The sequence below is a fragment of the Alosa pseudoharengus genome, unplaced genomic scaffold (genome assembly GCF_046254945.1).
Source record: "Alosa pseudoharengus isolate Yale_2024_CS ecotype anadromous, Long Island Sound unplaced genomic scaffold, YU_APseudo_1.1 YU_APseudo_1.1_scf_25, whole genome shotgun sequence".
NCBI lineage: Eukaryota > Metazoa > Chordata > Actinopteri > Clupeiformes > Clupeidae > Alosa > Alosa pseudoharengus.
This window is the reverse complement of record NW_027468696.1, coordinates 1,216,107-1,360,285: the sequence shown is the minus strand read 5'-3', so window position 1 is coordinate 1,360,285 and position 144,179 is coordinate 1,216,107. Positions and strand designations below refer to the sequence as shown.

General features: G+C 40.4%; 4 protein-coding genes, 3 long non-coding RNA genes and 1 other non-coding gene across 8 annotated transcripts in view; 7 read left to right on the top strand and 1 right to left on the bottom strand.

Annotated features, from left to right (window-relative positions):
• The first annotated feature begins 32,978 nt into the window (after positions 1–32,978).
• LOC143099137 (adhesion G protein-coupled receptor E1-like) lies at positions 32,979–39,708 on the top strand. The gene is made up of 9 exons (XM_076262217.1): positions 32,979–33,024; positions 33,350–33,528; positions 33,770–33,919; positions 34,451–34,645; positions 35,906–36,138; positions 36,695–36,761; positions 37,901–37,992; positions 38,398–38,563; positions 39,529–39,708. The coding sequence occupies exons 1-9, from the start codon at positions 32,979–32,981 to the stop codon at positions 39,598–39,600; spliced, it is 1,200 nt and encodes a 399-aa protein (XP_076118332.1). The 3' UTR covers positions 39,601–39,708.
• A 1,797-nt stretch (positions 39,709–41,505) lies between these two features.
• LOC143099136 (uncharacterized) lies at positions 41,506–60,838 on the top strand. Its single transcript, XM_076262216.1, has 10 exons — positions 41,506–41,621; positions 50,630–50,689; positions 52,456–52,800; positions 53,316–53,447; positions 54,874–55,218; positions 55,731–55,862; positions 57,340–57,684; positions 58,200–58,331; positions 59,959–60,303; positions 60,816–60,838. Exons 1-10 carry the CDS (start codon positions 41,516–41,518, stop codon positions 60,836–60,838), a joined length of 1,965 nt encoding a protein of 654 aa, XP_076118331.1. The 5' UTR covers positions 41,506–41,515.
• On the bottom strand, positions 47,482–47,676 carry LOC143099244 (U2 spliceosomal RNA). The gene has a single exon (XR_012981442.1). It is a non-coding gene; the product is annotated as a U2 spliceosomal RNA (small nuclear RNA).
• Positions 60,839–60,849: 11 nt separating the features above from the next.
• Positions 60,850–89,619, top strand: LOC143099135 (uncharacterized). The gene is made up of 24 exons (XM_076262215.1): positions 60,850–60,950; positions 62,428–62,772; positions 63,288–63,419; positions 64,997–65,341; positions 65,857–65,988; positions 67,566–67,910; positions 68,426–68,557; positions 69,985–70,329; positions 70,842–70,973; positions 72,558–72,902; positions 73,418–73,549; positions 74,711–74,845; positions 75,114–75,142; positions 76,204–76,281; positions 76,427–76,616; positions 76,905–77,012; positions 77,261–77,439; positions 77,662–77,811; positions 78,145–78,339; positions 80,058–80,290; positions 80,774–80,840; positions 82,791–82,879; positions 83,538–83,703; positions 89,259–89,619. Exons 1-24 carry the CDS (start codon positions 60,905–60,907, stop codon positions 89,328–89,330), a joined length of 4,122 nt encoding a protein of 1,373 aa, XP_076118330.1. The 5' UTR covers positions 60,850–60,904; the 3' UTR covers positions 89,331–89,619.
• A 17,500-nt stretch (positions 89,620–107,119) lies between these two features.
• LOC143099162 (uncharacterized) lies at positions 107,120–108,567 on the top strand. Its single transcript, XR_012981417.1, has 2 exons — positions 107,120–107,201; positions 107,612–108,567. It is a non-coding gene; the product is annotated as an uncharacterized LOC143099162 (long non-coding RNA).
• A 13,869-nt stretch (positions 108,568–122,436) lies between these two features.
• On the top strand, positions 122,437–124,359 carry LOC143099161 (uncharacterized). Its single transcript, XR_012981416.1, has 3 exons — positions 122,437–122,623; positions 123,804–123,938; positions 124,166–124,359. It is a non-coding gene; the product is annotated as an uncharacterized LOC143099161 (long non-coding RNA).
• A 7,255-nt stretch (positions 124,360–131,614) lies between these two features.
• Positions 131,615–132,713, top strand: LOC143099187 (uncharacterized). The gene is made up of 4 exons (XR_012981430.1): positions 131,615–131,743; positions 132,058–132,074; positions 132,379–132,459; positions 132,646–132,713. It is a non-coding gene; the product is annotated as an uncharacterized LOC143099187 (long non-coding RNA).
• A 13-nt stretch (positions 132,714–132,726) lies between these two features.
• Positions 132,727–144,179, top strand: part of LOC143099186 (adhesion G protein-coupled receptor E1-like) — a 23,322-nt gene continuing 11,869 nt past the window's right edge. The window contains exons 1-7 of the mRNA XM_076262252.1: positions 132,727–132,826; positions 133,056–133,169; positions 134,251–134,432; positions 135,373–135,558; positions 135,703–135,909; positions 136,605–136,837; positions 142,989–143,055. Of these exons, the coding sequence (XP_076118367.1) occupies positions 132,739–132,826; positions 133,056–133,169; positions 134,251–134,432; positions 135,373–135,558; positions 135,703–135,909; positions 136,605–136,837; positions 142,989–143,055 (1,077 nt within the window). The 5' untranslated portion in view covers positions 132,727–132,738. The remainder of the gene's footprint in view (positions 132,827–133,055; positions 133,170–134,250; positions 134,433–135,372; positions 135,559–135,702; positions 135,910–136,604; positions 136,838–142,988; positions 143,056–144,179) is intronic.

Sequence of the window (144,179 nt, the reverse complement as noted above, 5' to 3'; positions counted from 1 at the left end):
AATTTGGATGAACATTTGACCGAGTGAATAAAAAATAGAAATAGTTATCCCAAGAAGTCCCAGAAATATGAATTGAATAGAAGTCAGTTAGTTATTAAAAATTAATTGATAAACTTTTAAAATACTTTGAGCACTGATGCAGTCAGCATAGGCCTCTTACATTGTTTGCAGGTAGGCCTACATTTCATTCCGTTTTCGATGGTAAACGCAAAACAGCGCCAAGACAACCACCAGTGGACAAAAAGAGTATTACACGTGTACTGTTAAGACCCGCCATAGAGAATGAATGGGGGAAATTACGGATGTTATAGTTTGACGATGTCGTACTCCCCTGCGGGCCAGATGCTATATACCACGGACATGTTTTGGGGGGCCACCCAAAATGAGGTGGCGGGCCGTAGTTTGGGGACCACTGATATAGAGCATTGCACTAGTCTATCCTTGGGGTGACAAAAGCATGGATTAATGTCTCAGCGTCTGGTAAGGATAAGGACTATAAGGATAAAGTGTTGGTGATCTGTTTTATGTCATTATTTAGTGATAGGTCCCAGAATCTCGACGTTGTCTCTCACAACTCCCGCCTCCTGCTCGCTGATTGGCTCGGAGTCGAATTCTCCGTTGCGAGTGAGGCCAATGGCCTGAATCCCAGACGGAGTCGTGGAGGGAGATGAAAATCAAAGTACGTAGGAAGGCAAGGCCAGGCTAAGTTGTGTATCATTTGCATAAGAATGGAAATTAATGCCATGTTTCCTAATTTCAGAGTCTAGCAGAAAGGTAATTTTTCATCACTAAATAAAAAATGGCATTTATTTCCATAAATCACACACCACATATTTCTGTAAATTGCTCAGCCCCAGAGTATCCCTCCAACATGGCAATGATATTGCCAGATTCAGGACAGTCTGTCCTGCACACACATGAAATGCATGTAGAGCTATGAGCTTGCTGTGGTGAGATACATGTCAAAATATAAGAATTTTTATAATATGCTTTTTATATTTTCAAAATAAAATCAATGCTAGTACTAATACATGAAATGATCTGGATAGCCTAGACTAAAAACAGCTTAGGGCTCTAAGGGTTAATGCCTATCAAATTTTCAACTCTACTTAAACGACTGTGATACATGCCCTGATAGCACTGAATTATCTATAATCTGTGTAGGGTCAGTGTAGGGGAGTAGAGCTTGCAGTAGTAGACCACGGGATCAGTGTAGGGGAGTACAACTTGCCGTTGCAGAGCTCAGGGTCAGTGCATTGGAAATGAGGATGATGTAGTTGCAGTGGCACGTGATTCGAAGATTTGTGAGGGATTCATGGGTTGACATACCAAATTACAATCTACAATTCTGCTTGTTTAGCAAAATCCTTAGCCAGGGTCATGGAGTGCATAGCAGGGATCGTCCATGGGTCCTGGGACTCAGTGGAGCTGTTTCTGCATGGTCCTTTGTGTCATGTGTCCTGTACGACTGGCCGAACACCTGCTGCCCAGTGCTTCAGTGGTAGCAGACATGTACACTGAGGCTCTGGGAGCCTCACTCTCAGGGAATCAACATTTAGCACAGACCCATTCCGGAATGAACAAGACAGACTCGAAGCCGAAGCAGAAATTGTTGAGGCCTTCCCCGACCTGTCCATCATTTTAGACAATGTGGTTAACAAAAACTTTGCAATTTTCAATTACGCACTTTTTAAAACACTGAATGTTACTGAGAGGTACATGTTTTAATGAAATAAAGAACTTATAAACACTACACATTTTTTTTTAATTAATGAAATAATGTTACATGTTAATTTATTACTAAAGGATATTTAATAATTTAAGATTTTTACATAACAATTCCGGTTACACTTTATTTTCGCTTCTTAAGAAAACAGGAGCTGAATAGCAGCCAAGGCTTCATCTAACCCCACCACTGAATGAACGTCAAAGACAGCCCCTCTGCACTTCGGGCAGTAGTCATGTTCCTCCATCCACCTGTCCACACACACACTGCATCCTAACAGGCTTCGGCAGCACTCACCAAAAATGGGTTCCTACATCATTTCTGCAATTGTAGAACAAATGTAAAATGCAACAGTAGTATCATAGGTAACTCAGCATAGGGAGTCTACAGTAGTCCAAAATGTCCAAGGGACATACCTGTACAAATTAGACAGCTGAAGGCAGTCAGGCTCTCTTAGCTTTCTGGACACAACTTCCAGATTGTCCTCCACAGACACAGTCTGGTTGCTGTAAAGTATGTGTGAGCACTCATTCAACCAGCACAGTATTGATGTCATACATAACTAGAACTTGTCAAAATCTTTCAGGCATCTACACATACACATATGCTACATACATAAATCACCAGAAAAAAATGTATAGACTTTGTCTGTTCAGCTGGTACCTTTCTCGCCTTCTTTTGTGGCTTCGCAGCCTTTCAATTTCTGCCTCGGGCACAGCAAAGACCTTTCTGGCATGTTGATCGCCAGAAAGCAGAACCTGTGTTGGGTATCCAGAGAATGTTATTGTTATAAAATGACCAGTACAGTATTTTGTGAAGTTTTGTTAAAAGGGTATATTAAAAAGGCTAGGTACTGCCCATAGAATCGAAGGGGTGGGATATTCTCAATGCATGTTTAATCCCATCTAAAGAGTATAGTTTGTGTTTAATAAGCTTTCCTGTCATAATACAGGCTAAATGTATAGGCAGCTCCCCTGACACATGTTTTAGTCACAGTCTAGATGACCTCAGAGGTCAAACTGAGAATGTCTCCACATCTTAAATTAAAGCTTAGGTGATCAAGAACAAACCCTGAAAGTTGCATGCTTCTTTCATTTTTTGCACAATTATATGTTTAATAGCTTCAGTAATGTGGTCCTGGTGAAAGTAATTGCCCCAGGCCTAGTCTGTACCAAATTCCAGCATTATTTTTTCCTATGGACAGCACCTGATGACCTTAGACAACGAGGAAATGGATCAATTGGCCCTGGATGTGAAAAAAAGATCATACCTCTTGTGCCATCAGAATCTACAAGTTGATTTCCTTGGCAATCAACCAAAATGAGATTCTCTTGGCCCAAAGCTTAATTAACCTTAGAGATGCTTGGCACCGTGGCCTCAAATTCAGAGAATTTGACTGTGACAGCTCTTGTTGTCACCGGTTTTCCGTCAATTATATCTGCAATCAGGATACTCCTGAGAGAAAGAGTAAACATGTGTCTGCATTACAAAAATAGTCCTCTTTGAAATTATCCAAGTGCAAGAGTGCTCACATATGGGAGAATGCCATTTTCACAATTCAAATAAAAAATAAAAAAACCTGGTTGGAAACAAGTGAAATGTGCATAAAAACTCTAATGCACGAAGATATTTGATTCGCTAGAGAGGGTGGATTACCCCGATCCGCATTAAGGTATAACGTGAATAAAGTTGATGGAAACAGTTAAGACAAAACTCACTTCTGCATCATTTTGGGCCCCGAAGGCCTCGGAGAGATCCCTGCTGCAAATGGAGTACTGGAGGGGTGCCGGAACGCAAATTGCGCCTAAGGGCTTGCACTTGGCCGGCTGGCCCCATCCTCTTCAGTGGCATCACCATTGACCTCATAATGTCCCCCTGGCACCATTTGGTCTTTCTCAAATATGCCATCCTCTGATGGCAGGAACACCTGGTTATAGTCATCTGGTAAAAATATTGATGACTCCTGAACCTATGTTAATAAGAAATAATAATTCAATAATAAACAGCTTATTATAATATCTCAATCCAACTTCCAAAAACAGAATGGCATGCACGAAAGATCATCATTCTCAGACAAAGAATATGGTATAACTAGAAAATGATATCTCTGGGCCCCAAACACTAGATCAGGGGTGTCAAACTCATATTAGGTAGTGGGCCGGATTTGTTGGAATGAAACCTCGTGGTGGGCCGTCATGGTCATTGTCATCATTTTCTGCATGGGTATCAGAATGTTATTTGATGATATCACTTATGAGCAAACACGTACAAATAATGTACTGCTGTCATATACTGCTCTTTCTCTCTTGAAATGCCCTATTTCCATGTTAGTTTTCCGCTTCTTCCATGCTGAGGATGGTTTGTAGTGCTAGGTTATCAATGTATCATATCATAGAGATATTGCTTATTACACATTGTTGAAGACAACTGGTATTTTTTCCTAATTTTCCCTTCCTACCTAAAACATCTGGGGGGCCGCATGAAACCTGCAGGCGGGCCTTATGTTTGACACCCCTGCACTAGATCAAGGGCTCCTACTACGCCTACTGTAATTCCACTCAACCAATCAGAGATTACCACAGCATTTTGGCGCGAATCGCTTCCCTATATATACCGGATGGACTAAGCTTCATCAAATGGCAGGGACTGGATTATGCCTTGCACTCGTCTTTTCTTCAGAGAACGGTTCGCATTGTCTATGTGAACTGTGATGAATCAACAATCTCCAGCTCTCGAATTTTAACAAACTGAATGCCACAACTAAACTTAAAAAAAAGGCCTATGTCTAATATGTGGATAGGAAAAGTTCTGAGCTACAGAATAACAACCCATAGTGCTAACCTAATGTCAAGTAGCCTAATGTGTGGAGACGGGATAGAAACAGACTACACTACAAATCGCGTTGAGGATAACTATTTATTTAGCAGCGTTGGTCAAGTTACTTGGATATTGGTAGTTAAGCTACAGCCCAACACTGTTATTTAGTTAGCGATTAGACTAGTGTGGCCAATCTATATTAGGTCAAATGATTAACGGCAGATAGGGACGTCCGATGAGACCCTTCAACCAACAAATCACTTTTAGGCTAGGCCTACGTTACCTTATAAAGTCCGTCTATGACAAATCGCGACAACAACAACAACAACAATTAGGCCTATAACAAATAATCTTAGCAGCTACCATAAATTGGCTTGAAAAATGAAAACTGTAAATAAATGGATAGGCTACGCTACGCCACTGCGATATGATCTGTCAGGTAACGTTAGATGGAGTTTGTGAGGTAAAAAATTCAGCTTTTTAACAACAGCAACAAATTTAGTCTTACCTTGAAAATTAGGGCGATTTTCCCCAATTACAGGTCATCTGGCCTGAGATGAAGCCGCCTTGTGCCTCGAAAAAGGAGGTAGGCCTAGCTGTCCATTTCACAATTTTTATTTGTCTGATGACTGACGGACGGAATGAATGACTTGACAGTTGACAGATGGGCTTTAACTTCGCACTCCAGAATGTTTCGGTCATCTCCTAGGCGACCGACCATTGTTTCATTATCCCGGTTTCTGAAATCCAAAACAATGGTCGTTCGCCTAGGAGATGACCGAAACATTCTGGAGTGCGAAGTTAAAAGTGTCTGTTTCTGTTTCTGGTTTTTCTGTTTTGTTTTTTTCCATTTCGTTTTTAAACGAAAACAAAAAAACACACCGTTTTTTCTGTTTTGGTTTAAAACCCGAATAATGAATAAACAAACCATACACGGATTCTTACCTCAGCAAAATGAGCTTCTCTCCATTATGGTCAAGGGGAAATGGCAGGAGCTTGGAAACAAAATGGGCACAAATGTGTTATGTTGCCTAGATACAGGGGTTGTCTCACATTACCCAGTGTCTCACGTTACCTCACTCTCCCCTAAAAGGGTGTTATACAGACACATCGTTGGATTATACTGTATACCTGTGTATTACATTTTAAAAAGCATTGCAGGAGCATCTGTTTTGTTTCCTTTCATTGTCGAGCAACCCACTAGCACTGGCCCACTAAGCTAATGCCATCATTGTCTTTTACTTTATAAGTATGATAATGTCATATCTCTTTTCAGCATGGACGATTATGCTTGTCCTTGCACTGGGTCATGTTGGCTTTGCAACTGCTGGTAAGTAAACTATAAAATTACAAGTCACATCAGTGCCAGTGACTTTGTCAGTGTAATGAATTATATGCTATTTTTCTGCAATGTTGATAGCGATATGCTCAGCTACTTTGTGATATGCTACATTATGTTATGCTGTATTATACTTAGTCCTGGGTGAAAAAAATCAATAGAGTACCCAGATAGCAAAATTTGACCGGCCCACCTCTGGCCCACTACCTTGCCTCAGGGTTGTGTGAGTGTTGGCCCAGTTCTGGCTGGGCCTCCGGCCCAACAATGGCCCAGTCACTGATAACTGACACAAAGAATTTCCTCTGGCCCAGGTGTGGCCCACACATTGTGAAATGACTCTTATTGCTTCTGTTGGCCCAGGTGTGGCCCACACACTGTAAAATGACTATTATGCTTTCTGTTGGCCCAGGTCTGCCCCACAAACTATAAAGTGTGTTGGCTGAGTGTCGGCTTGGCCTGTACTGGCCCACACACTATAAAACTGATCTGAATGAGTGTTGGCTGAGTGTTGGCTGGGCCTCTGGGCCTGTACTGGCCCACACACTATAAAACTGATCTGACTGAGTGTTGGCTGAATGTCGGCTGGGTCCCCGGGCCACATATGGCCCATTAACTACCAAAAGTACTTGAAAATAAACACAGATCCAGAACTAGTAATTAAAAGCACAAGCTACTTTTATTAACAAGTTTAACAAACACAACCTTGCAAATAAAACAAACATTTAAAAATTATACAAGCTTTTACATATATACACTTTAGAAATTAAACCAGTTAAAATATACAAGCTACTTTTATCTACTACGGAGCCCCTAAGGGGACTTGAGCAAAAAAAAATCTAAAGTTTAGTTTCATGTGCTCACGTGAAACTTTCATGTGCTCACCTGAAACTTTCATGTGCTCACGTGAAACTTTCATGTGCGCACATTAAAGTTTCACGTGCGCACATGAAAGTTTCACGTGAGCACATGAAAGTTCCTCCTGTGATTATAGCGCCACACAGTGGTCAAAATTTACCACATTTCTTGAGCCTCCTCCTAATTGGATCGTAAGCCCATGTAACAAGTTTGGTTTTGATACGTGAAAGCATTGCTGAGATATCCCTTCACTTCCTGTTTGGTGGCTTCGCCGCCAATTTTGATTGGCTGTTACGGGCGAACGGTTTTAGGTTTGAAGACAAAAAGGGATAACTTTTTTGAGGCTTGGACTGAATATTATGTGTGTCAAGTTTGGTGTCAATCGGACAAACTTTGTGACCTGTGAAAACTTTTAGGTGTTTTTGATTAAATCCAATATGGCGCCGGATCAATTACGTTGACGTCACAAATTCACATCTGTCGGACTTACGACCTCCCACAGTATTAACAATCACCATTAGTAAGTTTTAATTCCAAACACAACACCCGTTACAGGCCAAAAGGTTAATTTGCTAATTATAGTGCCACCTATAGGTCAAAAGTCATTATATTTATTGAGCCTCCTCCTTATTTGGTCCTGACTCCATGTACCGAGTTTGGTTTTGATACGTGAAAGTTTTGCTGCGATATCACTTCACTTCCTGTTTGGTGGCTTCGCCGCCAATTATGATTGGCTGTTACGGGCGAACGGTTTTAGATTTGAAGACAAAAAGGGATAACTTTTTTGAGGCTTGGACTAAAGATTATGTGTGTCAAGTTTGGTGTCAATCGGACAAACTTTGTGACCTGTGAAAACTTTTAGGTGTTTTTGATTAAATCCAATATGGCGGAAATCCATCATGGCGGAAAATTACGTCATAGGGTGCGTTGAACTCGGCTTGGTCCAAGGATTCCAACGATACCTCATATATATCAATCGAGCCAACGGGTCAAAGGTTACTTGCATGAACGCACTTCCAACTTTGGCCTGTTGGTAGCGCTAGAGTACTCGAGGTCAAAATGTGTATTGGTAAACACACAAGAAAAACTCCAAGCATGGAGGGGCGATTAGACATTTGTAGAGATGAACACTAATAGATTAAATATAAATATGATAGACTTAATGATGAAGGAAAAATAGTAAACAAAGAAGTTCCCCTGAATGTCATAGAGTGTCTCGGCATTCTGATTCTTGGCAACTGATGAGTGTGAATGTTGATTGCCTGATGTCATTCAGGTGCTGTTCAATGGTGTGAATCTTCAATAACCAATAGTATTCGAGCTAGAGCCTAAAGCACTACCGGGGATTCGAACCCTCAACCTAACAAACACCAGCACTAGGCATTATCCCACTGAGCCACTGACAATCCTACATATTGGGTAGTCACATTCACATGGTGAAAATGTGTGTTGGTAAACACACAAGAAAAACTCCAAGTATATATTTGACAATAAAATGAAGGGCTTTCCTGAAAAAATACACCTGAAAACTTTTGGATATTCTGGGGCAATTAGACATTTATAGAGAAGAACAGTAATGGATGAAATATAAATATGATAGACTTAATGATGAAGGAAAAATAGTAAACAAAGAAGTTCCCCTATATGTCATAGAGTGTGTCGGCATTCTGATTCTTGGCAACTAATGAATGTGAATGTTAATTGTCTGATGTCATTCAGGTGCTGTTCAATAGTGTGAATCTTCAATAACCAATAGCATGTGCATCTTGAGCCTAAAGCTCTAGCAGGATTCAAACTCTCAACCTAACAAACACCAGCACTAGGCATTATCCCACTCTGCCACTGACAATCATACACATTCAGCAGTCACATTCAAATGGTGAAAATATGTGTTGGTAAACACACAAGAAAAACTCCAAGTATACATTTGACAATAAAATGAAGGGCTTTCCTGAAAGAGTACACCTGAAAACTTTTGGATATTCTGGGGCAATTAGACATTTATAGAGAAGAACAGTAATGGATGAAATATAAATATGATAGACTTAATGATGAAGGAAAAATAGTAAACAAAGAAGTTCCCCTATATGTCATAGAGTGTGTCGGCATTCTGATTCTTGGCAACTAATGAGTGTGAATGTTAATTGTCTGATGTCATTCAGGTGCTGTTCAATAGAGTGAATCTTCAATAACCAATAGCATGTGCATCTTGAGCCTAAAGCTCTAGCAGGATTCGAACTCTCAACCTAACAAACACCAGCACTAGGCATTATCCCACTCTGCCACTGACAATCATACACATTCAGCAGTCACATTCAAATGGTGAAAATGTGTGTTGGCAAACACACAACATCAAGAAAATTCCTAGCATACATTTGACAATAGAATTAAGGGCTTTATAAAAAAGAGTACATATCTGAAAATGTGCACTGTTAATGGTATCCACCTAATGATGGTTGTATGGTTGTTATCCAAGAAAAAAAAATTACTCATATAGGAATATAGGTGATATAGGAGAAATGGGCTGAGTGGTCGAACTTTATTGGCCTATATCTCTGAAATGGAACAACGTATCCAAATTCTTTTGATAACTTTTGTGAGGCTTTGTCTAAACATTGTCTGTGAGAATTTTGGTGAAGATTTGATAATTTTTGAAGCCTGTGAAACTTTTTATGATGTTTGGCTTTTCTCTGAAATTGTGGCAAAAGTAAACATTTTTAGAGCATAAGACCAGGGTGAAAAAGATGCATCTGAATGTAGAGATTAATATGATGAAAGAATTTTGAGTCTAGGTGAATCTGGTAAGGAGAAATAAGCGTTTTTGACAAGAGCGCCACCTTTGGGTGCAGTACCCCAAATTTGGGTTATGGGTAGTGGGGGGTACTGGTAACAATACTTGAAAATGTCAAGTTTCTAGGACTTACGGTTTATAGGAATATAGGTGATCTAGGAAAAAAGGCCTAAGTGGTCTAACTTTATTGGCCTATATCTCTGAAATGGAACAAAATATCAAAATTCTGAGCGATAACTTTTGTGAGGCTTGGTCTAAACATTGTCTGTGAGAATTTTGGTGAAGATTCGATTATTTTTGAAGAGTGTGAAACTTTTTATAATGTTTGGCTTTTCCATGAAATTGTGGAAAAAGTAAACATTTGTAGACCATAAGACCAGGGCCAAAAATATGCATCTGAGTTTAGAGATTAATATTCTGAAAGAATTTTGAGTCTAGGTGAATCTGGTAAGGAGAAATAAGCATAATTAACTTTTTTTTTCAATAGCGCCACCTTTGGGTGCAGTACCCCAAATTTTGGGTTATGGGTAGAGGGGGGTACTGGTAACCATACCTGAAAATTTCAAGAGTTTTGGAGTTACGGTTTAGGCTGCAGTATGACTTTTACAGAATTTTGGCCAAAAAATGAACGGTACAGAAACAATAGGGTTCCTGCAGCTACGCTGCTCGGACCCCTAATAATAGGAAAACGTAAAAACACAATGGGTGCCTTCGCAGCTTCGCTGCTTGGCCCCCAATTAAACATTTTAAAACTGTATAATGATTCAAAGAAATAAATTATTCTAAATTAACATTAAACATTTACAGAAATATTCCGTCTCTCTCCCTCACTCACTCACTCTGTATTTTTGTACCGTGTACCAAGACCTACCCAGATACATACATGCACACACACTCACTCTCAAAGTATTTTTCAATAGCAGCAACCTTTGCCACCTGTCTTTTCTTTCTGTTGCCGCTTCATTGTTGCCTCCACCAGTTTCAGCAGCACTACCAGCCGGGGGTGTCTCCAAACTGCATTTAGGTATAAAAGAATATTACAAGATCATTATGAGGTCTAAAGCAAGATTTCAACATGTCATCTGTCAGAGAAGTTCTGTTTGTCCATTCAAATATACTTACAGATAGCCACCTCTGTTCTCTTTGGGGCTTGATCAAAGAGTTCTTTCCATCCATCCTTCAATTTGAGAGGCAGGGACGTGCACAGGGGGGTTGCTCAGGTTGCCCGGGCAACTGCCCACATGCCCTTCTTGACTCATGTTACCCTTCCAATAGGGAAAATAAATAAATAAATCGTACAATGGATGCAGAATTTCGCGTAGGCCTAGATAAAAAAAAAATCGCAAAGCCTCATTCAATTCCATTCGGGCACCGAAAGTGAAAGTCAGTAGGGGAAGGGCAAACTCTGTGGTTGCAGCGCTGCACGCGACCGGCACCTGAGCCTGCATAAGCGGCCCTAAGGAGATTGTCGCGGTTGTCGTTTGAGACGACTCAACGTTGTCGGAAAAGGTGAGTTTGTGATGTATAACAAACGAACGATCATCGTCATCAAGTGTTATGAAATGAATTAAAATCTTCCTAAATCCAGGCTGAGTTTGCCACGTTTAGCCTAAATAATCAGACAGATAGCTAGAGACGCAGCCTGTTATCACATAGCCTATAGGCTACTATTTTTTTGGTAGGCGAAGCTACATGTCTGCTGATAGTTAGTTTCTCACATTTCGTTTTAGCGAGAAGAATGAATGATGGAAGTAATGCATCACATTAATTATTTTATTCAAATGGTTAAATGCCTAAATCCTATCACTAGTATTTTGGGTATTGTTTGAAGATGCCCACTGAAAAGAGTCAGATTCAGGAGAGGGAGAGACAATTCAGGGAGGCAGCAATCACTGCAGGGTTTGCTGCGAAAAAGCCAACCAGCAAGTGAGACAGAGACTTTGCACTGTGATAAAGATGACATGACACTGTGTAGACGAATTGATTAATTAATCAGACTCATATTTTAGCCTAGCCTACTAATGGCAATGTTTCATAATTACATTAAATTTAAGATGAGGAGCAGTCATAAGCCTCCAGACTACTGTATGTGAGGAAAATGTGGACCAGGAGGAGGCACAGAGGACAGTAAGGCCTTATGAGAGGACCATGCTAGAAAGTACAGGATTAAAGAGCTGCATGCTAAATAGGCTAAGTGTAATCTAAAAAAACATAGGCTATTTTAAAGGTCATTTCAAAGATCTTGCCTGAGCAGAACATAAATACCACTAGTGGGCATGAAAATAATAATGATAAGTTAAGGTGATTGAGTGCTGTATTTCAGTGTTTTACTTAGTTGTGTATATATTTTTTAAAAGACGCTGTTATTGTCAGTCCTGCATACAGCCTGTGATTTTTTTTTTTTTTTTTTTTTGGGGGGGGGGGGCTTTTTTCAGGTCAGAGCAACTGCCCCTCAAAATTCCTGTGCACGTCCCTGTTGAGATGCATGGCCAGCATGTCATTTCAAAAGAAAAGAAAAAAATCATTAAACTATTTATCTTTTACTGTCTGACAAAATATTACTAAAGCCCAGGGCCCAGTTTCCCGATAACGACGGAGACACGCTCTTACGAGGGTTTTCTAAGATTCATCTTACGATCGTTCGTTTGTTTTTTCCGACTGTTTCCCGAACATGCTCGTAGCGTGAACGCGCATGCACTGCTCTTAAGATGCTCTTAAGGGGAGCTGTCCACGTTAATAGTTCTGAAATATCCTCTGATTTGACTGTGATGTCAGGTGACTGCACGTCACAGCTAGGTCTACCATTTAAACTTCGGATCTACACATTAATTCACATCAATACGAAAATAGAAACACTTTGACATCTGCATGTAAGCCTCCCAAGTAGGTTATATACCACACAGAGACATAAATAATTGTAATTATTTTAAGATTAGATTGTTGCACCATGCAATATTTTTTCGCGGTGTCACTTAAGAACACGTTTGAAGATAAGAAAGAAGTCGAGTAAGAAAGAGAGGAAATGTGTAGGCTTAGATTTTGATGCAGTAGGCCTACAGACTACACCACATGTTGCTTTCTCTGCTTTTTACCTATAGGCCTAATAAAATATTCACTTAGCAAAGATAATGTCAAACTATTCTGGCAACGTCTCGTTTCATAACTTGATTGCATTTTTGTCCGCTTTTCATCACATTATTATGACCATTAAATGTAGGCTATTTTGCACGCTAAAATCTGATTCATCACAGGTAAACACAATAAAGAATGGGAACGTAAGTTGGATTATGTATTCTAAGTTGTAATTCCTCTGTATGTCCTGTTGGTGACCTCAGTGAGAAGTACTGTTAAGACGCTCTTAGCCGGTAACGAGTACTCTGGAGCACTCGTAGATCTACGAGTGTTTTCACGACGCTCTTAAGATACGATGGTTTCGGGAAACAGTCGGCAAATCTTAAGATGTTCGTAAGAAGGACTTTACGACGCTCTTAGGCTTAAGATGCTTTCGGGGAACTGGGCCCAGTCTTGCCACTCTGCAGCTATCTTGGTAACACCTCCCTGGTATTTATTTTGGGCAAACAAGACATTGTGTGATTGTTAAATGCTAATATATTACCAATGACAATCACCAAGAGCGAGACATATTTGTCAACACATACAGACCAGGGCCCAGTTCCCCGAAAGCATCTTAAGCCTAAGAGCGTTGTAAAGTCCCTCTTACGAACGTCTTAAGATTTGCCGACTGTTTCCCGAAACCATCGTAGCTTAAGAGCGTCGTGAAAACACTCGTAGATCTACGAGTGCTCCAGAGTACTCGTTACCGGCTAAGAGCGTCTTAACCGTACTTCTCACTGAGGTCACCAACAGGACATACAGAGGAATTACAACTTAGAATACATAATCCAACTTACGTTCCCATTCTTTATTGTGTTTAGGCTACCTGTGATGAATCAGATTTTAGCGTGCAAAATAGCCTACATTTAATGGTCATAATAATGTGATGAAAAGCGGACAAAAACGCAATCAAGTTATTAGACGAGACGTTGCCAGAATAGTTTGACATTATCTTTGCTAAGTGAAGGCTATATTTTATTAGGCCTGTGAGGTAAAAAGCAGAGAAAGCAACATGTGGTTTAGTCTGTAGCCTATGTCAAAATCTAAGCCTACACATTTCCTCTCTTTATTACTCGACTTCTTTCTTATCTTCAAACGTGTTCTTAAGTGACACCGCAAAAAATTATTGCATGGTGCAACAATCTAATCTTAAAATAATTAAAATTATTTATGTCTCTGTGTGGTATATAACCTACTTGGGATGCTTACATGCAGATGTCAAAGTGTTTCTATTTTCGTATTGATGTGAATGAATGTGTAGATCCGAAGTTTAAATGGTAGGCCTATAGCTGTGACGTGCAGTCACCTGACATCACCGTCAAATCAGAGGATATTTCAGAACTATTAACGTGGACAGCTCCCCTTAAGAGCATCTTAAGAGCAGTGCACGCGCGTTCATGCTACGAGCATGTTCGGGAAACAGTCGGAAAAAACAAACGAACGATCGTAAGATGAATCTTAGAAAACCCTCGTAAGAGCGTGTCTCCGTCGTTATCGGGGAACTGGGCCCTGAAGCACAAAGGCTTGTGGACTTCCTTCACAAGAGCCTTGTCGGTGCCCCAGTTGGTTGGCCATGTTTTCAACAGCGCATTCCTGTTTCCTGCCCACTCCTGTTCTTTGCTGACATAATGGATGAGGCAAACCAAAAGCATCTAAAAATGACACATCACAAAACACAGGCCTAGATGAAAGCTGATTCCTATTATTTGGCTCATCTAAACAAAAATGTATAACTTATTCTATTAAATCGATGTACAACTTACCAAGAGCTCTTCAGGTCTCTTGTTTTTCCAACACAAGAAATAGTTCACAAATGTATGTAGCCTTCTTCATCCAAATGAGTGCAGGTCTCTGGTCAGTGTGGCCTGGATTCTGAGGTGTACATTTAAAAAAGTCACAGTAACGTTAGGTTAATGGAAGTATATGTGTTCAAAATGATTACATGATCACAAACAACCCCTCAGTACAAAATACAGAACGACCTTAAAATACAGATTTTGATGAGCTTTTACATCACCAGGACAGGACCCACCCTGCTACCATCTCTCTCTCTCACACACACACACACACACACACACACACACTCTTGTATAGGCATACAGTCTCAGTCCTGCCTGCCTAGTGCCTGAAGTTGGATAGATAACGATGAGATGCCCAATTACCAATCGCATGCAATCAAAGTCATGACGTATGGTGTAACGTCCCCATTAAAGTCGGACACATTTTACCCATGAAGTCCATGGTCCATGGAGTCAATGTGTAGCTCCTACACATTTCAGTTATTTTATAGACTCATGGATAAAACAGGATACAATAGACAGCTATACACATAAACGTAATTCAATAACATACCATGGAGAAGAGTCTCTGAATACAAAGAGAATACAAAACATACATTGAGAACACAAAGCAAAGGATTTGAGAGTGGTCCTCTTCATAGAGTATATCCCGTTTGTCCAGATTCCAAAATGCTCCCTTACACTTTCTTTTCTGGCTCACCGAACTGTTTTTTTTTTATGGTGTTCAGATCACGATAAGGAAACTTTTAGAACAAGCTCTACCAGGAAGACTCAATTGCAACGTCACCCGTCCACTCTCATGTTATTGAACCCGTCATCGACAGATGCTGTTGCATGCATACATTAGACAGACACACATAAACAGGAGATAATGATATAACAATGGTCCTGTAAAAATGCTAGAAACAAGACTTTATTAGATGTGTACACAGTGCAATACTGCAGAGTCATGTTAGGTGACTAGTTTTGTTTGTTTATTCTTAGTAACTCAAATGCTCATGCTTTAAATCTTCTCCTGTGAGAGAAGTGTTTAGCCTTCTCGGTGAGTTGCACAGTTTTGAAAACGAACATTAAGGGTTGTTTTAGGACATGTTTTGAGCATGCCTGTAGGCAGCCACTCTGACTAGTCAAAGGCGATTCAAAACGAGTCAGAAAAGTCGAGACAGGACCAATCGTCAAAATTTCGGTGTCCACCACTCTAGTTCATCCAAAACAAACCAGAAAAGGAACTCAAAGGGCTAAATACCGGAATTTGCCTTTAATAGGTAGAAATATGTCTGGAAGTAATCAAAATCTATGATTTATGACACATTAAAAATGATAAAAATAATTTCACATTTAAGTTTTATGTGTATTTTTCACATGTATGACAATGTCTTCCTTACAGACAATTATATCATTGAAAATAATGTGTTTCAATTAGCACATGTACAAAATATTGAGTTGGTAGCTTTACTCAAACTATATTAATGATTAACAGACAGTTTCTGACATGTGACCCATTTTCTCCATCGAGATTTACTTAGAAGGCCAGACAAGACACACCATAATGTGTTTGCTTTTTCAACACATGTAAGAAAAATTAGTTAGTGTCAAGAGCCATTTTATATTTTAGTACACATTTTGAAGCCTCAGAAAAAGTTATCAAGATATGATATCAACATATCAAAGTAGGTGCTTTGAAACATAATGTATATACATGGAGTGCAACATGGGTACCAGTTCAACTTTCAGAAAACAAATGTTAGTGTACTTTTTGTTTAACTTCACTGGTCATATACACCAACAGATACAAATATTATTAAACTTCACTGACATTGTGCAGAGTATAAGTACAGAGACAACAAGAGTAAACTATTTTCTTATTAACATCCAGTTGTGATTGTTCGAAGTTGAACAGCATTCATACTCTGCGTATCATTTTGAACATCCTTTACAAATGTGGCTTTACTTTACACACATTGTGTAAAGTAATCACTTCAACCTCCACCTCCCAGTCTCTCCAGCTCTGCATTCCGGTGACATCCAACGATCTGAGCCCCCATCACCCACACCCTGCCCCCGCCTGATGCCTCCTTGCCTGTGCCTGTTGAGGTGTCCACGACCCTGGCAGCCTTGACAGGGACAAGAGGACAGGGACAAGGAGGTGGTCATCCCCCAGCCCCCACCCCACCTCATTGCCAGTGCAACACTCACCCCCACCATCACTAGATATTGCACCCCTCCCCCACATGGCGACCATGGATAACGAGGTGACAACGACTTCAGTCAACAGACACAAAGACCCCTGATGCAGCCCCCTTCCCCCTCCCCCCTCCATCATCATGGCAGATCAGGCTATCGCACCCCTCCCCCGCATGGTGACCCCGAGCAGTGCGGCAACAATGGCTCCAGTAAACGGCCATCAGTCTCTAGCACCCCTCCTTCCCCACCCCTCCTCTCCCCTCCTCCCCCCATCATCTCCCCTCCTTCCCCACCTCTCCTCTCCCCTCCTCCCCCCATCATCTCCCCTCCTTCCCCACCTCTCCTCTCCCCTCCTCCCCCATCATCATGGCTATCAAGTCAGATGGCAGTTAAACAAACTTCGACCTCAGAAGGCAGCCGGGCCTGACAGACTGTGTCCAAGGCTGCTCAGGGCCTGTGCTGCGGAACTGGGGGAGCCACTGAAGCACATCTTCAACCTGAATCTCCGCCTCGGACGAGTCCCAACGCTGTGGAAGACTATCTTCTACTGTCTTTAATGTACAGTGAAGTTTTGTTACATGTATTTACTTTTATTTACTCTTTCTGCTGTAAGTGCATGTTGTGTGTGATGTCTGTATGCTACTGACACCTTGAATTTCTCCTTGGGGATCAATAAAGTGTCTATCTATCTATCTATTTATCTATCTAATTCAAAGTGCATTGAAACATATTAGCTTTACAAGCTAGTCTTATCCATCAGGGTGACCAATCTCATAGCCACACCCACACTCCTAGTTCTCATAGCCCCAACCAAACAATCATTACCCACCAGAACCAGTCCAGCTACAAGATTCAAATTGTTGTGTTATACTGATCATTTAGATATTCTTAATCTAAATTATGTAATAAGATGTGAAGAGTGTGTGCACAATGGCTTGTTTATGTTGGCACATGCTCTCATCACCCTTATGTAGAAGTCTAGCATACAATGGTACATGGGCGTAGGTTTAGGGTGGGACGCTAGGGACTAGTCCTAATCAATATTTTGAGATGACAAAAATTTCCCCACCAATATTTTAGCGAACTCTTTTGTGCTATTCCGACGGCCAGGACGACAGTAAAAGAAACACTGTCATTTGATTGGCTGAAACCGAAGGGGGTTTATCTGACACGCACAACAGCGTCAAAGCATAGCATAGGCCTACTTCACTTTGTGGTGACACTGGCAGAAAAGTGAGCGAGTGTGTCGGTATAAGTTATCAGGGATGTCTACCAATACATAACCCTAAAAGGCCAGTGTGAAAGATTTGTAATATTCCCTTTGCCCTTCAGCATGCACATGTTGCCCCTTTTGGTGCTTTGTAGATCAGCTATGCCACCAAATAAAAGAAGAAAAGGAACATTCAAAGCTTTTTCATTATGCAGAGTCTAATAGGCAAAGTAGCCTAACTAGCCATACAAACTGGCAACTGGTGACCAGGCTTTCAAATGTGGATTTTACTGTGGAAAATAGCATTAACTGTTAGGATATTACCCAGGATATTGTCACAGCTAAACCTAGCTTCATCGTTCAACCAAGGTTAGGAGTCATGTTGAATAAGGGTGTGCTGCAGGACAGTCGCATAAAGCACAGAATAAAAGTTACCATGTCATTGACTGTTAATTGGGCTACCAATCTTGCAGTCGCAATAAACAATGGATCCGAGACATTTTCCTGTTCCTATTCTGTTTATGTAGGCTAATGTATTTGTGAAAGTAGCCTGCACAATGTAAAGAAATAAAACATAAACTATGGTACATTTCCATACTCATAGAAATGAACATCGTGAGACACTTATCTCATCTATGATCTCATCCCAGAAAGATTTTCTTTGACTTTGACTTGTTTATTTGAACATAAATTTTATCTAATGACATAGCAAACATGATGAATTGAATCTACATATCCTTGCACTATGCAAAACTATTTTCCACTAGCCTAAAACCGTGAGACTGAATTGCGTTACGTTCCTCTTAAAGTGACAGGCACTCAATTAGACTTACAAATGTGATAATATTAAAGAAAAGTTATCATTTAAATATCAATATGATGTATTCAAATTACTAAATATGTTTAGCTATTAGTAATAACAATAAAAAGTTCATATGAATTCCAAAATATGAAAACCTATGACAACCATCACTTTCTGTGTGTGTGTGGAGGGTCAATCAAATTCTATGATTGCCACTGATGTAAATTATGACACAATATTCAATATTACTGATGGCGTCAAGGTGGTGGGGGCCCCCAAACCAAATATTTTTCTTAAAAAATTGCAAAAGGACGACAAAAGTATCAAAAAGACGGCCAAAAGTATCGAAATTGAGATTTTTCACTTGCTATTGGTATTGAAACAATAATTGTTGATATCGTGACAGCAGGAGTTGGGGATGTGTCCCCACCAAAGCTGAGACCAAACCTACGCCCTTGCAATGGTAAGCTCTCTGAATATCAGCTGAGAGCTGCACAACACCATGCTAATGAGTGTTTAATGTGTATGAATAATTTTGTGAAGATTAGTCCTTAAGTGTCGTAGACACTTAGCCTGACGAGCCAGACCCACACTGTACTGTTCGCAGTACTCAGTCCGAGGGGCGGGGTAATCGGTTGTCTGTCAAATTCCCTCTGCACACAATAGGACAGCGCTATGAGTCCCATGTGTTTTCCCACCAGCGGAGCTAGTTGGCTAGTTCAAACTTTTGCCAACTTAAGAAAAACTTAACTCGTCTAACACTGTTTGCCAACAGCAACATCCATCTTCTTTGTTTTCAAGTAGCAGGGAATTCAAGCCAAACCATTGCAACTCTGCCATCAATCATTATGTTAAGCCTGCCTAACAACTCTATACACCAGGGCCCACTTCCCCGAAAGCATCTTAAGCCTAAGAGCGTCGTAAAGTCCCTCTTACGAATGTCTTAAGATTTGCCGACTGTTTCCCGAAACCATCGTAGCTTAAGAGCGTCGTGAAAACACTCGTAGATCTACGAGTGCTCCAGAGTACTCGTTACCGGCTAAGAGCGTCTTAACAGTACTTCTCACTGAGGTCACCAACAGGACATACAAAGGAATTACAATTTAGAATACATAATCCAATTTACGTTCCCATTCTTTATTGTGTTTACCTGTGATGAATCAGATTTTAGCGTGCAAAATAGCCTACATTTAATGGTCATAATAATGTGATGAAAAGCGGACAAAAATGCAATCAAGTTATGAAACGAGACGTTGCCAGAATAGTTTGACATTATCTTTGCTAAGTGAATATTTTATTAGGCCTATGAGGTAAAAAGCAGAGAAAGCAACATGTGGTTTAGTCTGTAGCCTACTGCATCAAAATCTAAGCCTACACATTTCCTCTCTTTCTTACTCGACTTCTTTCTTATCTTCAAACGTGTTCTTAAGTGACACCGCGAAAAATTATTGCATGGTGCAACAATCTAATCTTAAAATAATTACAATTATTTATGTCTCTGTGTGGTATATAACCTACTTGGGATGCTTAGCCTACATGCAGATGTGTTTCTATTTTCGTATTGATGTGAATGAATGTGTAGATCCGAAGTTTAAATGGTAGGCCTATAGCTGTGACGTGCAGTCACCTGACATCACCGTCAAATCAGAGGATATTTCAGAACTATTAACGTGGACAGCTCCCCTTAAGAGCATCTTAAGAGCAGTGCACGCGCGTTCACGCTACGAGCATGTTCGGGAAACAGTCGGAAAAACCAAACGAACGATCGTAAGATGAATCGTAGAAAACCCTCTTAAGAGCGTGTCTCCGTCGTTATCGGAGAAGTGGGCCCAGGTTTTTTATTACAATTCATTACATTTGTATGTAAGTTGAACGTAAGTTAGTTTAGTTTCAACCTAAATTGTCACTACGTTGGAGTTTATGAACTACTAATATACTAAGTATAGTATATATACTGTTTTGATCCCATGAGGGAAATTTGGTCTCTGCATTTAACCCAATCCGTGAATTAGTGAAACACACACAGTGAACACACAGTGAGGTGAAGCACACACTAATCCCGGCGCAGTGAGCTGCCTGCTACAACAGCGACGCTCGGGGAGCAGTGAGGGGTTAGGTGCCTTGCTCAAGGGCACTTCAGCCACTGGTCGGGGCTCGAACCGGCAACCCTCCGGTTACAAGTCCAGAGTGCTAACCAGTGGGCCACAGCTGCCCCATAAAACAGGTATTTTAAATTTAACAGGTTTTTTTAATTAAACAGGTTTTTTAAATTTAACAGGTTGCACCACACAAATAGTTTCAACAATATCGCAAAAAAAACACAGGCACAATTTCTGCAAAACTTGGTGGAAAGGTGGAGCAGATCGATCCAACTCAAAGGGAATTTCGAAGTATTTCTATATAGTAACCTGGCTATTTTTTTTCGCAACGATAGCGAAAGAAAAACTTGGAGTCTCTGTGTCCATTTAGTGAATGATGAATTTGTGCTTAGCCTATGTCCTTCATTTCTTCACGTCTTACAACATAAACAAATTCAATAATAGTCTAGTGAAGTCAGAAATGAGCCTGTCTAAAGGCCTCTTGGAAATCATGTGGCATGTTACATTAAATGCGCACTCAATTGCAATTCGAAGCAAAAAGTATCACTGATAGCCTAACAAAGGTCAATTGCATGCATATTTGTAAATGTGGCGACGGCAAAACGTTTTGTGGTTAAAGTGAATCGTAGACTACCGGTATATAATAACCAAATAAAGTAGAATTGTTCTTCTTAAGTTTTCTTATTATATCTTCTTTTTCACCCACTTTTTGGCCGAACTACTGCTCCTAGACCGTTTGAGCTATCGACGCGGTTCGAACTCCAAAAATTCAGGCCCGAACCGGTGTAACTTGCTTGTTAATTTCGTGTCGCTGGCCCTTGTCGTTTTCGCGGTATTCCCGTTTTTCGGCGTTTTTGGGCCCCATTGAAATGAATGGCGGAATGTTCAAGGATTCTAATTCGATTGTGACATCACAGCTCTAATTGCTTAAGCTTGCACCTGGAAGAGTTCTAAGCCACCTGGCAATGTCTAATGGGCTGGGCTGGGCTGTCTGTGTATAATGAAGGTGTGTGCATGTAACTTTTGACCCGTATGTCCGATTTTCATAAATGAGGTACCGTTGGAATCCTTGGATGAGGCCGAGTTCCATGCCCCTGATCAAACCCACTCTTGCAGTTCCTCGGAACCGCAATTCCAGTTATTATATCTTCCTATTCACCCACTTTTTGGCCGAACTACTGCTCCTAGACCGTTTGAGCTATCGACGCGGTTCGAACTCCAAAAATTCAGGCCCGAACCGGTGTAACTTGCTTGTTGATTTCGTGTCGCTGGCCCTTGTCGTTTTCGCGGTATTCCCGTTTTTCTGCGTTTTTTGGGCCCATTGAAATGAATGGCGGAATGTTCAGAATTCAAATTTCGATTGTGACATCACAGCTCTAATTGCTTAAGCTTGCACCTGGAAGAGTTCTAAGCCACCTGGCAGAGCTCTAATGGGCTGGGCTGGGCTGTCTGTGTATATGAAGGTGTGTGCATGTAACTTTTGACCCGTATGTCCGATTTTCATAAATGAGGTACCGTTGGAATCCTTGGATAAGGCCGAGTTCCATGCCCCTGATCAAACCCACTCTTGCAGTTCCTCGGAACCGCAATTCTAGTTATTTATTATTCCTGTTCACCCACTTTTTGGCCGAACTACTGCTCCTAGACCGTTTGAGCTATCGACGCGGTTCGAACTCCAAAAATTCAGGCCCGAACCGGTGTAACTTGCTTGTTGATTTCGTGTCGCTGGCCCTTGTCGTTTTCGCGGTATTCCCGTTTTTCTGCGTTTTTTGGGCCCATTGAAATGAATGGCGGAATGTTCAGAATTCAAATTTCGATTGTGACATCACAGCTCTAATTGCTTAAGCTTGCACCTGGAAGAGTTCTAAGCCACCTGGCAGAGCTATAATGGGCTGGGCTGGGCTGTCTGTGTATATGAAGGTGTGTGCATGTAACTTTTGACCCGTATGTCCGATTTTCATAAATGAGGTACCGTTGGAATCCTCGAATGAAGCCCAGTTCAATGCCTTGCCAGCACTAAGTGTAAAGGTAATTCGCGCTCTGCCATCTTTTTTTAAAGCCAAGCCAATCCATGTTGATACAGTTCATTAAAAAAAAAAAAATATATATATATATTTTCCAAATCCATTCAGCCCAGTTCAATGCCTTGCCAGCAGCCAAACCATGTTCATATAGGTCATTAAAAAAATAAATAAATAAAGCATTTTCCCAATCCATTCAGCCCAGTTCTATGCCCAGCTAGCTCCATTCAAACATAGTCATGTGTACAGTTGTATAGATTATTACATTGAGAAACACGCATTCATACAGATATTATGCACATCCACGCATCACTATTCAAGTTAAGTTACTCATTATTGCCCGGCAAGAAGTCCACACTCAATTCAATTGGCTTGCCACGATCTGTGGAGCTTACAGACAACGTTAATTTACTATAGGTTCTGTATGCTATTTAAAGCCGACCTAACGATGAGTCCCTTTAAGACGGTGTGTTGCAATGCATTCTGGGTGCTGTGCTGTGATCCGACGGCTCGTCACCTGACCCACCAAACACAACGATGCTTGAACCAGAGCACTTGAACTAAACGTAGTAAAAATAAATAGCTACCAAGGCTCCAAATAGCAACACACTTACACCGTAGCATAATGAGGGTATCTACATGTAAACCGAAGCATTCAGAACTGTGTAAGTCTACAGGCAGTTTATTAAAAAGAACGTCAACGTCAACGGGTCAACGTCAACGATAAGTAAGTCAGGCTAACGTAAACGTTAGCTATTTGCTGTTGTCATATGCTAGTGCTATATGCTTTAGGCTACGTGATGGCCATTTATCACACTCATTTTAGGTACTACTTTTACGAGGTCTGTAGTTCTGTCAAAATGTATCTTATCGTTGAACAGACTACATGATTATCTTCCTTAGACTTCGTAGATGTAGTTACTACAATTTGGAAGCGAATTTCGAAGTGTAAATATGGTTTTAGTGTGTAAACAGACCAACCGCGATTTTGCAATGAAGTTAATGGAGCCTTTTATGTAGGGCTACTAGGCTACTTTCACGAAGTCTGTAGTTCTGTCAAAATGTATCTTATCTATGAACAGACTACATGATTATCTTCCTTGGACTTCGTAGATGTAGTTACTACAATTTGGAAGCGAATTTCGAAGTGTAAATATGGTTTTAGTGTGTAAACAGACCATCCGCAATTTTGCAATGAAGTTAATGGAGCCTTTTATGTAGGGCTACTAGGCTACTTTCACGAAGTCTGTAGTTCTGTCAAAATGTATCTTATCTATGAACGGACTACATGGTTATCTTCTTTAGACTTCGTAGATGTAGTTACTACAGTTTGGAAGCGAAATTCGAAGTGCAAATATGGTTTAAATGTGTAAACAAGACGCCTGATGTTTAATATATGTTAATGAATGGGCACAGTATTATTGTGTACAGTAATGGGCTATCAGTAGTATGTAAACAGTTCATGTGTTATGTGATTTACATAAACTAGTAAACAACAGAAATGTTAAAAGCTGGTATTGTGTTTCCTGAATTCTTACATTCAGGCATTCAAATGAAATGTAATTAAATAGCATATCAATCATGCAACAATGCAAAAACAATGAAACTAGTGTAGGCCTAATTATATTTTACATTAGTAAAGCAGTACTCTGATGTGCATGCTTTCACAAACTTTTGTGAACAATCTTAGCACTTTAAACATTGACTGTTTTGAAGTGCATGTATAGCAATATAGTATAAAAATAATAATAATTGTGATGATATTACAATTTGATGGGGGGTGGGAGGAGGGGGTGGGTTCATGTAGGTGGGCCCTATGACCCCAAAGTATGCCTTGACTGGGCCTCAGGTCAAAGAAGTTTGAGAAAGGCTGATGTAGACGACAAAGCAGCAAGGAGGCGTCGTGTGATCATTTAAACAAGTTTTATGACAAGGTCGGTGAGGGTGGGAAAAATCGTACATTTCTGTGCAAACTTTGCCCGCATTTCAGTCACATTGTCTTTTAAGAAAATGCAGTCCATTTTTCGGTTTCAGCAGTCAACAACCTCAGAACTGACCCTTCAGGCCTCTCAGGAGGCACTGGCCTTCTAACCTAGCGACCACCTGAGCAACCAGCATGATTGCCCAAGCAACCAGCATAGCAACCACGTTATTTATGCGTTTTAGCTTATTGGATGTTGCGTTAATGCAGATAACTTTTGATCCGTGTGCCCGATTTTCATAAATAAGGTACCGTCGGAATCCTTGGATGAGGCCGAGTTCCATGCCCCTGATCAAACCCACTCTTGCAGTTCCTCGGAACCGCAATTCTAGTTTATTATTCCTTTTCACCCACTTTTTGGCCGAACTACTGCTCCTAGACCGTTTGAGCTATCGACGCGGTTCGAACTCCAAAAATTCAGGCCCGAACCGGTGTAACTTGCTTGTTAATTTCGTGTCGCTGGCCCTTGTCGTTTTCGCGGTATTCCCGTTTTTCTGCGTTTTTCGGCCCCATTGAAATTAATGGCGGAATGTTCAAGGATTCTAATTCCGATTGTGACATCACAGCTCTGATTGTTTAAGCTTGCACCTGGAAGAGTTCTAAGCCACCTGGCAATGTCTAATGGGCTGGGCTGGGCTGTCTGTGAATAATGAAGGTGTGTGCATGTAACTTTTGACTCGTATGCCCGATTTTCATAAATGAGGTACCGTTGGAATCCTTGGATGAGGCCGAGTTCCATGCCCCTGATCAAACCCACTCTTGCAGTTCCTCGGAACCGCAATTCTAGTTGTATCTACAGCTGTTAATGTGTTTGCTCATAGCCGCATTTCTCCGGCCCCTCAGTTGTGATGCTTTTCATAAAGTGACCCTCATTACAAACTAATTGAATAGCCCTGCTATACACGATTTGATTGGCCTGATAGAAGTTTAATTTTTCGAGCTCACAAGCCAACGGAGAGTTGCTAGACTAACACTTGCGCTAGGGTGCATCTAGATTTCTAGGCTAGTAGACACTTGCACTAGGTGTATTGGAGCTCTTTGTGTCTTACCATTGTTGTATTGTGAAAATTTCATATTTCATCTGCAACATTTTCTTTTTTGTTAAGGAAGATCTTGCTTCATCATTTGAGTGTTCTAGTGGCACTAGATACCAAATTGTTCCATTTTCTTGACATGTGAACTTTCAGCTCCCTTTAAATGACTTTAAAACACTTTAAAAGCCTAAAAATATATTTTTTAAACGTTCCAGGGATGAAGGAAATGCTTTTGCATTGCCCTGTCTAATCCTTAAACAATATTTAACTGTAAACTGTACACATTGGCTTTGAATTCACAAGGTACAAGAGAGGAAATATGCCAAGGCAGAAAGTGGCGCTTAATAAAGATGACAGGGAACAGGTGAGACAATGATTACTCTAATAAGCAGATTCAGGTGAGGGGAGGTGACAAGGAAACAAGGAGCCAAAACACATGGCTATATAAACAAATCAGCACATGGTATAAGTAAACAAATGTCCATAGGAGGCCAGAAAAAAATCAATCAGCCTTAGCCATGAGAACCATGTTTGATATCTTAATTGATATAGTTTGAGTCAAGGTACCAACACAATATGTTGAGCATGTACTAATGAAAACATTATTTCCAGTGCTATGATTGTTTTTGTGGTAGACTTTGTCATACATTGGGAATATGCACTTGAAAATTAGGTATGAAGTAGTTTTTTTCATGTTTGAAGCTCTATAAATTAGATATTTTCATTTATTTTAGACATGCAACCTAGTTGGTAAGGAAGTACTAAACCAGTAGTATTATATAAATTATAATCCTGGTCAAAACAAACTTCTAATGTTTTTATAAATGCAATTTTCAGCAAGTAATAGCCTGAGAAATATTCAACTGTAGAGCAATTATTTCAGAAGTTGAAGACAATTAACATAGTGGAATACTCCCTGAAAATGTCAAGAATCTAGCATAAATCATTCAAAAGTAATGACCGAAGGAACTTAGTCATTTAAAAAAAAACTCATGAGCCTGTTTTTTAAGCTTCCATATATCAGACAATAAAGTAGATTTTGCACAGTAGTTGCTAGGTATAATAACATTATTGACCTAAAGTTTGAAGCAAATCCAGATGGTCAGGGGGGAATTTTTTCACGGCACGGCATTTGGCACGGAATGACTCTTAACAAACACTCAGACCTAATAAACAAGCACTTAGTTCCTGACTAATGAATGGCCGGAAAACAGCACGCAGGTTCAGAAAAACAAAAATGCTGTGACCTGTAGATAGTCAAGACAGAAAACAGCCAATAAAAAAATAAACTAAAATAGCTTACAGATTAAATGCTAGGAAATGGAATAAAGGTTCAGGCATAGTTACATAAAAGTTCAGAAAAGGTTAGGTTGGAAGAACACTCACAAAAGCCTATCCCAACACAACACAGTACAATAGTCATCACGTAGATGGATTGTTTTTCCCATTGGTAATTTGCCATGCACAATGATACTTATGTTGCATTCTGAAAGTAAACTAAGGGATGTTTCATGAGTGAACTTTACTTCCATATGAGATTGATTATTTATTATCAGGTAGTCTGGTAACATTATAAGATGCTTATTCATTCTGCATAAATTATGTTATCCATTGCTGTGTTAGGTTATGATCACTCATCTCTATACCTAGACCCCTGTGAGCAGTACACCAACATCTCTGACCCGTGGAGGAACCGTGGCTTCTTGTCGACTTCCTCTCAACTCCAGCTGAAGGACGACTCGGACCTGCAGGAAGGCTGGTACCGCTTCGTTGGTGTAGGGGGTGACATCCTGGATTTCGCCAGCATTCCAATCCCATCTTTGGCAGAGGAGCGTCTGGGATACTGTGCACCGTACAGCCCTACAGTCACAAACATAAATCTGTGTGCAGGAGCGATCAGTAATGGAAGTGTGGATGTTAAAGTCTGTTCATCTAGATACTACGTGCACAAGCTCAGACCGACCACCAGCAATCAGATTTATGCCACAAGTAAAACAATACTCTTTTCATGACAGCCCCATAGTTTTGAATTTTATAACTAATGATATGCAGATTGAGACCCATGCTCACTGAATCTGCCTTAACAGTTATGTGAAAATATACACTGTTTTGGAGTGTTAGGTTTGGACATGCAGCTGAAGCAGAGCATTTGCAGAACAAAAATAAAATAAAATAAAACGAGTAGTAAAAGTAGATTCCATTGATTGTAGAGGTAAGGGCATTATGTTCTGCAAACATTCAATTTAATTTGCTCAGCCAGTGTATCCCAGACCACTGATGTCCCTGTCCTTCCACCTGTGGCATCGTGTCATGGTGCCTTCTAGTAATCTATATCAGTGGATGTATAGTAGTCTATACAATGATTAGCACATACCAGTACACAACACAAATCCCCCCAGTCACACAAAATGTCACAACAAGAAACTATGTGAATGAAGCTTTAACACACTAAGCTCTGCACTGTAATGTCAGACCTGCAACCTCCTGGCCCTAAAAGATATCTCTGTGCCTCTAGGCCATCAGAGATGTACTGAGTCCTCTTGTGGCGAGTTTTCCCAATGTGGTACATTGGGGGCCTGTGTCTGCAAGACTGGGTATGAGATGCCCAAAGGACTTCTACCGACAGGAGACACATACGGATGCACAGGTGAGGGAGAGAGAGAGAGAATTTAGGATTTGACAATTAGATTTCCAAATTATCTTTATTTACAGGCTTTAAAGGAAGACGCCAACATGTTGGTACATTGGCTCAGTTACTGTATCTCCCAGAGTTAGATAAGTCTCTCTGTGAGTGCAGTAACTCAGTCTGATGCACCCACCGCTAGCCTAGCTTAGCACAGTGCCTAGAAGTGGGCAGCCCCAATTAGCCACAGCTCCCGAAAGCGACAAAACAACTCCATTTTTCCTATTTACATGTTGCGATTTGGGTAGTTATAGCGTGTAATATGAGACACAATGAAAACAATAAGGGAAATTTTGAAAGCAAATTCATTCTGAGAAAAGGGAATATCTCGTAAAGAAATTACATTTTTTACCAAAAGCACATCAGTCACAGTTAGTGGCATCCTTAGAAAATGTTATATACAAAATGTAACGGAAGCATTTTTCCATTTCAACTTATTTAAGTTAATGAAGGGTGACATTAATTCTGGAGGGCAACTATATTTAAGCTTAGAAAATCTCATTTTACATTGGTAGCCTATATGTTATTTGTAGCCTGTATAAATGTACAAGTCACAAGTTGTTCCAATGAAATGCACTCACATGTGAGGAAGAGAGATACCTATATCATGGCAACGTGTGTGTGTGTGTGTGTGCGCATGTGTATGTGTGTGTTTGTCCCTGTCAGACACTGATGAATGTGCGCTGGCTGGTTCTTGTGGGGTTGGTGCAGACTGTGTGAATTCGCCGGGTTCGTACCACTGTGAGTGTGTCAGTGGCTACCTCCCTCATCTCTCTTCCAATAACACCCTCACGTGCACAGGTAAGCACTGGCCAGATTATAGGGTTTGCTTGAATCTGTGTGAACAAGTCTGTGTGTGTGTGTTAAAGAGAGAGAGAGAGAGAGCGAGAGAGAGTGAGGAAGTGACAGAAACCTTTTTTTTGTAATCAGCTTCAAAATATCTTGTGCATCTTATTGTGTGTGTGTGTGTGTGTGTGTGTGTGTGTGTGTGTGTGTGTGTGTGTGTGTGTGTGTGTGTGTGTGTGTGTGTGTGTCCGTTTGTTTGTTGTAAGATCAACAAGTGTATGAAGCAGAATGCAAGGTAAGGGCAGATTTTGTTTTTATTATTCTGGTTGTCTTCAAATTCCACAGGATAATAAACCGCATGCACTGATTTCATTTCATGTGATTAACTTGTCTTGTTCTCTCACCCTTTGTGGTATGACGATAAATATATGAGATATAATGTCTTCATTTTGTGTTTGACATACAGACCCAGCTGTCAGAGTGCATCATCAATTATCTGACTGGGATAATCAACAGCAGTAAGGACCTGCCACCAAATGTAAGTAGTGGCTGCCTAAGAGGTAGGTGTTTCGATGATTGATTTTTAGTAGTTGACACGTTTCTTGGGGTCTTCATTTGTAGTCATATAGACCCTTTCAACAATAAAAACAAAAACAATGCTTGAATGTTCTATTTGGGCCCCAATGTACTTCCTCTGCATTAAGATAACGGAATGTTAAAAAGGAAGTCTTGTGGGGCCAACTAGATGCTGATAATGGAACTCTCTTGAAAGGGTCTATTCACCTTATTCCGCGCGCAAACATGGGGGCGCTAGCTTTGCCCACATTGTCTCCGAACTTCCGATTGAGCAGTACATCCATTGCGATACATTGAGATAGCAGAGCTCTATCGAGATGACTGGCATCATATATTATGGGTCATCCTAAAGTTAGGAACGTTTATTTAGGATTTTGGTGACTTAAGACATTTCTGTTATACAGCTTTCCTATCTGAAGTTAGGAAAAAACTGACTTTGGAGCGGCTGTTCTGTAAGTTAGCCTCTCTATCCTCTTCTGCCGTGTTATCCCAATGAAGCTAAGTAGACGTAGCCAGGGGCATAGCACCAAATTCTGGGCCCTATGCACAAGTGGTGGCCATGGCCCCCCCCCCCCGCCCCCCAACCAACCAACCAACCACCGGCTGTAAGCATGAAGCATGAGGTTCACAACTAACTACTATCTAATCACACATTCAATTAATCTAACAACTCTTATATGTACTGTATAACAGAAAATAATCTTATTACCCAAGACTTCACTGAATTTCTGTTTTATTTGAAGAATGTTTAAAAGCTAGAACATGAAATGAATGAAAACACTTTTGGCTGAGAGAACAGCTATCTATACAAATTGAACACTTTTGGCTGAGAGAACAGCTATCTATAGCTAACTGAGTGTGATGCGTTTCACAAGTTAGCTTTGCTACTAATTTGACAGCCTTTCCTCATGAACCTATATAACATTGAGCCTACTAAGTTAAGCTATTAGCTCATAATAATTTTCGAATTAGTAGGCTATTGAAATGTTGTGGTAGGCTATAAATCAGGCATCATGTTATTTCTAATTTTGTGTTAATGCTGTTTTAGCACTGATAATCGCGGATTCGCGGTGGTATTGAAGTGTTTTGTAACCTTCAGGAGTTCATTTCATTTGTAGACTATTGCTTTCACATTGGGCTCACCTTTCTTGGGAAAGAACGCACTTCTTTCCCTCATTTCTTTTTTTTCTCCCTTTCTTGCCTCTCTTTTCTTTTCTGGGAACCGGATTTAGCTTTCTTAGACTTAGACATCTTCACACCGTGACCGTCTGCATTGCCGCTTCAGCAGAATGAACGTTCAAAAATGCGCCTAGCAGGGGAAGGCGGACTGAACCATTTCGTGCAAGGGAGAGGGTGCCTGCCCTCAAACAATGTTGGCTTGGACACAATTTAATACATCAATCAACTGATGCATTTACCCGAAATATTTGCATCTATATTAGTTAATAACATTTATTAAGATATTTAAATTAAGGAAATTATTAAATAAAATTCAACTCCTTAGGGGCCCTCCCCCTACTTGGGGCCCGGGTAATTTATTCCCACTTGTCCCCCCACTACGACGCCCTTGGACGTAGCTAGCCGACCGGAAGTTTAAAGACAACGTGGAATTTTAAAAAATGGGCGGGGATGAATAAGGTGAATAGACCCTTTCAACAATAAAAACAAAAACAATGCTTGAACATTCTATTTGGGTGCCAATCTACTTCCTCTGCATTAAAATAACTTATTATACGGCTCTTCACAATGCTAGTAGAACGCTCCATTGATTTGAATGGGATTTCCCAAAGTTCTAGCGGTAAATAAATTCATGTAATTACCGCTGCAAACATATAATTACCGCTGTCAATGGCAACGGGTTTTGTGCTTCTGATACGTCTTTCATATCACTACGCAAGGACTGGAACTTCATTCAAACGTGAAAGGAGACGGTTGATCAGCTGTGTTCTAAAGAATGTTTGATTCAAGTTCAGCAGCGTGTGTTGTTGCAAACTATTGTTTCTCAGCAAATGCCACGATGAACGGTAACAAATAGGCTAGGTTATGTAGGCTAAAGTAATATCGTGGGGAGTTTATTATTTTGTTTTGGCAAGTAGCCGTATAATAAGCGGGATAATGTATAGAACGCCGGTCATTATGGGAAAATAAGTCCCTTCAGGGCGAAACAAGACCCCTCCGCTGCGCGTCGGGGTCCGGTTCGCCCTGTCGGGACTTATTTTCCCAATAATGACCGGCGTTCTATACATTATCCCTTATATATGGAATGTTAAAACGGAAGCCTTGTGGGGCCAACTATGATGCTGATAATGGAACTCTCTTGAAAGGGTCCATACATTTCATACTCTAAAGGGCCTATCACATTACACGCGGTATGCGCTATTAAATGCATTATAGTCAATGGCTTGCGCGTGCAATAACTGGTCTGCCGCTGCGCTGAGCAAAGCACCATATTGCCGCTTTGCCGCTCTTGCGCGTGCCGCGGTCAAAGTGCAATCAGGTTGAACTTTGACCACGGCGCACTGTACGTCGTTGGTATTTTGCGCTGAACCCAGCGGCAAGCACAACAAAAATCTTTAGGACGTTACCAAGAACCAAGAGCAACCTAGCAGCAAGCGCAGCACATACCGTGTACAATATGGTAGCCCCTTAATACTTATACTCCACTTCTCCTGTTGTGTTTGACAGGATGTTGTCCTTATCCTGGTGAAACTGCTGGAGTCCCTGTACGACCTGTCCAGAGACACAACGGTGAAAACAGACACACTCATCCGACACATCAACAGTGTGCTCAGGAGCTCTGAAGAAGTGATGGACATTTTGATGCCTGCCAATGTAAAAATGAGGAGTCATTTACACATCACTACATCATTAGCAGGTTTGTAGATAAGTAGGGTAGGTGTGTGTTTGCTAAAACTTCTAGTGTGTGTGTGTGTGTGTGTGTTTGCGCGCAATATGTGACATTGTGTCCAGCCCAATTGTGTAATTGGGTTGTTATCATCTTAGCCTCAATCATGTTTGCTTGCTTCAATGTATGCTTGGCTGCTTAATATATATATATATATATATAAAACATGCATGCCTAAATATCATTGCAGAGCTGCAACAAATTACAATCGGACCAGACGCAAATCCAAGACCTGTTGCCATCCAGATAAAGGCCGATGACACTCAGCTGGAAATTGATCGATCTGTCTAAGAACAATGCAGGTGAGTGTTTCTGGTGCTTGCTACAGACGCCAGAATAACCCACTTACAGTGAATTATGCTAAACTATCAAACTGGGTTATTGCACACAGGGAAGACAAGGGTATAAATGTGTGCGTTATCATACCCTCCTTTACGTTAGGTAAGAGGGTAATAATTATAATACATATTATTTATGCTATTATTGTTATTTTATTGTTGTTATTATTATTATCATTATTATTATTATTATTATCATTATTATTATTATTCAAAAAGTTGACATGTTGGGCCTATTGGGATTTTTGTATGTTTTTTTGGATGTCTGTGTATTGTTTCCCTCGAGCAGACAAGATATCTGCGTCACTCCTGGTCTTCACCAACATGGAGAAGGTCCTCACAGCCGACTTCTTCCTCACTACAGAAAGTGTCAACGTCAGCACTGTCATGTCCAAAGTGGTTTCTGTTACCCTGAGGCCAACCACACGGCTGTCGAGTCCAGTAAACCTCACTCTCAAGCATACAAATGTGAGGCCTCAAAATTCTGAAGTTAATTATTATTATTATTATTATTATTATTATTATTATTACTGTCATCAGTAGCATAGTAGTGGTATATAAGCAGTAGTAATGGTAGTAGCATAGTAGTAGTAATTTTACATTAATATTAATATAAATATTACATTAATATTACTGTAAACAGGATAACACAGGTTTGTGTGAATTTGTGCACGTGTGTGTGTGCGCACATGTGTGTGTGTGTCTCTAGGTCATGCATCCTCAGGGTGTGCTCTCCTGTGTGTACTGGAATGGCAGCGCCTGGGAGGTAGACGGCTGTGATGTCACCCAGACCAACGCCACCCACACCGACTGCACCTGTCAGCACCTGTCCACCTTCGCTGTGATCATGCAGGTGGAGGTAAGAGAGTGAGAGTAAGGGGATTCGACTTGATGTACAGTAGCTGCCTGCAGCCTTCTTAAGCTGACTGCATGACAAATGCATAAGGTGATTATTTTCTGAGATTCTGATACGTTTTGCAGTCAGTTACAGACCAGCTAAATACAGACCCCGAGCAACTGCTCTCAGAGGGGATGATGGGACACATGGAAAAATGCAGGAGTGGGGCAATGCAAGGAAAACTCTCAGTGAAACCTAATGGTCGCATGTGTGTGTGTGTGTGTGTGTGTGTGTGTGTGTGTGTGTGTGTGTGTGTGTGTGTAGTGTATTTGTTTGTGTGTGTGTGTGTGTGTGTGTGTGTGTGTGTGTGTGTGTGTGTGTGTGTGTGCATGCTTATGTTTTCATTCAAATGACAAAGTAATATGATCATGTATCAGCAAAAGAGAATGAGTGAGCAGAAGCGAGCTAACGCTAACATGCAAACAACACATTCAGGTATTAGTTTCACAATGACCCAATGTCTCTCCTCTCTGTCTCTTTCCTCATCTGTAGAGGAACTTGCCAAAGATAGCTGCCATGGTCATTGGCCTGATCTTCCTGATCCTGACCCTGGTGACCTTTGCCCTGTGCGCCCTGAACCCCAAAGTGACCAACCTGGCTCGCCTGAATCTTTGCATTAGCCTATTCCAAGCTCACCTCCTATCTCTGCTTGTCCAAGAGCTCATCCTCCACATCCTCCCTCACAAGGTGCTCCATAGTGTCTTGTTGTTATTGTTTAACTGAGTTTAGTCTGGTTTTCGGCTATAGATGTCAGCATGTTTTGACATTATGTTGTTATATCTGTGGCACAGTGTAAATAGTGTAGTATGCATTTTGTTGCTTTATTGCTTAATGTCTCAATGTAGTTGTTGCTCCATCTTTCCCTTCCATGTTATTGTAAGTCACTTTGGTCAACAGCATTCGCCAAATATTGATTGTATTTCTACTGTGATATGTATCTGTCTAGTGTAACTAGTGCAACAGGTCTCTCAGTCCAAGGCATGTGAGGCAAATAAAACCTTTTTTATTAAATTATTAAACTATAATTATGTTGGAAATGTTCTGTTTGCTTGCATTGCATGTGATACAGTAAGATATTTGTACCATTGAATCACTGTAAGTGAGAGAGTCCAATGTTAGTTGGCTTGCATTTCATAGTGGATATCTCGACAATAAGCATTTTTGACATGAGGTATTTAATTTGTTTTGGCAATGGCATTTATTGGCAACTTTTGACCATTTTACATAAAACAATCAGGTTCTGTAGTGATTCATTCATCCCGCTCTGACAAGTGTTGTGTTTAGAGATCTTCACAAATTGTTAGCAGGCTTGCATGTTATAGTGGATATCTCGACAACACAGAGAAAAGCATTTTTGACATGGGCTATTTCATGTGTTATCTTTACTAATTAATTCATCACACTCTGGCAGGTGTTGTGTAGAGATCTAATGCTCTCACAGGTGTTGTATGAAGGTGTTAAGTAATTAATTCCTCACGCTCCCACAGATGTTGTGTAGAGATATTTACTAATTCATTCCTTGCACTCTGACAGGTGTTGTGTAGAGATATTTACTAATTAATTCATCACACTCTGACAGGTGTTGTGTAGAGATATTTACTAATTAATTCATCACACTCTGACAGGTGTTGTGTAGAGATATTTACTAATTCATTCCTTGCGCTCTTACAGGTTTTGTGTAGAGAACTTTACTAATTCATTCCTTGCGCTCTTACAGGTGTTGTGTAGAGATATTTACTAATTAATTCATCACACTCTGACAGGTGTTGTGTAGAGATATTTACTAATTAATTCATCACACTCTGACAGGTGTTGTGTAGAGATATTTACTAATTCATTCCTTGCGCTCTTACAGGTTTTGTGTAGAGAACTTTACTAATTCATTCCTTGCGCTCTTACAGGTGTTGTGTAGAGATATTTACTAATTCATTCCTTGCACTCTGGCAGGTGTTGTGTAGAGTTCTCTCCGGCCTCCAGATGTTCCTCTACTTGAGCGGTTTCCTGTGGATGGACCTGGACACGCTGCTCCTCCTCCTGTCAATCATGATGCTCAAAAAGCTCAAGAAGCCCCGGGGGGAGGGGCCAAACTGTGGCCACTTGTCTCTGATTGGCTACATGCTTCCGCTGATGATAGTGGTTGTGGTTGTTGGAGTGATGCCAGCAGGATATGGCACTGAATGGTGAGCTTTGCAAGAAAGAAGGAGCGACAGAAAGAAAGAAATTCTGTAAATTTAGTAAAATGTGCACACGATTTAGTAAATTCTGCACATGTTTTATTATATTGTGCACACGTTTTACTAAATTGTGTGCTCAATTTACAACAATTAAAATGAGAGGAAATTTAGTAAAATGAGCGCACTATTTAGTAAAACGTGCACACAATTTAGTAAAACGTGTGCACAATTTAGTAATACGTTCGCACAATTTAGTTAAATGTGCACACAATTTAGTAAAATTAGTGCACGTTTTCTGGATATATACCAAAAAATATCTTGCAATGACCCCTCTAGGGTTCCGTAGAAATGTAATATCACATCAACTGGCAAAAGCATGAGTAGGAAAGGTCATTTTGCATTCCATTTTGAACATGAAACCCCCAGAGTTGTTTTAAACCCATTCTCAACGACTTCTGTAATTGTTACAAAAGAACTAGCAGCATACATTTAAGCATAAAAGTGAAAGTGAGTGTGAAATCCTCATTATGCTATTTGACACATCCCCCCCCTCCATGTGTAGGTGTGGCGTGCGGAAACGTGGCGGCTTATCCTGGAGTCTGCTGGGGCCAGCTTACTTCCTCTTCACTGTGAGTGAATGTTTAGTAAGGATAACTCCGTTTTTGTCTTTTGATGAGATTACTTTTGTCTTTTGTTGAGATTGCTTGCCTAAAATGAGTGTCATGAAATGTTGAGGTGTCACTGTCACTTTGTTATTGTAATTTAAGATTGAATTTCAGTAAAGATTAATATGTGATCTCTTTACAAATATGTGGGCCAGGGCTATGGCATTATGGAAGTGCATTGTGGGAAATGTCATTAGTTAGCTGAACTGTAACATTAGCTAGCACAACTGCAATACAATTGTTGTGTTTAATAAACACACAGTATAATTTACATGTAATGACCTAGTTAGGTGAAATAGGAAGTAGTATACACTGTAAGTGCACTACACTAAGTAAGAATTAAGCATAATGTTTGCACAACTTGTAATTCCTATACCAGATTAGTCTGTAGATTAGTCTTCAAGGCAATTGATTTGCATGTTTTTTTTTATAAACTAGGGTAAATTAACAGGTTAAGTAAGCTTAACTAAGTAACTTCACGGTGTAGCAAAACTTCAACAATTCAAATATAGTTTATATTTAATTTAAATGATCATGTTTACTTTTCCACCTCAACATTAAATTACACTCACAAAAACGGAGTTATACTTACTAAACAATTTAAATAAGGCCGTTAGATTTTACAGCGCACCAGTGTGACAGTACCGGCTGAAGGTTGTGTCTTTATTTCTCTGAATTCTGAGTTTATTGAAGACATTTTTCGGTGAGTGGAAGGCACATTATCTGTACTGTTGTTAAATCATAATTGTCAAAGTGAAAGTACAAGGGGTTTCAGTGGTACTGGAGGAAGCTTTGGTGCCCTGAATGGTCTTAATGTTAGCGGTAGCAAAGTCTTTTGTAGCTAGCTGTATTAGATTTTTGAATGGATTAGTTATCCTAGCGTAAGCATCGGCCATTCATATAAATGGATCGGCATATAAACCTTTGTAGACAAAATAAACAAATAATATGGAGACAAAACATTGTACATAGAGTGCAGACAACAATAATGGGCATTACAAATTGGACTGATATCATATGGTCTTGACTACAGCCCTGCTGATATGTGATGAGTTAGTATTTGTGTAAGACCGTAATCATCGTTTGATTGTCCCCCCTCTCAGGTTAACCTGATTGTATTGCTCATCGCCTTCATCAGCCTCTGCCTGCTGTCTTCAAATGAATCCCCTCTTAAGGAGGAGATCAGAAATGTCAGGTAACCTGGAAAATAACACATTGCCTGATACTGACGACAACAGTATATGTACAGTGCTGTGCATAAGTTAAGACATTAAGATCAATTTACAAAAGATGATTTTGTATTCCTCCTTTTAGTCAACTTTAGCATGGGTTTCTTAACTTATGCACAGCACTGTATACTGTATGTATATATATGTATGTATATATATATATATATATATATATATATATATATATATATATATATATATATATATATATATATATACTGTATGTGTGTGTGTGTGTGTGTGTGTGTGTGTGTTTAAGATTGTTTTTGTCTATAATTGTTCCCTCTTACACCCTTACACACATTCTCTCCCACATCAACACACACACACACACACACAAACCCATTCCCTCTCACACACACCCTCCACAGGTGCCAGGCCGTGCGTGTGTTGGTCCAGTCTGTGGTCATCACGTCCCCCTGGGTCCTGGGCTTCTTCTACATGGGCTATGGCAGTGTTCTGGACCTCGTCTTCCTCATCCTCATCTCACAGCAGGGAACCTTCATCTTCCTCATTCACTGTGTCTTAAATCCCGAGGTAAACAAGGCCACAGGCGCTCCCTGGATGACTTTTGGATCGTTTTAATTACAACTGTGTGTGCACTGTACAAGAGCGGCCATGCCAGTAAAGCCAACTGACTTGAGTTTTAGGCATTTACGATATTGTAATAACACGTTTTAGTATTTTGCGTACTGCACATCTACCTGATATTATACCATATATGGTAACACTTTATGGTAAGGGTACATGACTGATCATGAATTCATGTTCATTCCTTAATATCTCATGAATCATCAGGAATTCATAGTTCATAGTCTGTTATTTGTGACGGCATACTGTACATGAACAGCACTTCACCTAAAGCATTATGTACGGTGTGTACATCATTATGAAGTATAATTTATTAAGCATGATCATGATTATTTCCTTTACTGCCGAAAATGTGGTCATCACTGCTCAAACTTTGTCATTCTCTGATCACATGTCATTATTCACCACCTTAGTTGAGGGGCCACAGACATGATGAACTCATGAGCAATTAACCTAAAATTGCTGTAATCATGACGATCATATTTAAGATCATATATCATAATGATGTACCCACCGTACCTAATGCTTTATGTGTTGTTCATGCATGAGGTCAGGAATGAGAGACTTTGAACTCATGTCAATTACTGATGATTCATAGTAAAGCATATATCATGAATGAATTCATGAATGAATTAATAATAATTCATGTACCCAAGTGTTACCCAATATATATACATGATATATTCTACACTGTAGATCATTACTCTACAACAGATCCACACCATGTATGTGTATATATAATGTTTATATGCAAGTGGTAAGTGTTTGTTATGCAGTGGTCTGATCTGGTAAAAGGATTTACTTCAACACTCAGCCTTGTGCCTAAGGCCAAATTATAGCTGTGGCAATGACATTTCAAAACTTTACTCTCATTTCTACATTATTGTAAACAATAATGTTTCTTTTTTCAGGTGCAGTCACGCTGGAAGAGATTGTTTCAAAAATTAGCATCCATATCACCCACACCATTAAACAACATGTAATGATCCTTTTTCTTCAACATGGAAATATTGAGTCTACAATCAAATGCTATTGTATGTATTGTACATTACTAAAGTATGGAACATGGGACATATGCATTTGCATTCAAAGCAGAGTTATTATAGTTTTGACATTTTTAATAGTTTTTGTTTTTATTTATTATTTCAGTCTGTTTTTTGATTTCAGATTAGTTTTTATTAGTTTTACGAGCAAAATGATTACTAAGTTTAGTTTCAGTTTTGCACAATGTTCTAGTTTTAGTTTAGGGGCGGTGGTAGTGTATCGGTTAAGGAACTGGGCTAGCGTGCAGTAGCCTAGTCTGAAAGTTGTCGTTTCAATTCCCGGCTTCCACCGTTGTGCCCTTGAGCAAGGCACTCAACCCCATGTTGCTCCGGGGACAATGTAATCCCTTGTCATATAGTTGACATATGTAAGTCGCTTTGGCTAAAAATGCGTCAGCCAAATGTAATGTAATGTAAAATGTAATGTAGTTTAGTTTTAGTGCCGTTTTAGTCTTTTAGTTTTAGTTTTTCAGGTTTTATGAGGAATGTCTTGATTTCGAGATGGCGAAAAAGGTACAATGCAGGAGTCAAATCTGATATCTTTCATTAATGCAAGGACCTTTGTGTATCTTAACCCTTTAACTGGCACACCATGATAAAAGTGATGAAAAAAATATTTTTTGTTTTATCTTGCTCTATTAGGCTGTAGTATGAAAAATCTGTGATTTTTTTTTCAAAGGACCCTCCCATTTAATTTCTATGAACCTCTACCAAATGGTTGAAGTGCCAGTTTATGGTAAAAGTCAGTTATCTGACTTCGCCATGAGATTATTGTGTTTTACTGAAAGAAAAAAGTTTTTTTTCCCCCCAAAGTGGTATTATCTTGTAGCCCTGGTCCCAGAGTTTAAGAAAAATCATGTTAACAAGAAATAAACTCATTCCCTCTGTACCTGCAGACCACTTAAGTACATTTACCATTGAAATGAATGGGATTCTATGGATTTAGGTGAAGAATGTGTACACATAATACATTTTGGTCTGTGCCATGAAGAGAAAACTGATTCAACTATATAAACCATATATTTTCTGAAAGACCCTCAGGATGTGATCTAACATGTCCCACCTCTTCATTAGTATGCAGCCCGTGCATAACACATTGGGTACAGTAAATCGGTATGGTTGATACCTTTGGGTCTGTGCCATTTAGGAAAAACTGGTTCAACTATATAAACCATATATTTTCTGAAAGCTTAGACCCTCAGGATGTGATCTAACATGATATGAGACATGTCCCACCCTCCTCATTAATATGCAGCCCATGCATAACACATTGGGTATTGGTAAATCGGGTATATGGCTTATACCTTTGGGTCTGTGCCATTTAGGAAAAACTGGTTCAACTATATAAACCATATATTTTCTCAAAGCTTAGACCCTCAGGATGTGATCTAACATGATATGAGACATGTCCCACCCTCCTCATTAGTATGCTGCTCATGCATTACACATTGGGTATTGGTAAATTAAGCGTATGGCTGATACATTTTGTGCTATACCATGGAGGAAAAACTAATTAAACCACCTAAACCATACATTGTCTGAAAGCATATAGCCTCAATGTGAACTATGACACATACACACACAGTAGATAAATGTACGCATGCATGCACATACACACACACAGGCACACCCACAAGTAATATGCTGCTTGATGAAAAACAGGATTTGCATGTATAAATCTGACCCCAGGCTTTGTTTGGAGGGTACATCTTCACCAGCAATTTGCATTTGAAGCCACCTGCACAGTTATACCGTTCATTTGAATGCATCACCTTCGCTTTTCTGGAACACAGCATACTGAATGACCCTTAGGTGACTGACACCATTTCACAACTGTGAGTCTGCTTTAGCTGACATGACGGTCCAAACTTCCTCCAAAAAAGGAATTTTTATGGCATTACATACTTTGAAGATGGTTGGTCATCTGGTCAAAAAGAAAACCCATTTTCTTCTATTTGCATGTAAGTAGCATTGGTAACATACATGTATTTGATTAGTTAAATGTTTTACCGAGTGCATGGAATAGAGTTGATGACGTGTACATTCCTCTTATCACTAAGCTATGAAGTAAGGGATAATGTATAGAACGCCGGTCATTTTGGGGAAAATAAGTCCCAACAGGGTGAACCGGACACCGACGCGCCAGCGGAGGGGTCTTGCTTTGTCCTGAAGGGACTTATTTTCCCAATAATGACCGGCGTTCTATACATTATCCCGCTTATTACAGTATATGGCTACTTGACAGGGCCGGATTAACCATTAGGGCAACTGGGCACTTGCCCAGGGAACTTGGACATCAGAATAAATGAGGATACCCATAAATAAATCTGATAAGAGGTTTAATTGACATAATTTCATTTTGTGTTTGTATCATCTATTTGATGGTTTGTAGCACCAACAAACAATGCCAAAACTGAAAACTTATTTTAGCAATTTTTTCAATGTAAACAATTTGCATCTGCTGACAGTGAAGTAGCTGATAGTAGTATATATATCAAAGTCTGAATATATATATATCCAAAATCTGAAAATATATATATCATAACTCTGAATATATAGGTCAAAACCTTAGAATATAGGTCAAAACCTTAGAATATATGTCAAAATCTGAATATACATATATCAAAACCCTGAATATATAGGTATAATATATAGCTTTAGTTGATGCACTGCAAAAAACTGCTTATCTAATAAAATCTAACCAAGATTATTAGTCTTAATATCAAGATAAAAATAACTAGTTTGTTTTGTTTTCAGTATAAAGAGACTTACCTAGCGCTTTCTCGTGAAATCATTTGACTTAATTTAAGAAAAGTTTGACTTATTTTAAGACATCTCATCCTAAAAACAAGCAAATTTTTCTGCCAGTGCGTTAAGCATATTTGTCCTAAAAACAAGCAAATTTGTCTGCCAGTACGTTAAGTAAATTTGTCTTGATAAGACTCCTTAAAATAAGTCAGTCTTCTTAAATTAAGTCAAAATGATCTTTCGAGAGAGCACTTGGTAAGTCTTTTCATACTAAAAACAACACCAAATAGATTTTTTGATCTTATTATAAGATTAATAACACTTGGTTAGATTTCATTTTTTGCAGTGTGTGCTGTTCATGTGTGCGGTCACAAATAACAGACTATGAACTCATGTCAATTACTGCCCTGATAGCACAGGGGCGTTGAATCCACGTTGAATCAACCTCTGCCGCTTCAAACAAACGTGGATTCAACGCCCCTCAACGCCCCTTTGCTATCTGGGTGGAATGCTACATAAATTCATGCATGAATTCATTACAATTCATGTACCCTTACCGTGAAGTGTTACCGGAATTTAGTTACAGTCTTGCAAATAGTTTTTGCAAAATCATAGTCTGTGACTATACAATCTAAAGACTTGTCTTTAGATGTGAGAGGTGTGATACTGTAGTCTTTCAAAAAAATATATTTTCTGAATATTTTCAGTCTTTTTTGCTGTGGTCTCTATAGTATTATTGTGAGCCGGTTTTGGTGAAAAAATGCTTCCCTGCGTCTATTTCATGCTGTTCTAGTTTGATGGGGAAGGTGGGAGGTGAGGAACAACAGGATTTTGCCTCTTACTCATTAATATGAGATTGAATGGTAACAATTGCATGTCAGCTTAAATTTTCTCCTAAAAGAGTTAAAAGTTTGTGGCGATCGTCATCTTGCTTTCAAGTAAATTGGAAACTATAACTATAACAAAAAAATAAGAGACAACTGCACATTTTCCTGATGTCATCCTTCGGTTGCTGAGTGACATTTGAATGAGTTGACGGTCATATTCAAAGTCACATTGGTCTTTTAAATTTGAATAATAACGTTCAACTCATTTGAATGTCTTTCTTTGGCAGTTGTCATCATTTCATCTCTATACCAGGGCCGTAGTCACCATAGACATTGAGGGGGACGTGTCCCCCCCAATATTCAAATATGACCAAAATGTCCCCCCCAATATTCGGACATAGAAAAATAAAGAAAGAATAAAGCGCTATACTAGGCCTACAGGAAACCAACACGTATCTGAAATGTTATCAAACGTAAATAACACACAAATTAGTGACCTATGGTTCCAGAGTAGCCTACACCCCTGAGTGGTTTGTCCTGGTGATTTTTTTTTAGTAGCGTGCGCTATCAAAAGCTTCCATTTACTGCACCGTACTGCGTTGAGGTAGGGCTGTCAACAATATCGCAAAAGCTACCGGTACAATTTTCACAAAACTTCTTGGAAAGGTGTAGCACAGGCTAAGGGAATCCCATACATGTTTGGAGCCGATCAGACTGAAAGGGAACATTTTCCATATTGAAGCCTATTCTCGCAATGATAGCGAAAGTGAAACGTTTTATTTTAAATGATGAATTTGTGCAAGCCTGTGTCATTTCTTTCACGTCTTTCAACATAAATAATGCATTCATACGCTAGTAGTAATGCCAGAAATTACCGTGTATAGGCCTCTTAGAAATGATTGTTGCATCTTGCATATTATTTAGATGCGCACTCAATCGCGCATCCATGCAGGCAAAACGTGATCTGGCGACATTTACAATACGTGATAGCCTACAGTTAATGTGAATCGCGGACAATAACCAAAGAAAGGAATTTGCACCTCCATTCACCAATTAAAGGCTGTAGTAGGCCTAGTGTTTCTACATGTTGGCACAAAACGTAATTTCTGTCAGAAGCCAGTCTATAATGCATACAGGGGTAACATGAGGGGAGTCAGACAGAAGAGGGGCCTGTCTTAGTAGCATATTCCTGAATCCTGTCCCTTTCAAACTACGTTAAAATTGTGTGATTAGCCGCCAGCATAATAAAATCTAAATTAAAAGACAAAATCTTATTAGGCTCCAAACCTATGAGTCTAAGCCTTAGTTTAAAAAAATCTTCAGGTGTAAGTAATAAGTCAAAGAACCACATTCTGTGTCATATAGAGGTTATCATAAGATACTCTAGTTTGTAATTTCTTTTAAAGTATACATTTTGAACACAAATGGAGTCACGGGTCCAGGGATGGACCAGTGAAGTTGCTTCTTCTCCACCCTTCTCTTTTCACAAAACTCACGGGGGGGGGGGGGAGCATCTGTGTCCGTCAAAAGTTTGGAATAACCTAATTGACTGACCTAACTAACGACTTGTTTGTGATTTTTAATAATATTTTTGCATGAAATGTATTGAAATTCTGTTTGGGGGTCCCTCACAGACCCCACCACAGATTTGGTCCCCCCCAATGTTGACATCATGACTACGGCCTTGCTCTATACTGTAGATGGAATCCCCCTGCATTCATTATGTATTAATACACTATTTTAAACAGCTGAAGTTTAGTATGGTTGCCATTATTTTCCTGTTATTTTAACACTTCACTACTGTGACAGTATCTTCAATATAACAGGCCTTTTTTAAACTATTAGTCCAATTGCTACAACTTTTATATCTATAGTAAACGTATGAGGTCCAAGAATATTCACCTTATAAGGTAAAGACCAACTCATAGGAAGTACACAGACACATAATGACTGAACCCCAAAGTGGGGCCTGAGGACTAAGGACTAAAGACTCACAGACGTAATTGATCTCAGTTGCTAAGTGGGTGAGTCTGTTAGGCCACACGTGCTCAGGTGTAAATGGGTTTGTGACAGCACTTCACGAGATCACATGTTACCATGGTGACGTTTAATAACAAATATGTTGCTGATACTTGCCGGTTTGGGAATTTTCATTTTAAGTTTGTTGCTTTCCAAAACGGCCAATACACAGAAGACAACTGCCTGATTCCACATTTTTTCAAACTTGTTTTACAAGCTGGTCATGTGTCATGCTGTTGTTTACCTTTGTATTTTTAAAATGTCCCTATGGTCTCTGTGGTAGACATCATAACACTTTGAATTGTGGGTAATTCCCTTTGTTGATGTCTGCACTGATGCAGACTCAAAGAAGGGGCTCAGTAAGTGTATACTCAAACCATCAAAGCCCTTTGAAACGTGACACTGGGACAGCTCTAAGCTCTTACTAAGGACTTCTAAATGATGGCAACTACTGTATATGGTGGTGCCTCATAAAAGCACTGTTGGAAATGATACAAACACCAATCCACTACTATTACTGCTGCTGGGTAACAAAAAGACACTGATCATTTATTAGTATAAGTATAAGTATATATACTCTTTTGATCCCGTGAGGGAAATTTGGTCTCTGCATTTATCCCAATCCGTGAATTAGTGAAACACACTCAGCACACAGTGAAGTGAAGCACACACTAATCCCGGCGCAGTGAGCTGGCTGCAACAACAGCGGCGCCCGGGGAGCAGTGAGGGGTTAGGTGCCTTGCTCAAGGTCACTTCAGACGTGCCTACTGGTCGGGGTTCGAACTGGCAACCCTCTGGTTGCAAGTCCAAAGCGCTAACCAGTAGGCCACGGCTGCCCTCAAATTTGAATAAAATAATTAAATATTTCTCATTTGAGCAATACTGAGCCAACTAAATGACAATATAGCGTCAGTCCAGACATAGTGTAGAAAAGTTCTGGTCAGTATTACAGGGTGCACCCTATTGTTCGTTTATACCTTCCCAGACTGCAAATAATACTGCACGATAAGGTTGTTTTGTACCTGGGTTAACAGGAAGTATGTGTTTTAAGAAAACAACAATGGACAGATTGTAATTTAACATATGTTTTCTTTATTTGACAGCAAAGTGCAGTATTTTAAAATAACAGGATATTAATAAAATAAAAAAATAAATGAACGGCAAAATGTTAGAGTGCATATACTGCACACATACATATTTATGTAGGCTACATAGACACATTACATACAAAATTATCTCTAATATAGACCCTTTTAATCTGTTCATAGATTTTCAGTTTATATATTCATATTCAACATAGATTCAGATAATGAAAGTGTATCAGACTGTAGTGTAGTGGTCAACTTTAAAACTAAGGGCACTACCATCGTGGTTTAAAGCTTATTTAAATTTAGTAGGATGTCCAGTCCACATTAGGAGTGTTTTCGTTATCAAACGTCAGGCGGGTTGCGCAACAAGGTGTTCCTAGGTTTCTTAATCAGTCATGGGTGTGTAAACCAATGAGAATGACATCTGTCATTCCATTTAACAGCATCTGTATTTTCATAGTCATTTTCATAGCGCATTTGAAGGAACCTGCTTACACGCAAGACCGCATGGAATAGTTATTCCACTAAACCATGCTTTATTAAAACCCAACAGAGTATAGCCTACACACATTTGCACTTGTCTATTATTTGAACTCCTTGGCAAAGTGAAACTTAATTCACCATGGTGTCAGTCAACGACAAAACAGTTATAAACAGTTAATTACTTTCACTATTGACTGACAATTGGTTACCATTGAAAACACTTACCCCAGTAATGTTTGAATGACTGAATATAAAAACGTTTATTCTGCAGAGGAGTTGCTTACATCTTGTGATGGTGCGTCTTCAGCTGTGCTTCATATTTGCCTATCCGTCATTACCAATTTGCAAATGATGGTGAATAACTACTCATTGTGAGATCTATTGGTAAATGTAGGCCTATATGTAAATCAGGTTTCTAGACCAAGTATACTTGCTAATACAAGGAATTTGATCTCTGAATTTATCCCATCCGTGAATTAGTGAACACACAGAGCACACAGTGAACACAGTGAGCCTTGCTACCGCGTTTCTCGTGGAGGGGTGAGTGGTTAGGTGCCTTGCTCAAGGGCACTTCGCCAATTTCCACTGGTCGGGGATCGAACCGGAAACCCTCCGGTTACAAGCCCAACGCCCTGACCAGTAGGCCACGACTGCCCCGGATGTGCACTGTTCCTGGAGTCACTGCAATATCGGGTCAATGCGTGGAGCGGACGGAGCAAGCCCCTCTTCCTTCTCCCTGTTCCAAAAATAAGGTTAATATATGGTCCTCGGATAGAGGACGTATCAGATATTAAACTGATACTACTAGATCAGATACTACACTTGATCTTAGCCAAAAGGCCAAATTGTGTATTTTGTATTGGTGTAGTTTGTAATGCATTGCAGGGTGCCCATTTCACTGTTCACTGTTGATGGTGCGCTCTTAAAATAACATATAAACAACTCGCCATGGACTTCTGACCAGGTTTCTCTTGGTCAGTGGCGTATTGCGTTTTTAGTGTATCGTAGTGTACGATAGAGATTTTTAGACAACGCGCCAGACCCCTCCTTAGATCGTTAATTGCCACAATCCTTGGCGCGCTGGTCAAAAAAAGAAACGTGCAAGATAAGCATGCACTGGGATAATAATCCGTTTTCCGCCATGCACCAGGTGGTGAAAATAGGGCCAAAGTATTTATTTTCACAAATCAAAGTGTAGGCCCACCTTTTCCCAAAAGAAACAAAGATCAGTCAGAGACTTTATAATGATGACATACAGCACTCAAAATGTTCTCCATAGAAATGTATGGGGTTAGTTTGTATCGCCAGTTGTCACATATTGCACCCCTTCCTGTATTGTAAGTAACCAATTCCAACGGCATTGTTGCAAACCACATGATTGACATGACAAAATAACCACCGGAAATAGCTGGCCGAAGCTGTTACCAAGACGGACTTCCCTTTAAAGGAACACGCCACCCAATGTCAGTAGTAATATATGTTCTTACATTAACTTTCACGAGTTGAGTCATACCTCTCCCGTGTCCGTACGTGCACTCAAACGCTCTGGTGCGCGGCTGGACTGTGTTAGCATGTTGCTATGCTAGCGGGCTTTGACGGCAACTAAGCGTAGAAGTAATCAAAAACATCCACGTTTTAGCAACTTAAATACAGTTGCACGAGTAGTTGATAGAAATGCTACGGCCACGCAACGTGAAACGTGGCGATTTTCCAAGCGAATAAACCGGAGAACTACAATGTGTGGCGCAATAGCACTTGGGAGTACTTCGACCTAGCGTAGTAGTATTGTTAACACCTAATTGTAGATCCTATCCACCACAGAGTTTAGAATCCATGCTGGATCGACCCTCAGCCTCTCCCTCCCCTCTGAGCGAGAGAGAGGCACACACACTAGAGATGCGCTGATGGGCTATTATTTCAACCATAACTGCATAGCAAAACTTATCATCCATCAGCCATCCATCAACACCAAAGTTTTTTGACCAATTTTCGAAACGGCACCCGCCCACCATCCGCTGGTTGTTTTAATGTAGGCTATATGGGTGATGCAGCGCTGCTGACGTGAGGCTAGAAAGCCCTTGCCTGTTCTAGGAAGACTGATCCAATGCAGCAAATATATTAAAAGGCTAAAGTCGTACATTGGCTATGTTGTAGCCTATCCCCAGAATATCAGCAGCAAACTCAGTCTCTGTCTCGCAAAACAGTCTCCAAATAAAACGCACATCGGCCTGTTGCCTTGTCTGCCAGCTTGTGAAAATATATCGTCCAAAATGCTTGATTGCATTGCATTCTCCACATTTTTAGCTACATTTTCATGTACCACATCAGCATTTTTGTTCAGTGAATCTTTTGTAAATTGCTTTACAATTACCGTCGGGCCTATAGGCCTATTGCCTGGCTTGCCTCAGCTTCGGTCACGTCCTTTTACAATTTTATCATTGTAATAAAAAACGCAATTTGCCACATAATTTCAACATGCTCCTGGCCTACTAATTAATGCCTATTGTACTTTATTTTTTGCAAATAGAAAGAAATCCTTGATAAAATAACAAGTCATTCACATTATAGGCTACTTTACACACTGTTATGTCAGGGTGACTGAAAGCCTGTTCTGAAGACTCCCATTCATTTTGACTGCACGAGCGCGTCTTTTTCAGACAGACAGCGCAATTCATTTTAAAGCAATTTACAAAAGATTCACTGAACAAAAATGCTGATGTGGTACATGAAAATGTAGTTAAAAATGTGGAGAATGCAATGCAATCAAGCATTTTGGACGATATATTGTCACAAGCTGGCAGTATAGGCAACAGGCCGATGTGCGTTTTATTTGGAGACTGTTTTGCGAGACAGAGACTGAGTTTGCTGCTGATATTCTGGGGATAGGCTACAACATAGCCAATGTACGACTTTAGCCTTTTAATATATTTGCTGCATTGGATCAGTCTTCCTAGAACAGGCAAGGGCTTTCTAGCCTCACGTCAGCAGCGCTGCATCACCCATATAGCCTACATTAAAACAACCAGCGGATGGTGGGCGGGTGCCGTTTCGAAAATTGGTCAAAAAACTTTGGTGTTGATGGATGGCTGATGGATGATAAGTTTTGCTATGCAGTTATGGTTGAAATAATAGCCCATCAGCGCATCTCTAGTGTGTGTGCCTCTCTCTCGCTCAGAGGGGAGGGAGAGGCTGAGGGTCGATCCAGCATGGATTCTAAACTCTGTGGTGGATAGGATCTACAATTAGGTGTTAACAATACTACTACGCTAGGTCGAAGTACTCCCAAGTGCTATTGCGCCACACATTGTAGTTCTCCGGTTTATTCGCTTGGAAAATCGCCACGTTTCACGTTGCGTGGCCGTAGCATTTCTATCAACTACTCGTGCAACTGTATTTAAGTTGCTAAAACGTGGATGTTTTTGATTACTTCTACGCTTAGTTGCCGTCAAAGCCCGCTAGCATAGCAACATGCTAACACAGTCCAGCCGCGCACCAGAGCGTTTGAGTGCACGTACGGACACGGGAGAGGTATGACTCAACTCGTGAAAGTTAAGGTAAGAACATATATTACTACTGACATTGGGTGGCGTGTTCCTTTAAGGGTGTTCATCAGCAGACATCTTTGGTTTATACTGTATACCTATGGATTATTACATTTCAACAGCATTACAGGAGCATCCGTTTTATTTTCTGTCATTGTCGGGCAACCCATTGGCACAATACATGAAGGTTTGCTACTGTAAGCTAATGCCATCAATGTATTTTCCAGCTTTATAAGTATGACAATATAATATCTCTTTTCAGCACGGACTGTGATTGTGCTTGTCTTTGCACTGGGTCATGTTGGCTTTGCAACTGCTGATGGTAAGTAAGCTACATAAATACAAGTCACATTAGTGCCAAAACTTGTCTTGTCAGGTAATGTTTTATGAATTATGAATGAATTATGTGCTTATGAGTGGGTAAGACTGTTTTTAGTGGCAGGCTAACACATACTGATGACTTGCACTAGCCTAGCACCAGCGAACCCTGCAATTAGAAGGACTGGATGAAACGTGTTGAAAACGGTCTCCACTAATAAATATCACACTTACTTACTTGGAAATGAGGTCCTATGTCCAAAATCCTGAACCACCCCTTTAACAGTGCACATGCAATACCTTTTTTGTCCACTAGTGGTTGTTTTGACGCTGTTTTGAGATTGCTATTTAAAAAACGGAATGAAATGTAGGCCTACCTGCAAACAATGGAATGCAAGACTGAATCAGTGCTCAAAGTTTTCTAAAAGTTTATCAATTCATTATTAATAAGCCTAACTTCTGTTCAAATCATATAATCTGGTATAATACTGTTTTATTTCCTCGTTCAAATGTTCATACAAAGACAGCAGAGTTCACACAGTCCTCACCCGTTGAGTGAATGTTAGAATGGTAGTCATTTCAAACGTTTTTTTTCAGCACTTTATAAAACTCTCATAGTTTGAGAACTTTAAAGGAGAAATCCGGTGTGATATTGACCTAAAGTGTGTTGAAAAATGATACCGAGTATGAACTTTTGTCTCATAGCACATCTCAGCTTGTCCCCTGCACTCGTAGCCTGACGAGCCCCACATTAAAATGTAGGGTCTGGGCACTCACCATTGGCAGTGCTCAGTCCGAGGGGCGGAATAATCGGTTGTCTTTCAAATTTCCTCTGCACGGAATAGGACAGCACTATAAGTCCCATATGTTTTTTCCACCGGCGGAGCTAGTTGGCTAGTTCAAAATTTTGGCAACATAAAAAAAGCTTAACTTGTGTCACGCTGTTCGCCAACAGCAAAATCATTATGTTAAGCCCGCCTAACGTCTCTATATATGATTTGTATGGCCAGATAGAAGTTTAATTTTTCCAGTTCACAAGCCAACGGAGAGTTGCTAGACTAGCCCTGGCAGCAAATGCAATTAAAAAAGCACTGGTAGTTTATATACAAGAAGGTTTTTATACAGACAGTACCTTCACAAAGTTTTCCTTGAAATCTCGTGTGTCACGGGAAGTTGATTGACGAGAAAGATTGAAACTACAGCTGATAGGTGACATGAACCATCCTGTCTTCGTCTTATCCTCCATTATGTCAGCTGAAGCTGCAATCCGTAGGCTATATACACATGTACCGATCACTCCTTCACGTGTACAGCACATCTTCTGTCAACATTACTATTGTTAGTATTCACGTATCAGCTGTAGTTTCTCGTCAAATTCCTGTGACGCGAGATTTCAAGATGGCGGTGCCCGGAAAACTTCATGAAGGTACTGTCTGTATAAATTGTCTTGTAAATAAACTACCAGTGCTTTTTGAAAGTTATCAATGTTCATTGAACACGGATTAAATTTGTGGTTTAGTAAATGATAAAAAGCCTTCACCAGATATATACTTACAATGCCTGATTCAACATGGATTAAATGGATTACTCAATTGGAATGACTATTTCGTTCAAAACTGGAGTGTTTTATGTAATTGTAACGTAATATGGTTTGATAAATTGGACAGCCGTTACTTTTCCTTTTTCACACTGTGTGATGCTCCTCTATGAGATGGTGAATTATGCTATGCAATGTTACATTACATTATGATCACCCATCTCCACACCTAGACCCCTGTGAGCAGTACACCAACATCTCTGACCCGTGGAGGAACCGTGGCTTCTTGTCGACTTCCTCTCAACTCCAGCTGAAGGACGACTCGGACCTGCAGGAAGGCTGGTACCGCTTCGTTGGTGTAGGGGGTGACATCCTGGATTTCGCCAGCATTCCAATCCCATCTTTAGCAGAGGAGCGTCTGGGATACTGTTCCCTCAGATCATACAGCCCTACGGTCACAAACGTAAATCTGTGTGCAGGAGCGATCAGTAATGGAAGTGTGGATGTTAAAGTCTGTTCATCTAGATACTACGTGCACAAGCTCAGACCCACCGCCAGCAATCAGATTTATGCCACAAGTAAGACAATACTCTTTTCATGAAAGCCCCATAGTTTTGAATTTTATAACTAATGATATGCAGATTGAGACCCTGGCTCACTGAATCATGCATTAACAGATGGTTTGTGAAAATAGACAGTGTTTTGGAGCGTTGGGTATGGACGTGCAACTGAATCAGAACATTTGCAGGGCAAAAAATAAATAAAAATAGCAATTAAAATAGCTTCCATTGATTATAGTGGATTAAGATAAGTGTTGCAGCATTACGCTCTGTAAACATTCCATTTCATTGTAGCCTGGACCTTGCTGCACTACCACCAATTGTCCTGTCCCTCCACGTGTGGCATTGTGTGATGATGCCTTCTAGTAGTCTTATCAATGTCAGTTTGTGTGCCAGGGGAATGGATTATTGTACATACTTTGTGTTGCCAGGCAAGAACCCCCCACTGACAAAACACTGAGCTCTGCACTGTAATGTCAGACCTGCAACCTCCCTTCATTTCCTGCCCCTAAAAGATATCTCTGTGCCTCTAGGCCATCAGAGATGTACTGAGTCCTCTTGTGGCGAGTTTTCCCAATGTGGTACATTGGGGGCCTGTGTCTGCAAGACTGGATATGAGATGCCCAAAGGACTTCTACTGACAGGAGACACATACGGATGCACAGGTGAGAGAAAGAGATTTACGGCCTCTACATACAGCTGCGTGCGTTGCATTGCTGGAGACACATCCCATTCACTTTACATGGGCTTACGTCATTCGTTGCCGAACTGAATTGTGGGTCCGTTGCGTCGCGTTTCTCCCGTCGCTCGCGTTGAGAAGTTCAGCTGTTGCTGCACCAACAGACGGCACCGGCCAATCAAGCCAATCGATGGACGGCACCAACCAATCAAATTGCGGTTAGACTTCAAGTCATTTGCATACCTACCGTCGGGAACACCCACTGGCATGCGTTGACGGAACACAACTGTGTGTAGAAGTCGTTAGAAAATGTAAGATTTGAGGATTAGATTTTCATTTATCTTTATTTACATGTGTTAAGGAACACACCAACATTTTGGGACACTAGCTTATTCACCGTATATCCCAGAGATAGATAAGTCTTTGTGAGTGCAGTATCTCAATCTGATACACCTATCGGTAGGCTATCATAATTATACATGATTTTGTCAGACAAATTCTTTGCTGTGGCACAATATGTCAGTTCAATGTCATAACACAGTGTAAAACATTTTTTTTTCAAAAACACGAGTTTGTTTTCTTTCTTGTTGTGTTGTTTAGTAACTGTGACAAGCCCTCTTTTCCTTTTTTCCCCCAAAATATACTCTAACCTTAACTGATTGAATTAGAAAAATGGATTACTCAATTGGAAGGACTATTTGAACACAATCAGATTGTGTTTCGTTCGCTTCCCCCCTCGCCCTTCAAACTTTAACATAGGCAGTGCATAACACCTAATCGGTTCCAATTTCAACTGGTCTCTAAGCATATCCATCTTTAAGAAAACTCATGTGAAAACTTCAACTGGTCTCTAAGCATATCCATCTTGAAGAAAACTCATGTGAAAACTTCTGGCAGCACTGTTGGCTGCGTAATTATTTCAGTATTCTTGCAAAGGCTCATGGCACCAAGGCATCCCATGTGTTCATTTGCCTTACTGGTTCAGTACTTAGGTGCTTCACATTCATCATACATGATTCTGTTGAACAAATTCTTTGCTGTGGCAAAATATGCCAGTTCAATGTCATAACACTGTGTTTAAAAAAAAAAACCTAAAAAAAAACATGAGTTTGTTTACTTCCATGTTTTGTTGTTAAGTAACTGACAAGCCCTCGTTTCACCAGTATATACACTTGCCTTACCTGATACAACATGGATTAAATGGATTACTCAATTGGAATGACTATTTGAACACAATCAGGTTCTGTTTCGTTCAGAACTGGACTGTTTTATGTAATTGTAACGTAATATGGTTGGATAAATTGGACAGCCCTTCCTTTTCCATTTCTACACTGTGTGATGCTCCTTTATGAGATGGTGAATTATGCTATGCAATCTTACATTACATTATGATCACCCATCTCCACACCCAGACCCCTGTGAGCAGTACACCAACATCTCTGACCCGTGGAGGAACCGTGGCTTCTTGTCGACTTCCTCTCAACTCCAGCTGAAGGACGACTCGGACCTGCAGGAAGGCTGGTACCGCTTCGTTGGTGTAGGGGGTGACATCCTGGATTTCGCCAGCATTCCAATCCCATCTTTGGCAGAGGAGCATCTGGGATATTGTTCCCTCAGATCATACAGCCCTACGGTCACAAACGTAAATCTGTGTGCAGGAGCGATCAGTAATGGAAGTGTGGATGTTAAAGTCTGTTCATCTAGATACTACGTGCACAAGCTCAGACCCACCGCCAGCAATCAGATTTATGCCACAAGTAAGACAATACTCTTTTCATGAAAGCCCCATCGTTTTGAATTTTATAATAATAATTTTATAATAAATAATAATAATTTTATATAAGATGGTTTGTGAAAATAGGCAGTGTTTTGGAGTGTTAGGTACGGACGTGCAACTGAAGCAGAACATTTGCAGGGCAAAAAATAAATAAAAATAGCAATTAAAATAGCTTCCATTGATTATAGTGGAAGATAAGTATTGTAGCATTACGCTGTGCAAACATTCTATTTCAGTTGTGCGTCCAGTGTAGCCTGGACCTTGCTGCACTACCACCAATTGTCCTGTCCCTCCACTGTGGGATCGTGTGATGATGTCTTCTTGTAGTCTGTGTCAATGTCAGTTTGTGTGCCAGGGGAATGGATGTTTGTATATACTTTGTGTTGCCAGGCAAGAACCCCCTACTGACAAAACACTGAGCTCTGCACTGTAATGTCAGACCTGCAACCTCCCTTCATTTCCTGGCCCTAAAAGATATCTCTGTGCCTCTAGGCCATCAGAGATGTACTGAGTCCTCTTGTGGCGAGTTTGCCCAATGTGGTACATTGGGGGCCTGTGTCTGCAAGACTGGATATGAGATGCCCAAAGGACTTCTACCGACAGGAGACACATACGGATGCAAAGGTGAGAGAAAGAGATTTACGGCCTCTACACACAGCTGCGTGCGTTGCAGTGCTGGAGACACATCCCATTCACTTTACATGGGCTTACGTCATTCGTTGCCGAACTGAATTGTGGGTCCGTTGCGTCACGTTTCTCCCGTCGCTCGCGTTGAGAAGTTCAGCTGTTGCTGCACCAACAGACGGCACCGGTCAATCAAGCCAATCGATGGACGGCACCAACCAATCAAATTGCGGTTAGACTTCAAGTCATTTGCATACCTACCGTCGGGAACACCCACTGGCATGCGTTGACGGAACACAACTGTGTGTAGAAGTCGTTAGAAAATGTAAGATTTGAGGATTAGATTTTCATATATCTTTATTTACATGTGTTAAGGAACACACCAACATTTTGGGACACTAGCTTATTCACCGTATATCCCAGAGATAGATAAGTCTCTGTGTGTGCAGTAACTCAATCTGATACACCTATCGGTAGGCTATCATAATCATACATGATTTTGTCAGACAAATTCTTTGCTGTGGCACAATATGTCAGTTCAATGTCATAACACAGTGTAAAACATTTTTTTTTTTTTAAACACGAATTTGTTTTCTTTCTTGTTGTGTTGTTTAGTAACTGTGACAAGCCCTGTTTTCCTTTTTTCCCCCAAAATATACTCTAACCTTAACTGATTGAATTAGAAAAATGGATTACTTAATTGGAAGGACTATTTGAACACAATCGGATTGTGTTTCTTTCGCTTCCCCCCTCGCCCTTTAAACTTTAACATAGGCAGTGCATAACACCTAATCGGTTCCAATTTCAACTGGTCTCTAAGCATATCCATCTTTAAGAAAACTCATGTGAAAACTTCAACTGGTCTCTAAGCATATCCATCTTTAAGAAAACTCATGTGAAAACTTCAACTGGTCTCTAAGCATATCCATCTTGAAGAAAACTCATGTGAAAACTTCTGGCAGCACTGTTGGCTGCGTAATTATTTCAGTATTCTTGCAAAGGCTCATGGCACCAAGGCATCCCATGTGTTCATTTGCCTTACTGGTTCAGTACTTAGGTGCTTCACATTCATCATACATGATTCTGTTGAACAAATTCTTTGCTGTGGCAAAATATGCCAGTTCAATGTCATAACACTGTGTTTAAAAAAAAAAACCTAAAAAAAAACATGAGTTTGTTTACTTCCATGTTTTGTTGTTAAGTAACTGACAAGCCCTCGTTTCACCAGTATATACACTTGCCTTACCTGATACAACATGGATTAAATGGATTACTCAATTGGAATGACTATTTGAACACAATCAGGTTCTGTTTCGTTCAGAACTGGACTGTTTTATGTAATTGTAACGTAATATGGTTGGATAAATTGGACAGCCCTTCCTTTTCCATTTCTACACTGTGTGATGCTCCTTTATGAGATGGTGAATTATGCTATGCAATGTTACATTACATTATGATCACCCATCTCCACACCCAGACCCCTGTGAGCAGTACACCAACATCTCTGACCCGTGGAGGAACCGTGGCTTCTTGTCGACTTCCTCTCAACTCCAGCTGAAGGACGACTCGGACCTGCAGGAAGGCTGGTACCGATTCGTTGGTGTAGGGGGTGACATCCTGGATTTCGCCAGCATTCCAATCCCATCTTTGGCAGAGGAGCATCTGGGATATTGTTCCCTCAGATCATACAGCCCTACGGTCACAAACGTAAATCTGTGTGCAGGAGCGATCAGTAATGGAAGTGTGGATGTTAAAGTCTGTTCATCTAGATACTACGTGCACAAGCTCAGACCCACCGCCAGCAATCAGATTTATGCCACAAGTAAGACAATACTCTTTTCATGAAAGCCCCATCGTTTTGAATTTTATAATAATAATTTTATAATAAATAATAATAATTTTATATAAGATGGTTTGTGAAAATAGGCAGTGTTTTGGAGTGTTAGGTACGGACGTGCAACTGAAGCAGAACATTTGCAGGGCAAAAAATGAATAAAAATAGCAATTAAAATAGCTTCCATTGATTATAGTGGATTAAGATAAGTGTTGCAGCATTACGCTCTGTAAACATTCCATTTCAGTTGTGCGTCCAGTGTAGCCTGGACCTTGCTGCACTACCACCAATTGTCCTGTCCCTCCACTGTGGGATCGTGTGATGATGCCTTCTAGTAGTCTGTGTCAATGTCAGTTTGTGTGCCAGGGGAATGGATGTTTGTATATTCTTTGTGTTGCCAGGCAAGAACCCCCTACTGACAAAACACTGAGCTCTGCACTGTAATGTCAGACCTGCAACCTCCCTTCATTTCCTGGCCCTAAAAGATATCTCTGTGCCTCTAGGTCATCAGAGATGTACTGAGTCCTCTTGTGGCGAGTTTGCCCAATGTGGTACATTGGGGGCCTGTGTCTGCAAGACTGGATATGAGATGCCCAAAGGACTTCTACCGACAGGAGACACATACGGATGCAAAGGTGAGAGAAAGAGATTTACGGCCTCTACATACAGCTGCGTGCGTTGCAGTGCTGGAGACACATCCCATTCACTTTACATGGGCTTACGTCATTCGTTGCCGAACTGAATTGTGGGTCCGTTGCGTCGCGTTTCTCCCGTCGCTCGCGTTGAGAAGTTCAGCTGTTGCTGCACCAACAGACGGCACCGATCAATCAAGCCAATCGATGGACGGCACCAACCAATCAAATTGCGGTTAGACTTCAAGTCATTTGCATACCTACCGTCGGGAACACCCACTGGCATGCGTTGACGGAACGCAACTGTGTGTAGAAGTCGTTAGAAAATGTAAGATTTGAGGATTAGATTTTCATATATCTTTATTTACATGTGTTAAGGAACACACCAACATTTTGGGACACTAGCTTATTCACCGTATATCCCAGAGATAGATAAGTCTCTGTGTGTGCAGTAACTCAATCTGATACACCTATCGGTAGGCTATCATAATCATACATGATTTTGTCGGACAAATTCTTTGCTGTGGCACAATATGTCAGTTCAATGTCATAACACAGTGTAAAACATTTTTTTTTTTTTAAACACGAATTTGTTTTCTTTCTTGTTGTGTTGTTTAGTAACTGTGACAAGCCCTCTTTTCCTTTTTTCCCCCAAAATATACTCTAACCTTAACTGATTGAATTAGAAAAATGGATTACTTAATTGGAAGGACTATTTGAACACAATCAGATTGTGTTTCGTTCGCTTCCCCCCTCGCCCTTCAAACTTTCACATAGGCAGTGCATAACACCTAATCGGTTCCAATTTCAACTGGTCTCTAAGCATATCCATCTTTAAGAAAACTCATGTGAAAACTTCAACTGGTCTCTAAGCATATCCATCTTTAAGAAAACTCATGTGAGAACTTCAACTGGTCTCTAAGCATATCCATCTTTAAGAAAACTCATGTGAAAACTTCAACTGGTCTCTAAGCATATCCATCTTTAAGAAAACTCATGTGAAAACTTCATCTGGTCTCTAAGCATATCCATCTTTAAGAAAACTCATGTGAAAACTTCAACTGGTCTCTAAGCATATCCATCTTGAAGAAAACTCATGTGAAAACTTCTGGCAGCACTGTTGGCTGCGTAATTATTTCAGTATTCTTGCAAAGGCTCATGGCACCAAGGCATCCCATGTGTTCATTTGCCTTACTGGTTCAGTACTTAGGTGCTTCACATTCATCATACATGATTCTGTTGAACAAATTCTTTGCTGTGGCAAAATATGCCAGTTCAATGTCATAACACTGTGTTTAAAAAAAAAAACCTAAAAAAAAACATGAGTTTGTTTACTTCCATGTTTTGTTGTTAAGTAACTGACAAGCCCTCGTTTCACCAGTATATACACTTGCCTTACCTGATACAACATGGATTAAATGGATTACTCAATTGGAATGACTATTTGAACACAATCAGGTTCTGTTTCGTTCAGAACTGGACTGTTTTATGTAATTGTAACGTAATATGGTTGGATAAATTGGACAGCCCTTCCTTTTCCATTTCTACACTGTGTGATGCTCCTTTATGAGATGGTGAATTATGCTATGCAATGTTACATTACATTATGATCACCCATCTCCACACCCAGACCCCTGTGAGCAGTACACCAACATCTCTGACCCGTGGAGGAACCGTGGCTTCTTGTCGACTTCCTCTCAACTCCAGCTGAAGGACGACTCGGACCTGCAGGAAGGCTGGTACCGCTTCGTTGGTGTAGGGGGTGACATCCTGGATTTCGCCAGCATTCCAATCCCATCTTTGGCAGAGGAGCATCTGGGATATTGTTCCCTCAGATCATACAGCCCTACGGTCACAAACGTAAATCTGTGTGCAGGAGCGATCAGTAATGGAAGTGTGGATGTTAAAGTCTGTTCATCTAGATACTACGTGCACAAGCTCAGACCCACCGCCAGCAATCAGATTTATGCCACAAGTAAGACAATACTCTTTTCATGAAAGCCCCATCGTTTTGAATTTTATAATAATAATTTTATAATAAATAATAATAATTTTATATAAGATGGTTTGTGAAAATAGGCAGTGTTTTGGAGTGTTAGGTACGGACGTGCAACTGAAGCAGAACATTTGCAGGGCAAAAAATAAATAAAAATAGCAATTAAAATAGCTTCCATTGATTATAGTGGAAGATAAGTATTGTAGCATTACGCTGTGCAAACATTCTATTTCAGTTGTGCGTCCAGTGTAGCCTGGACCTTGCTGCACTACCACCAATTGTCCTGTCCCTCCACTGTGGGATCGTGTGATGATGCCTTCTTGTAGTCTGTGTCAATGTCAGTTTGTGTGCCAGGGGAATGGATGTTTGTATATACTTTGTGTTGCCAGGCAAGAACCCCCTACTGACAAAACACTGAGCTCTGCACTGTAATGTCAGACCTGCAACCTCCCTTCATTTCCTGGCCCTAAAAGATATCTCTGTGCCTCTAGGCCATCAGAGATGTACTGAGTAGTCCTCTTGTGGCGAGTTTGCCCAATGTGGTACATTGGGGGCCTGTGTCTGCAAGACTGGATATGAGATGCCCAAAGGACTTCTACCGACAGGAGACACATACGGATGCAAAGGTGAGAGAAAGAGATTTACGGCCTCTACATACAGCTGCGTGCGTTGCAGTGCTGGAGACACATCCCATTCACTTTACATGGGCTTACGTCATTCGTTGCCGAACTGAATTGTGGGTCCGTTGCGTCGCGTTTCTCCCGTCGCTCGCGTTGAGAAGTTTAGCTGTTGCTGCACCAACAGACGGCACCGGTCAATCAAGCCAATCGATGGACGGCACCAACCAATCAAATTGCGGTTAGACTTCAAGTCATTTGCATACCTACCGTCGGGAACACCCACTGGCATGCGTTGACGGAACGCAACTGTGTGTAGAAGTCGTTAGAAAATGTAAGATTTGAGGATTAGATTTTCATATATCTTTATTTACATGTGTTAAGGAACACACCAACATTTTGGGACACTAGCTTATTCACCGTATATCCCAGAGATAGATAAGTCTCTGTGTGTGCAGTAACTCAATCTGATACACCTATCGGTAGGCTATCATAATCATACATGATTTTGTCGGACAAATTCTTTGCTGTGGCACAATATGTCAGTTCAATGTCATAACACAGTGTAAAACATTTTTTTTTTTTTAAACACGAATTTGTTTTCTTTCTTGTTGTGTTGTTTAGTAACTGTGACAAGCCCTCTTTTCCTTTTTTCCCCCAAAATATACTCTAACCTTAACTGATTGAATTAGAAAAATGGATTACTTAATTGGAAGGACTATTTGAACACAATCAGATTGTGTTTCGTTCGCTTCCCCCCTCGCCCTTCAAACTTTCACATAGGCAGTGCATAACACCTAATCGGTTCCAATTTCAACTGGTCTCTAAGCATATCCATCTTTAAGAAAACTCATGTGAGAACTTCAACTGGTCTCTAAGCATATCCATCTTTAAGAAAACTCATGTGAAAACTTCAACTGGTCTCTAAGCATATCCATCTTGAAGAAAACTCATGTGAAAACTTCTGGCAGCACTGTTGGCTGCGTAATTATTTCAGTATTCTTGCAAAGGCTCATGGCACCAAGGCATCCCATGTGTTCATTTGCCTTACTGGTTCAGTACTTAGGTGCTTCACATTCATCATACATGATTCTGTTGAACAAATTCTTTGCTGTGGCAAAATATGCCAGTTCAATGTCATAACACTGTGTTTAAAAAAAAAAACCTAAAAAAAAACATGAGTTTGTTTACTTCCATGTTTTGTTGTTAAGTAACTGACAAGCCCTCGTTTCACCAGTATATACACTTGCCTTACCTGATACAACATGGATTAAATGGATTACTCAATTGGAATGACTATTTGAACACAATCAGGTTCTGTTTCGTTCAGAACTGGACTGTTTTATGTAATTGTAACGTAATATGGTTGGATAAATTGGACAGCCCTTCCTTTTCCATTTCTACACTGTGTGATGCTCCTTTATGAGATGGTGAATTATGCTATGCAATGTTACATTACATTATGATCACCCATCTCCACACCCAGACCCCTGTGAGCAGTACACCAACATCTCTGACCCGTGGAGGAACCGTGGCTTCTTGTCGACTTCCTCTCAACTCCAGCTGAAGGACGACTCGGACCTGCAGGAAGGCTGGTACCGCTTCGTTGGTGTAGGGGGTGACATCCTGGATTTCGCCAGCATTCCAATCCCATCTTTGGCAGAGGAGCATCTGGGATATTGTTCCCTCAGATCATACAGCCCTACGGTCACAAACGTAAATCTGTGTGCAGGAGCGATCAGTAATGGAAGTGTGGATGTTAAAGTCTGTTCATCTAGATACTACGTGCACAAGCTCAGACCCACCGCCAGCAATCAGATTTATGCCACAAGTAAGACAATACTCTTTTCATGAAAGCCCCATCGTTTTGAATTTTATAATAATAATTTTATAATAAATAATAATAATTTTATATAAGATGGTTTGTGAAAATAGGCAGTGTTTTGGAGTGTTAGGTACGGACGTGCAACTGAAGCAGAACATTTGCAGGGCAAAAAATGAATAAAAATAGCAATTAAAATAGCTTCCATTGATTATAGTGGATTAAGATAAGTGTTGCAGCATTACGCTCTGTAAACATTCCATTTCAGTTGTGCGTCCAGTGTAGCCTGGACCTTGCTGCACTACCACCAATTGTCCTGTCCCTCCACTGTGGGATCGTGTGATGATGCCTTCTAGTAGTCTGTGTCAATGTCAGTTTGTGTGCCAGGGGAATGGATGTTTGTATATTCTTTGTGTTGCCAGGCAAGAACCCCCTACTGACAAAACACTGAGCTCTGCACTGTAATGTCAGACCTGCAACCTCCCTTCATTTCCTGGCCCTAAAAGATATCTCTGTGCCTCTAGGTCATCAGAGATGTACTGAGTCCTCTTGTGGCGAGTTTGCCCAATGTGGTACATTGGGGGCCTGTGTCTGCAAGACTGGATATGAGATGCCCAAAGGACTTCTACCGACAGGAGACACATACGGATGCAAAGGTGAGAGAAAGAGATTTACGGCCTCTACATACAGCTGCGTGCGTTGCAGTGCTGGAGACACATCCCATTCACTTTACATGGGCTTACGTCATTCGTTGCCGAACTGAATTGTGGGTCCGTTGCGTCGCGTTTCTCCCGTCGCTCGCGTTGAGAAGTTCAGCTGTTGCTGCACCAACAGACGGCACCGATCAATCAAGCCAATCGATGGACGGCACCAACCAATCAAATTGCGGTTAGACTTCAAGTCATTTGCATACCTACCGTCGGGAACACCCACTGGCATGCGTTGACGGAACGCAACTGTGTGTAGAAGTCGTTAGAAAATGTAAGATTTGAGGATTAGATTTTCATATATCTTTATTTACATGTGTTAAGGAACACACCAACATTTTGGGACACTAGCTTATTCACCGTATATCCCAGAGATAGATAAGTCTCTGTGTGTGCAGTAACTCAATCTGATACACCTATCGGTAGGCTATCATAATCATACATGATTTTGTCGGACAAATTCTTTGCTGTGGCACAATATGTCAGTTCAATGTCATAACACAGTGTAAAACATTTTTTTTTTTTTAAACACGAATTTGTTTTCTTTCTTGTTGTGTTGTTTAGTAACTGTGACAAGCCCTCTTTTCCTTTTTTCCCCCAAAATATACTCTAACCTTAACTGATTGAATTAGAAAAATGGATTACTTAATTGGAAGGACTATTTGAACACAATCAGATTGTGTTTCGTTCGCTTCCCCCCTCGCCCTTCAAACTTTCACATAGGCAGTGCATAACACCTAATCGGTTCCAATTTCAACTGGTCTCTAAGCATATCCATCTTTAAGAAAACTCATGTGAGAACTTCAACTGGTCTCTAAGCATATCCATCTTTAAGAAAACTCATGTGAAAACTTCAACTGGTCTCTAAGCATATCCATCTTTAAGAAAACTCATGTGAAAACTTCATCTGGTCTCTAAGCATATCCATCTTTAAGAAAACTCATGTGAAAACTTCAACTGGTCTCTAAGCATATCCATCTTGAAGAAAACTCATGTGAAAACTTCTGGCAGCACTGTTGGCTGCGTAATTATTTCAGTATTCTTGCAAAGGCTCATGGCACCAAGGCATCCCATGTGTTCATTTGCCTTACTGGTTCAGTACTTAGGTGCTTCACATTCATCATACATGATTCTGTTGAACAAATTCTTTGCTGTGGCAAAATATGCCAGTTCAATGTCATAACACTGTGTTTAAAAAAAAAAACCTAAAAAAAAACATGAGTTTGTTTACTTCCATGTTTTGTTGTTAAGTAACTGACAAGCCCTCGTTTCACCAGTATATACACTTGCCTTACCTGATACAACATGGATTAAATGGATTACTCAATTGGAATGACTATTTGAACACAATCAGGTTCTGTTTCGTTCAGAACTGGACTGTTTTATGTAATTGTAACGTAATATGGTTGGATAAATTGGACAGCCCTTCCTTTTCCATTTCTACACTGTGTGATGCTCCTTTATGAGATGGTGAATTATGCTATGCAATGTTACATTACATTATGATCACCCATCTCCACACCCAGACCCCTGTGAGCAGTACACCAACATCTCTGACCCGTGGAGGAACCGTGGCTTCTTGTCGACTTCCTCTCAACTCCAGCTGAAGGACGACTCGGACCTGCAGGAAGGCTGGTACCGATTCGTTGGTGTAGGGGGTGACATCCTGGATTTCGCCAGCATTCCAATCCCATCTTTGGCAGAGGAGCATCTGGGATATTGTTCCCTCAGATCATACAGCCCTACGGTCACAAACGTAAATCTGTGTGCAGGAGCGATCAGTAATGGAAGTGTGGATGTTAAAGTCTGTTCATCTAGATACTACGTGCACAAGCTCAGACCCACCGCCAGCAATCAGATTTATGCCACAAGTAAGACAATACTCTTTTCATGAAAGCCCCATCGTTTTGAATTTTATAATAATAATTTTATAATAAATAATAATAATTTTATATAAGATGGTTTGTGAAAATAGGCAGTGTTTTGGAGTGTTAGGTACGGACGTGCAACTGAAGCAGAACATTTGCAGGGCAAAAAATGAATAAAAATAGCAATTAAAATAGCTTCCATTGATTATAGTGGATTAAGATAAGTGTTGCAGCATTACGCTCTGTAAACATTCCATTTCAGTTGTGCGTCCAGTGTAGCCTGGACCTTGCTGCACTACCACCAATTGTCCTGTCCCTCCACTGTGGGATCGTGTGATGATGCCTTCTAGTAGTCTGTGTCAATGTCAGTTTGTGTGCCAGGGGAATGGATGTTTGTATATTCTTTGTGTTGCCAGGCAAGAACCCCCTACTGACAAAACACTGAGCTCTGCACTGTAATGTCAGACCTGCAACCTCCCTTCATTTCCTGGCCCTAAAAGATATCTCTGTGCCTCTAGGTCATCAGAGATGTACTGAGTCCTCTTGTGGCGAGTTTGCCCAATGTGGTACATTGGGGGCCTGTGTCTGCAAGACTGGATATGAGATGCCCAAAGGACTTCTACCGACAGGAGACACATACGGATGCAAAGGTGAGAGAAAGAGATTTACGGCCTCTACATACAGCTGCGTGCGTTGCAGTGCTGGAGACACATCCCATTCACTTTACATGGGCTTACGTCATTCGTTGCCGAACTGAATTGTGGGTCCGTTGCGTCGCGTTTCTCCCGTCGCTCGCGTTGAGAAGTTCAGCTGTTGCTGCACCAACAGACGGCACCGATCAATCAAGCCAATCGATGGACGGCACCAACCAATCAAATTGCGGTTAGACTTCAAGTCATTTGCATACCTACCGTCGGGAACACCCACTGGCATGCGTTGACGGAACGCAACTGTGTGTAGAAGTCGTTAGAAAATGTAAGATTTGAGGATTAGATTTTCATATATCTTTATTTACATGTGTTAAGGAACACACCAACATTTTGGGACACTAGCTTATTCACCGTATATCCCAGAGATAGATAAGTCTCTGTGTGTGCAGTAACTCAATCTGATACACCTATCGGTAGGCTATCATAATCATACATGATTTTGTCGGACAAATTCTTTGCTGTGGCACAATATGTCAGTTCAATGTCATAACACAGTGTAAAACATTTTTTTTTTTTTAAACACGAATTTGTTTTCTTTCTTGTTGTGTTGTTTAGTAACTGTGACAAGCCCTCTTTTCCTTTTTTCCCCCAAAATATACTCTAACCTTAACTGATTGAATTAGAAAAATGGATTACTTAATTGGAAGGACTATTTGAACACAATCAGATTGTGTTTCGTTCGCTTCCCCCCTCGCCCTTCAAACTTTCACATAGGCAGTGCATAACACCTAATCGGTTCCAATTTCAACTGGTCTCTAAGCATATCCATCTTTAAGAAAACTCATGTGAGAACTTCAACTGGTCTCTAAGCATATCCATCTTTAAGAAAACTCATGTGAAAACTTCAACTGGTCTCTAAGCATATCCATCTTTAAGAAAACTCATGTGAAAACTTCATCTGGTCTCTAAGCATATCCATCTTTAAGAAAACTCATGTGAAAACTTCAACTGGTCTCTAAGCATATCCATCTTGAAGAAAACTCATGTGAAAACTTCTGGCAGCACTGTTGGCTGCGTAATTATTTCAGTATTCTTGCAAAGGCTCATGGCACCAAGGCATCCCATGTGTTCATTTGCCTTACTGGTTCAGTACTTAGGTGCTTCACATTCATCATACATGATTCTGTTGAACAAATTCTTTGCTGTGGCAAAATATGCCAGTTCAATGTCATAACACTGTGTTTAAAAAAAAAAACCTAAAAAAAAACATGAGTTTGTTTACTTCCATGTTTTGTTGTTAAGTAACTGACAAGCCCTCGTTTCACCAGTATATACACTTGCCTTACCTGATACAACATGGATTAAATGGATTACTCAATTGGAATGACTATTTGAACACAATCAGGTTCTGTTTCGTTCAGAACTGGACTGTTTTATGTAATTGTAACGTAATATGGTTGGATAAATTGGACAGCCCTTCCTTTTCCATTTCTACACTGTGTGATGCTCCTTTATGAGATGGTGAATTATGCTATGCAATGTTACATTACATTATGATCACCCATCTCCACACCCAGACCCCTGTGAGCAGTACACCAACATCTCTGACCCGTGGAGGAACCGTGGCTTCTTGTCGACTTCCTCTCAACTCCAGCTGAAGGACGACTCGGACCTGCAGGAAGGCTGGTACCGATTCGTTGGTGTAGGGGGTGACATCCTGGATTTCGCCAGCATTCCAATCCCATCTTTGGCAGAGGAGCATCTGGGATATTGTTCCCTCAGATCATACAGCCCTACGGTCACAAACGTAAATCTGTGTGCAGGAGCGATCAGTAATGGAAGTGTGGATGTTAAAGTCTGTTCATCTAGATACTACGTGCACAAGCTCAGACCCACCGCCAGCAATCAGATTTATGCCACAAGTAAGACAATACTCTTTTCATGAAAGCCCCATCGTTTTGAATTTTATAATAATAATTTTATAATAAATAATAATAATTTTATATAAGATGGTTTGTGAAAATAGGCAGTGTTTTGGAGTGTTAGGTACGGACGTGCAACTGAAGCAGAACATTTGCAGGGCAAAAAATGAATAAAAATAGCAATTAAAATAGCTTCCATTGATTATAGTGGATTAAGATAAGTGTTGCAGCATTACGCTCTGTAAACATTCCATTTCAGTTGTGCGTCCAGTGTAGCCTGGACCTTGCTGCACTACCACCAATTGTCCTGTCCCTCCACTGTGGGATCGTGTGATGATGCCTTCTAGTAGTCTGTGTCAATGTCAGTTTGTGTGCCAGGGGAATGGATGTTTGTATATTCTTTGTGTTGCCAGGCAAGAACCCCCTACTGACAAAACACTGAGCTCTGCACTGTAATGTCAGACCTGCAACCTCCCTTCATTTCCTGGCCCTAAAAGATATCTCTGTGCCTCTAGGTCATCAGAGATGTACTGAGTCCTCTTGTGGCGAGTTTGCCCAATGTGGTACATTGGGGGCCTGTGTCTGCAAGACTGGATATGAGATGCCCAAAGGACTTCTACCGACAGGAGACACATACGGATGCAAAGGTGAGAGAAAGAGATTTACGGCCTCTACATACAGCTGCGTGCGTTGCAGTGCTGGAGACACATCCCATTCACTTTACATGGGCTTACGTCATTCGTTACAAACTGAATTGTGGGTCCGTTGCGTCGCGTTTCTCCCGTCGCTCGCGTTGAGAAGTTCAGCTGTTGCTGCACCAACAGACGGCACCGGCCAATCAAGCCAATCGATGGACGGCACCGACCAATCAAATTGCGGTTAGACTTCAAGTCATTTGCATAGCTACCGTCGGGAACACCCACTGGCATGCGTTGACGGAACGCAACTGTGTGTAGAAGTCGTTAGAAAATGTAAGATTTGAGGATTAGATTTTCATATATCTTTATTTACATGTGTTAAGGAACACACCAACATTTTGGGACACTAGCTTATTCACCGTATATCCCAGAGATACATAGGTCTTTGTGTGTGCAGTAACTCAATCTGATACACCTATCGGTAGGCTATCATAATCATACATGATTTTGTCGGACAAATTCTTTGCTGTGGCACAATATGTCAGTTCAATGTCATAACACAGTGTAAAACATTTTTTTTTTTTTAAACACGAATTTGTTTTCTTTCTTGTTGTGTTGTTTAGTAACTGTGACAAGCCCTCTTTTCCTTTTTTCCCCCAAAATATACTCTAACCTTAACTGATTGAATTAGAAAAATGGATTACTCAATTGGAAGGACTATTTGAACACAATCAGATTGTGTTTCGTTCGCTTCCCCCCTCGCCCTTCAAACTTTAACATAGGCAGTGCATAACACCTAATCGGTTCCAATTTCAACTGGTCTCTAAGCATATCCATCTTTAAGAAAACTTATGTGAAAACTTCAACTGGTCTCTAAGCATATCCATCTTTAAGAAAACTCATGTGAAAACTTCTGGCAGCACTGTTGGCAGTGTAATTATTTCAGCATTCTTGCAAAGGCTCATGGCACCAAGGCATCCCATGTGTTCATTTGCCTTACTGGTTCAGTACTTAGGTGCTTCACATTCATCATACATGATTCTGTTGAACAAATTCTTTGCTGTGGCAAAATATGCCAGTTCAATGTCATAACACTGTGTTTAAAAAAAAAAAAACAAAAAAAAAACATGAGTTTGTTTACTTCCATGTTTTGTTGTTAAGTAACTGACAAGCCCTCGTTTCACCAGTATATACACTTGCCTTACCTGATACAACATGGATTAAATGGATTACTCAATTGGAATGACTATTTGAACACAATCAGGTTCTGTTTCGTTCAGAACTGGACTGTTTTATGTAATTGTAACGTAATATGGTTGGATAAATTGGACAGCCCTTCCTTTTCCATTTCTACACTGTGTGATGCTCCTTTATGAGATGGTGAATTATGCTATGCAATGTTACATTACATTATGATCACCCATCTCCACACCCAGACCCCTGTGAGCAGTACACCAACATCTCTGACCCGTGGAGGAACCGTGGCTTCTTGTCGACTTCCTCTCAACTCCAGCTGAAGGACGACTCGGACCTGCAGGAAGGCTGGTACCGCTTCGTTGGTGTAGGGGGTGACATCCTGGATTTCGCCAGCATTCCAATCCCATCTCTGGCAGAGCAGCGTCTGGGATACTGTTCCCTCAGATCATACAGCCCTACGGTCACAAACGTAAATCTGTGTGCAGGAGCGATCAGTAATGGAAGTGTGGATGTTAAAGTCTGTTCATCTAGATACTACGTGCACAAGCTCAGACCCACCGCCAGCAATCAGATTTATGCCACAAGTAAGACAATACTCTTTTCATGAAAGCCCCATTGTTTTGAATTTTATAATACTAATTTTATAATAAATAATAATAATTTTATATAAGATGGTTTGTGAAAATAGGCAGTGTTTTGGAGTGTTAGGTACGGACGTGCAACTGAAGCAGAACATTTGCAGGGCAAAAAATAAATAAAAATAGCAATTAAAATAGCTTCCATTGATTATAGTGGAAGATAAGTATTGTAGCATTACGCTGTGCAAACATTCTATTTCAGTTGTGCGTCCAGTGTAGCCTGGACCTTGCTGCACTACCACCAATTGTCCTGTCCCTCCACTGTGGGATCGTGTGATGATGCCTTCTTGTAGTCTGTGTCAATGTCAGTTTGTGTGCCAGGGGAATGGATGTTTGTATATACTTTGTGTTGCCAGGCAAGAACCCCCCACTGACAAAACACTGACCTATGCACTGTAATGTCAGACCTGCAACCTCCCTTCATTTCCTGGCCCTAAAAGATATCTCTGTGCCTCTAGGCCATCAGAGATGTACTGAGTCCTCTTGTGGCGAGTTTGCCCAATGTGGTACATTGGGGGCCTGTGTCTGCAAGACTGGATATGAGATGCCCAAAGGACTTCTACCGACAGGAGACACATACGGATGCAAAGGTGAGAGAAAGAGATTTACGGCCTCTACACACAGCTGCGTGCGTTGCAGTGCTGGAGACACATCCCATTCACTTTACATGGGCTTACGTCATTCGTTGCCGAACTGAATTGTGGGTCCGTTGCGTCGCGTTTTTCTCCCGTCGCTCGCGTTGAGAAGTTCAGCTGTTGCTGCACCAACAGACGGCACCGGTCAATCAAGCCAATCGATGGACGGCACCAACCAATCAAATTGCGGTTAGACTTCAAGTAATTTGCATACCTACCGTCGGGAACACCCACTGGCATGCGTTGACGGAACACAACTGTGTGTAGAAGTCGTTAGAAAATGTAAGATTTGAGGATTAGATTTTCATATATCTTTATTTACATGTGTTAAGGAATACACCAACATTTTGGGACACAAGCTTATTCACCGTATATCCCAGAGATAGATAAGTCTTTGTGTGTGCAGTAACTCAATCTGATACACCTATCGGTAGGCTATCATAATTATACATGATTTTGTCGGACAAATTATTTGCTGTGGCACAATATCTCAGTTCAATGTCATAACACAGTGTAAAACATTTTTTTTTTTTTAAAACACGAGTTTGTTTTCTTTCTTGTTGTGTTGTTTAGTAACTGTGACAAGCCCTCTTTTCCTTTTTTCCCCCAAAATATACTCTAACCTTAACTGATTGAATTAGAAAAATGGATTACTCAATTGGAAGGACTATTTGAACACAATCAGATTGTGTTTCGTTCGCTTCCCCCCTCGCCCTTCAAATTTTAACATAGGCAGTGCATAACACCTAATCGGTTCCAATTTCAACTGGTCTCTAAGCATATCCATCTTTAAGAAAACTCAGGTGAGAACTTCAACTGGTCTCTAAGCATATCCATCTTTAAGAAAACTCATGTGAAAACTTCAACTGGTCTCTAAGCATATCCATCTTTAAGAAAACTCATGTGAAAACTTCATCTGGTCTCTAAGCATATCCATCTTTAAGAAAACTCATGTGAAAACTTCAACTGGTCTCTAAGCATATCCATCTTGAAGAAAACTCATGTGAAAACTTCTGGCAGCACTGTTGGCTGCGTAATTATTTCAGTATTCTTGCAAAGGCTCATGGCACCAAGGCATCCCATGTGTTCATTTGCCTTACTGGTTCAGTACTTAGGTGCTTCACATTCATCATACATGATTCTGTTGAACAAATTCTTTGCTGTGGCAAAATATGCCAGTTCAATGTCATAACACTGTGTTTAAAAAAAAAAACCTAAAAAAAAACATGAGTTTGTTTACTTCCATGTTTTGTTGTTAAGTAACTGACAAGCCCTCGTTTCACCAGTATATACACTTGCCTTACCTGATACAACATGGATTAAATGGATTACTCAATTGGAATGACTATTGAACACAATCAGGTTGTGTTGCGTTCAGAACTGGACTGTTTTATGTAATTGTAACGTAATATGGTTTGATAAATTGGACAGCCCTTCCTTTTCCATTTCTACACTGTGTGATGCTCCTCTATGAGATGGTGAATTATGCTATGCAATGTTACATTACATTACAGTATGTTCACCCATCTCCACACCTAGACCCCTGTGAGCAGTACACCAACATCTCTGACCCGTGGAGGAACCGTGGCTTCTTGTCGACTTCCTCTCAACTCCAGCTGAAGGACGACTCGGACCTGCAGGAAGGCTGGTACCGCTTCGTTGGTGTAGGGGGTGACATCCTGGATTTCGCCAGCATTCCAATCCCATCTTTGGCAGAGGAGCATCTGGGATATTGTTCCCTCAGATCATACAGCCCTACGGTCACAAACGTAAATCTGTGTGCAGGAGCGATCAGTAATGGAAGTGTGGATGTTAAAGTCTGTTCATCTAGATACTACGTGCACAAGCTCAGACCCACCGCCAGCAATCAGATTTATGCCACAAGTAAGACAATACTCTTTTCATGAAAGCCCCATTGTTTTGAATTTTATAATAATAATTTTATAATAAATAATAATAATTTTATATAAGATGGTTTGTGAAAATAGGCAGTGTTTTGGAGTGTTAGGTACGGACGTGCAACTGAATCAGAACATTTGCAGGGCAAAAAATAAATAAAAATAGCAATTAAAATAGCTTCCATTGATTATAGTGGATTAAGATAAGTGTTGCAGCATTACGCTCTGTAAACATTCCATTTCAGTTGTGGGTGCATTGTAGCCTGGACCTTGCTGCACTACCACCAATTGTCCTGTCCCTCCACGTGTGGCATTGTGTGATGATGCCTTCTAGTAGTCTTATCAATGTCAGTTTGTGTGCCAGGGGAATGGATTATTGTACATACTTTGTGTTGCCAGGCAAGAACCCCCCACTGACAAAACACTGAGCTCTGCACTGTAATGTCAGACCTGCAACCTCCCTTCATTTCCTGGCCCTAAAAGATATCTCTGTGCCTCTAGGCCATCAGAGATGTACTGAGTCCTCTTGTGGCGAGTTTGCCCAATGTGGTACATTGGGGGCCTGTGTCTGCAAGACTGGATATGAGATGCCCACAGGACTTCTACCGACAGGAGACACATACGGATGCAGAGGTGAGAGAAAGAGATTTAGAAAATGTAAGATTTATGGGTTAGATTTTCATATATCTGTATTTACACGTGTTAAGGAAAACACCAACATTTTGGGACACTAGCTTATTCACCTCCAAGTCATCGGTGAAGATGAAGAAGTCCAAGTACAAACAAAGCACCAAGTACCTAGGACTCGATCCAATCTGCAGCACCGCGCGTTTTGTGTTGTGATGACTAGTGCAATGTGCATGTCCATAGACCTCTGAAGTTCGCCTACAAAAAAGAACCAAAACGGCCATCTTTACCCATATAAGGAGCTCCGGTTATTAATTGAAGCTAACTACCTATGGCAAGTTGCATTGCAAGTTAGCTCTGGGGTAGCAAAAATCAAAGTGTGCCGCCTTCACGTACCGGAGATCACAGTATCCACTTGAAGGCAGAGGACAAAAGTGTGCATTTCAGCCTGCATTTCAGACTTTTTCATCCCCGCGAGAGTTTAAAAGATGCGATAATTCAAAATCCCCATGTTATTTTCACATAGGAAAAATCGCCAGATACCGGATGTCAAAGATGGCTGCTTTTTTGTAGGCGAATTTCAGATGTCTATGCGTCTACTGTAGCCTACCACTTGGAGTTTACGAGATGGAAACGAAAGGGATGGTGCTTAAGATATCCATTTAAATTGTAGCCTGAACTCTTGAGTGAACTCTTAAGTATCTGTTGAAGTTGTTCATTTTTCACACAAGATAAATAAAACCCATTTGAATTTCAATAATTTTAACTTCATTACTTGATTTAAAAAAAAAATACTTTGTTGTATGCTCGTTACCGCTAAAAGTAGTGGAATTACAGTAACACGTTACTTTGTAATGCATTACACCCAACACTGTTCACAACGAGAACAAAATAGCAATGCAGATTAAGACTAGGCGATCGCCTAGGCAGCTATTGACTTGGGACTATATTGGGGTGAAGCATGCTACTTTTGCGCAGAGATTGTCTGTGCTGTGATGAGTAAGAAAGTACTGATGTGTTACGTGATATCTCTGCACCCAAGTAGCAGTGCTTCGCCTGTCATGGTAATGGAGGATGTGTGTGTGTCTGTGTGTGTGTGTGTGTGTGTCTGTGTGTGTGTGTGTGTGTGTGTCTGTGTTTGTGTGTGTACATGTTTGTCCCTGTCAGACACTGATGAATGTGCGCTGGCTGGTTCTTGTGGGGTTGGTGCAGACTGTGTGAAATCGCCAGGGTCGTACCACTGTGAGTGTGTCAGTGGCTACCTCCCTCATCTCTTTCCCAATAACACCCTCACATGCACAGGTAAGCACTGGCCTATTGTGTGACACTCTCAATGGTCAGATTAGCGTGAATCACAAATGTGTGTGTGTGTGTGTGTGTGTGTGTGTGTGTGTGTGTGATAGAGTGACAATAAACATTTTTGACATCAGCTGAAAAATATCTTGTGCAAGGCAGATTATCATTTCTATTATGCTTCTTATTGTGTGTGTGTGTGTGTGTGTGTGTGTGCGTGTGTATGTGTGTTTGTGCGTGCGTGTGTGTGTGTGTGCGTCTGTTTGTTTGTTGCCAGATCAACAAGTGCTGGAAGCAGAATGTAAGGTAAGGTATTATGCAAATCTCACCTTTTCTGTGCTTTTTTCATGGACGGATTATGAACTTTCGGGCCCCTGGGCCCAGATGTGTTAAGGGCCCCCCACTAATTCTCGCATATGTGGGAGGAGTTGGGGGGGGGGGGGGTGGTCCTCCCCCAGAATTTTTTTAACTCTGGTGTATTCTGGTGCATTTTGGGGATGGCCAATACTAAATTCAATCCTTGGGTTGATGCTGCTTCTACAAACACTCCCGGTGCGAAACAAAACCGTGCGTTGAGTTTTTGTGGGTTAGTTGAGAGAAAGTATATGCACTTCTGTGAGCTAGTCAGAAATCTCCCTTATTGAGATGTCACGATAAGAGAAATGTGAATATCACTACCCCGAGAGCCATATAGGGTACTGACTACCCCCATCTGAAAATTCCTGTCGACTTCCTGACGAAGATCCTCCATTTTGGTCATAGCCTATCGTTTCCAACAGTAGGCTAGGCTACACAAAATATCCAAATGTCTTTTATGCACCTGATATCATCCATATTTCAAGTATACAAACAGAAGCTCCTCAGGAAATGTCTTGTTCTTCTTGGCATATTTAAGCAATATGACGTGAGTGGGAGCTGTGTTGGTAAATGATATCCCTGCCGTAGGTACAAGGCTAAAGGCCATTTAGCGTAGCCTAGCCTAGCCTAGCCTGCGCTGGAAGCGACCCAGGCCATCCGGCAATAGGCAGCCAATTTAACAAATGTTTTTAAACTTTTGAATAGGCTACATCAACTCTACTGGGCTTATTTACCAACCCAAATTAAGGTTTAGCCATTATCATTTAACATTGTTAGGCTATGTTACATCATACATGCAGGCTTTTTTACACTTCTGGTTAGACGTAAACTGCATTTCATTGTCTTTGTACTTACTCTGCACAATGGTAATACAGTTGAGTCTAATCTAATCTAATCTTTTTTGACTTAAAAAAAAGTATAATATTGGACCTTTGACTTATTTTGTTCTCTCACTCTATGTGATATGACAGAGCAATATATCATGCCGTCATTTGGTGTTTGACATACAGGTCCAGCTTTCAGAGTGTATCATCAATGATATGACTCGGATGATCAACAGCATTAAGGAGCTAAACCTGCCACCAAGTGTAAGTAATGGCTGCCTATAGGTAGGGGTTTTTCACAACTACTGATTTTTACTATAGTTTACAAGTTTATTAGGGTCTTCATTTGTATTCATATACATTTCATACTTTAATACTTATACTCAACTTTCCCTGTTGTGTTTGACAGGATGTTGCACCTATCTTGGTGAAACTGCTGGCGTCCCTGTACGACCTGTCCAGAGACAAATCGGTGAAAACAGACACACTCATCCGACACATCAACAGTGTGCTCAGGAGCTCTGAAGAAGTGATGGACATTTTGATGCCTGCCAATGTAAAGATGAGGAGTCATTCACACATCACTACATCATTAGCAGGTTTGTAGATAAGTAGGGTAGGTGTGTGTTTGCTAAAACTTCTAGTGTGTGTGTGTGTGTATGTGTGTGTGTGTGTGTGTGTGTGTGTGTGTGCGTGCATGTGCATGCGCGATATGTAACTGTGACATTATGTCCGGACAGTTTGCTCTTCAGTTCATTACGTATGTCATTATGTCAATACATTGGGTTGTTAGCATCTTAGCCTCAATCATGTTTGCTTGCTTCAATGTATGCTTGGCTGCTTAAAAAAAATATGTAAATGACATGCATGCCTAAATATCATTGCAGATCTGCAACAAATAACAATCGGACCAGGCGCAAATCCAAGGCCTGTTGCCATCCAGATAAAGGCCGATGACACTCAGCTGGAAATTGATCTGTCTAAAAACAATGCAGGTGAGTGTTTCTGATGCTTGCTACAGACGCCAGAATAACCCACTTACTTAAATGGTATGTATCTATCATACCCTCCTTTAAGTTAGGTAAGAGGGTAATAATAATAATAAATATTATTTATGCTATTATTGTTATTTTTATTGTTATTATCATTATTGTTATTACTTATAAAGTTGGCATGTTCCGTTAACCCTATTGGGATTTTTGTATATTGTTTTGGATGTTTGTGTATTGTTTCCCTCGAGCAGACAAGATATCTGCGTCACTCCAGGTATTCACCAACATGGAGGAAGTCCTCACGGCCGACTTCTTCCTCAGAACAGGAAGTGACAACGTCAGCACTGTCATGTCCAAAGTGGTTTCTGTTACCCTGAGGCCGACCACACAGCTGTCGAGTCCAGTAAACCTCACTCTCAAGCATACAAATGTGAGGCCTTAAAATTCTGAAGTTAATTATTATTATTATTATTATTATTAGTAGTAGTAGTAGTATTGTTAGATAATTATTGCTATTAGTAGTAATAGTGTGTGTGTGTGTGTCTGTCTGTCTGTCTGTGTGCATGTGTGTGTGTGTGTGTGTGTGTGTGTGTGTGTAAAAAATAGTTACTTGTGTGGACCGTTACATTTGTTTATGTGTGTGTGTCTCTAGGTTGTGCATCCTCAGGGTGTGCTCTCCTGTGTGTACTGGAATGGCAGCGCCTGGGTGGTAGATGGCTGTGATGTCACCCAGACCAACACCACCCACACCGTCTGCACCTGTCAGCACCTGTCCACCTTCACTCTGATCATGCAGGTGGAGGTAAGAGAGTGAGAGCCATACAGAACCTGAATCACTGCTCTCAGAGGGGATGATGGATAAAAGATGCAGGAGTGGGGCAATGGAGGGAAAACTCTCAGTGAAACCAAATGGTCACATGTATGTATGTGTGTGTGTGTGTGTGTGTGTGTGTGTGTGTGTGTGTGTGTGTGTACTGTATGTGTGTGAGACCATGTGTATGTGTGGTTTGAGCGTGTGTGTGTGTGTGTGCTTATGTTTTGTGAGCAGAAGCGAGCTAACGCTAACACACAAACACTCACATTCAGGCATTAGTTTTGCAGACTGTCTCTCCTCTCTGTCCCTCCTCATCTGTAGAGGAACTGGCCAAAGATGGCTGCCATGATCATCGGCCTGATCTTCCTGATCCTGACCCTGGTGACCTTTGCCCTGTGCGCCCTGAACCCCAAAGTGACCAACCTGGCTCGCCTGAATCTATGCATTAGCCTCTTCCAGGCTCACCTCCTATCTCTGCTCGTCCAAGAGCTCATCCTCCACATCCTCCCTCACAAGGTGCTCCATACAGTGTGTTGTTGTTATTGTTTAACTGAGTTAAAGGGATATTCCACCATTTGGGGAATTACACTCATTTCCCCCCTCCCCTCGAGTTAAACAATTGATTTTTACCTTTCTCCAGTTCATCTCGCTGTTCTCTGAGTCTGAGGACACCACGTTTAGCTCCAGCCTAGCATAGACCATTGAATTGGATTAGACCCTTAGCATCTCGCCTGCTAGCATCACGTTTAAAAGTGACTACGATTTTTGGTAATTTTCCTATTTAAAACTTGTCTCCTCTCAAGTTGTAATAAGACCAACGGAAACGTAGTGATATTCTAGGCTGATTTGACATGGAACTCTCTCTCATTCAGGCATAATAATCCAGTCACTAACCAATTTGTCTGCTGCAGCTCAACCTTGTTGATAGAAGTTAGCCTATGGGGACTATTTTCAGGTGCTGCATGATATCATTGTGCTGCTGTGCCCATGGTGTTCCTTGATTATTACCAGAGGCGGACAGAGTACACAGCTTCATTACTTGAGTAAAAGTACAGATACCCTTTGCTAAATTTTACTCAAGTACAAGTAAAAGTACAACAGTCAGATGTCTACTTAAGTAAAAGTACTGAAGTACTTGTTTTTAAAAGTACTTGAGTATCAAGAGTACAAGAGTAGCCTACATTTTCTAAATATTACATTACTACTGCCACAGTGCTTACATTTATGTACAGAAACGTCCTACATGGAGTTATGAAAAATGTTAATGTTAATACCTTGGAGAATGTAAAATGAATTGGAAGTAAAATCAAGTCATTTTTATCTTTTTACCAATGTTGCCAGGGATGAGCAGTATTTCTAGTAATACATGTATTTAAAATACGTATTTCAAATACAAAATACTATTTTGTAATTGAAACACTTGAAACGAAAACTATCATTAACTTGAAATTTGAAAATTGAAATAGTCTGGCGAGGTGGGGCCACAGGTAGGCACATTCCCGGGATGGACCTGCTGCGTCTTCATACATTGTTTCGTCTCTTATCTAAATCTGACCATGGAGTTGACTTTGGCAGAAAGCTGAAGGTGATTGCTGATAGGCTGTCCCAATCAGTGGTGCCTGCACAATCCAATCACGTTGGAGAGGGACTCAACAAATTGAGGGTTTCCGAGATTTTTCTTTTTTCCTTTTTTTTAGAAGTAGTAACAGGTACTCACAGTTATGGATAGAAATGTAGTGGAGTAAAGAGTACAATATTTGCCTCTCAAATGTACTTGTCATGAGTACTCCCCAACTCCCCAACTTTACTAGTCATGAGTACTCCCCAAAAATGATACTCGAGTAAAGTACAGATCCCTCAAAATTGTACTCAAGTACTGTACTCAAGTAAATGTACTCCGTTACTGTCCGGCTCTGATTATTACGCTGGAATGATAGTATAGTTCCATGTCAAATCATGTTGTACAATGCTGTACAATGGTGTACAATGTTGTACAAAGATGTTGTGTTGTGTAGAGATCTTTACTAATTCATTCCTCACACTCTTACAGGTTTTGTGTAGAGATATTTACTAATTCATTCCTTGCCCTCTGGCAGGTGTCGTGTAGATATGTTTACTAATTCATTCCTTGCGCTCTGGCAGGTGTTGTGTAGAGATCTTTACTAATTCATTCCTTGCGCTCTTACAGGTGTTGTGTAGAGATCTTTACTAATTCATTCCTTGCACTCTGGCAGGTGTTGTGTAGAGTTCTCTCCGGCCTCCAGATGTTCCTCTACTTGAGCGGTTTCCTGTGGATGCACCTGGACACGCTGCTCCTCCTCCTGTCAATCATGATGCTCAAAAAGCTCAAGAAGCCCTGGGGGGAGGGGCCAAACTGTGGCCACTTGTCTCTGATTGGCTACATGCTTCCGCTAGTGATAGTGGGTGTGGTTGCTGGATTGATGCCAGATGGATATGGCACTGAATGGTGAGCTGTGCAAGAAAGAAGCGACAGAAAGAGCGACAGAAAGAAAGAAATGTACGGAGCCCATGAGGTGTCATTGCACCTTGTGCACACGTTTTACTAAATTGTGCACTCATTTTACAAAATTGTGCTTTCAATTTGATAAATTGCGCGCACGATTTAGTAAAACATGCACACGATTTAGTAAAATGAGCGCATGTTTTTTGGCTATAAACCAAAAAATATCTAGCAATGACCCCTCTAGGGTTCCGTAGAAATGTAATATTGCATCAATTGGCAAAAGAATGAGTAGGAAAGGTCATTTTGCAATCCATTTTGAACATGTAACCCACAGAGTTGTTTTAAACCCATTCTCGACGACTTGTGTAACTGTTGCAAAGGAACTACCTAATGATACAGTAAAACCAGCAAAAGTTAAATCATAAAAGGGAAAGTGAGTGTGAAATCCTCAGTATGTTATTTGACACATCCCCCCTCCATGTGTAGGTGTGGCGTGCGGACATATGACAGCTTATCCTGGAGTCTGCTGGGGCCAGCTTACTTCACCTTCACTGTGAGTGAATGTTTAGTTCGGATAACTTTTAAACGTTTTTGTCTTTTGATGAGATTACTTGCCTAAAATGAGAGTGACCTCATAAAATTTTGGGGTGTCATTGTCATTTTGTTATTGTAATTTAAGATTGAATGGTTGATGGAAGGATTAATATGTAATCTCTTTACAAATATGTTGGGCTCGGCTGTGGCATTATGGAAATGCATTGTGGGAAATGTCATATTAGTTAGCTTAACTGTAGCTGAACATTAGTTAGCACAACTTCAATACATGTGTTGTGTTTAATAAACACAAAGTGTAATTTACATGTAACAACCTAGTTAGGTGAAATAGGAATTTTCAGTAGTGTAAGAGTACTAAGTAAGCAAGTAAGAATTAGGCATTCATGACATGTTGTAATTAAAGATTAGGGGCTTCCCTGGACTCCTGGCTAAATTGCCAACCTGGCTCACTTAATCTGGTCCCATAATCATCCCCCAATGAGGCTCAATCACTCCCTCACTCTACACTTTAAAGGGATACCAGGCAACGTTTTTGTGTTAATTAATCATCTTCGTAAGTCGGTATATGGTTAAATGACTCATTACGGGGTGAATGAAGGCTCTCTCGCCCGCCCCTACTGCCTGTAGGAAGAATATCCCACTTGCAAGTTCGGTGTATCCTACCCGCCGATCGAAGCAGGATCAGTTTACAGCACAGAGGCAGGCTAACGAAACGCTAGAGATTGTTGCAAACGTGTGTATAATGGCAGAGCAGGCGAAGAAGCAGCGAAAACCCTTGACGGAAGACGCAATGAAAAGGAAAAGAGCTTCAGACCGAGCGAGGGGGAGTTTCGTAGAGAAAAAGCATCAGGCTTGCCTGGTGTCCCTTTAAGCTGGTGTGTTGCTTTGAGAGAGTGGTAAAGCACCCCGTGTAATGTGTTGTTATTCTACACAAAGCATTAGTGTGTTTTGGATTGTCATTTATTTGATAGTGTAACACATGTATAACCTTTAGTGTCACTGTCACTTTGTTATTGTAACTTAAAAATAAATTTCAGTAAGGGTTTATGTGTGATATCTTTACAAATATTTGGGTCGGGGCTGTGGGATTCTGGAAATTCATTGTGGGAAATGTTACATTTGTTAGCACAACTTAAAAATTCTCAGTAGTGTACTATACTAAGTAAGCATTTGTTTGCACTTGCTATTCCAATTCCAGATTAGTCTGTAATTTCAAGGCAATCGGTTTTCATGTTTTTTTTTTTTAAACTAAGGTTAACTAACAGGGTAAGTAAGGTTAACTAACTTCACAGTGTAGCAAAACTTCAGAAATTCAAGTATAGTTTACTTGACTTAAATGATCGATCATGTGTATTTTTCCACCTCAACATTAAATTACACTCATTTTAGGGAAGTAGTCTTGAAAGACAAAATCAGCAAAAGTGAGTTACTTTAAGTAAGGATAGCTGTTCGATTTTACAGTGCACCAGTGTGACGGTACGGGCAGAAGGTTGCGTCTTTATTTCTCTGAATTCCAAGTTTAGAGTATTTGTCTGAGTACTTTTTTCCCTCGTAAATCAGAATTCAGACAGTTTTTACAATGAGTGGAAGGCAATTCAACACAGTATCTATCTGTACCATTGTTAAATATAATTATTGTCAAAGTGAAAGTTGTCCTATAAGGGGTTTTAGTGGTACTGGAGGATTTTTTGTTGCCCGGATCAGTCTTAATACTAGCGGTAGCAAAGTATTTTGTATCTAGCTGTATTAGATTTGTGGATGAATTAGTTATCCTGGCATATAGACCTATAGACAAGACAGGACACAGTAACAAACAAGTAATATGAAGAAAAAACATACATACCTGTAGAATGCAAACAACAATGGGCATTGCACATTGGACTGAGATGCGATGAGAGAGTACTTGTGCAAGACAGTAATCATCATTTGATTGCCCCCCCCCTCTCAGGTTAACCTGATTCTGTTGTTCACCGTCTTCATCAGCCTCTGCCTGCTGTCTTCCTCATCCTCTCTTTCGGAGGAGATCAGAAATGTCAGGTATCCTGGAAAATAACATATTGCCTGATACTGACGACAATATTTTTTTTATTTGTTTGTTTTTGTCTTTATTGATGACGACAATATATCATCTTTTGGAAATTGATCTTAATGCCTTAATTAAAAAAAAATAGGAAAAATACAACCTTTTAGGGCCGATTTTCTTCGTGAATAAATAATGTATCTTAAATAAGGCCAGTTATTTTATGGATCCAGGATACTATGCATCCTGAAAATGTTCCCTTTGGCCTTTGGACTTACAATAGCCCCAGCCTTCACCATACCTAGAGATTGGCATGGTTTTATTTCAGTTAGCCTAATAGCTGGTTTGATTTGCATTGAGAGATGATCTTATGGAAATGGTGAAGGGTATGTGATGATGTTGGGCTAATTATTCCTTAATTGATTAAGGCATTAAGATCAATTTACAGAAGACATTTTTTTTATTCCTCTTTTTAGGCAACTTTATACATATTTGTTCCCTCTCACACACACACAAAGACATTCCCTCTCACACACCTTCCACAGGTGTGTGTGTGTTTAAGATTGTTTTTGTCTATAATTGTTCCCTCTTACACCCTTACACACATTCTCTCCCACATCAACACACACACACACACACACACACACACACACACACACACACACACCTCCACAGGTGCCAGGCCGTGCGTGTGTTGGTCCAGTCTGTGGTCATCACGTCCCCCTGGGTCCTGGGCTTCTTCCACATGGGCTATGGCAGTGTCGTGGACCTCGTCTTCCTCATCCTCACATCACAGCAGGGAACCTTCATCTTCCTCATTCACTGTGTCTTAAATCCCGAGGTAAACAAGGCCACAGGCGCTCCCTGGATGACTTTTGGATCGATCATTTTAAAGGTCCCCTGTGTAACGTTTTCAGTTGTTTCTTAACAAAATAACATTTCCTATTCATTCATAAATGTGTCCCCGTTCATGTTTAATCACCACCACCACCAATTCAAAGCATACCTATTGGCTTAGAAATCCTCATTTACATCTATATAGCGCAGTGTTGACTCTCCATGTACGTGCGCCATTTTAAAATAATGGTGGCCAGCAAGGGACATATGCAAAATAGGCCTAGAGCTCAGTCTTTGGTCTCTGCATGCATAGAAAAAAAAAACATAAGCTTGGATTAATGTGCAGAACTTCCCTACATTCACTAATGTAAGTTACAAACTCATTTTCTACAAGTCATGTCTTCCTAACATTCCGACATTGAACTTTGAAGCAGGCTTGTGCAAAATTCCAGAATTTAATTGAAACTGGCTCTTAAATTCCAATTCAATTCTTGAATTTCACTTGCATTTCAATTGAGGTAGCAAACAGGAAGCAGAATTGCAATTCGAATTGTGCACAACCCTGCTTTGAAGTTATTGAAACAAATAACTTTGTTTGTGATCTGTCACCGTCTCACTTGATCACTAGTTTCTAGACCCAGAGACAGTTGACAAACTAACCTAACATAGATTTGCTAGAACTAGTAGACTACCACAAAGTTGCTGAACGTGTGTTATTTCAGGTTAGTTTACAACAATATACAAGTTTAACCAAAGGCCTTAGCTGCTACCTAGCTAGCGAACATAACTAGCCGTTCCCATTCACTTTCCGTTTACTGTGCTAAAATTAGCCAGCTAGCTCGGTTAACAGGCAAAATGAAACTTAATGAAACTTAATGAATGAAATTTATTCTGTGTCCGAAAGAATGTTTCATTGGCATCACACACAAGCAATGGCAATAAAGTAGTACACAAAATTATATTAACCCTTAGAACCCGATTGACGCAAAGTGCGTCAAAAAACACACACTTTCTGCTCCGCAACTGTTCATCACAGCAAGATGAAACCTTTATTGAGTGACAGAGCAGAAGTGGGGCTTTCCAAAGACATCACGCACTTGCCTGTATGTTAAAGTATGAAAATGTTAAAAAATCATGAAATTAAATCAAATTGCATCATATTTACAGTCTATACTTCTCTGCGTTCACCTGCACACCCATTACTCTCGTTTGAATTACTCGCGATCCCGTGAACGCATAGATATGGCAAGCATATCAGATGAAAGAGGAGACACAGGGCTATTCATTGGTACCAAGTATGTCAATCTTTCTGGCTTATGAAAACAGATGAAATGACTGCAAAATAATAACGTCATGTACAAAACCAACGCTGCACACCCATTACTCTCGTTTGTATTACTCGCGGACCTGTGCTCGGATCGATATGCATGTCAGATGAAAGAGGAGTAGAGGGTGACACGGGAATCAATTTTCACTCCCGTCCCATCCCGAGCCCACACAAATGCTCCCGTCATATCCCGATCACGTGACTGCCCCCCCAAAAAAATCCTGTCCTGCAAAATCCCGAGAGAAAGGCTCCCGAATCCCGTCCCACTCCCGTTTCGTTCCCTATGTTGTCTAAAGCATTATTTCCCAAAGGGTGGGTCGTAGGAGATGTTATTTTGGTCACCAGCATAGTGACAATTTATGTTGCGTAATAGACCTAGCTTATACCTTATATAGCTTAGGAACTCCTTCTGTGCACATTTAGAACACCGCCAGAACGTGGATATCACTCGCAAAATGAAACAATAAACCATGGACCTCACAGTTGCAAAATGCAGGGGACATGAATCAGTGTATATTTGTATGAACAATAACGGACATCAGCTCTTCAACATGGCCCATTAAAATCTAGAAAGTATCATTTTAAATCTGAAAAAAACCCTGCTGTCAACAATAGGCTAAAGCAGACATTGACCGGACATGAGGCTTATTTGAGTCATAGGCTACAGATAGTTTCAATTGTAGATAGTCCTCTTTAAAGTTAATAACAGTCTCCTCACATTCCATCTTATTTCGGATTAAAACGCACAAAAGTGCATTAGAAAGGCTATAATTTAAATGTAAATGTAAACGCTATTTCCTCTTTCCCAGTGGCGGAGCTAGGGGGTGGCTTAGGGGGCTTAAGCCCCGAATCTTTTTTCAAAAGCCCCGAATCTTTTTTTAGTGTTTTAAATTCCCGGCAACTCTTATTTCCAATATAACTTCCCCTCGGTTTCTCTATAAATGTCACAAAATGCTCTACTACTAATTTGACTTGCTACACGATCTATGCCAGGTCTGGGCTATCCGCTATGGTGATTTCAATGGTTAGATTGATTTGTTTAGATCAAAGATTCTAGAACAGAGCTCTGTTCTAGAATCTTTGGTTTAGATCCAGTGAAAATGCTGCCTTGACATGCTACGTCATGGCTTCGGTGTTCCAAAAAGCCTCTGTCAGAAGTCTGTCACTTTTACAGTCTGTGACAAAACACTTTGTGTAGCAGCTACATGTTGTTGAAACGTTATGGATATTAGAACGTTTTTCAAAAGACCACCCAGCTCCGTTCAAGCAACAGCATCGCCCAGTGAACTGACGGATGGCGTTGTTTCAGGTTGGTGATTGAAGAGCTTTTAGTCAGTTAGGCAGGCTAACGTTAGGCTACTTGGCTAGAAGCTAGCTCCCTAAATGCTTAACGTTAACGTTAAATGTCCTCGTTCGTCGGCGGAAAAGGCAAATTCAGTACTCTCATAGGCTAGCTAAGCCTACTACAGAATAAGAAATTCCAGCTCCCAAAACAAAGTGATCCTCGTCTTGTAATAAATTAGGCTACACTGTTTTGAAATGTCAGAAAAACCCTTTAACAGTTATCTGCCCATGTCAACTTTTCAGTGTCATATGTTGCACAAAAGAATGTTAACTGTTAGCCTACCTTAAAACCTTGTTGATATCCTATCCACCACCACAGATCTTATAATCCACATAATATAAATCCACATAAATATAAAAGTCATGTTATGTTGTTTTGGCTGCCTAACTAATTATTAACTAAAAAAAACATTACAATGATATATTGAGAGGAAAGGGCCCTTTTCATAAGTGTGTAAATCAAGCACCATGCAGTCTGCATTCATAATCTACTGCTAGGTGCTTGATTTTATGCACCTGTGTAAAGGGACCTGATGAAACCTATGAATAATCTTGCTAAATTACAAAAATAATATAATTTAGAAACGCCTATGTCAAGATGATAATGCATTCCTTCTAAAATACCCTTGTATCATGATGACTGGCGATACTGTAAAATATATCATAATATTATGTATATTATAGTATAAGATATTCTATATATTTGTCACACAGATGAGATCAGGGAAGAGGAAGAAGGAGAATAGCAATAATAAACAATAATGTCATATCAAACAATAGCCTAATGAAAATAAACAAATACTATAATATACAAACCATAAGAAACGCTTAATTAACTAAGTACATGCTAAACAGATATGAACAGATTGCCTCTTGAAAGACCCAAAACTATAATTTTACTCAGTCAGTCAGATACCTTGAATCTGTTGAATGTTAGTTTCACATTTTTTAAGTCTCAATGTGTCCATTAGTTTACACAAAATTCACTAGAATTCATTATTTAAGGGGTTATTTAAAAAAAAAAAAAAAAATGGGCTAAGCCCCGAATGTTTACAATGTCTGGCTCCGCCCCTGCTCTTTCCAATCTTGCGAACTTCACTACAGTTAAGCTGCATTGCCATTTATTAGCAAGTTTCCCATAACCACCACATAGGCTAGTCGAGGTGACGAGGGTTATTAAGATCGATCTGAGGCGTAGTCGCTGACGCTGATTGATTGGCTTGTGAACAGGGCAGCTGCTTTGTATGGCTCTGATAGGCTACTCTGCGGCTTGCAGTAGCCAATCAACAAGCGTATTGTGAGTTGTAAGTGGTTCTCTTTTCTAGAAATGCCTTGCAATCTTTGGGTGCACTCACCGCATGTTTTAATTTAATCTCCTCCGTTCCCCTCCCGTCCGCTCCCGTTCATTTATGCCCGTCCCGTCCCGATCACGTTACCAACAGTGAAATTTACTCCCGTACCGCAGGACTCCCACGGGAATACCGTGACCCGCGGGAGTCCCGAAAAATTGTCACCCTCTAACACAGAGCTATCATTTGATACCAAGTACATCCTTCATCTGTTTTATAACCCAGAAGTGACAGCAAATAATAACTTCATATAGCTCGACTTGCCTCACATTTCTGTTTGTTTTTGTGGCAAAGCATGTTTATAATCCAACTCTATTGTGTGTTTCTCTATGGCAAAGAATGTTCATAATCCGGTTTTGAGATCCTATTCCTGCATGGCATCCAATTCAATGCTCACATTGCATCCCAATGTTCGACAAAGAAACACTTTTTTTGCCTTTACTTTGTTCATGGCAATGCAGTAAAAAATTGTAGAGAATCACGAGTGCAGACACCATAGGCACACACAGGCTAACACGTAAACTCGGGTCAAGTCAGGTAGGATCAGTTCGTGTCACAGCTATGGAGCGCAGAAAGGTGATTTATCACTAAATAAAAAAATGGCATTTATTTCTGTAAAGCACACACCACATATGTCTGTAAATTGCTCAGCCCCAGAGAATCTCTCCAACATGGCAATGATATTACCAGATTCAGGACAGTCTGCTCTACACACACATAACAAGCATGTAGAGCTATGAGCTTGCTGTGGTGAGATACATGTCAAAATATAATATTTTTTATAATATGTTTTTTATAATTTAATTATTTAAAAAAAAAAATGCTAGTACTAATACATTATATGATGGCAGTTCTGGATAGCCTAGACTCTGCTGAAAAAAACAATATATAATACTGTATGTGTGTGGCACTTACAATGACCAGAATAAATCCTTATGAATAAGGTAGTGAAAATGCCTTAAAAACAGCTTAGGGTTCTAAGGTTTAATATGTTGTTATTGCTTATTCAGAGAGAAGTTGATGTTTTGACACGCCTAGGAGTCCGAAAGTGTCAGTTTTGATGTGTGACGGGTACCGCAGTTCTAAACGAAGCAGCGCTTGAGACGTTGGTTGCTATATAACACCTAAGAAGCATGGAGAAATTCTTACACAAGAGGGCTTTAATTACAAGTCTACACTGTACAAGGGCAGCCATGCCATAACTGACTTGAATTTTTGTGAATTATTTATGATATTGTAATCATGTATTATTATTTTGTGTACTGTACATCTACCTGATATTATACAATATGCATATATGATGCATGATATATTCTAGATCATTATACAATACATCTACAACAGATCCACACCATGAATGTTTATATGTAATGTATGCATTAGGTAAGTGTTAATTATGCAGTGGTCTGATCTGGTCAAAGGATTTACTTCAACACTCAGCCTTGTGCCTAAGGCCAAATTATAGCTGTGGCAATGACCTTTCAAAATTTCACTCTCATTTCTATATTATTGTAAACAATAATGTTTCTTTTTTTTTAGGTGCAGTCATGCTGGAAAAGATTCTTTCAAAAATTAGCATCCACATCACCCACACTATTAAACAACATGTAAAGACTTTTTCAACATGAAAATAGAGTTATTATAGTTTTGAAATTGTCATTAGTTTGTATTTTTATTTATTTCAGTCTGAATTTTACTTCAGATTAGTTTTTGTTAGTTTTACAAGTGCAAAATAATTACCGGTACTTAGTTTAGTTTCAGTTTTGCTTTTAGTGTTAGATTTTTTTAGGTTTTATGAGGAATGTCTTGATTTCGAGATGGAGAAAAAGGTACAATGAAGGAGTGAAATCTGATATCTTTCATTAATACAAGGTCATTTTTAAAAGACCAGTGTATCTTAAGAATTCAAACAGAGCACAAGAAAGTTGTACAACAACCACAGTGCAGGGGAAACTAAAACTAAGCTATTTTTACCTTTTTAATTCTATTTGGTTTTATTTTGTAAAGTTAGCCTTACTTGTGAAGCCCTTTGGATCAACTGTTTTTAAATTTACTATGTACATATAAGTGACTTGAATTGACTAGTACCAAAGTCCTTTTAGGCAAGTCCCTCCACTCGGCAGCCAAACACTTTTTGGGCACTCATAGGGCATCCTATTCGGCAGAAATGCACGTGCGCAAGGCTTCACGACACCAGCGGCGAGTTCACAACACATGATTGGCACGATGTCTTCACAACACACACCATATGATTGGCTCAATGTATTCACATGTCGACGTTTTGCCGAGTTAGGGTCGGATATGTGTAGACAACGGCGTTACAAACTAACCCCATGCATTTCTATGGAGGATTTTTTGAGTGCTGTGTCTCCTCATTAGAAAGTCTCTGCTAGTACCAACAAGAATTAAAAACTACTTCCATCCCTGTATTAGAACTGCCCCTGCAACAAGTATACATATAACAAACAAATTTGGTGAGGATGAATGACAATGAGAGAGTGTTGACACAACTGTATGCTACTTGATGGAAACAGGATTTGCATCTGCGTAAATTATATAAATTTAAACCAAGACTTGTTTTGGATGGCACCTCCCCACCAGTGTGACTCCAAATTGCATTTGAGGCACCTTACCGGTAGTCTAATATTGCATTTGTGGAGATAACCACATGTCTCACACCAGAGAAAGCTCGCAATGGAGTTCACACATTTGTATCTATTATTGCCTGTAATTTCATCAGTGTTTCATGTCTCACACCAGGAAAAAGATTTCAATGACTGAGCAGTGAATAAATAAACAAATATAATGAGAAGTAATACAATAACGTATTCCATCATTGCATGATGTTTTGTCTTTGATTTGTGCATCCCAATGTAAAACCAAGGATGTCTAAAATTTCATCCATCTTAATGTATTACAGTTTTTCTCGATTACTTGTGATTGGAATCCACTTGGTCTTCATGACTACTTTCTTTGCACAGCAGAAGTCATCTCTTGTGAATGTGTTCACACATTTCCATTGGCTTCACACATTTCACACACCCTTTTGCAAAACACAGGTATCATTCAAAAGCCCCAAACTCTATTTGTTTTCCCATGCTAAACAAAAGGAAAACATCTTTTCACAGGTGGTATAGATATTCCTTGCATAAGTCTGAATCTCTGATACACCTGTGTGAAACTCCTTTGCACAATTCTTCAATCAGCAATCATTCATAAGAGAAGTCTGTTCTGTGTTGCTATTTGCAAGTATGGATCTAATGCACATTTAGACAATGTACTGTATTGCCTATTTGGTGGAGAAAACAGTACGAAAGGTGTTTACTGTAGGTCTATTTCGAAGAAAAATGACAAGTTGTAGTTCAATGAAATTTACTGTATCTTGCTAGGTATTCATAGCCTGGAAACCAGACTCTCTGACTTCGCAGAGAGTCTGACCTAGATCCATAGGCGTTCGTTTATTTCCGGGTGGGAGGGCACAGTTTGAGGTTTAAAATCATTGGAGTTCCTTTGAACCGCTTTGAACCAATCACTAATAACCGGCGTTTCGTCATACAGAGAAGTTTCTCTGCAGCACGCCCATAACAAGCACGGGTGCATCTTATCAGCAAACAATCACACGTTTCATCTGCGTAAAACTCGCCAAAATGCATCATATGGTGTTTTGTGAATGTACCCAAGTAAAACTTTCATATAAATGCATAAGTACGTCCAAAGCGCCACCTTTAAGCTTGTATGCGTTGCTATGCAATGCTTTTGCTGCATGTTTTAAGTGTTTTGAGAGAGTAACAGCCTTTTGCCAGCAAAATGTCATTTTGTCCAGAGTGCTTTTGTTCAGACATTGGTGTTAACTGTTTTGAGAACGTGATTTCAGAGTTGACACAAATATCAAAACGATCGAGAAAAAACTGTAAACAAAGAAATATCACCCATGTGTCTACGCTCAAAACAATAAGCCAAAAACTTAGAAACAAGACTTCACAGCAGGATAAAAACGACAAATAATAATACATTAACTTTAGTTGTTTATATGTAATTATGACCGCCGCGCAGCGCAGGTTTAGTCAGATTTTTTTTTCTTTTTCACATGTCCAAATTTCCGTCAAGGATTCCTGGGACACTGTAAGACCGGTGTAGCCCCCCCGCTGGACTGGACCCCCCGAAAGGAGGGTAGGGCAGACACAGTTTTTTGTGAATATCTTGAGAACCGTAGGGCCTAGGATGACCAACTTTTTGTATATGTTTGCCTTCAGGGGTCATGTAAACTCATTCCATATGCACACATGTGCATAAACAGATACACGCACACACATACATTTACAGTAATCCTACGTATGACACATACTCACACAGTAGACATATATATGCATGCATGCACATGCACACACACAGGCACATAAACAGGCAAAAACACAAGCACATGCACGCACACACACCCACCCACATACCCACACACACATAAACATGTACACGCACACATGCACACAATTCAAGAATTTCTCAGAATTATGAACAGGCAAGATGGGGGTGGGGTTGTATAAAATGTATATATTTATTGAGTAAAGTTGAGTTGAATTTTGCAGGCTTCCCAGCATGCATCGTAATATTTAGTTTACTACACATAATCGTGAAACATGGTAACGTAGGATAAGAATCCTGTCACTCAATACTACCAGAGTTGTAACAGTGAACATGTAGACAACATAACAACGTCATCAGGTGCACAGATGTAAAAATGATTTTGCATGATTTTTTAAAAGTAAGTTTACTTGATTTTTTACTTTTTCACCTCAAAATTAAGTGACTCACAAAAGACAAAAACTGAGTTCTACTTACTAAATATTTTAAAAGAAAATTCCGATTTTTAGCACTTTAAGGCCCTTTTCTGGTTTGTTTTGGATGAACTAGAGTGGTGGACACCGAAATTTTGACGATTGGTCCTGTCTCAACTTTTCTGACTCGTTTTGAATCGCCTTTGACTACTCAGAGTGGCTGCCAACAGGCATGCTCAAACATGTCCTAAAACAACCCTTAACGTTAATTTTCAAAACTGTGCAAGTGGTTAGTGGTGTTCACTGGGCTATTCGAAGCGTCCGTCATTTTGAAGAGCCACTGCATACCTGTGTGTGTTGGCGTGTTGTTGCAAAATCCGCGGAGTCATTTTATGCAAGCAAACCGCATACAGGGCAGCCATGGCCCACTGGTTAGCACTCTGGACTTGTAACCGGAGGGTTGTCGGTTCGAGCCCCGACCAGTGGGCCGCGGCTGAAGTGCCCTTGAGCAAGGCACCTAACCTCTCACTGCTCCCCGAGCGCCGCCATTTAAGCAGGCAGCTCACTGCGCCGGGATTAGTGTGTGCTTCACCTCACTGTGTGCTGTTTGTGTTTCACTAATTCACCGATTGGGTTAAATGCAGGGACCGAATTTCCCTCATGGGATCAAAAAAGTATATATACTTATACATTATTGAGGTCAGACATGTTAACACACCTTGCACTCGCTTAAGTTTTTTACCCGTGTAACCTACACTGATCCAGTTCTGCCAAAGCCCTGCTTCTATCCTCACTGGTAACTTACAGTACAGTGCTGTGTGGGAGGGGGAGTGGCTAGCGGCGAAAGCCAATGTGTGCTTCTTTTGCCAATATATTTAACAATATCTTTTGCATTTTTTATTCAAACGTCAAATTTGGCACTGCACTTACTCATGCCCGTAAGACACCTGCCAAATTTGAAATCAGTCTGACAAACGGTCAGCGAGATATGCGTGCCACAGACATTAGGACGCTTTCATTCAAAGTGACTTCAGACAGATGTTAATTATATTACAAGAGACTACAATGTCCACAGAGGAACTTGGGGTTAAGTGCCTTGCTCAAGGGGACAATGGTGAAAGCCGGGAATTGAACCCACAACCTTTCAGGGTACTGCATGCTAGCCCGGCTACTTAACCACTACACTACCACTGCCCCTGAGCACTGAGATAATCAAGCAATTTTACGTCTCAAAGTTTCACATTTGTTTGATAGCTATGCTTAGAGATCAGTAGAATAGAGCACCGAAGCCATGATGTAGCGTTGTCAAGGCAGCAATTCCACTGCATCTAAACAAATCAATCCAGTATTCGCCATAGCGGTGGCTTTCTTAATCTATTTAAATAATTTTACAACATTTCCATGACGTTAGCATATTTTTTTACACAGTAGGAATCACATATTACAACATATATTCATACCAACACAATCAAATTTGTGACTACAGAGTTTTGTTTTAGCATGGGTTTCCTCCATAAAAGAGACCTGCATGTAACGTCACAGCATGTGTTTAAAATCCTTTAGTTCACGGACGTGTCTTGGCTTTTTTTTTTTCGAGGCAAAAAACATCACTATTAACTCATTGAATGCCAAGCTGTTTTCGGAAGCTTTGCCCTAGAGTGCCAGCAATCTAGACCATTGTTGATGATTTTTGTACAGCCACAGCATATTCTGTGTTATAGCTATGAACACATACAATGGCTCGATTAAAAGGTGAGACTTTAAGCTCTCGGTGGGTGCAAACCGTGTATTTCTACACGCCTCTGTTCCTGAGAAATCCCAAGCTAAACAATGGCTAGTTTTCATCAAAATCGCTGTTTTTTTTCTAGAAATGGAGATATAACGTCTTTCATGAAATATGAAGTGTTGCCTGTAAAGGTTCCGGGAAGTGACCTAGCGAGACCTGGCGAGACTGCCACCTAGTGATAGACCCACAAAATGGCCTGGTTTTGAGCTGACGTGCATGCGTCACTGATTCGACCCAAAGCAGCAACCGAGTTATGATAAAATGTCCAGATAAAATGTCCAGATTGTGCATTTTCATGAGTTTTCGATCGTCATATATTTCATTTCCATTCATCACAGAGTTCCCAAAATCACATATAAGGTGTGTTAGAGTGTATAGTTTTGTAATTAAAAAAAAAAGCTAAAAACATAATATTAAAGACCAAGGAGATGGTGGTGGATTTTCGAAGGTCTAAGCCCGCTCTTCTACCAGTCTCCATTGATGGGGTCAATGTGGAGGTGGTAAGCACCTACAAGTATCTGGGTCTCCACCTGGACAATAAACTGGACTGGTCAGCCAACACTGATGCACTCTACAAGAAAGGACAGAGCAGGCTGTACTTCCTGAGGAGGCTGCGTTCCTTCAATGTGTGCAGCAAGCTCCTCAGGATGTTCTACCAGTCTGTTGTGGCCAGCGCCCTCTTCTATGCAATGGTATGCTGGGGAGGAAGCACAAAGAAGAAGAATGCTGGGCGACTTGACAGGCTGGTAAGGAAAGCTGGCTCTGTAGTGGGAGCTGAACTGGAGTGCATCACTTCAATATCTGACAAAAGGACCCTAAACAAACTGATCAACATCTTGGACAATGAATGTCATCCGCTCTACACCACTATCAAAAACCAAAAGAGCTTGATCAGCTGGAGACTTCGCTCACTGCCATGCACAACTGAAAGGCTGAGGAAGTCATTTGTTCCTAGGGCCATTGAACTCAAGGGAAGAGGAGAGATAGACTTCTCTGCTTAGTCTGTCTGCCTCTCCACCCTCTCCATGTCCATGTTTTTGAGTACTGACTGCCCACTACTGCTTACTACTGTTTTACTATTGTACACAGCCTAATGTTTTCACTACTGTTTTACTGCTACACTGTTTTTCATGCTATATTAGCACACATGATCAATGGCTGCGGTCAGGCTTCTGATACAATACTGAATGAATGAATGGCTATAACCCTATTACCTCAACCTGTTCTTGCACTGAAATCGTTTTTTTATTTTACCTTGTCGATAGATAGATAGATAGATAGATTCATTGACATGAAGCCACTTTGAAAGTTTGTTTAGATCCAGTGACACTGCCAACATGAAAACGGAACGTCACATTTCGGTACTCTATTTCAGTAGAATTTTGTACTGGGTTCTATATTATGTCTTATATGATGCCATTCTGCTCCTGGGTCCCCCCCTCCCTCTTTCTCCTTTCTTTTGGATTTGTTTTGATTTATTTACATGTGATGTATTCTTGGTTTATCTGGTTCATTTTGTATCTAAATTGTTTTGGGTTATTTGGTTGTTTACTGTTCAACTAACATCTAACTTGCACTTGGTTATTTGGTTTTACCTTGCATTCAATGTATGTGACATTAGTTACATTTAAGCTTATCGTCCACTGTAATAAATTGTTAATTCATCCACTATCTCTCTCATTGTGTGCCACTCCACTACTCATCTACTCACAAGTCAACTATTTGGTAATATTGTATGTCACTTTATTACTTTTATGGTGTCTGATTAATCATAGTTTATCACATTATTTTACGACTGATGTAATGTTCTGTCCTGAAAGACTCACAGCCAACCTTCACAGCCAACGCCATTCTCTTCCTGAGATGTGTCTTAAGCAGCCTACACCAAACGGAAGAAAAAAAGTATCATGTATATAAATCTGGTAAACACATATATTTTTTTCTGAATGTTTAAAATCTAAATGGTTATTCTTGCTGGTAGCCAATTCACCAAGTTTAACAAACAGAAAGCACATTCACTCACATTCAGGTTGTAATTTTGTAGCACACTTTTTGCAAAACTGTAAACACAACTCACTGATTTACTCTCAGTTTGCAACTTACTTAGGTTAAAGCGATGGTTCAGAGTAATTTCACTCTAGGGTCCTTTGCACCATGATCCCGAGCCAAACACCCTCCCAGAACCTGTTTACCCTTGGTCGAACCCTGGTTGAGTAGCACAGTGAGAAACTAATGACTTTCTGCAGGCGCTAATGCGCCAACTTAGTATCTTGTAAATTACCCCACTAATAAATCCCAGAATGGTACGAAACTTCTACAGTAGTACAACTATGTTCTTTATTCATAAAACGAGGCATTGGAAAGTTTGTAAGTACACCAGGAGTTTATTATGACCGCCGCTAGCGAAGCTAGCGAAGCGGTCATATAGGGATTGTCAAAGTTTTTTTTTTTTTTTTTTTTTTTTTTTTTTCCCGTCATCTACTTCCTGAAATTTTGGTCAACGATACCCGGGGCACCGAAACACCAGGGCACATGAAATTTGGTGGGTATGTAGCCCCACTAGACTTTTACGGAAAAATTTCGTTTGGTCCCCGGGGGCCACTCCCCCTCCGCGCTGGGCCCCCCGAAACCCAAAAAATGCAGTTTTTCCTCAATAACTACCTGAACCGTGGCACCGAGGATGAATAAATTTTTATGGTATGTTGGTCTCAAGGGCCCACATCAACTTAGCCCATAATCACTCATTTGTGATTTGCACCCCCCCGGTAAAAAATGAAAATGCAATATCATTCTGCTTTAATCGCCCCTCTCTTCAGTAAAGACGTTCAGAACTGCACCAAATTTTATGTGTATGATTAACCTGACATTCTCTGGGGGTATGCCAAGTTTCGTAGAATTTCATCCATGGGGGGGTCTAAAAAATTAAGTTATGTGTACATTTAGTGACTCTACACTCATTGGCCTGTAGATGGTGGTGCACACATATACACATGCACACACACACACAGGCACCCACATACTATCGGTATTAGAACGGCCGATACATAATTACAAATTCAGTAGGATTAAAAGAAAGCCAAAATAAATATTCATCATCATCATCATGGCTGCATTTCCAGTATTGGCGATAAGTAGTCGTTTGTCCACTAGATGGCGCATCGTTGCAGTGAGACGTAATTTTGTTGGAAGTTAATCTTAAATGGGTTGGAAAGACACTATGCTTCCTACAAGGACAAGACTGTAGGCTACAGTAGTTTACCGCAGAGAACGTCTAAGGGTAGGATGATTTCTGCATGACATGTAATTCCCATTTCCTCTTGAAGCCGAAATAAATCTGAGAATGTTTATCGGACATGCTTGTTTTTTACTGCAGGTAGGCTACGTTAATCCTATCAATAGCAGAACGTAGGTAAAATAATGTTACCGTTAGCATGGTTGACTGATGGAGGCCAATTTGATTATTGATGTATTTGTAGAAAACCATAAATGCGTTTATAAGCTACCAAGCAAATCGATAACAGCACTAATTGTATCTTTCGACTGTCATCTCATTTGCTTATGACCATAACCTAGGCTACTAACAGGAGCTAAGTGAGTTAGCCACAACACGTTCGCTACGTGATGGTTTTTTAATGGAAAATATATAGGCTACCTGAAAGATAACCTGTCTATGATCCCGTGATGATCTACAATCTCCATTTAAACCAGATGTTTTAGAGCGCACGTTGAGATGTATTCAGGGCAGGGCTGTACCTACACATATTTGTTGCACGTGCTACAAAAATCATTCTTTGCGATGAATGATTTAGTACCAACGTTACAAGGGTCAGATACAGTTTTGCCTATGGCTATTCCGTGAGACTGAGGCGCTTTTTGTTTGTTCGAAGTGCGTGTTTAGGGTGTGAGAGGGGAGTCGATGTGCTTTGATTCCAGCTTGGTAGTTGTAGTCTATGCGATTAAAAAACACGTGTGTGTGAAGTATCCAAACAATGATAACGCTTTCATTATGGCTGCTTTAGCCACAGACCTTGAGCTACTGTACAGTGGGTTGGGTTCCGTTTAGAAGTGTCCACTTCATTCGCCCTTTCCGTGATTCACAGCTACGTGAAATGTATTACTACTGATATGCAAAACTATTAACTTTTTCGCCAAGAGGTGGCAGCTTGATACTGTAAGGTGTAAGCCATTGGTTCCAACGGAGATTTTATTTGGGTCGCCAGCATAGCCTAGCGACAATTTGTGTTGTGTAATAGGCCTAGCATAGGGCCTACCTTATATAGCTTATAGTTTGTTAACAGTCACGGTTTTGTCATAACTCCCTCTATGCATTTTTGCATTTAGAATAGCTCTAAAACCGGGGGGCGAACACGTCGCAGGGGGGGCGCCAGTGCGTGGATATCTCAATCGCAAAATTAAACAATATTTCTATCGGGCGCCTACCATGGACTAGGCTGGGTGAAAATCAAAAGATTGCGTCAAAAGATTGAGCTTAACCATTGACCTCATGGTTGCAAAATGCAAGGGAACATGAATCAGCATATTATTTGCACAAACAATAACGGAGAGTAGCTCTTCAACTTTGCCCGTTAAAATGTGTATGAACAGTCTCGCAACGCATTTCATGAAGGCCCTTTGGACATGTCAGTTATTTGCACCACTGGGAAAAACGGCATTTTGTTTTAGACTACTGGTATTTCATTTGTGCATTGACAATAAAGCTGAATATCATTTGAACTAGATGACTAAACTTATGCATATGTAGAAGAAGAAACATTCACAAAAATCCATGACATGACCTCTCTTCTTGATAGCTGTTGAAAACTGCATGGAACTGACAGGGATTGTTTTGTTTAATAATAAATAAATAAATACATTATGCTGCTACCTTCTGCTTTTCCCAAATACAATGTAGCCTACAGGTGTACCTTTCATCAGTCCAGTTGCAATGGATGGACTGTGATGAACTGCCCTACTTGTGATTGTTTAGAGATTTTAAAGGTTTTATAACAATGTTACAGATTTTTTGGCCCAGAAACAAATCTATTCACCTTTGCAGCGCCAGTAGGCTACTTTGTGTGCGGAATGTGTGCAAACACACATTTCAAACAAGCATACACAAAAGTTTCAAGAGTGGGGAATGGAGTAGAAGATGGAGACAAATTCATTAATATGATTTATTTTCGCAGAATGGATGTGCAGGACTGAGCGGCGGTCATATTTTGTACCGCTACGCGGTACATCTAGTTTAAATAACACTTGCCTGATAGCTTCTACTCTGCTGCTATCTACCGCTGCATCGACGTTGCTTCAGTGATTTGGGAAAAGCCCGTAAAAGTCCTGGCAGGAAGCGATTACATCAAAGTTTTTCGGTATATCCAGTTTTTAATATTTTTTTTTCCAAAGTGTTTACAACTTAGTCTTAACTAACAATTGTTGCAAACTGGTACTACGAACAAAATATTAGTGCATTCCTTGATCTACATCCTTATGCATGCTTCCTGTCAGGACTTTTACAGGCTTTTCCCAGACCAGGTTTTTTAGACCAGGTTTTTTTGTTGTTGTTCAGTGGCATTGTCATTTTTTGTGACGTTAAAGCTGCAGTTGGCAAGTCTGACAGATTGAGGGGACTTAGCCAACATTTTGAATGTCTACAACTCTCATGTGTATTCTTGCAAAACAAATAACAGGCTCTAGGTGGAGGTAAAGTGCGGGTTTTTTTTCTAAAACCATCTGATTTATTGTTCTGTCGAAGCATAGTGTCAGGGAGTTTTACATGCAGATGAACTTCCTCTTAGAGCAGGATCTTTTTTTGCATTCCAGCAACATACTGACAGAAAAATGAACAAGGAAGTTTGGACAAGGAAAACCATGTTGTGCCAAAGTCACCTCTACACATTGCATGCTCTCCAAACCACCCCACATAGAAGCACACAAACATCTCACATATAAACTATCAAACAATCAGAAAAAACAGGTTTAATTTCTGTGGATTTCGAGTTTGCAGTAAGTAATTTAATTTGACGTAGCTATTAGCGAGCTATCGAGTTTGCAGTAAGTAATTTAATTTGACTTAGCTATTAGCGAGCTATCACCTGTTTCTCTTCTCTGAAGTTAAACTTCAATTGGGACTTTGAGGCAAACGGGGGGCTATTTTTCAGCTGAAAATGTCTTCTCTCAGCCAAAATCAGTGGAACAAATTGATAGAAATATAAACAAGGAAATAGAGACAAGGAAAACCACATGTTTGTTTGCCCATTACATGTTTTCCAGACCAGCCTACATGCAACACAAGCAACGCACGCACACACACACTGTGAACTCCCAGGGATCCAAAGACACGAGGAGAGTGATTTCCAGCAGACGGTTTCTTTTATTTAACTTATAAAGCCTCAAACTGAGGTACTCAAAATGCAATGAAAACTTCTTCGGTCTGCTTTGGATCTTGAGTCTGGAAGATGGACAGGCCCTCCTGGCTGACCTGCAGTCCACTCCGCTCTTCAAAATTCCTGGGCACAAGCAATCTGAACTTCTGTATGGACATTGTTGTTCCCACAAGGACTGTACGCTGCTATCCAAATAACAAGCCTTGGATAACCAGTAATGTCAAGACCCTTCTCAATAGGAAAAAGATGGCGTTTAAGGAGGGGGACATGGCAGAGCTGAGGCGAGTACAGGGGGAACTCAAGACTAAGCTGAAAGAGGCAAAGGAGGACTACAGAAGGAAGATGGAACAGAAGATGCAAGATAACAACATGAAGGAGGTGTGGGACTGCATGAAATCTATCACTGGCCTTAAGAAGAGCAGCAGCTCTGCGGAGGGAGACCTGGATAGAGCGAACCAGCTGAACCACTTTTACAGGTTCGATTGCCCATCCCCCAGCCCCCACCCCACCTCATTACCAGTGCAACACTCACCCCCACCATTACTGGATATTGCACCCCTCCCCCACATGGCTACCACGAACAAAGAGGTGACAACGACCTCAGTCAACAGCCATCAGACACACAGACCTCAGATGCTGCCCCCCCCCCCCCCTCCACCATCAGTGCTGATCGGGCTATCGCACCTCTCCCCCACATGGTGACCATGAGCAGTGCGACAACAATGGCTTCAGCCAATTGCCATCAGTTTCTAGCCACACGACAACCCTCACAGAAGCACCCCTCCTCCTCCTCACCCTCCACTCCCCTCATCCCCCCCATCATTTCAGCGGACCAAGTAAGTTATCTCTTAAGGAAACTCCATCCTCGTAAGGCGGCAGGGCCTGACAGACTGTGTCCAAGACTGCTCAAGTCCTGTGCTGCTGAACTGGGGGAGCCACTGAAGCACATCTTCAACTGGAGTCTACGTCTCGGACAAGTTCCAACACTGTGGAAGACATCATGTCTCACCCCCGTTCCCAAGAAACCACACCCCAACGAGCTGAATGACTTCAGGCCTGTCGCTCTAACATCTCACGTGATGAAAACAATGGAGCGGCTGGTCTTAGGGATGCTCAGACCCCAGGTACGCCATGCACTAGACCCTTTACAGTTTGCATACCAGGAGAAAGTGGGCGTGGACGATGCCATCACTTATCTTCTACACAGGACACATTCTCACCTAGACAAGGGGAAAAGTGCTGTGAGAATCATGTTCTTTGATTTCTCAAGTGCTTTTAACACCATCCAACCCCTCAGACTGGGAGATAAGCTCTTGCAGATGGGTGTGGACGCTCACCTGGTAACCTGGATTACAGATTACCTGACCGAGCGACCACAGTTTGTCAGACTGAAGAACTGCCTCTCTGACACTGTGATCAGCAGCACCGGAGCGCCACAGGGAACTGTGCTCTCTCCAGTCCTGTTCACCCTGTACACATCTGACTTCCGCTACAACACCGAGTCATGCCACATGCAGAAGTTTTCTGATGATACTGCAATTGTGGGGTGTATCAGGGATGAGCAGGAGGAGGAGTACAGGAGCCTGGTGGAGGACTTTGTGCAGTGGTGCAAACTCAATCACCTTCAACTTAACACCTCAAAGACCAAGGAGATGGTGGTGGATTTCCGAAGGTCTAAGCCCGCTCTGCTACCAGTCTCCATTGATGGGGTCAATGTGGAGGTGGTAAGCACCTACAAGTATCTGGGTCTCCACCTGGACAATAAACTGGACTGGTCAGCCAACACTGATGCACTCTACAAGAAAGGACAGAGCAGGCTGTACTTCCTGAGGAGGCTGCGGCCCTTCAATGTGTGCAGCAAGCTCCTCAGGATGTTCTATCAGTCTGTTGTGGCCAGCGCCCTCTTCTATGCAGTGGTATGGTGGGGAGGAAGCACAAAGAAGAAGGATGCGGGGCGACTTGACAGGCTGGTAAGGAAAGCTGGCTCTGTAGTGGGAGCTGAACTGGAGTGCATCACTTCAATATCTGACAAAAGGACCCTAAACAAACTGATCAAAATCTTGGACAATGAATGTCACCCGCTCTACAGCACTATCAAAAACCAAAAGAGCTTGATCAGCTGGAGACTTCGCTCACTGCCATGCACAACTGAAAGGCTGAGGAAGTCATTTGTTCCTAGGGCCATTGAACTGTTCAATGCCTCACTAAAGGGGAGAGGAGAGATAGACTTCTCTGCTTAGTCTGTCTGCCTCTCCACCCTCTCCACGTCCATGTTTTTTGAGTACTGACTGCCCACTACTGCTTACTACTGTTTTACTACTGTTTTACTATTGTACACAGCCTAATGTTTCACTACTGTTTTACTGCTACACTGTTACCTCAACCCATTCTTGCACTGAAATAGTTTTTATTTTACCTTGTTTACATTACACTTTACTCTCCTATTTGATTATATTATTTATGCTGGTCTCTAGACCCTACTGTTGCACTGTTGACTAATGTTGGACTACTTTTTGCACCTTCACCATGACACCCACTCTCTTGAGCACCTTGCCAGGCACACACAACTAAGGACTATGGTTGGAATACTGTTTGCACCTTCATCACGACACTCACTCCCTTTAGCACCTCACCAGTCCTGGCCCTGTCACTACAAGCGTCTTATGCTTGATCACCCTCAAGCACATTGGACTTTCTTAATTTAACTTATATAGTGTATTTAGTTTGTGAGATTCTTATCTTATCTTCTACGGACTTTATTGTACAGTGGAGTTTAGTTATATGTTTATACTTATACTAATGTTTACCATTTCTGTTGTAAGTGCATGTTGTGTGTTATGTCTTTACGCTACTGAGACCCTTAAATTTCCCCTTGAGGATCAATAAAGTATCTATCTATCTATCTATCTATCTATCTATCTATCTATCTATCCATCCAATCACACTTGAAGCAGTTTAAACAGACAACATACTGCCTTAAACAAAGGACAAAAGCTGTATGTGTTTTGCTTCCCCAGCCCTGCTTCCCTCTTTGTCTCTCTAACAACAGGTCTTTTCAGGTGCTGTTCAGAGCCAATCTAACAATTTGCAGCTGGACTCCAATTAGTGGACGTGCTGACGTCCCTAGTCTTCAGAGCACCTCCCCAGGGTCCTAGTGCCCTTCCAGCATAGCCCTGGTGAAGTACACGCCATCCACGACCTTACCCAAGGGGATCTGGCGACGGTTTTCCCTAGTGGGACAACAAGAGCAGCTTGGGGTACCACAACACACACACACATTCACACACACCCACAATCAGAAAAAAAAAGGTTTCATTTCTGTGGATTTCGAGTTGGGTTTGCAGTAAGTAATTTAATGTGACATAATGGCCCAATCCCAAAGTCCAGACTCAGAGTCACAGACTTTGCTGCACGTTCTTGTGAAATTTGTAAGGGATTAGGACTGTTCCAATGTTGCATTTCAAAGGGCTTGAGGATTTGAGAACACACTTACCGAGCCCTTTCCGTGAGTCTGCGTCAGTGCAGACTTCAGCAAAGGGAATTACCCACAGTTCAAAGCGTTGTGACGTTTACCGAAGAGACCATAGGGAAATCAAGGGATAAACAACAGCACGACACACGACCAGCTTGTAAAAAAAAATGTGGAATCAGGCAGTTGTCTCCTGTGCCTTGGCCGTGTGAAAAGCAACAACCTTCAAATGAAAATTCCCAAAATCAGCAGCATTTTTGTTATGAAACATCACCAAGGTAACATGTGATCTCGTGAAGTGTTGTCCCAAACCCATTCATACCCATCTGAGCACATGTGGCCTCGCACACTCACTTTGTACCTGAGATCAATTAAGTCTGTGAGTCCTTAGTCCTTAGTCCTCAGGGCTCACTTTGGGATTGGCCCAGTATGACAAACCTTTGTTCAACTAACAGGCAATTAATCCAACAAGCAATATGTATCCAATGGGCACTGTGTATATTCAACAGGAAATATGTATCCAATGGGCACTGTGTATATTCAACAGGAAATATGTATCCAATGGGCAATGTGTATATTCAACAGGCAATATATCTATCTCTCTTGTTCTATCTCACTGAATGTATTTACAAACAGAAGCAATGAGGAGGAATGAGCACGAGAGATTATGAGAAGCTTGATGGAAAACAAGATGTGCATCTATCTATCTATCTATCTATCTATATATATATATAATGTATCTCTCTTGTTCTATCTCACTGAATGTATTTACAAACAGAAGCAATGAGGAGGAATGAGCACAAAAGAGTATGAGAAGCTTGATGGAAAACAAGATTTGCATCAGATGACATAGGGAAACCCCTTTCAACCAGCGTTACTTTCCCCAATATTCATGAATACTGACGCCACCCTCACAATGGTGCTTTTCATCTGTAGCTTGATATATCACCTACGCTTCTCTGACATGTGTATTTCCTCACTGTGCTGCTGTCTATACACTAGGTGACTATCACCTTATGTGACCGACACCATTTCACAACTGTGAGTCAGCTGTACCTGACATGGCTATCCAGACTTGCTCCCCAGAAGGTTTTATGGGATTACGTACCTTGAAGATGGTTGATCGTCTGGTCAATAAGAAAATAAAGCTCCTTCGATTGACACGTAAGTAGCCTTGATAACTTAAATGTAACAAGTATTGAAAGTATTTGATGAATTATTTTTTTCACCGAATTCACAGAATAGAGATGATAAAAACATTACTCTCATCAGTTTATAGATAAAACTAAAAATACACTTGCTTGGGCAAATGCGAATGACATTTTTTTTTTGGTTAAGAAAATTAAAAATAAATGATTGTGATTACTTTGATGGATATCAGTGAAGAATGAAAGTGTTTTAAGAAAAGTGATAGACTTTTAAAATCTATGTATTTGTTTATTTATGTATTTCTGTAGTTAGTTTGTGTATGATTTATTTCTGTATTTGTGTAATGCAGTGGCTCTCAAACTTTTCACAATGAGTACCACCTCAGAAAACAGTTGGCTCTCCAAGTACCACAATTATTACTGGCATTAAAATACAATAGTGTAAGCCAATTTCACATATTGTACTGTATTGTACATACTGTTTTGCGTCATTTGTTGCTGGCAGGTGCCATTGAAGCTTCACTAGTCACATGTGCTGGGCTCATTGTCACCAGCTTCCGCTTCTGCTCGAACATATTCACCACACTTCTCTTTCTAATACTTCCCGTTTGGAGCCATGATTGCATGGATGTTTTTGATCCAGCATGTTTGCTTCCTTTTCTTTTGCTTTCCATCACAGCTTAGCTTGTCAACCATTTGCTAATGCTCGATACAGTTCAACTAGACTAGTAGGCCTATTGCCTCCTATTGGCTAATATAAAAACGAATATAGGCCTACTTTTTCAAATTTAACTTCAGTGATTGTGTGGTAAAGGATTTTGAATTATTTTGAATTATTATTGATATAATTTGAAGTGATTATGTCATCTTTATAACAAAAAATCTTGGAGACTCCTGGAGTACCACTAGAAGGAGTCCGCGTACCACCAGTAGTACCCGTACCACAGTTTGAGAACCACTGGTGTAATGTCTTTATATTACATCTTTCAATTTAATTGAAATTTCATGATGTTTTGTCCTGATTTTTTCTTTGTTTCATCATTTTCTTTTTACTTGTGTCATTGTGACAATAAGGTGTGTGCTTATTCTTTGGCAGATCTCATCATCTTTTGTCTGCTGGATGGAGTCCCACGTGTGGCAGCACAGCTGGAATCCCTGACCACGCCAAGCAGTCCACTTAACTCTTCAGGTGAACTCAATTTACCAGCTAGACCTGTTGGATAGACTGAAACAATAAGCTCCCAAACCATATGTGTGAATTGAACACAGACATTGTGTTACAGATTATGGGCTGGTATCCTGAGGGGTATTTCACAAAACCTAGATAAGGGATTAAGCTGGGATTTTTAGGTTATCCTGGATGAATTTTAGCCTGGGTGCCATTCCGAATTTAGTCCCGCCCACAACGTTTGAGGTCGGGAAGTTCGGTCTGGCATTGATCAATAGTGGCGCGAGTATGCTCGCCCAAATACTGGCGGGCCAATCAAATTGTCAGGGCGGGCTTTATACGATGATGGACAGATGCTCAACAGTAACGTAATCCACCACGTCACCAAAGAGCGCTTGGGTTGAATTCGTTTACAACAACGATGGCTGCCGCTGGAGAATTGAGATGTGTAGATTCTGCTATCAGGTCTGTTCTAGAAGATATCGACAGCGAATTAATTTTAAAAGAGGAACAGAGTAACGGGATCGATCAAGGCATTTGTTGATAAGAAAGATGTTTTTTGCCGAAGCAACTGAAATGGGCATCACGGCGATGCAACTCGGCGTGCACGACGAGGTGGATATAGCCAGCGGTGGTTGCCAGATCCTTTTTTGAAGCCCGGAATCCTGGCTGCTGGAGGGACATGCTAGGCTCCGATGTTTTTCAAGCCAACGTAATGGGTATCGTCATGGACGAAGTTCATCTAACTTACAAATGGTAAGAGAGTCTAACTGTCTGACTTAGTAAATAACTCCCAATGTCGTGATATGAATCCCATGTTGTAAACATAGTAGCCTAGGTATCGTTGTACGTTCGCTAACTCAGACTTGGTACAATCATAACGTTAGTGTGATTGTAGCGAACTAGCTGTTAAAACATTCTAATGTAGGTTACTGTTTTATTTCTATCAGTGGTCAGGCTGCTAAAGGGCAGAAGGGCATTTGGGTGTTGCTTTATGTACTCAAGCACCATACCCATATTGGTAGGCTAGTCACTGTACCCCTTATAAGTGATGTATTGTTTTTAGATGTCAGTACAGTCATTAAAAAGTACTAAATGATACTACTCATAATTTCTTATTTTTACTGTTACTTATTGGTTGCTTTTTGTACTGCTATATATTCCAGGTACACCTGTGCTGACATTGACTGCTTCTGCTGATCGGGAATCCAGAGCCAGGGTTATGAAACAGCTTCAGATGGACAATCCAATAAATTTGGCCCTGAGCCCAAACAGAACAAACATCAGAGTGGGTCTGATTAAAGTACCTGGCCATACACTGGAGTGCCTACACTGAATTGTGAGGGATGTTAGTACAAAGCTTGACCCAGCAGTTAAGACGGTACTTTAATGGAGTCACTAGTTGTCTGCGGAAAGCTTTGTACTGCCATTTTGAGGAACACACCACATCTGTTGATCTAGGACATCTGTGCTGCACTCACTGCCATTCTGTTTATTCTTGTGAACCTGAAGGTTGTGGGGAGCTAATCCCCAAATATGAACACTTTCAAGGGGAGGTTTCATCACACCACAAACACAGAATAGTCACACCTAAGGGCACACTTTTGATCAGGGAACTGTTACAAACTTACAGGAGTAGTTTACTTCAGGACCATAAAAACATACCACTTTACACAGTCGACACAGCCTGCACTGGTTTTGGAGATGAACTCATTGATCAGTTTTAGAACAGTGCACACAGATATTTGACCTGGACTTCATTATCCATAATCTCCCTACATACAAGCTGGAACATGCAAAAGAGATACTATGAATTATGCATGAGGTTTTTGATGACATCGAACAGAGTCAAACTAATTTGTTTGATGACTGTGTTGTTCAGGATGACCGTGTTCAGGTTGACATGGATTACACTGGTTACTTTGATGACGAGGATGAGGATGATAAGATACAATCATCCCCAAGTAACTTGGAATCAGGCTTGTCAATGTTGAAGATCTCAGGCTAGCTTCAAATTCAGGCTCAAATTTGTAGCTTCAGGGTCCTGTTGTTGTGCAAATGCCTTTTTTTTTACCTCTGTTACATTAATATTTTTGAATAAAATTAAAATGGTTTATACTTCTCTACTGGTTGGTGATGTTTCTGCATTTAAAGACAAACAATAAGACATGTCAATAAAGATTTTTAATATCTACACATAATAGGTAATGTTTGAAGATATACGCTGAACTTTGAACATACAACCAATAAGAAAACACAAAAATGTTTTCAAGAATGTGGATACTACTAAACTATTATATGAAAACAATTATTTACGAAAACAATATTTACAAATTACCATCACCATTTACATTTCACATTTACTTAATTATTTAAATAGGCACATTTTGCCAGTCCATTATTTTCTCCTGGTTATTCAGCTTTGCCTATACGTTTCTCTTGAAATTCGGGAATGCATGAGACTGCCTGCCTGGGTGATTTTTGTTGGGAAAGTTGTGTCTCCCTGAAAACGTTTACCAGTGTTAAAACGTCCTGTTCTCGGGCCACATGATGAATGCCAGCCGGCCTTGTCAGCTCCAGCTCTGTGTCCGTTTTGTCCATTAGCTCTTTGACGATGCCAATGGACCTACTGATTCTGGCTGCTGACATTTCTGACATGTTTGGTCCCAATCCTCTCATAAATGATTTGAGAAAATTGTTTAGGTGTTCCAGGTGGAGGTCAAGTGGATGGAAAATGGGTGACAACCTGAAATATAAGTGAACACATCAGTGTGAAGAATTACAGTGTAGCCTAATAAGTATAACGTGCATTGACAATACATTGGAAAATACAGACTGTTAAATATGGTGACACCAGATGCAATTGCTGAGCAGGTCAGAGAAACACTGCCCACCCCCCACAGAGGTGCAGAGCACAGAAGTGGGGGTTGGATAACATGCTAGTCCATTACAAAATGAAGTTTCTACATATTGACAAAGTGACAGAGGCCAACTTACACATCAGGTACAAGTTTATCCTGGTAACATTTGCTCACACTACACTGAAATTCGGGCTGGCTTCCAGAATACTAGGCATGTCAAAATATGACTAGATGATTTAATCATAGATAGATTTCACGGAAATGAAGAGTGTGGGAATGCACAGTGTTTATCACATTGGACAATAATCACGACTCACTATTAACTCATGTGAAACGTGGCAATCGAGGTTATTCTCATAGATGCCTCAGATGAACACGGTTCTTCAGGCTGGTCTCCTTCGTCTTCTGTCCATTTTTTAAACACGGGCATGTCGCGGTCCAACCGTGTTATAAAGTTCTGACAGGACCGACAAATGCGATGCGATTTGTTTGCAGTGTTGTGGAGTTGTAATCCTAAACGGATAACTTGATCGTATATGCATTCACCTTTACTGTTTCTCTCAAAAATGAGGTTCGTGTGTTGAAGAACTCCGTGTATCCTTTTTTACAACACCTGCGAAAATCGCTCACATTTTCTTCTTCTAGCGTGCAGTTGAGTTCTGTTGACATCATATGCGTCGCTTAACATACGTCACACACTCCGTTGCTCTGATTGGTTGTAGGTCTATCCAATTGAGTGCAGAGGCATTTTTTTTCCTGGTTCGTTTGAAACACGCCCCATAATCACAGCTCTATGGAGCAGTATCAGACTCAAATTCTGACTAGAATTGAGTATGACTACGTCAGGCTATATGACTACGTCAGGCTAGATGAATTTAGCCTTGACTTGTTTTCACAAAAGAGATGGCACATAAGTTACCATGGGGATTTATTCTCTGCACCTAGCCTGGTCCCGACCAGGCTAACAGCCAAGCTAAATTAATTCTAATGATAATTATGTTGTCTTATTGGTTCAGCTAGCTGTCATTCACATCAGACCTCCGTGCTAATTTTTAAGGAGCTTTATTACATTTATAAACTATTTGATAAATGTATCTGTTTGCAAAACAAAACAGATTGTCTGCCTACTACCATATGGTTATTATTTTAATTGTGATAGCCTTTAGCCTGGGTGTCCCCATGCTGCCTTGCGCGCGATTTGATTCACGCTGTAAGGCAGCCTGGAAACCATGGAGCAAATTTTCGCCTGAGATTACAGAACAAGGGGGAAAGCAAAACGATGATGAGCTATGCACAAACGCATTTGATAGACATCCGTGGCACCCAATAAATAGCCTGGCTAGCGCCACCACTTACCAAACGTTAATTTTCTCGTATTTGAAAAAAATGCCCAGATCCGTTTATTGGGTGCCACGGATGTCTATCAAATGCGTTTGTGAATAGCACATCATCGTTTTGCTTTCCCCCTTGTTCTGTGATCGTTCCCTATCTCAGGCGAAAATTTGCTCCATGGTTTCCAGGCTGCCTTACAGCGTGAATCAAATCGCGCGCAAGGCAGCATGGGGACACCCAGGCTAGATAGCCTTATAATTATTAACATAGGCCTAGGTAGCCTACTCATTGTTTGCTTATTTTATTGATAGACGTTTGATGAATAGCCTACTGTAGTTGATTGGAAGTGGAGGGGCAAGTTTTCGAAGGTATTTTCAACTATAATATTAAGGTAAATCATACTATGTGCATTCTTTGCAGTGGCAAGCACTTTCTTAATGATGTTGCCGAGACAAGGAAGCACTCACACGTGGGTGCATACCTAAATTTGCATTAATTTGATCTACCACGCCTCCTTTTGCTGTTTTACAGAAATAGCCATGATTCCCCATTCCAAAAAGGATAACTTTACTTCATTGTTAGTCTATATCAAAAGCGGTTGTTCACTTTGTGTGAATGACGCTATTTTCCGCGTCTTTTTTATTCCATGTGGACACAAAGGGGCATTTGCTGTGTTGCTAGCTTAGCCACTTTTTAGAGTTTCTTTGTGACTTCTTACTCTCAATTGCTTGTCATCAGCGCTTCTGGTTTAGTCTGCTCCTGTGTTTTACCTTGATGTCAATTGCTGTGTCTTCAAAAGTTTCTGTATAATCCACTAGAGGGCACCTGCTGTGTGTGGATATTAGTTTAGTCTTGAAACAGATGAAGTTTAAGGAAAGATCACAGCGGTTTTATCACAGACATTGACAATTTGTTTGAAGCTTGCTCAGGGGCGTCACTAGACCTTATTCACTGGGGCACGTGCCTTAGCAAAAGTCTCCAGTGCCCCAGTAAAATTCTAGCGCTGCTCTCACTGGAAACGGCATTCATGAGCGCATCTTCGTGCCTGCTGACTCGAGCCTGTCACTTACCAGCCAATAAAAAAAAAACAAGAAAAAAAAAGAGGGGCCATAATAGCCAATCAGGAAATAGCACCTCTGTAGCTGGGTAAGATTGAACGCAACAACCAATTAAAATCGTTCACATGATTCTTCCGAGTGTTTCCTTGTATTGTGGAAACCGCTGGAGCTCATCACATCGCTTTGAGCACAGAGTAAGTCCCCCTGTTTTGATGTTACAACAAATTCACAACTTGTTTGACAGAAAATATGACAAGTTGATCGATGTTAGAGAATGTAGCATCTGTTTTTCAATGCTTAGCGTCATTGTAGCCTAAATTTAGCAACAGTTTACCAGCTTGTGCTCTCTCCCTGACACACACACTCACACCATGCATAGGCTGCATGCACACATGCGGACAATTAATAATCATTTACGTATAATGTAGAGAGTCCTGTTTGTGAAGCTGTCTGTAAAACTAAACATAGCCTTCTGATAAACTATTCAGAGATGGACATCAGAAAATTCTTCCTGAACAGAGGCAGAAGGAGAGGAACAGTGAGGAGAGATGAGGACGAGGAGGTATGATAATTGCCCACATTAACGGTAACATTAACATGTATGTTGGTAATAGCCAGTGCTGTGATTTGATCAATAGTTTAATGGCAAACTTAAATAAGTTTGCTGCATTTGCAAATGTAGCCTATAATAATCCACAGACTCTGTGTAGATTATAGGCTACATTTGGAAATTATCACCAAAAGTCAGTATGAAGGCTTTAGTAGGCTATTTAAGCTACAAAGAACTGCAGTATTGCCAAGATGACTATAGAACCCTTGCCTGGGAGGGAAGTATATCTCAATTTTGACTAAAAATAAGCTTTCCCTTGTGTTAGTAGGAAAACCTATTAAATTCATGCAGTGAGTATAGGCCTACTTATGCCTATGTGTTTGGATGTTGCTGGATAGTGACTCTTACAACAATTGAGGGAGAGAGTGCTGGTCTTACAATTTGACAGTGACAATAATGATTTTGAAGCTTGTAGCCTACCCGTAGGCTATCCATTTGTTTCATATTGCGCGCACATTTAATTATTATTTTTTTTTTAATGTATTGGGAGTTGGGGGCCTGTGCCCCAGCAAAGCTCTAGGTCTAGAATCGCCCCTGAGCTTGCTTAGTATGCTATTGGTTTTCAAGGATTTATTTGAATGTGTTAATTAAATGCTAAAATTATGTTATGTACAAAATGGACATCTGCAGGAACTGTGTTAGAGGCCAAGGTAGGCAATGTGAAGTGTGTGTTTTCATGTTGTCATCAAAGAGACACGCAGGTTGCCGTATCCCCACTAGCTATAGGCTACCATCTATCATGCAGAAGGGTCATTCCGTGTGAAATCACCCAATTTCAGCGCAATTTGGCAGGTGACCCTCTCCGAAAAAATCTGAAAAAAATCACAGGTGTTTGTAGACCAAATCCATGCATAGATCTTAAATAGTATATCTGTATAACTAATCGTTGCAAAACTACAGCCCTTTGAAACTTCAAGTCATTTTAAGCATTGTGGTGAACAATCCTTTTTGGTCAACTTCCAGCATTATTGGCTCTTTTGGTATTTCACACACATTAGTGAAACTATGTGAATAGAAGTACATTTTCCTGTTGAATTAAAATATCCAATCGGATCAGACGTATCTTGTATACTTTCCCCTCTGCAAAGCTCTGAAAATGGCTATAAATTCATAATGTGAAAAGACATCATCACCTTTGAGGGCTTCTCATTCAAAAAGTATGTGACACAAATTCATCAGATTGTTTTCCTACACATATATGTATTATAAGGTCCTGTCCATGCATTAACTTTGGTTGTTATCATTTTCATATTTTCAGAGCATTTTTTTTAAATTGGGCTTGATTTTCAAAAAGCCTGTTTTCATCTTCTCATTTCACCACGTGGACAGTTAACAGGATTTTTTTTTATTTTACCATATATCATTCTGTATGTGAGGATCATCTGCCCAAAATTTGGGCTTGTTGCTGAGTTTCTTCATTGAGATAAGATTTTTTTTAAATATTGTCTATAAATCCACTGAATTTGTACTGGATCTGCAGTACCACTTTGCACCACATGTGGTGCTCTTTTAATACAATGGAAGTCAATGGAAGAGTAAGAGAGTCACTTGTTTGCTGCACATATCCAATCTAAACACACAGTTTATGGTTCATAGTTGAATTGGTCCAAATAATTATTGCAATATGAACAACATACTACTCATACATAAATCTTATTTAGAGAAAATAAACGGATCAAGTAAATTATACACACATAAGACTGACTGGTCATCATACATGCAGCAAGAGGATTTAGCATAATTACCATCTTTGTAATGAGTTTTCTACACCAGCTTCAACCTATCAGTGCCTATGTGAGCACTTTAATAATTTCTAGCCAGCTGGTTAGGCAAAGTCTATATTCATCGTCATGCTTGGGATGCAGTCCTCTGTGATACATAGACAACGAGCATCAAGATGGAGATCAGTGTTTTAACAAACAATCAAACAATGGGTTTCTAAAATTCAGTTCATCAAGGTATTTCACTTGATGAAGATGACCATGTGTGTTTCCATCACAAGTATTCATAACAAGGTTTGAGGACTCGTGGATCCAAGAGGCATTTGTAAAAAGATGATAAATCTTTAGTATTGATTTTTCTGCATCTGACAATGCACTGAATTTTAGAAACCCCTTTTTACTTGAACCATATGAACCATAAACTGTGTGTTTAGATTGGATATATGCAGCAAACAAGTGACTCTCTTACTCTTCCATTGACTTCCATTGTATTAAAAGAGCACCACATGTGGTGAGACAAGTGGTACTGCAGACAAAGTACAAATTCAGTGGATTTATAGACAATATTTGTAAAAAATCTTATCTCAATGAAGAAACTCAGCAACAAGCCCAAATTTTGGGCAGATGATCCTCACATACAGAATGATATATGGTAAAATTAAAAAAAATCCTGTTAACTGTCCACGTGGTGAAATGAGAAGATGAAAACGGGCTTTTTGAAAATCAAGCCCAATTTAATAAAAATGCTCTGACAATATGATAATGTTAACAACCAAAGTTAATGCATGGACATGACCTAATAATCCATACATGAGTGGGAAAAAAATCTGATGAATTTGTGTCACATACTTTTTGAATGACAATCCCTCAAAGGTGGTGATGTTTTTTCACATAATGAATTTATAGCCATTTTCAGAGCTTTGCAGAGGGGAAATTACACAAGATACACCTGATTTGATTGGATTGTTTAATTCAACAGGAAAATGTACTTCTATTCACATAGTTTCACTAATGTGTGTGAAATACCAAAAGAGCCAATAATGTTGGAAGTTGAACAAAAAGGATTGTTCACCACGATGCTTAAAATGACTTGAAACTTCGAAGGGCTGTAGTTTTGGAACCATTAGTGATACAGATATACTATTGAAGATTTATGCATAGGCTTGGTCTACAAACACCTGTGATTTTTTTCAGATTTTTTGGGAGAGGGTGACCTGCCAGCCACTGGGTGATTTGACACGGAATGACCCAGAAAGATAAGAAGATATATCATGCAGCTCAGTTGTGCATACTGTACCATAACATTCATTCCTGCAAGGTCCCCTGATGTAGTTTGATTGCATGTGTCACTAAGATTAAAGGTTCATACATTAAACCAGGATCTTAAAATCAACTGCACCGTTGTGTGTACATTTACAGTATCCTCACAGGTATTGTCTCTTTTTTTGAGGACTTGCTGCTTACATATAGTCACACTGCGTCTTCAGCTGTGCTTCATATTTGCCTCTCGCTTCTCACCTGATCACTTTTATCCATCATTACCAATTTGCAAATGATGGTGAATAACTACTCATTGTGAGATGTACACACCCCTTGGCGCGTTGCTAAAAAAAAAAAGACATGCAAAATAAGAATACATTTTGTGCTGGGAAAATAACCCGTTTTCCGCCATGCGCCAGGTTGGAAAATAGGGCCCTAAAAGTGGGTCATGATTGGATTGTTCATCAGGTGAATGAACCAAAACAAATATCCAGATCAAAACAAAAATGGTTTACTAAATACAAAATCAAGCTTCTGCCATTGTCATCTCAGTGCCTTGATCTAAACTCCATAGAAAAACAGTCAAAGAGGAGAATGTAAAGGTGGGGAATTAAGAATCATGACGATCTGTGGAGATTTCGGAAAGACAATGTCAGGAGGTGGTTTTGAGCACAGATGCAGAGGCAGAGAATTGTCAGAATAATACAGTCTTATGTCTTTTAATCACGAGAGGAGTCACAGTACAACAAGCTTAATCAGAGCATACAGTTCACAGAGACTAGCATAATGTCTCCGCCTAGTGTTGACTATGAGGAACTGTGTGAGGTGTGATGAACGAATAGTCTTAAATCCTTTGCTTTTTTCTCTCCAATTTTATGGTGTGTCATAGAATATTTCTATTTTACTGGCAAAGGAAGGTTAAAGAAAGCAGGGGTGCCAATAATTAAGGGCGATATGTTAAAATTTTTTTATGTATTTCCTTTTTCTCAGAATAAATTAGCTTCTGTTCAATGTTGAATGTGACTTCATTGTTTCCATTGTGAGATTGCTATGAATCAACAAAAGATTTTTGATATACCTGTTTTTGGTCAACTTCATCAAAGGTGCCGATAATTCTGGATTATAAAATAAACACTAGCCTTAAGAGTAGTAGTTTACTTTAGCAGAGGTGCCAATAATTCTGGAGGGTAGTAGTCTAATTTTTTTTGAATGACTTAAACCTAACTTGCTGTAGTACAACCTTATGTTACCAAAGAAAACATTTTAAATACCTCAGTATTTAAAACATTCTTGCATATTCAGCTGATGTAAATAATATTATATAATATAATATTTTATTCAAGTTCCCTTAAATAACAGGATGTAGATTTTTAAATGAATAATTTCACAAACACTCAGAAGTGCTGCAGCCCCTTACACACTATTTTGGCCATTTTCTCTCTTCATCTAGATATTTGCTCAACTTATACAAACCTGTCTGAGCCATGGAGGAACTACAACTTTATAAATTGGAAGCCAAAAACGGACACTGACCTCACAGAGGGCTGGTATCGCTTCACTGGCATTGGTGGAGATGTCCTGTCCTTTTACTGTCGCAATGACAGAACCCTTAGCCTTTGTAGTAAACCTGACTATTCTAGCATTCTGGAAGGTCAAGTGTACACCCTCGATTTGTGCACTAATTCTAGGGTTTATTATTATTCTTGGGGTTGCACACATTCAGGAGAAACTGTGGATGTGCTGTTCTGCCCGGGAGGATTCTATCTATATAAACTCTTCCCCACTGACAAAACCTTCATAACCGGTAAGAACGCTGAGTCACTGCAATGAGTGTGTGTGTGTCACTTTGGTAGGTGACGTTGATGAATTACCTATGAGTGTACCATGAATTGCATTCCTGAAAGCATGCTGATGCAACAGAATGGCCCAATTCCATTGCTCACCATGCCGTACAACATACAAACATACAAAAAACAACATACAAACATACAAAAGTTCTGGGCAAATGTTGAGGTCATCCCTCATAGTCTGTTCGAATGTAGACATGTACACAGAATGTAGATTACCGTAATTTCCCAACTATTAGCTTATACATTGATTTTGCAAAATTTCTTCAGGTTAATACATGGGGGCAGCTAATGGTATTAATATGGTTTTGTTTCTTTTAATATACATAAAACACTGTGGATAATACACAATAAATTACTGTAGCGTTTTTTTTAAATCTGTTTCTCTCAAAATTGCGAAATATCCATCTTTATTGTTTTAAAGTGGTGCAAAGATTAATACTGTATATATATATATATATATATATATATATATATATATATATATAAAAGCAAAGGACAAATGTCCCGGCAAATGTTGAGGCCATCCTTCATAGGCTGTTCAGATGCAGACATGTTCAGCTATGAAAACATGACCATGTGTCAAATCCATTCCTCAAAGTTGTCCTCATAATGTATTGTGAAATATCCATCTCTTGCATCTCACTTCCCTCTGCAACTGTGTTCCAGCTCATAAGACATGTGGAATATCATCCTGTGGAACTAATGCTTACTGCTACAGTGGTGACGGTCATTGTCAGTGTCTCCCTGGATACTCCGTACCATCTGGCCATGTCCCAACTGGGGACTCATTTGGATGTAAGTTTGACTACAGGTCATTCTGTATGATATCACTTCATGTCAAGTTTCCCTGATAAAGTGTAATGTGATGTGGCATGTGGGGAAATGCATATAGCAGCAGCAAAAAGAAGAAAAAAAGCTTCACGAATAACATATATTCAGTTATAGTTTTGAATTGTGGCGTCTGTGTGTGTATAGTCTCTATATATTTGGTACTAGGTCAATAATAGATTAATCTTGTCTATCCAGGTGAAGGAACTTGCCCATCATATACCAATCTGTCTGATCCATGGCGTAACATTGGCTTCAAATCAACAACCTTTCTTGGATGGCCAAAGAGGGACATATACTTACAAAATTCCAGATGGTATCGCTTCGTTGGTATTGGAGGAGATGTTCTGTATGACAACTGTACCAGTGCTGTTATTGGTGGAGGCACATCACATCCCCTTGTATCATGTGGTGAAGACAGTACATATTATTGGGGAAACCGATACAATGATATAACACTCTGTTACCAGTCCTCAGGAGGGTGCTCAACAGCTAGACAAATCACCAGACTCCTTTGTCCTGGAGGATTCTACTTGTATCGACATTACCCATATGGCACATCATTCAGTTATGTCACTCGTGAGTATTTGTGGGTTATTTAAAGGTGTTGAACAACTTAAACATTAAATTCTTGTGTTCAAGTGTTTTAAGCATAGAATATTTATATCTGTAAATTTAGGTGAAGTGTGCTCTTTCATAACCTGGTGTTTCTCCTCTTATGTTGGTGATGAAGTGTATTTTCAGTCAGTGATGTACAGTAGTCAGTGTGATTTGCAAACCTCCTGGTGCAATTTCCCCTGTGTTTAGCATCTTTGTTATCCTCCCTGTGTAGGTTATATGAATTTGTAGCCCTAGAGTTCCCCTCACTAGTAAGCTATCTGAAAGCTTGTGTAATACATGACATAGAGAGAGCCAAAGAGAAACCTGACATTTTTCAGATTTCCATAATAGTACTGATAAGAATTATAATAAATGATTCATTCATTCTTTCACTCAATCCTTTATCGGTTTCTATATTCTGAGCAGGACACCAGACGTGTGGACCATCCTCCTGTGGTCCTAATGCCCTGTGTGTTGGTGACGGACGCTGTGAGTGCAAACCTGAATATAAGATACCTGACCGCTACCTACCCACTGGAGACACATATCGGTGTGAAGGTTAGTAACAGAGAGAGAGAGAGAGAGAGACACACACAAACACACACACACACACTAAAAAAATCCGGTGTTTTTACGGAAAAAAAAACTGGCAGCGGTGGTTGCCAGAATAATTTTGTAATTCTATTTGGTATTGGTATGAAGAGACTTACTTAGTGCTCTCGAAAGATCAATTTTGAATCAATTTCAAAAGACTTTGACTTATTTTCAGAAATATTATCAAGACAAATTTGCTCAATGCACTGGCAGACGAATTTGCTTGCTTCCAGGCTGAATTGTCTCTGCAAGACACTCTGGCAATGAGTAATGATGCACGTTACTTTTGCCACTTGTATCGCGGGGAGCCAATCACATCGGTATCTGATATAGTGTTATCCAATTGCGTCGAAGTCCGAAATCAGTCAGTAAACATTGGTCGTACCGTCTTATCCAATTGCGTGCAGTGAGATTTTCAAATGCACGCTTGGTGCCGCCCCTCAAGTTGGGCCATTACATTATTAGTGGCTCCAGACTACTATGTAAGTCTTTTTATGCTGAAAAAACAATACCAACTAGATTTTTGGATATTGATATAAGATTATTATTACACAGCTCTTCATAATGCTGCAAAATGGACTATAAAGGCATGTACATATTTGCTGTTTTTTTTTCAAGGAGCGGACTTTTAAGCGTTAAGTACCATTGCCATTTTATTTCTCTGTTATAAAGTTGCATTACGACTAGTTGGAGGTAACACAAGCTGTTCTGGACGAGTTGAGGTCCTCCACAATGGCACATGGGGCACCGTATGTGACGACGGCTGGGACATGAACGATGCCACGGTGGTGTGTAGAGTGATGGGCTGCGGTGCTGCCCTCCAGGCTTCTCATGGGGCCATATTTGGACAGGGAAGTGGCCAGATCTGGATGGACAATGTCAGTTGTGTCGGAAACGAGACTCTCCTGACACAGTGTCCACATAGTGGATTTGGAAATCATAATTGTGGACATACGAAGGATGCAGGAGTGGTGTGTGCAGGTGAGTCAATCCCTTAGCGACTCCCACACAATTAGGAACAGGGGAAGATACAATACGATCAGATCAATAATCAGATTCAGGTGGAGACAGAGACACAAAGAACCAAAAAAAAAAAAAATAAGACATGAGAATAAAATGGTTTTGGGACTGTTTGATGCATGGGTGCATCCCCTGGGCCAGTGGTCAGTAGTTAGCTAGTACTCTTCTTCATGACCAGGTTAGCATTGCTTAGCATCTGATTCAGTTTGGCTCCATGTAAGAAGGTGGGTACTTAGAACCTTTGTGTGAAGCCATACTGTGCAATAAAATCTCAACAACTACAAAGCCCTGTGTGTGTGTGTGTGTGTGTGTGTGTGTGTGTGTGTGTGTGTGTGTGTGTGTGTTTGAGTTTAGTTTAGTTTATTCACAATACCACTTCAAACATTACAATAAACCAGTAGGGGTACAAAGACAGACGGGTAGAGTGAATGGGTCCCCCAAAGAAGCTAAAAAAAGCTTATAGGGTGTGTCACAGATAAGAACACAATTATGCATACCCCTTTCAAGTATTGATTTACAGTAATGTTGATTTTCTCTTGACCAATATATTTCTTCTGACTGAAAATAACACTGCCACATGGCCAAAGGTTGTAAGAAAAATGGCAAAAATTATTTATACCCTTTTTAAATAATCAGTGGAAATAATTTTATTTGCATTCATAGCTCTGAAAATGGTAATTATAATACTTATCAAGCCTCTCCATGTCTCCACAATGATTCTAGACTGCACCGTTTTAGGAGCAATCCAAGTTTTTAAGCAGGAACAATTACAGTACTATCCAATTGCATGTACAACCTTATGTCACCAAACACAACATAGGTATATGAAACATTCCTGTATACTCAGCTGATATGAAGACGATATGTTTTATTTACAGTTTATTTTCAATCGGTAACAAGCGCTTACCCATACTTCAGATACTTTTTCTAAACTCGTAACACAGACTCACACCTACGAAACACAATTGGCCAAATGGATTATTTTCTTATCAAAAACACATTTTGTTAAATATATACTAACTCTTCATTTCAAAACAGAACACATATTTCTCTGCACACACAAATTTTACCAAAACACTGGAAATCTGACTCAAAATGAAATTATTCTGTCAAAGAATAACACTTGTTTTCACTTCACAAGGTACATGCAGTCAATCAAAGTACACCAGGTTTCAAAATACTGGCTCTTGTTGACATTACAAAAACTGCATAGATTTTTATGTTTCAGTTTTACAGGTATTTGCATGCAAAACATGTTCACAGTTTTTACACTAAATTTCTTGGTTGGGAACTGTATGTCCACATGTAATGTTCACATTCAAAAGCATTCCAGTAAAAAGCAAATCAGTTTTTTTCCCCTTTACTGTTTACTACAGGAGGTACAGTAGAAATATACTGTTTACAGTATGATAGAACAGAAAATGTTTTACAGTATTGCTTACAGTGAACAAAATATCCATGAAACACACAAGAGCATTCTGAACAAAAAACTACAGCAAAAAGCCCAGATAAAAGGGGGGGGGGGGGGGGGGGGGCTGAAAAAAGCACAAAATTACTGTATCTAATCTCTGCGATCTTCAGAGTTAGGCCACATGTTTTCATCAACATCACATCTGATATTATCCAAGGCAATGCACCTGAGATAAAACCATTTGGTAGCAGAAGCAGAGGTTTTGATAGTGTATCTAAGGTTTGGAATATTGTGTTTGCTATTGTGGGATGTTTTGTGTTAACATGCGTAAATACTACAAAAACAAGTTTTTAGTTTTGTTGGGAGGTATAGCTTGTCTGTTAAGAAAATGTAAGCATTGTGGAAATGTGTTCACTGACTGCATATTGTGTGAAAACGACATGAAATGTGTGAATGGTATGACCACAAAAGACCGATGCTGTGCTAATTGTGTTTAGAGTTTTGAAAATGTGACAACTGGTTAGACAAACACTTGTTAGCGACTGAAAAAAACTGTAAGTTCCCTTAAATAACAGGATGTAGATTTTTAAATGAATAATTTCACAAACACACAGAAGTGCTGCAGCCCCTTGCACACTATTACTTCTGCATTAATACACCACCGTTTTAAACAACTGAGGTTTGGTCATTTTCTCTCTTCATCTAGAGATTTGCTCAACTTACACCAACCTGTCTGAGCCATGGAGGAACTACAACTTTAACTATTGGCGACCAAAAACGGACACTAACCTCACAGAGGGCTGGTATCGCTTCACTGGCATTGGTGGAGATGTCCTGTCCTTTTACTGTCGTAGTGGATTCCTTAGCCTTTGTAGTAATCCTGACTATTCTAGCACTCTGGAAAGTCAAGTGTACACCCTTGATTTGTGCTCTGGGGGTTGCACACGTACAGGAGAAATTGTGAATTTGCTGTTCTGCCCGGGAGGATTCTATTTGTACAAACTCTTCCCCACAGACAAAACCTTCATAACCGGTGAGACCACTGATGATGATCTCTGACTCTCTGCACTGAGAGTGTGCAGTGCAATTGGAACGTTTTTTTAGACCCTCTGAAGTTTTCCACATTTTGTTATGGTTCAGACTCATCTTAAAATAGATTTAATTTAATTTTTTGATCAATCTTAAATAAATAAATAATTTACATAAATATTCAGACCCTTCACTTAGTACTTGGTTAAAGTACCTTTGGCAGCAATGACAGACAATCAAGTCTTCTTGGGAATGATTCTACACGCTTGGCACACCTTTCTTTTGGGAGTTTTGCCTATTATTCTTGGCAGAATCGTTCAAGCTCAACCAGGTTGGATGGGCAGCGTCAGTGCACAGCCATTGTCAGGTCTCTCCAGAGATGCTCTATTAGGTTCAGATTCTGGCTGGGCCCCTCCAGGACTTTCACAAAGTTTTCCCGAAGCCACTCCTATGTCTTCATGGCCGTATGAAAAGTAAACCTTTTTTTCCATTTCAGGATGATAGATGCTATTGTATTCTTAGGCACTTTCAGTGCAGCAAAACATTTTTTGTACCCTTCCCCAGATCTGTGTCTTTACACAATCCTGTCTCTCAGGTCTACGGACAATTATCTCAACCTTGTGGCTTGGCTTTCACTCTGACATACGCTATAAGTTGTGAGACCTTATATACTGTAGACAGGTGTGTGCCTTTTCCAATTATGTCTAAGGAATTCAATTAGGCACAAAGGACGCATCTCAAGGACCACTGATAGAAGTAAGATGCACCAGAGCTCAATTGCAAGCATGATAACAAAGGGTCTCAATACTTATGGTATATATACATTTTGTATATATACCATACTTATGGTATATATACATTTTCAAAACACTCTAAACAGCTGTTTTTTGTGGATTATTAGTCTGAAAGAAAACAAAATGTGGAAAGCTTCAAAGGGTCTGAAAACTTTCCGGTTGCACTGTATGTCAAGAGTGAACTTTTGAAGATGTCTGAAGATTTGCCTTTAAACAAACATGCAAAAGTTCTGGGTAAACATTGAGGCCATAGGCTGTTTGGCTACATACATGTTCGGCTTCAAACATTTTCCTAACCATGTGTCAAATCCATTCCTCAAAGTTGTCCTCATTATGTATTGTGAGATATCCATCTGTTGCATTTCACTTCCTTCTGCAACTGTGTTGTAGCTCATAAGACATGTGGGATATCATCCTGTGGAACTAATGCTTACTGCTACAGTGGTGACGGTTATGGTCATTGTCAGTGTCTCCCTGGATACTCAGTACCATCTGGCCATGTCCCAACTGGGGACTCATTTGGATGTAAGTTTGACTACAGGTCATTCTGTATGATATCACTCCAAGTTAATCTTGTCTTATGTGATGTGGGAAAATGCATATAGTTGTAGCAAAAAGTAGGGAAAAAAGTTTCACAAATAGCATATATTCAGTTATACAGTAGTTTTGAATTGTGGTGTCTGTGTGTGTGTAGAGTCTCTATATATTTTGTACTACTGTAGGTCAATAAAAGGTTAATTTTGTCCATCCAGGTGAAGGAACTTGCCCATCATATACCAATCTGTCTGATCCATGGCGTAATATTGGCTTCAAATCAACAACATTTCTTGGATGGCCAAAGAGGGACATATACTTACAAAATTCCAGATGGTATCGCTTCGTTGGTATTGGAGGAGATGTTCTGTATGACAACTGTACCAGTGCTGTTATTGGTGGAGGCACATCACATCCCCTTGTATCATGTGGTGAAGACAGTACATATTATTGGGGGATCCAGTACAGTGATATAACACTCTGTTACCAGTCCTCTGGAGGGTGTTCAATAACTAGACAAATCAACAGATTCCTTTGTCCTGGAGGATTCTACTTGTATCAACATTACCCATATGACAGATCATTCAGTTATGTCACTCGTGAGTATTTGTGGGTTGTTTAAAGGTGTTCAACAACTTAAACATTAACCTCTAGTGTTTCAGTGTTGTAAGTATTTATGTCTGTATATTTAGTTGAAGTGTACTATTTCATAACCTGGTGTTTTCCCACTTATGTTGGTGTTGAAATGTATTTTCAGTCAGTGATGTAGTCAGTGAATTGCAAACCTCCTGATGTACTTTTCCCTGTGTTTAGCATCTTTGTGATCCTCCCTGTGTGGCTTATGTGAGTTAGTTAGCCCTAGAGTAGTATTCTAGTATTCACTATCAATAAGCTATCTGATAGCTCGTATTCTACTGTAATACATAACACAGAGAAAGCCAAAGAGAAACCTGACACTTTTTCCATAATGGTACTGATAAGAATTTGAATGATTCATTCATTCTTTCATTCATTCCTTTATTGGTTTCTTAATTCTGAGCAGGACACCAGACATGTGGACCGTCCTCCTGCGGTCCTAATGCCCTGTGTGTTGGTGACGGACGCTGTGAGTGCAAACCTGGATATGAGATACCTGACGGCTACCTACCGACTGGAGACTCCCATCAGTGTGGAGGTCAGTAGGAGAAAGAGAGAGAGAGAGAGATAGAGACTGTTTTCCAATTCGCCAGTTAACCTTGACTGATTAAATTGTGTTCCTTGGAATGTTTAGTATCCTATGACACAGGGCGGTATTGATATACATGCCTTTAAGCCAAAGAAGAATGTGAAAGGATGTTCTGTATTTAAAGTCCAAGCTAAAGTTAATGAACCTGATACGTGCAGGTGTTACGTGATTCCAGGTGTTGTAGTGTGTAGTGAACGGTCAGGTTGATGGCATGTTCCACAGATCTATTTGCCTGGTAAGCAAACTGATAAGGATCTATCAGTGGTGATATGCAGGATTGTAGATAGGAAAGTACCACTCCAACACTTTCAGATCTACTGAAGTGAGGCCAACTGGCCTATAAATTCATTGAGGGCTGCTATGTAAGTATCTGCATTACTAAGCCAAGCTACTGCCAGGTTTCAGGGTCACATCAACCAGACCAGACTTGCAATCCTGCAGCACAGCATTTTTTTTTTCAAAGCAGAGGATTTTCGATCATTAAGTACCATTGTCATTTTTGTTCCCTTTCATAAAGTTGGACTACGACTAGTTGGAGGTAACACAAACTGTTCAGGACGAGTTGAGGTCCTCCACAATGGCACTTGGGGCACCGTATGTGACGACGGCTGGGACATAAACGATGCCACGGTGGTGTGTAGAGTGATGGGCTGCGGTGCTGCTCTCCAGGCTCCTCATGGGGCCATATTTGGACAGGGAAGTGGCCAGATCTGGATGGACAATGTCAGTTGTGTCGGAAACGAGACTCTCCTGACCCAGTGTCCTCATGTAGGGTTTGGGAATCATAATTGTGGACATACGAAGGATGCAGGAGTGGTGTGTGCAGGTGAGTCAATCCCTTAGTGACTCCCACACAATTAGGAACAGGGGAAGATACAGTACGATCAGATCAATTATCAGATTCAGGTGGAGACAGAGACACAAAGAACCAAAACACACACACACACACACACACACACACACACACACACACACACACACACACACACACAAATATAAATATGGTTGAGTTGAAGATAACTCATTGGTTTCTGTTATGCATTCTTCCACATATGATGCAACTGTTCCAGTGATATCCTGCCTCTGTTCTTAGACAAGAGAATATAACGTTTTGGACTGTTGGATGCTGCTGTATAGGTGCATCCCCTGTGTCAGTAGTTACTATTCAGTCAGTGAGGAATCATAGTATTGCCACTAATGTTGATCTCTGACTCACGTGACAGTGAACTTTAATGTTTTACTGTACGGGTGCATCCCCTTGGTCAGTAGTTAGCTAGTACAGGTACTCTTCTACATGACCAGGTTAGCATTGCTTAAGCATCTGATTAAGTTTGGCTCCATGTGAGAAGGTGGTTGAATTGAAGAAGTCTGAAAAGTCATGTGATTCTGTAATGTGTTCCTCCACATATGATGTGACTATTTCTGTGATATCCTGTCTCTGTTCTTAGATATGACAAAAGATCTGTTGTGTAGGACTAGATGTTGATATCCCTCAATGATTGATTGACTCAGCCTGTTTTTCAGAAAGTAGCTGTCGATGCGACTTCCCCGTTTTTGAGTCAGTGGTCAGTAGTTAGTTAGTACTCTTCCTTTAATTAAAATCATTGCAGTTTGACTCCATGTAAAAATGTTAATGTGAAGGCATGCTGTGTTGTTTGGTGCAGTAAAACCACAACCAGGAAGTCATTAGTCATATATTGTTGGTATATAGTCTATATAGTCCAGTGGTTCTCAAAGTGCAGGGGGAACATTTGTTTTTCTTATATCTTTAATAATGACTGACTATCATCAAAGTGAGACCTAGCTAGCTACTGTCAGTACACGATCCATGGGGTGGAGCTCCCCTGAAACTGGTCCCCTTGAAAACAGTGCAGTGCTAATAAACGTCCTACGTAAATAAGCATATTTTGAAATATGCATTCAAAAATCTTCAAAATCGAGAGTGCACACCTTTGTGCCACTCGCAAGCCACATACGAAATCTTAGGTCAGTCTGACAAACGGTCAGCGAGATATGCGTGCCACAGACACACACACAGACGCTTCTTGCTTTATAGATAGATAGATATACATAGCTTGCTGCAGTACAACCTTATGTCACCTAAAACAACAACAGGACTTAGGATTTTAAATGCATCATTCCACAAACACACAGAAGTGCAGCCCCTTGCACACTATTACTTCTGCATTTATACACCACCATTTTAAACAACTGAGGTTTGGTCATTTTCTCTAGAGATTTGCTCAACCTACACAAACCTGTCTGAGCCATGGAGGAACAACTACTTTTTCTCTTTGTGGCCGAAGAAGGACACTAACCTCACAGAGGGCTGGTATCGCTTCACTGGCATTGGTGGAGATGTCTTGTCCTATTACTGTTATGGCGATAGCAGAACCCTCAGCCTTTGTAGTAAACCTGACTATTCTAGCATTCTGGAAGGTCAAGTCTACACCCTCGATTTGTGCTCAAGTTGCACACATTCAGGAGAAACTGTGAATTTGCTGTTCTGCCCGGGAGGATTCTATCTGTACAAACTCTTCCCCACTGACAAAACCTTCATAACCGGTAAGACCGCTGATGATGATCTTTGACTTTCTGCAATGAGAGTGTGTGTCAAGAGTGAACTTTGGTAGGTGATGTACACAATGAATTACCTATGAGTGTTTATGAACTGCAGTACTGAAGGTATAGTGATGCAACAGAATGGTCCAATTCCACTGCTCAGCAGGTTATAGAAAACAATCTGGCTAAAACAAACATACAAAAGTTCTGGGCAAAACGTTGAGATGATCCTTCATAGGCTGTTCAGATGCAGACATGTTTGATTTGCGTTTTCACGTCTTTCGTCTAGTTTCTCTGCGTCTTTTTTGTAATATATTGTGAAATACCCATTTTTTCTTATTGTTTTATTGCGGTGCAATGATTAATGATATAGGAAAGCAAATGGACAAAAGTTCTTGGCAAATGTTGAGGCCATCCTTCATATAGTAGACTGTTCCGATGCAGACATGTTCAGCTATGAAAACATTTCTGACCATGTGTCATATCCATTCATTAATGTCTTCATCATAATGTATTGTGAAATATCCATCTCTTGCATCTCACTTCCCTCTGCAACTGTGTTCCAGCTCATAAGACATGTGGAATATCATCCTGTGGAACTAATGCTTACTGCTACAGTGGTGATGGTTATGGCTATTGTCTCTGCATCCCTGGATACTCAGTACCATCTGGCCATGTCCCAACTGCGGACTCATTTGGATGTAAGTTTGAATACAGGGTCATTCTGTGTGATATTACTTCATGTTAATCTTCCCTGATTAAAAAAGTGTTATGTGATGTGGCATGTGGGGAAATGTGCATGGTAGCAGCAAAAATAAGAAAAAAAGCTTCACGAATAACATATATTTAGTTATAGTTTTGTATTGTGGTGTCTGTGGGTGTAGAGTGTCTATATATTTGGTACTAGGTCAATAATAGGTTAATTTTGTCTATCCAGGTGAAGGAACTTGCCCATCATATACCAATCTGTCTGATCCATGGCGTAATATTGGCTTCAAATCAACAACTTTTCCTGGATGGCCAAAGACAGACAGATACTTAAGTTCCAGATGGTATCGCTTCGTTGGTATTGGGGGAGATGTGCTGTATGACAACTGTACCAGCGCTGTTATTGGTGGAGGCACATCACATCCCCTTGTATCATGTAGTGAAGACAGTACATATTATTGGGGGATCCAGTACAGTGATATAACACTCTGTTACCAGTCCTCAGGAGGGTGCTCAACAAATGGACGAATCTACAGATTCCTTTGTCCTGGAGGATTCTACTTATATGACCTTTATGACACATATTACACATCATTCAGTTATGTCACCCGTGAGTATTTGTGGGTTTTTTAGAGGTGTTCAACAACTTAAACTCTTGTTAAGTGATATTCCAGTGATTCAAGCATAGAGTATGTAGGTCTGTTGTTGCAGGCAGCTCACTATGTCGGGATTAGTATGTGCTTCACCTCACTGTGTTCACTGTGTGCTGAGTATGTAGGTCTGTAAATTATCATATTGTAATGTTCTATGTGTTTAGCAATCCTCCCTGTTTGGCTTATATGAATTAGTTAGACCTAGAGCTCCCCCTGTATTCACTATCAGTAAGCTATCTATGCTATATAACACATGACAAAGCTAAGCTATATTATACATGACACAGAGACAGCCAAAGAGAACCTGAACACTGTAGAACACTGTTTAGATTTCCATTATAGTGCTGATTAGAATTATGATAATGATTCATTCATTCTTTCACTCATTCCTTTATTGGTTTCTTTATTCTGAGCAGGACACCAGACATGTGGACCGTCCTCCTGTGGTCCTAATGCCCTGTGTGTTGGTGACGGACGCTGTGAGTGCAAACCTGGATATGAGATACCTGACGGCCACCTACCCACTGGAGACTCCTATCAGTGTGAAGGTTAGTAAGAGAGGGAGAGTGGGATGGTGAGAAAACTACTAAATAGCAAAACAAAAAATACAAAACAAAAGGCATCCTGCATTTTAGTTACACAGAAATGTTCAAATGTTCACAAAATTCATCAAAAAAAGAGAGCTGCTGTATATTCAATTTGGAGTTAGATTCTACATGATGGATGATGAATTTGGAAGTTGGCATGTGATAAATGTTTTTGTTGTTTGATGTAGTAGTCCTTTAGAACAGTCAGCAGGTTTGCCATATACATGTACCTATCAGAAGAAATACAATCTTATAAAGCATAAATAAGCAGATGAACAGGTGAAAGTAAAGCCCAGGTTAAAATCAGATCAGAAGACAAATGAAACAAGGTTGTTGTTGTGTATGCTGATGTAAATAGATGTGTTTTCCTGTTTGTCACAACTTATAAGTCAGTAATTTCAATTTTATTTGATTACGTTTTAAGTATTGCACTTTGCTACATTTCACATCCCATCAGTTACTGACAAAAAAGTAAAAAAATAAGACTAATGAAAACCGAAAAGGAGAAGAAAAAAAAATCGGGTCCTGAACCAATAAAGTGACAATGACCAGCATGTAGGGCATGAATCAAGCTAGCGCCAAGTCTTTCTGAAAGCAATGAAGATCCAGGTGGATCTTGAAATACCTCAGATTACAAGTGTATTTTCTGGGTTGTCTCAGTATGTTTTTAGCACTAACAATTGAGGACATATTCCTCTCTCTTTTTCCTGTTTTTGCCTTTGTTTTTTGTTAACCTGACTTGGCTTTCTTGGAGAAACACACCACTACTAGCTCAACTGTAAAAAAAAAAAAACGAAACCTTATGAATTGTTGTGCAGGCGGACTAAACCGTTTTGAACTTTAGCAAGGGGGAGTGAGAGTGACCTTAGACAGTCTTCATCTTTTTGTATACAAAAATTCAGTCAGTCAAACTTTACATTTCGTCATACATTCATTTTGACATTTCATTTGGAAATTAAAATATTCAGGTAAAATTAATTATATTCCAGACTTTTCAAGGAATAGTCACATATTTAAGACATGCTATTAGGAGGATATTAAGTTTTGTATTAACATTTATTGTATTTATTTATACATTTATATGTATTAAGTATTAAGTAATACGGTGTGTTATCAGTTTTTTCCTTGTCCATTTCTCTGAGCGGTAGAAAACAACCCATGAATTGATTACTAGTGCCTCTTAACGTTATAATCTTCCATTTCTGCAATGTATTTTCTGCAATCAATTTGGATACACTACATATAGGCTACACAAATGTACATACAAAGTACTACATACATTGATTTGCAAAACACTAAAAATATTTCTCTCCTTTAGACACCGAAATCTCAGATAATGTCTTCTCCTAATCAGATCATTAATGGACGTGTTTGTGATATGACAGCAAAATTGTAAATTAGTGTGTAGTTTTGACTTAAGTGTTTAATTTAAGCAAATTATTTGAGGGATTCTGCTACTTGGGTGTTGTGTTGTGTTGATTGTGTGTAGTGTTTCGAAAAAACAGGCCCTGTTTAAAGGTGCTATAAGTGATGCAGGGTAACATCACTTCTGTTGACGTTCAAACAAAACATAGAGCTAGCTTGCTACTCCCTCCCCCTCCCTCCCGTGCAATTGAAACTCTCCCAAACTCGCATGTCGTTGGTGATTTGCTGGAACAATTTGTTATGATGATGAGTTTTGTCTAAGTTGTTTTGTTTGTTTTGTACAGTGTATTTGGGGCACATGCAGCTAGCAGATGGTGAAGTGATGTTTTAGAAAAAATGTTTTAGCTTAGAAACTGCGTTACATCGCTTATAGCACCTTTAAACAATTGAAAAAAACCTGCAATGTGTTCCCTAAACTAGTGTTACTGAAATGTGTGTGTGTGTGTGTGTGTGTGTGTGTGTGTGTGTGTGTGTGTGTGTGTCTGACTGCAGTGTCACAGGTTGAAACGTGTGGCACATTAGCTCAGGTATGTCCTGAGTCATCCATATGTGTCCACGCTGAAGAGAGATTTTACTGTGAATGCAAAAATGGTACCATACCCAGTATCACTGCAGGCAAAACATTGGTTTGCAAAGGTAACATTGCAATAAGTGTTTGATTAGATACACATTGGTCACTTAGTAGTAATGTGCACGTTAGGAAGTGAAATATGCACACACAAACACATTCAGGCCTTAGGAGTTTACAGCATTTTAGAAGCAACCTCTCTATTTACTCAACAAATTGCCCATATTTCTGATCAAAGCATAACAGTTGCAACATTCATAGATAAACTTAGACTGGATTGATTGATTTATTGATCTGTATAAGATCTGGTAGAATCTCATCTTTCTTTTTCCCTCTTGGATCTCAACTCCTGTCTTCATGACCATCTGAATCTCATGTTCAGATCTTCACAGCAGTGAGGTACATTTCTACCTATCTTTCTCTCATAACATGGCTGACATTAAAATATTGGTCAGATTCACTGGCTTCAGACTCTAAACCAAGATTGTGTCTGGCTTGCACTACATCACAAATGTGTTTCCTGTATATTTCAGTGTGTACTGTATGTACACCCACCGCTTTTTTAGTGTACAATGGAACCAAAATATAAAAATTGAAAAAATGTTTATATTATATATAAATCAAAATGCACTTCTCATAAGTAAAGGTTTAAAAATGAACAACAAAAAAAAAAATCACCTTCATGTATATTTTTTTCTCATAGGGAACGTCACCTGAGGCTCAATTTAACAATCTGAACAGTGTTGTCAAGAATTTGACGGATGATGTTGTTTTAGAGCCATACGTGAGTATGTGTTGTTGCATCACATATTTGGGACTTTAAAAGGCACAGTGTGCTATGATGAAGCCCTGCTCAGTCATTTCTGCATGGATAGGACTATTTGTTGGTTGACATATTAATAAATATTTAGGTCAAACAAAAGCTTTGCCAACCTGTATCCTGTGTGTGTTTGCTGTCACTTACCTGCAGGTTGTGTCGTCATTACTGGAGAGATTAGAAGATGCCCTTGCTGAGGTGCCACAGGATACCAGTGGAAAGAAACTGGTGGTCTTGGGTGATGCCATGCTGCAGTCCACCGAAAAGCTGGTGGGGGCCCTGGTGGAGCCCACGACCACAAATGCCAGCAAAACCCTGATGACCAAAACTATGGGTGTGCAGTCTTACCCTCTGTTTCTCTCTCTCTCTCTCTTACTTCCTCTCGTTATTTCTATTCTAATACATCTCTCTTTCTTTCTCTCTATGTTTCATCTTTCCAATTTACACTCTATGTTTTATCATTAAGTAAAAACTTCCGTCATTATTGGAATCTGGAAACACACTTCAGATTAATATTAATAACAAACTTGTTGTAAATAGACATGATCTTTTTTATCTTTCAGAAGTACAAACCTTTACCATCGGAAAGGACTATAAGAGCAATATGAGTGCCAATGTTGAAAATAAGAATAACTCTTTGGATTTAGACCTTGTTGGTATTGCAAGGAACAACAATGGTATATTCATGCCTTTTCATCTCAATCTATATTTAATGTGGATTTGTGTTGTTTAGGTTAGAACATTCAAAAATAATACAGAAATAGCAACAGAAAGTGGAGAAATAACCATTTTGACATAATGACATAAATACCATACACTATGGTGCACAGTCAGCAATAACATTCAATACTCCTAAGATGGCACACATTCCGAAATTCGCATTTAAAAGATCAAATTTCTGACGTTGGTGGCGACACCTATAGACTAGGTGCACGAAAGGCTTTTCATGTATTTCCGGTGGAGCGCTAACTGTGTTGTAACGACATCTTCTGCTCCTTACATATTCACTTTGACACTGAATATCTTCTTGTTTGCCCAATAATAAGAATTTTACCACCTTCCTTCTTTATCGTGACGTTTCCCTGGTGCAACACCTAACTGGGTCGGTGTAGACACAAATTATATTAACAATAGCGGCAGGTTCAAACACATCTGGCTCCACCGGAAATAAACCACGTTGACGTTGGTGTGTTGAAGAGAACTGAAAACTGGCAGAATTCTCCTTTTGATACCTTATTTGTATTTGTATATTAGGGCAATTCCATGGAAAATTACATTTTTTTGTAACATCCATAACGCCAATAAAATGTGATGGTATGGTATGATGTGAATGATTACATGAAATTTGAGCATTTGCTATTTTTGTCTGAAGAATGTAAATGAGAAAAAATGCACAAAAAATGAATGTTATCATTCACATCATACAGATGCCAAGGCATTTCACTGGCGTTATGGATGTGACAAAAATAATTGCCCATTAACAATAGCGGCAGGTTCAAACACATCTTGCTCCACCGGAAATAAACCACGTTGACTCCTTTTGATACCTTATTTGTACTGCAATAGCAGCAGGTTCAAACAGAATTCTCCTTTTGATACCTCATTTGTACTGCATTTCATGTACAGATGTGATCTTTCCATATAATGAAGAGTGCACCAGCTTTGTTGATTTATATTGTAAACACATTATTGTAAATACATATATTGCAAAAGTTCTGTTCATGTTAAATCACACATCTAGCTGTGTTTCTCTGTTAGGATCTTCCGCTGTGGCCTTCACAAACTTCAAGAACTTGAGTTCAGTTCTGACAGCAGACCTCTTCTACACTGTCAATGATACAAAGAAGACCATGATGTCGGCAGTTCTGAGTGCCTCCCTACCAAAAACCCCACACAAAGTCCTGCCAAGTCCAGCCAACATCACAATTAAACACATCCAGGTCAGTCTCAGTCAGCATCACCTTCATATACATCAGTCAATAGTGATGGGCAAAGCTAGGCAGTGATGTTTTTTTCGTTTCACTAAATGACGTGCTCATTTTACTAAATGTACCTTGACTTTTTTAGACTGTGTAAATTTAGTAAATTGTGCGTTTGTTATCATGTGCTGCTCATTATACTAAATCATGGGTTCATTTTACTACATGATGCGCTAATTTTACTAAATTGCATGCTCATTTTACTGAAGCTAGCCCACATTTTCTCGATATACAACAAAAAATGAAAGGTACTGTAAGTGATGTAGGTAACAACACTTCTGTTTACGTTCAAACAAAACAAGCTCGCCCCTCCCTCCCCCTTCCTCCTGTGCAACTAAAACTCTCCTGAACACGCACCTCATTGAAGATTGGCTGGAACAGTTTGTTACATTTCATGACCCAGGTTGGATTAGGCTGTTTTTGTTGCCTGGGCTGTACACAGAGACCGCATGTTTTACGGTGTATTCAGGGGACAGGCAGTTAGCATATGGTGAGGAGATGTTTGCTGTATGTGGCAAAACAGTTTTTAAGCTTACAAACCGCATAACATCTTCCTGATTCTGTGATGTGGAAACCATAGCAACAGTGAAATCTGCTGGCTGTTAGTGTTAGAAATCATAGTCTAGTCCTAGTCCAAATCCAGCAACTGTTAAATGGTGTGCTTATTGGTGTTACTGGTCCTTGTGTGTTAACTTTATACATATCAACATTAGTGTAATCTTTTTGAGGCAGCCTCAAACACACAAACACACAGAGCTCGGCCTTACTGGCTTCTGTTGAGCTCTATTCATGTTACTGGGATGGCAAACATTTTCTTCCCTGTTTGGAGATGCTTTATATTGCTTTATCTGATGTCTTTCTAATGTTTGTTTTATTTGTTTTGTGTTTTGGGGGTGGTTAGAGTCTGGACCCTCAGGGTGTGCTCTCCTGTGTGTACTGGAATGGCAGCGCCTGGGTGGTAGACGGCTGTGATGTCACCCAGACCAACGCCACCCACACCGTTTGCACCTGTGAGCATTTCTCCACCTTCGCTCTGATCATGCAGGTGCAGGCGCAGCGACCTCCGGAGGCGGAGGTGGAGGTGGAGGTAAGCGAATACAAAAGGGTTTTCCCAGTTCACTGTATACAGAAACACATTTTTTTAATACTATACAGTACACAGAACATGTCAAAGTGGAGATTACGCAATGTTATTGGGTAATGCTCTACAACATTTCACTTTATCTCTTAGACAAACCAGATGATGGTGTTACTGAATAGGATCGTTGTTTCTATTGGGTTGGGGTTCTTGACCCTGGCCGTGATGACCTTTGGCCTCTGTCGATGGAAACCCCAAGTGAACAACACGACTCGTCTGAACCTCTGCATCAGTCTGCTGCTCGCTCACCTCCTCTTCCTGCTTGTCCAGGAGTCCATCCACCTCATCCACCCTCACAAGGTGGTTGCATTTGAAAACTGCATTTCATTTTCAACATTTACACATTATGCCAACATTTTGCGAGAAATGCCAGTTTTCCTCCAGCTAATTAGATGACAATCATATCCTTACATACCAAAATCATCTACAGCACAGACAGACACAAAAAAAACACAGTTATTTCATAACAAGTAATTCATGTCAATGATGTCACTCTGTCTAAACGGCTAGCTGACCACCTACATTTTAAATTTGAAGTTCCATTCTGGGTTGTGCTACCACCATGGAGCACGGAAACAGTGCTGGTTAAGGTGATCAGTGATCTAAGGATGAGCATGGATGCTACTACATTTTATATTTTAGTACTTTTAGACACATAATGTTGCATTTGATGCAGTGGACCATGGCATCCTGATTAACAGGTTACAGTATTGAGTTGGCTCTCCTGGCCCAGTGCTGACTTTGTTTAGGATATACTGTATCTGTCTGGCAGATCACTCCTCAGCTAACAGTAATATCACATGTGGAGTACCACAAGGTGCCATTCTGGGACCTGTGCTATTTAGCCTCTACATTTTGCCATTAGGAGACATCGACAAAAAACACAAGATTAATATGCATAGCTATGGCAATGACACATGTGCTATACATGCAAAACCACCCGCTGAATCATGACATGTAACTTAATATTTATTTCCTGTCTATGCTGTGTGCAGATTGTTTGCACGGTGCTCTCAGGAGTTCTTCACTACCTCTTCCTGAGCAGTTTTGCGTGGATGCTCCTGGAGACCATATGGCTTTTCCATGCTGTCCTCAGGCTCAAAGACATCAGATCCCCACAGGGGCTGGGACCTCACTGGGGATACCAGTGCCTGATTGGTTATGGAGGTCCCTTGGCTGTCGTTGCTGTTTCAGCTGGAATTATGCCGGATGGCTATGGGAGTGACAGGTGATAATTAAGGATAATTCTATCAAATTCCTTAAGAATACACTCTTAAAACGAATGTGTTGTCCCTATCTGGACACAGAGATATGTTAAAAAAACAATGCAAAAGTTCTGTTGTTTTCAACCCAAGATGTGTTATTGTCAACACATATTGTGTAACAAATAAAAAAAGGAAACAACACAAACTGTGTTATCCCTATCTGGACACAGAGATGTGTTAAAAACAACGCAAGTTGTGTTGTTTTCAACACATTAATTTTAAGAGTATAAGACTTTCCAGAGGTAATAACACGTAGTTACAGCTCAAAATGGACAGGCCATGGCTAGTCAGAACACACTCCTCCCCCCTAGTGCCTCCTGGCTATGGGAGTGACAGTATGCGAGTGTGTATTAAAGATACAGTCCACAACTCCAACACACTTTCTGTCACATTCAGTGAATTGCACATTTTGAGGTAACACGTTAGCAACGTTTCCCGACATAATGATTGTAAAGACGGAGATGGAATGGGCAATGAAGTTTCATTAGCAAGCTAATTAGGTATTAGTTAAAAGACTTGACTTGTCATCACAAAAAAGCCAAAACTATATTTCTGTGCATTTGTGGAGATAAAGGTGCAGTCAGTGATTATACACAATTTCAAGCCCATCGTTAAAAACGTTAACGTTAGTTGTTTTCTAACTAAATTGAATGCTAAACGAAGGCATTAGAAGAACACTTTGTTCATCTGATTGGTTGATTTGTCCTGTCGATAACCAACATAGGTGGTGATTGCCAAATGGTTTATTCAATCAGCTAACCAGTATTTTCGCCCCTTCCCAAAAATTCTCTAACGGAAAGTTCCCGGATGGACATGCAGAGCAAATGCGAAGAAGCATCCATCTGGCGGAGTCAGGTTAATGTTTTGTCACATTTAACAGTTATTTCATCATGATCAGCTAGCTGCCTGTTCCATGAGAACACTGTAAAAGACACGGTCTCTGTAGGCGGCCCAGACTCTGAAAACTGAAAACAAACAAAGTAGGGTGCGGCCTGTCCCCAAACAAAAATTAAAACCCTGTGTGGGGTTTCTATGGTACGGAGACCTCCGGGTGACATGGGGGAAAAAAAACATGGGTTAAAAAAAAAAAAAAAAGTCATGGGGAAAAAAAACATGAAGAAGAAAAAAAAAACGATGCACTTTTGCGGGATCTCGCAAAGTTTTGCGAGATCTCGCAAAAAGTTTTGCGAGATCCCGCAATACTTTTGCGAGATCTCGCAAAACTTTTTTTTCTACTTTTGGAACTTGCTGGGCTTCCTACTTGACCCCAATAGGCCCACAAACCACTACCGCCAGATGGCAATCTTATCATGATACTATGATTGCTCTATCACTGTTGTGTTGTGGGTTTTCTGGACACATTACATAGGCCTATGACACGGGAGGGAGAGGGAGACACCTGCGTGCAGACACGCACACACAGCAGGCGCGTAGCAAGCGTGGGGGATGTGGGTGTTATAACGTACACAGTTTTGCTGGAAGACAATTCTATCCCCCACACTTTTTGTCAGATTAAATTGAAAGTAAAATATGGAAATAAACGCTCCCGTAAAGAGTTGGAACCGTATCTATAACGCACACACAGAGACACAAATAGGTCTGTTGATTTGATTGAACGGTCATCCAGCCAATCACATCAAGTTAGGTGAAGAACCAGAGCCGCTCTGATCAAATTCAAAGTGTAGGCTACATCTTTCAAGGCTATGCTGCTGCTTGGGTCTGCATTGTAACGTCTGCAGTGAGCAGATTTCAGATAGAATTGAAATGATAATTGTTACCGCATTATGCTAATTTAGTAAACCAAAATTTACTGTCTGACTGACAGTTTTTGTCACAATGCAGGGAGTCAAAGTGAAAGCGGGGTGCGTGCACCAAGGCACCTGTTTCTGCAGGAAAACCTTTGGCTACTGTTCTCAGAGCATTATGCTTTCTCTGCCTATGATCTGCAGCTTTTCTCAAACTATGGGCCTCCTCAACAATTAACCTACTACTGCTCCACGTAGCCGCGAAATTAAGTTATGCCCGGTGCTTCACACGTCTGCTCATTTGCAGCATACTTATTATGACCGCCGCACAGCGAAGCGGCGGTCATATAGGTTTAGTCAGATTTTTTTTTTCCTTTTTCGCATGCCCAAATTTCTGTCAATGAGTCCCGGGACACTGAAAGACCGGGGTAGACGAAACTTGGTGGGCATGTAACCCCATATGGATAGCATGGAACCATCGTTTTTCGTTTTGATCTGTAGCCCCCCGCTGGACTGCACCCCCCGAAAGGAGGGTAGGGCAGACACAGTTTTCTGTGAATATCTCGAGAACCGTAAGGTTTAGGAGGACCATTTTTTTTGGTAAGTTGATCTCAAGTGGCCATGTCAACCCATTCCATAACCACTCATTTCATGTATAGCGCCACCTAGTTAAACCCAAAAAAGTAAAAATGAGGTGTTGTAATCGCAGGTATCTGTGACCTAACATAGTCAAAACTGCACGAAATTGGAAGTGTAGGATCATTATGACACCCTCTGAATGCACGCCAAGTTTCGTGGAATTCCGTTCATGGGGGGCCACACAATAAATTAATTTATGTTACTATACACCAACTGGCCTGTAGGTGGCCGGAGACAGTTTTCTGTGAATATCTCGAGAACCGTAGGGCCTAGGAGGTCCACCTTTTTTTTGTATGTTGATCTCAAGGGGCCATGTCAACCCATCCCATTACCACTTATTTCATGTATAGCGCCACCTAGTTAAAAATTAAAAAGCAAAAATTTAGGTGTTTTCATCACAATATCTCTGGCTGACATGGTCAAAACTGCACGAAATTGAAAGTGTAGGATCATTATGACACCCTCCGAATGCATGCCAAGTTTTGTGTACTTTCGTTCATGGGGGGCCTTACAATAAAATAATTTATGTGTACATTTAGTGACGTACACCGACAAGGATTCCCGGGACACTGAAAGACCGGGGTACACAAAACTTGGTGGGCATGTACCCCCACATGGATAGCATGGAACCGTCATTTTTCGTTTTGATCTGTAGCCCCCCCGCTGGACTGGACCCCCCGAAAGGAGGGTAGGCCAGACACAGTTCTCTGTGAATATCTTGAGAACTGTAGGGCCTAGGATGACCATTTTTTTTCCGTATATTTGCCTCCAGGGGTCATGTTAACCCATTTCATGTGCACACATGTGCACAAACAGATACACACGCACACACACACATTCACAGTAATCATACGTATGACATATACTCACACAGTCGACGCTTCCATGCACAGGCACATACGCAGGCACACACACATAACATAAACATAACACAAACAATCAAGAATTTCTCAGAATTATGAACAGGCAAGATGGAGGTGGGGTTGTATAAAATGAATTTTACATGTGAAATCTATGAACTAATCATGTTTTGGGACTTGTTGTCTAGCAGATACCAGTGAGAATTGAGTGTGGATAATGCAATTTAGTGAGACAGTTAGAATCATATAGGCCTTTCAGCGTGATTTCTTTTTGTGGAAAAAATGTGCTGGACTGGGCGGCGGTCATATTTTGTACCGCTCTGCGGTACATCTAGTTAATTTGGTGTCATCCAGTGTTCGAATTACGTGGGAGCCAGAGGGAGCCGAGCTCCCATAGAGTGAGGATTGGCTCCCATGAAAGCAACAAAGTCAAAAATCTGAGGGGGTCTCTGATATCTGAAGGTGTCTGGCATTGTAATTTAATCTTAAACAACCGCTCATTATCTATCCCTGTGCGATCTCTTACCATTACAGACGTGAAATTAAAATATAGGCTACTACGGGACGTAGACCTACCTCTTGAACGCAGCATGATGACACTTCACCACCACACCACTAGACTATATGAGCAAACCGCATATGATCGATTTGACAGCACTCGCAAGTCTGAAGAAGTTGCTGCTTTGATGAGAATGTTTATTTACATAGGCGTTCATTGGGCTAGCCTACATGGGTTGATACGTGCGGAAAAGTCCTGTTTGCTGTTGAACTTGCGCCTCTTCTATGTTGATTAACAAAACCATAAATTATGGCCCATAATGCAGCTTACTTCAATGATTCTGTGAACTGATCTGTAGCTATCCTCTGTCATTCAGAGCTCCGGAAAGTTCCCAGATATTTTGAAACACCTGTTAGCAATCTCTGATGGCGGAATAGCCTATTCAATGGCTACCCGACAACATCTCAGTGCAAATTCCAAAATTGTTCGTCTATTTATTCCCACGGTTCAACACACGAGACGACTGAACGCCCAGGTGTTGTTATGTGCACATTAGCCTATAATACTAGAACATAGTTTGGCTGCAATGGCTTTATTATTTTCTGCCAGATAGTGCATTTTCCCTGTGTATAAGTTATACTACATGCATTATTGTGTTTGACACTGAGGATAGCCTATCTGAGACGGTGGTCTGGTTCAAATGAGTTAGACTACGTTGTGAAATAATGGCACTCAGAGTAAATCCTTTAGTCTATCTTTGTATTGTGAAATTGAAATTAAATATGGAATATTACAATCAATAATATGTTGAAATGAATTAAAAGGAATCAATTTCTATGAAAAATCTCTATTGTGTGTGTGTGTCTATAGGCCTATCGTGGGCATATAGGCTACTGCGCAAAAGCGCCACTCGCGATAGGCTATTTAATTGTATCGCCTTGTTAGGCTATGCGCGGGGTGTGCCAACTTTTTATGAGATAGAGAGACCCCCTTAAAGACAAAAAGATAATTCGGGCCCTGGTGTCATCAACTATATAGAAATAGCCCAGTCAGCACACATACAGTATGTCTCCAAGACGCTTGGAAAGGAACAGCTTAATTACATCGCGTTCCATTTAGAACGTCTTATTTGATCTGATCTTACAAACGGCGGCGTCAAGACACATTTGAGTTCTACATCGGAGATAGAACGCTTTTGATCGCTCATGCAATGTGTGCGTCCCTGCAGCAAGTGAAACTGGAGGTAACGTGGGCTAGAAGCAACAATAGTTTAAACAACAACGTGGCTTCTTGTAACTATCAATGGAAAAATGCATAGAAACTGCTAATCATAATCTTTAAATTGACATTAATTAAGCTGGCTATATGCAACACAATTTATATATATTCCCTTTGCATATGTTTGGGTAGACTTCAAACGTTTTTGAATTTGAGCTTACAGTTCTGTGTCCTTTACATTTATTTAATAGGTATTAGTGATACCGATTTAATAGGTATTAGTGATAGAGATCCCGCAATGAGATCCCGCAAAAGTGCATCGTTTTTTTTTTTCTTCTTCATGTTTTTTTTCCCCATGTCACCTGGAGGGCTCCGTACTTTGGGAATACTGAAGGGAGGGGTAAACTAGATCCCTGGTGGGTTTTGTTTGGTCCTTGATTAAAAATGAAATGCACATAGTTTTGGACAAAACATAAACAGGTGTGACTTCCTGCAGAATTGCTGACTGCATCTTTAATTAACATTGTGAGTTTAGCCTGGGTGGGTAGTACCTACACAACATACCTGAAAGTACCACTAAGGAGTTTTTCTCTTTTTTTTCAATTATTTCCAAGAATGTTGGGAGTCATGGGACACTGTGTGTAACATCAATGAAACCAGAATATCATCTGCAAATTGCCAAAACCCATCCTTAGTTGCAAAATAGCATACAAAGTATGTCAAGATATACCCCTACTCCCACACAGTGTACAACATTTAGAATTCTCTCCTAGCCCATTTGTGGCTTGATATCATCAAACTACCTTAATTCGCCTATATGTATTGGGTATCCCATTTTTTCTTTTTGTTTGAACATATTCTGTGGTATTAGCTGTTTTGATCATAAAGCCCTTTTATAGTCTAGTTATAATACCTTTTTTTAATAAGTAGACTCCTAAAACTTCCTTAGCACTAATGTGTTTTTTTCTAGAATTTTATAAGCAAGGTATTTATCAGTAACCAATTTATTTTATTTTAATTATTAGTATTTTAACCATTTTAGTGTTAGTGTTTATCATTTGATGATGGCAAAATTATGTTAGGTTCATGTAGGGTTTTGGATCATAACATTGTATCTATCAACATACCAGTAATTTAAGTTCTACCTTTATAGGTGCTGGTTGAATTACGACAGAGGATTCATCTGGAGTTTTCTTGGTCCTGTGTGCTGCATCCTTGGAGTAAGTTTGGAAGTTAAAACAAACAAACAGTGAAACAGTAGGGGGAAGAGAGTGTAAAGGGGCACCTTATGCCAAAAATGATGGATGACCCAAAGGTCAAAAAGGTCAGGTTCATGTTTGGGTCAGTGGGCGTGTCTAGTATATTCTAGAAGATTCTGGAACATTCCAATAAGGTCACATGATGTGGGTGTGTCTTATGACATCACATGAGGAGGCGTTACTTTGCAGATGATGAGATGAGATTTAACAATTTAATGGTTAATTAATTAATTGTATAGAATCAATAGAATTCTTTGTTCATGCTTGTGGAGATAGAGGATGAGAGTGTTTGCTGACATTTCACAAAAATCAGGCTGTGGGGCATACTCTCTCAATGGTCAGGCCGCCCTCTCACAGCTAGGGCTGGGGGCACACACACACGCGCGCACGCACACATACACAGACAGAGTAAAATGGTAGAATGAGTGCTAAAATGTCCTGAGGAGATTCTGTAGACAAAGGCCTGTGAGAGACAGAGTCCGTGTGTATGATTTTTAAAAAAAACGCAGTCCTGAGGAGATTCTGAAGGCAAAGGTCTGTGAGAGACAGAGTCCCCTGAGAGAGAGACAGAGTCCGTGAGAGACAGAGTCCAGAGGAGATTCTGAAGACTGCGACCGTTCCCTCCGAGCGTATGACTGGAAATGAGTCGAAAACGAGAAGCTGGGAGGGCGTGGTTGTCCCAGATTTAGACTAGTATTTCTCGTACCAATGGGATCATTGGGTGTGGCCAGCCTGTTAACCAATGAGCTTCCTTGAACTAGCGGTCATGTTCGGGCCATGTTCACCCATCCCCGGGTTACTATCGGTCATCCACCCACCCTCCCTGGGCACCCAGCCCACCCTCCCTCTGCACCCCTCTGCACCCCCCATGCAGACTCATCTGTAAGACATTAAAATCAAAGAAAGTTTTTTACTACCCGCAGGGGTAGACCTAACTACCCCTAAAGTTCATGAGAGAGGTCATACTCACCCATTTCATGTGGTGTGAGGTTACTTTCGCCCACCCACCCTATGTGAACAACCCCGCAGCCCACCAGGTGTGAGCATCCCTGGGACTCATCTGTAAGACGTAAAATCAAGAAAAG

Bases quoted from the DNA above. Each gene is read 5' to 3' on its own strand.
- LOC143099137 (XM_076262217.1), top strand. From the start codon at position 32,979: ATGACACTCAGCTGGAAATTGATCGATCTGTCTAAGAACAATGCAG. The intron at 33,920-34,450 runs GTAAGAGAGTGA...CCTCATCTGTAG, and splicing joins CTGTGATCATGCAGGTGGAG to AGGAACTTGCCAAAGATAGC. The intron at 36,139-36,694 runs GTGAGCTTTGCA...CTCCATGTGTAG, and splicing joins GCAGGATATGGCACTGAATG to GTGTGGCGTGCGGAAACGTG.
- LOC143099136 (XM_076262216.1), top strand. From the start codon at position 41,516: ATGACGGTCCAAACTTCCTCCAAAAAAGGAATTTTTATGGCATTACAT. The intron at 52,801-53,315 runs GTAAGACAATAC...CTGTGCCTCTAG, and splicing joins CAATCAGATTTATGCCACAA to GCCATCAGAGATGTACTGAG. The intron at 55,219-55,730 runs GTAAGACAATAC...CTGTGCCTCTAG, and splicing joins CAATCAGATTTATGCCACAA to GCCATCAGAGATGTACTGAG.
- LOC143099135 (XM_076262215.1), top strand. From the start codon at position 60,905: ATGCCCAAAGGACTTCTACCGACAGGAGACACATACGGATGCAAAG. The intron at 60,951-62,427 runs GTGAGAGAAAGA...CTCCACACCCAG, and splicing joins AGACACATACGGATGCAAAG to ACCCCTGTGAGCAGTACACC. The intron at 78,340-80,057 runs GTGCTCCATACA...GCACTCTGGCAG, and splicing joins TCCACATCCTCCCTCACAAG to GTGTTGTGTAGAGTTCTCTC.